General features: G+C 40.1%; 4 protein-coding genes and 1 long non-coding RNA gene across 10 annotated transcripts in view; 3 read left to right on the top strand and 2 right to left on the bottom strand.

Moving 5' to 3' along the window:
• plekhm3 (pleckstrin homology domain containing, family M, member 3) overlaps window positions 1–58,215 on the top strand; it is a 60,531-nt gene extending 2,316 nt beyond the window's left edge. For 2 of the 4 annotated variants that reach the window (XM_022199035.2, XM_051958797.1), the window contains exons 2-8: window positions 2,374–3,353; window positions 11,734–12,840; window positions 27,588–27,733; window positions 28,770–28,963; window positions 37,313–37,376; window positions 48,106–48,263; window positions 52,741–58,215. In XM_022199035.2, the coding sequence (XP_022054727.1) occupies window positions 2,831–3,353; window positions 11,734–12,840; window positions 27,588–27,733; window positions 28,770–28,963; window positions 37,313–37,376; window positions 48,106–48,263; window positions 52,741–52,903 (2,355 nt within the window). In that variant the 5' untranslated portion in view covers window positions 2,374–2,830 and the 3' untranslated portion in view covers window positions 52,904–58,215. Of the gene's footprint in view, window positions 1–1,170; window positions 1,326–1,995; window positions 2,147–2,373; window positions 3,354–11,733; window positions 12,841–27,587; window positions 27,734–28,769; window positions 28,964–37,312; window positions 37,377–48,105; window positions 48,264–52,740 lie in introns of those variants that run through there. The other 2 variants (XM_051958796.1, XM_051958798.1) reach the window with 2 other exon arrangements.
• A 30,532-nt stretch (window positions 58,216–88,747) lies between these two features.
• On the top strand, window positions 88,748–93,464 carry fzd5 (frizzled class receptor 5). The gene has a single exon (XM_022199036.2). The coding sequence runs from the start codon at window positions 89,348–89,350 to the stop codon at window positions 91,073–91,075; it is 1,728 nt and encodes a 575-aa protein (XP_022054728.1). The 5' UTR covers window positions 88,748–89,347; the 3' UTR covers window positions 91,076–93,464.
• Window positions 93,465–94,582: 1,118 nt separating this feature from the next.
• Window positions 94,583–111,905, bottom strand: ccnyl1 (cyclin Y-like 1). The gene is made up of 10 exons (XM_022199037.2): window positions 110,887–111,905; window positions 107,547–107,621; window positions 106,959–107,002; window positions 106,268–106,368; window positions 105,885–105,920; window positions 105,738–105,789; window positions 102,412–102,531; window positions 101,144–101,310; window positions 97,771–97,933; window positions 94,583–96,342 (listed from the first exon to the last, which is right to left on the bottom strand). The coding sequence occupies exons 1-10, from the start codon at window positions 111,047–111,049 to the stop codon at window positions 96,226–96,228; spliced, it is 1,038 nt and encodes a 345-aa protein (XP_022054729.1). The 5' UTR covers window positions 111,050–111,905; the 3' UTR covers window positions 94,583–96,225.
• A 1,416-nt stretch (window positions 111,906–113,321) lies between these two features.
• On the bottom strand, window positions 113,322–134,163 carry creb1b (cAMP responsive element binding protein 1b). Of its 3 annotated transcripts, XM_051958808.1 has the most exons (10): window positions 134,127–134,163; window positions 133,065–133,179; window positions 128,684–128,815; window positions 121,828–121,940; window positions 120,974–121,120; window positions 120,755–120,855; window positions 120,445–120,599; window positions 118,731–118,913; window positions 118,489–118,642; window positions 113,322–117,730 (listed from the first exon to the last, which is right to left on the bottom strand). In XM_051958808.1, exons 3-10 carry the CDS (start codon window positions 128,703–128,705, stop codon window positions 117,586–117,588), a joined length of 1,020 nt encoding a protein of 339 aa, XP_051814768.1. In that variant the 5' UTR covers window positions 128,706–128,815; window positions 133,065–133,179; window positions 134,127–134,163; the 3' UTR covers window positions 113,322–117,585. The 3 variants fall into 3 exon arrangements, with proteins under 3 accessions (XP_051814768.1, XP_022054732.1, XP_022054733.1); XM_022199040.2 differs by lacking the exon at window positions 134,127–134,163 and having other exon boundaries at window positions 133,065–133,198; XM_022199041.2 differs by lacking the exons at window positions 128,684–128,815; window positions 133,065–133,179; window positions 134,127–134,163 and adding an exon at window positions 124,458–124,629.
• On the top strand, window positions 120,761–123,762 carry LOC127537084 (uncharacterized). Its single transcript, XR_007946569.1, has 2 exons — window positions 120,761–120,884; window positions 120,961–123,762. It is a non-coding gene; the product is annotated as an uncharacterized LOC127537084 (long non-coding RNA).
• Window positions 134,164–144,179: the final 10,016 nt, after the last annotated feature.

Raw genomic sequence — 144,179 nt, 5'->3', positions numbered from 1 at the left:
TGCGGTACTCAGTCACCTAGAGGAGGGAGTGCAAGACGATGAAACATTTTGAACATCATACAGAACGTTGAGGAAAGTCTTTTTTTTTTTAATATTGCGGTGATGATGATCATCTGGCTTTCTATCTAGTGCTCTATGGAATTGTTTACAGCCTGATTGTAGACCTAACTGCCTATGTAAACATACAGTCATGGAAAAAATGATTAGACCACATTTGGTTTTTTTTCAGTTTCTTGTTTATTTCAATGCGCTAAAGGTATGGTACCTGAAGAACACAATGAACATGACAAAAAATGCAGCTGATTCCATAATACTTTGTGTCCTATTTGACATGCTTCAGCTTCATTGTATTCCCAGGGTATATAAGAGGACATTTCATGTCACCAGCAGCACTGCACATGCAAAGTTCTAGAGTGGTTTCTGCTGACATTCAAGCCGTAGCACAACTCACAAGTTGGCAGCTCTCACATAACGCCTAGAAGTAAAGAATTATCTTCTTCCATCAGCTGGACAACTCTTTCTGCCTCCAATGACTGGTTTTCCAACAAGACAATGCCCCTTACCACACGGCAGGGTCACTTAAAGCCTGGATGGGGAACCCGAACATTGGAACCATGCCTTGGCTGCTCAATCACCAGATCTAAATCCAACTGAAAACCTGTGGAAAATCATCAAACATTAAATGAAGAACCACAAGCCCAAAAACAAAGCAGACTAGTTAGAATTCGTGCAACAGGAATGGGCTGCTGTGATCAGAAGCTGGTGGAGAGCATGAAGAGACATCAGAAACACTGGTTATGAATCAGTACTAAGTCCTGTGTGGATCATGAGACTAAAACAGAAAAGAAAACAGGGAATGTTTGAAATCTGTTTTTGGCAGAACAATGCCATAGCTACTGATGGAAGAACTGAAGTGATTTTAGTTACTGTCAAGAAAACCGTGGAAAATGTCGAGATATCAGCTCTGAAATTAAACTCTTTTCAGCTATTTTTGTTGTTGTCATGATATTTGTCCAAACAAATGTGGCTTTAGTTGTACCAAGCATCAAAAATGAATAAGAAACTGAAGAAAACAAGGGTGGTCTAATCATTTTTTTCCTTGACTCTGTATGTATTTATTTACATACAAAAATCATCCTTCTATTGAGAATCACATTATGCTTTGTTCAGAAGAGCTCCAGTCTGCTTTCCTGCATGGTTTGGCTGTAAGGAGTGGACAGCATGCGTGAGTCAACAGGAGTTCAGTGGGAAGTTCGATGAGTAACTAACCGTCATGATGATGCACAGTCAGGTCAGAGCTGTATCTGCAGGCCGAGGACGTCATGGTAAACATGCTGGGATGCGATCATACCTGGTAGGACAAAAAAAGGATTAGAATCTGGTCAGTGCTGGTTAGAAGTACCGCAGTGGAACTTATGCTTTATAACCTGGCAAAAATGAAGCAGTATCGAACGGAATATGTAGAAAAATGTTTCAATATTGTACTTAAATTTATTAGAGACACTTTGAGTGACTTTTAAAACAAAGTTGATTCTTTGAAATTGTGAAAACACAGCTGAGGTCAGCAGTTTCTCTGTAATATTGATGCTGTTTATTAGCAGCATGAAATGCCTTGGTGCTTTGCAGGAGTAGGCTGTGTGGTTTTACTTGTTTACATAGCATAAATCTATGAAAATAAATCCCAGAATAGAAGCCCCTAAAGAAAAGAGTGAGGATAATATCTTAGTTTGTACCTCCAATAAATAATCCCCAAAAAATCGTAAATATTCAGCATATATCACTGCTACAAACTGATTCGCAATGTCGTAATGGTCGTTAAATAATTCATATGTAGAGGAAAGTAAAAGAGGCTCAGCTGTGGAGGGGAAGAAAATCAATGCAAGTGAGAGAGCACAATGAGAAACAAAGAAGTCTATGTACATATAAATATATATATGTATAGAGAGAGAGACAGAGGAGGGGAAAGCATCAGAAGAGACAGTCAGATGGATGGGAACCCCACCCAGGCTGGCTTCCTCTCTGTCCGCTCAGCTCAGTGATAAGCAGCCGACCAGGAAGTCAAGTATTATTTCATCAGGACATGTGAGGGAGGAGGATCAGGAGGAATCTGTGAAGCTCTGATTTCATTGGGATGAAGATGCTGGAGGTGGGTGGAAGTAGGATGCTTCAAGTTAAAGTAGAGGCCTAACTATCTAACTTTTGTCTTCATACAGGCTCTTCATTGAATTTTACCCAAACGTGTGGGACTAGAAGTGGATTTATATATAAACTGATCGTAGTGCTCTGTCTGCCAGCTGCGTTTCCATTCTTCGTGCTTATTTCACTTGCTTCCTCTTTACTATTTCCTCTTTTTTTTCTTCTCTTTTGTTACAGTAAAGCCACAAACAGCCATCCGGTGACCTTACAGCCAACTGATTGGATGAAATCGTAAAGCTGATGCCCCTGAGTGGAGGGGTTTTACTGTTTTTCCATTGCCCGTAGTGAGTGTATCTGGCTGCGTAACATCGTTTGCCACCCAAATTGGATTGTACTGGAGAGTCCCGGGCGGCTGCCAGTCCTGTTCAGCTCTGGCATGAAGCTGCAGTAGCTCCCAGAGGAAGACTCACAGACTGGATGAAGGCCCTGTCTCGAGGTGGAGAGCAGGACTCGGCTTCAGCAGCAGTTCGTGAAGTCTGGATGTTCTCTTCCTAGCGTACACAGAGGGCTTGCATTTGTCCAGCCGACTGCTAGTTTTGTTTGTTGGACATGTGCATGCCACTAGCGGGATTTTTGCTCCCATTTTGGAAAGTAATCTAGTTATAAGACTTCCAGCCCGACTCCTGGTCCATCCATGGAGGGTCTGGAGCAGCTTGACATGGTGGGCGACATCAGCCCGGCTCTGGAGGCCACGGAGGACTTCATCCACTGCATGGACAGGATGCAGGGCCAGGGTCCGAGCCAGGCTCAGACGGGGAACCTCCAGCCTCCCAGGCAGCCGAAGCAGCTGCAGGAGGTGTCCAGCGCCGCGCTGGGGAAGCTGAGCTCCAGCGGCGTCTGGAGCCTGCTGGCCGGAGAGCAGCCTGAGGTGGGGCCTCTGGGCCTGGCCTGGGCCGACAACTTCAGCGTGCTGGGGCTGGGGATGGGCCTGAGGCACGGCAAGAGAAGCCGAGCGCGATCCACCAACGACCTGGCGGCACATAGCAAAGAGTGCACCAACAACACAGCCAGCTCCTCGTCCAACTCGGCCTTCAAGAAGGGGCACAACCGGTCCAGATCGGATGTCAACTACCGTCCATCCGCGTACACAGACAATGGCCTGCCCACGGTGGACTGCAACACACTGAAGAACATGATCCTCAACCACCAGCAGGAGGGTGAGTTCACATCAGCAATGTCCCTCTGTGTGTAATCTCATGTAGATATTAGCTGGTGTGATTTTGTGACTCCAGATATTATAATGATAACTTATATAGCATCCTTAAAAACTGCGTTCAGAAAGTGGTTTGACGGTTAAAACATCAAACATGATATAGGAGACAAGTCAGAGCAGCCAGTTAAAATAAACAGTAAAAGTAACAGTGAATTAAATGAACAATTAGCCAGATTAGCAATCATAACAGACAAAGGAACTAGGCAGTTTTTAAAAATTAAAGAATGGGATTGAGAGTTAAAATTAAAAATCAAAAAGTCAAAGAATTAGAGAGACGACATCACCCCATGGAACCAGGCATCTACCAGGCAAATTAAACCAGAGAGAACATCTAAAATGAACAGGACATAATACAGAATAAAACACTAAAACTAAATAAAGCTAAAAGTAAACCTCACATAAAAACAAGTCTGTAAAAGTGGTTTTTAAGAAGTGATTTAAAAGAAGTTAATGACTCTGCAGGTCTCATCTAGTCTGGCAGGTCGTTCCAAAGTGGAGGTCCTGACGGAGAACGCTCAGTCACCGTTAGAGTTAAACCTCTTCTTTGGAACAACCAGAAGAATCCACCTGACAATCTGAGGTCTACTGATCACTAGATATACAGTAGGTGTTTGCTGTACACTGCTGCTCGTGCACATAAAATTTGTTGAGAAACTGATGAGCAGAACCGAAATGAAACTTTCTTAATGACTCTACTGGAGTCCAACTGGAGCTTTGAACTGGTTCTAAGTTGGAACTGGTTTGTGATGCCCAACCCAAATCATCTGCACGTTCTAGTTTAGTCAGATTCACTCAGCCTTTTTATCCCTGCATGCAACACTCTGACTACAAGAACTGTTCATTTACCGTCTAATATGTCCTCGACCTTGATGTGCGCCGTTGTGAGGAGGTAATCAGCGGTTCTCTCTTCATCTGTGAGCGATTGCGCTGTCGTGTGTATGTTTTCTAAATTGGGTGAACTGACCCTTTAATCGTGTTGGATTTGTCTAATTGGGCATTTGCAGCGTGGAGAGTTGCTCGCTGAAGACGATGTTGTGTCCCCTAGTGACCAACTCATTGAGTATTCTTTATTCCAGACAGGAAGTCTGGCCCTTACCTGCAGGAACACGCTCACCTCCTCCTCCTCCTTCGTTCCGATCGACCGTCCATTCACTGGAAAGCTTTCTCAGCCTTTGAGAGGCTTTCGGAGGACAGGAGTCTTGGACTATTTGTGCTGCGGATCGGGGCGTGTGCTGTACTTAGGCTGAAGCATCCTCAGAGAAAGCAATAATGATAGAAGATGATGATAACTTGAAATGACACAGCTGTGCTATGACAGTCTGCATTCAGGCAGACGCCCAACACACACACACACACACACACACACACACACACACACACACACACACACACACACACACACACACACACACACACCATTTGTTTGTGTGTTTTGCCTATCTGAAGGACTAAGGAGATCCTGAGGGATCCTGAGGGATAATAGCCTGTAATCCTGTCAGCAAATGGACTCAAATGAGGCGAGAGAAGAGGCAACACAATTACCCGGCCCCTGATACTGGCAGGATTATTTAGTATTAGCATATGTGTGAAAAGACATCAGGCTATTTAGTTTGGCTCGATGTGCGTTGAAAGGAGAGAAGTAGGAAAGGGACGGTAATAAGCAGAAGGCAGAGTGATTTAGCTCGGCCTCGCTATGTCTCTTCATTCACATTAAAAAAAACGTGGCCTGTTTGCCTTTCCATTAGTGACAGCTGGGGATGTTTAGACGGTGAATGGAAATGATGATGCATGCGTATATGAGACCGTAAGGGCTTTATGTGATGCCTTTATTCAAATTCTATTGTGTTTTATAACATTGCCAGCCGCATTCATCAGAAACATGTCACCCTGGTAATTGTGGCATTTTTCACTAAAAAGAAAACAATTAGCAAACTAATTTTAATGCGATCTGAATTGAAGTAAAATGAATTCATTATAAGCCGCAAATAATAAATTAGACATGAATAGACCGTTTTGTGGCTCTGGTTTCTTAGACTGCTCAGCTGCAGGTGTACTGTAGAATAAGTGATGGTTTATCAGGAATTAATTGAGAAAGCAACGGAGCAGAGATTAAAATCTAGTATTGTGTGAAGCCAATGACAGTAAGGCAGTGGCATAAATAAGTAAAGACCTTCCTGAGGATGCATTCAGTCACAGCAGACAGCAGATGTATAATATATAATTTATAAATCCCACAAATATCCTACTTACATCTTCCTAGACAGTATTGTGCACGCACATATAGTATAGTTTTCTCATATTAAACAGTCCCCCAAAACAGTTGAAATTGCTTCACTTATTTATTTATTTTTTACTTCTGCCTTCCTACCATAATGAAACTCATCAGAACTTCCTCTGATTTTGTAATTCGAAGACGAGCTGAATCACTCAAAGACCGCACAAATCACATCTCATTTCGCTGACAGTTTGAAAGGAGCATAAACCTTACAGCTGAGACAGAACGGTTGTTTTTGCAGCTTAGGTTGTCCACTAATCTAAGGGTTCGAGCCGTGGTGTCCAACATGCAGCCTGCGGGCCAAAACCGGCCCTCCAGAGGGTCCAGTCCGGCCCTCAAAGTGTAAAAATTCCATAGAAGACATTAACTGCAGATTGTAAATTAGTAAAACTAGAAATTTAAAATAATTTGTAGACCATGACATTGTTTTGATCAGAAAGTAAAATACTAGATTGTTCATTGTTCTTTTGTCATTTTCTGCCTCATTTTTGTAATATTTTGTCTTTTTTTGTTGTTTTTTGTCAGATTTTTGTCGTTTGTCCATTTTTTGGGGGGCTTTTTTCTCTTTGCTGTTTTGTGTCATTTGTCTCATTTTTGGTCGTTTTCTTTCTCGCCTTTGTCATTTTATGTCTCGTTGCATGTTGGCTAATAGTGCCTTATACATATTCTACTTTATATTAAAATTGTATATGAAGTGCATTAAAATTGGAAACCATGAAGAAAATAAACATTCACTTACAAAAAATGGACGTCACAACCCCTTGAGGCTTTTTTAATTAAACTAAGAACAAGCCATAATTACAGAGAACTGAAAATCGATTAAACGAGCTAAAGCTGTGGCTCAAGTTCTTGTACAACTTCAGACCAGCTCTATTTGGGACCTAATATTTACATAATTTTGGAGCTTTTAGCTTTAGATAATATCATGGTGACCTGTGGGAAACATTATTATAACATTTCAAGAGAGAAGTTAATGCGTTTTGAACGGAAATCTATCGAAGACAAGCCTAACAAACCTCAGTGGTGTTAACTCTAGAGCACTTCCACATTGGCTTTAATTTTGAGAAGTTGTTGCTTCTCATTTATGACGCACTACATTTGTACAGTAACTTTACTCGAAGGAAAGACTTTGGCTGTGTCTGTTTCTGTTTTACGCTCATCTGTGTCTTCCTGCTGACTTACATGCATTCATGCTTCTTCTGTATTTCACTTCCAGTGAAATTTTGAAACATTGTGACACATTGTTCACGTCACGTTTCTTTTTCTTCCTTCCAAATCCTGACTTTGCTCAACCTGGGAATTGGCCACAATGCTTCTGTAGATGCGGGTTTTAGATGCTCACATGAACATGTTTTCTTTGGTGTTTACCTTGTACTGTATGGAAAGGTTCAGCTGTGCCACTTCGACCCAAACAGGATAAGCTCTATAATTTAGAAAACAAATGAGAGTTGTGCCTGTGTGTGTCTGCAGGTTGTGTTTACTTTAGATCGTGAAACAGTTGTTATATTAGGCCAAAAGTTTGCACCTTAATTGACGTGACGGCAGCAGCACTCCAGAGTTATTTAGCAGCACTGGAAAGAATGGCGTTCTAATTGTGGTGGAAGGCTTGTGTGTTTTTATTAGACTACAACTGATGTCAGAACCCACCAGGTAGAGATGAAGGCTAATTGAACAGAGCAGTTTTCTCGCCACAATGCCTAATTCTCATCTCGACCCTCCCAAGCGTGAACGCCGCCAATCAGCCCGACTTGAGTTCTGCTCGGCTTATTTGCATATTCATTTGTTCCTTCAGCAGAACGTTGGTTAACATGCAAAGTCCGAGACCCCGGAGTGACACCGTGTCTGCTGCCGTTTCCATAAGATTGATGAGGCGCTGGACTCTCCACCGTTAAGTTAACAGGAGCTGCGAGGGATTTAGCTTTTTCCTTTTCCCTCCTTGACTGATGCAGCACGTTAAATGCAATTCCTGCCAATTAGACTGTTTTCGATGGGGGTTTGCAATTAAGTCAGTTTGTCGGGTTGGTTTAGGGGCTGAGCGTAAGTGATTGTTGTGATTTTTAAATAAACCTGTCTGCTCAGGATTTGCATGTCAGAAGGCAGCAAGATATTAAAGTTTAAACTGGCTTTTCATTGTTTTCCACAAAGCGCCCCCATCAAGGCGGAACACGACCGCTAGAAGCAGTTTGGACCACGACGGTCACAAATCAAAGGGTCAAGTGTCAATTTCTTTCAAAAGAAAATGTCACGAATCAAAAGCTATTTATTTATTGGAAGGCAACGTCTCTCTTTCTCTTACAGACACAACGTAAACCACAACAGCCTAAGCTTTGTTGCTGAGAACAACTCGGAGCTTGACCTAAAAATTACAAGTCAAATGTGCACAACACTCCGACTTTTACTGATGCAACAAAAATGTTTTGATAGATGTTACAAAACATTGAGCCTTAATCAATATACTCCAACTTTAGACTGTAAAACCTGCAACAAAATTGGCCAAATTGGTGTTTCAAGCCAAGAATTCATTGTACTTATTTGGAGATAATGGACCACAGGCAATGAGGTGGCCTTAGTGCTAGCTAGCTTTGAAAACTTATCATTTTTTCAAGTCACCAGCCTTTAAATGTCAGAGGAGGCTTGTGGTGTTGAAGTGTTTTGGGATTTTTATGGAACGCACCTTTACAAATCGCAAATTTATAATCTTTTTACGACACTTGGTAGAGCTACTGGACCTGTGAAACCGTTTTAGTTGCATGTAGAGAAATTGTCTTCAGAGTTTTGCGTCATTTAGTCGACTCTTATGATCAATCAGACCATTTAGAATGGATTCTGGTTGGTAATGATAGATGGCTGATGTAAAAGAACAGTTTCCATTAGGAAGACATTGCAAAAAAAACAACCTTAAAACCATATTTATCCCTGTTTTATTGTGATATATACGTGTCTTTTGACCTGTAAATCAAGAAATAAATGCAGCTTGTAAAACAGATCACTCTGTATCATTCCACTGGCTTTTCTGTTCCAACTAAAGTGCTAAAAATTCAAGTGTTTCTCACCAGGTTTGTACTGTATGTTGTACTTTTTGCTTCCTGCTCTTTGTAGCAGCTGGTTCTCTCTGTTCCTCTTTTTCAGTGACGATGCAGCGGGTTAAAGGCCTTAGCAATGATGAAATCTCTGGTTTGTTCTGTGAAAGTTCCCAAATGTTCATTCACAAGTCACTTACATGTGGTGAACTTTATTCTGATATTGGCCAAACTGAATCATTGCTACACTTCCAAGCTTCGCCGGCAAAAATCCATTCAAACTTCATTTGTTGGTACAGTTGCTTTAAAGTTTTAACATGAAGTCTCGATGCGGTCTTGTTTTGTGCTGATTGTGTATTGAAATGCTTTTACCTCTTGATTCTGTAAGGCTGTGTCAGTAACACGCCAGCTGAGGGCAATGGTGCACGAAACGCAATATACATTTTAAGAACTGTTATGGAAAGGTCAATAGAAGTACAACAAAATTTACGTGTTTCATTGAGTACACCAAAGGTTTCGACACAGTAAAAGATCAAGCAATAATCCAGACGCTAAAGGACATAAACACAGATGGAAAGGATTTACAAATGATAAAAATTCTCTATTGGAACCAAAGGGGAGCAGTGAGATTAACCTATGAAACTGGTGAAGAACAACCAATAAAATGAGGACTCAGACAGGTCTGTTCCACCTGACCTGTTCTCCTCTACTGTGAAAACATAATGAGGAAACTACAAGGCTTACTGGGAGTGTCCATCGGAGGTTATAACATGAATGTCGTACGTTGTGCAGATGACACTGTGCTGAGAGCGAACAGTGAAGAAAGCTTCCAAGCCATAATATCTGTAATTAATACAGAGAGCCAAAAACTTGGCCTGTCTTTACAGAAAAAGAAAACCGAAGTAATGGTAATTTCAAAGATAGAAAGCCCTGTTAGATGCTGTATTTTGCATTTGTTCTGTGGCATAAATTGTCACATAGTTGATCAATGTGTTTTTCGGCATTTTTCAAGCTGTGCAGTCACAATAAAGACTGACCCAGTTTTGTGTCCGTTGTCCACCTGAGTCTGAATCTACCTTAATTAGGGGGAAAACGCACTGTGATCACAAGTCGAGACACAAATGGTGGTAAAACAAACTTTCTAAGCAGCAGACGTAAAGGATCAGAGAGGACGGATTTGACTCCAACCTTTAGATTAGGAAAGTCAGACTGGCGTCTTTAACAAAAATGTTTCTTCCTGTTTCAGTGGCAAGAAACCTTCTCAGAGGAGAAGCCACGGATAGCTATCACTTAACAAAATACCACGAGCCTCTGATAAGCGACCTCATTTAGGAAACTGGACGTCTTAGATTGTGGTTCCTAAAAACGAATTTGCGGTGTGTGAAGAACTGAGACAAACGGGCAGGAAGAGCTGCACAAGCAAGTCAAGAAGGTGTGATTTGTTGCCATGGAATTAATCTGAATTTTTACAAATTTAACTCAAATGAGCTCAAGTGTGCTTTGGAAAAAAAGACGACACCACTGAGAACATTCTGAGTGTCGTCCACCACCTTTAATGTGAAAAGTTGCTTTGATGCTCTTTTGTTGAAGTGAATTAAAACACAGAAACAACTCAAGTTCCTCCTGCAGCATGGATCTATATGTTCCTAACAGATCTAGATAGACTGTTTGTGTGTCTTTGTGCCACCTTCTCATGTTTGAGGTAGGAAATGGGTCAATTTATAGATTGATTGATGATTTTAAAACATTTTTTAAATGAATAACAGAGCGATAAATAGATTTTGGTGATTTTGTACAGCTGTATATACTGGGCCACTATCAAAGTGTGAAGACTTGTGTCTCTTGAGCCATTAAATATAAGGTGAATGACTAGTTTATCTTGTACCATTTGTTAGTGGAAAAATAATTGTTGTAAGCATCAAATTGACATTTATTTTTTTATGGAAACAAACAGCACGACTATGACTGAAAGAAGAATTTTTTTCGTCCATTTTTTTATCGCTTTGTAACTTTTTTGTCTAGTTTTTTGTCTCTTTTTTTGTTTTATTTTCAGTCAATTGTCTCATATTTGTAACATTTTGTCTTTTTTGTTGTTTTTTTGTCTTTCTTTGTCCTACTTTTGTTGTTTGTCTGACATTTTTGTCATTTTGTTTCTCATTTTTTTCTCACTTGTGTTGTCTTATTTTTGTCATTTTGTCTTTCTTTTTGTCTTGCTTGTGTTTTTTTGTCCATTTTTTGTTTAATTTTTTGTTTTGTTTCATGTCGTTTGTCTCATTTTTGTAATAGTTTGTGTTGTTTTTGTTGTTGTTTTTTGTCTATTTTTGTCTGACTTTTATCAGTTTGATCATAAAGTAAAATACCTTATTGTCCAGTTCCAGATGACTAAATGTTGTGTTTCTGTCTAGACACTCTGTGATCTCGAAGTTGTAATGTGTAAATGATAAACTGAGGCTGAATGTTGCTGAAGTTGAATTTATTTTTCTTAGGACATTTCAGGTTGTTCATGATGTTTTGTAAAAAGATAATTCTTTAAATGTGAACATTTTTGCACTAAAACAAAAGAACCATTAGGAGTTGTGGTTATTTACACGTTATTATGCTGTGATTTTCCTGGTCTGGCTCACTTCAAATCAAACTGGGCTGAATGTAGAACCTAAACTAAATGAGTTTGACTCCCCTGCATATTGTTTACTAATTAAACTCACTTGGATTTAGTGACACGGTCGCACATTTGAGCCCAAAGATGATCAAATGACTGAAGGTCTGCGCCATGAGGCTCAGGCTTGAGGATCAATACACTGAGAGACAGAGACCATCCTCCGGGGTAGCCGCGAAAACGCCGAGACACTCCAGATAATAAGAAACACAGAGTTAGCTTTCATACCAGCGTCATAATATTTTCACACCAACCGTCCAGATTTCCGTGGTAGTAGCAAATATATTTAGCTAAAAGATGTTTATTCGGGATAAAGCTGCTTATATTAATCTCTTCTCTGTCCTTTCCCCTCGTCCTCTGTGTCCTTGTCCAGGTGATAAAAGCAGCAGCAGCAGCAGTGTGGTGAAGCAGGGTGAGATGGAGCAGCGTGAGGGGCCCCGGGGCCGCTGGACTCCCTGCCATGTCGAGCTGACGCCCTGCGAGCTGCGACTCTACACTCTGGACAGCAGCGCCAATCGCCAGCTGGGCACTGCCTACTCCCTTTCCCACTGCCAGAGCGTCATCTCACCAGCACCCTGCAGCCAGCCCGGCCAGGCCGCCCAGCCCGCCGACCAGCGCACGCTCCAGGCTTTGTTCTTCAACTGCACGCGCCTCCAGCTGAGGGCGTCCAGCCAGTGGGAGGCCGTGGAGTGGAGGCGGCTGATGTGGGAGAAGGTGCAGGCAGCCAGACCCACAAGGCAGGAGAACCGCCAGCACAAGACCGGGGTGGAGAACCAACAGGTCGCCAAGTTTCCCACGCCCATGTCACCCTCGTCGTCGCCCTCTCCGTCTGGCCTGGACACTCGGCCCGACGGCGACAGCGACACCCCCACCTCCGTGGAGGCGTCGCTCTCTCTTCAGCCCGTCGTCCTGAGCAGACCCACCACCCTGCCTCTGTTCACCCAGCGCTGCCAGGACGTCCTCAAGGCCGGCCTGCTGCACCAGCTCATGGATCAGAACAACTGGCGGGCCTTCACCTTCGTCCTGACCAGGTCTGCTCTCCAGGCTTTCCCTACCGAAGGCCGGGGGTCTGTTTCCCAGCCCGTCCATCAGTTCTCCCTGGCATCCTGTCTGTCTGTACAGCACGATCAGGAGCCGGAGAACGGAGAGCAGTGGACCGACAGAGGGGAAGCTTTCCAGGCCGTGTTCCCCAACGAGGTGCTCAGACTTCGGGCGGACGACCAGCTGAAGGCCCAGGAGTGGGTGGAGGCTCTGAGGGAAGCAGTCGGAGCGCAGAAACCTGCACAGGAAGAAGGGAGAGAGTCAGGAGAAGGACCCCCAGGCCTCCAAGGGGTGCTGCTGAGATCCAAGCCATCCCGGGATAGGAGGCAGAGGGAGGCCCAGAGAGCCAAGAGGCAGTCGGTCACCACCAGTTTCCTCAGTATCCTCACCTGCCTGGCTGTGGAGAAGGGGCTCACCGCTCAGAGCTTCAGGTGTGCAGGTGAGTGACAGAAGCATTCATGTACAGAATATTTACACACATTTACAGGATATGCACGCACACAAATACTGCAGAATAAGATGATTACATAACAGTCAGCAATTATTCGTTGTGTTTTTCTTTGTTTTCCTCTTTCTATGCCTAATTAATCATCACTTTTCCAACATTAATTTATTCACCGCAATTATAAAGTCCAGCATGGCCCCCACAATCACACATAGCCTCACCTAATTGACTCCCAAGGCGTTACTGTAGCTACACAGGAATATTTTTACACCAGGTTTGTTTATTCTGTCTGAAACCTTTAATTGTACCTTCACCCTCTCACCCCGCTGGTTCTGGTTTATTGTCTGCTTTTATTTCATCAGCAAAATGTCACTGCTGAGCACAATTATTAAGAAAATAGACTAGACACAGTTTTAATATATGTAGAAATGAACTGAGAGCAGCATGTAAGAGTCAGAATTGCTTATGATGAGCATCGTCAGAATATATGGTCACTGGAGAAGAAGGTGCTGCAGTACAATGATTTAAACTGCTCTGAGGATCACAAACAAATTTACACATTGGCTCCAGTGGAAATTAAGAAAAAGTTTTCCAGGGTTGGATCAGTAAACTATCTCCAGGACATTAATCTGTGAAGGGAACGGAGCAAGAACCTTGACTGAAAAACTTTTGGACTTTGGCTAATGACAAGTTTTAATGGGAATGGATTGTGAACAATCTTGAAATGTTTTCTGATGTTTGACTAACAGAGAACTGATTTGGTTTGCACAAAAGTTGTAGAACCAAATAGCGAATCTCCAGCGAATCTTGGCAATGGCACCAGTTGCACTCTTTAGTCCAATAAATTGTGTTTTTTTTTGCCAATTTTCCCACAAATTCTGAGAAGAACCTTCAATCTTCTGCTAAATTTCAGTGGATGCCACTTAAAGGTGAGTTTCTCAGGATATTTAGGCTAAATGTTTCTCCATTTTGCTTGTTTTGTAGCCATAAAGACACCCACAGAGGCATCAGAGGCCGATTCCAGGAAGTAAAAGTTTAGGTTTAGCGGTGCAACTTCAGCTTTAACTCTGGGACTTATTGGGTATGATGGCGGTTGGTTTATTCCAGGATTACATGATGATGTTAATTTAAGCTGCTTTATGCTCCTAAATGAGGAAGGCAGTAGTTTGTAGTGCCTCAAAGATGAGAGATATTTATTTATATTATCACCCTAAGTATAAGCTACATGGAAGCAACACATTAATTTGATATGACACACAATTGTAATTATAGTCTGACCTGTTTATACTCCGCCAATAAACCTGTCAACTTACACATTCATACAGTTTTTCTGCCAGCTTTCCTTCCTGCTTTGACTACAGCTGCTGCGTAGATGTTAGCCTGCATTATATTGTTGTATTCCTCTTATAGGTTTAGTGTCATACTTTGTTCCTCTTGTGTTGAATATGCAGCTCTAGAAATGTTTGCCTTTCTGGTGCTCTTTCTCTGTGAATGAGCTCATAGCCAGATTCAGAAACTGTGGGTTGACGTAATGAGTTGATAACCGGCTTTGTGCGACCGCTCAGCATGAACGCGGTTGTTCGGTTTACTGAAGCCAGACCACGAAGAGATATCCGGGGTATGTTTGACATGTTCTCTGGTTCTCAAAGGGAACCCGTAGTTTCGGTTCCAAAACAGCCTATTTTTAGTTGGAATATCTGGAGCTGCACTCGTCCTCAGTCAGTCAAAAAGCCCAATTAAAGGCCCAGATGTCGTCTCAAAACAGATGAAGAGCTCCTGTTCACGCTACGTTTATACATGTTAGAGTGGGGGTGTCAAACATGCGGCCCACGGGTCAAACCGGTCCTCCAGAGGGTCCAATCCGGCCTCTAAGTGTAAAAATTACAGAGAAGACATTAGTAAACTATGAATTTATAATAATTTCTAGACCATGACAAATTGTTTTGATCATAAAATAAAATACCAGATTGCTCATTGTTCTTTTGTCATTTTGTGTCTCATTTTTGTAATTTTTTGTTTTTGTCTTTTGTTTTTGTCTGAATTGTCCCTCATCTCATGTTTTTGTTGTTTTGTTTCTCTTGTATTTGCCATTTTGTGTTTCCTTTGTGTCTCGCTTGTGTTTTTTGTCATTTTTTATTTTGCTTTATTTATTGTTTTGTGTCGTTTTTGTCGTTTTGTTTCTCGCTTTCGTCATTTTTGTGTCGTTTTTGTCATTTGTCCATTTTTTATCTCTTTGTAACTTTTTTGTCGTTTTTTTTGCCTGTTTTTTGTTTTGTTTCATGTCGTTTCTGTCATTTTTTTGTCTTTTTGTTTCTCGTTTTTGTAATTTTGTTTCACACTTTTGTCATTTTTGTCTCATTTTTGTCATTTGTCCATTTTTTCTTTGTCACTTTTGGCCTCTCGTGAGGTGGAACATCTTCAAGAACCTGCAAGAGAAGTCCACAGAAGTCCACTGGGCAGAAATCTTGAACAAATCCATGGATCCAGACGATGAGGCGCATCACTGCCAAAATCTAATCACTTGTAATTCCTTGTGTCATTTCTGACCTTCCCTGAAAATTTCATCCAAATCCGTTTTTCCGTTTTTGAGTAATGTTGCAAACAGACGGACAGACAAAAAACAGGATTCCTACATAACTCCACCTCCTTGGCTGAATAATTGAAGAAGCTCTCTCTTGTACTTCCAGATACATATAATAATGCTATAATCATGACGTGCGACTGATTTTCCTTCATTGCGCCGAGCTTTACCTCACATCAACATCACCACTGAACACTGTCAGGAGTAAAGACATAAAAGATGCTCTCTCTCATGGTTCCACCTGTTTCTGTGATCTAGCGTTATTGGGTGTTTTTCAGTATTTAGTCGGAGCCCTTTTTCAAAGCCGGCACCATTCCAGCTTCTCTCTCCTCCATTATTATTCCTGTTAGGCTCCATAGCGGGCCCTTGGATGGCCCAATAAATGGCAGGCGGCGCTTTTACTCTCCCTGGGTGTGAAACGTTGGCTTCCTCTCCCTCTCTCTCTCTCTCTCTCTCTCTCTCTCTCTCTGTGAGGAGGGCTTTGAATAATCACCGCTCACCTCCCTTTTTATTTGTAACAACTGGCTTATTAATGCAGGGCTGTTTTGAAAGGCCAGCTGAAACGGGAACAAGGACGGAGGCCGTCTGGGGGCAACTGATGATAATTGGTCGGCTTAAAGCACCGGAGGAGAGGAAAAATGGATGAATGAATGAATGAATGAATGAGGGCGAATGAAAGCGGCCTGGGGATGCTACAGTGGTCAGCGGCGATCCGAGTTGTTTGTTTGAAGGGTTTCTGGGTAGAGCTGCATGGACGGGACAGCTGGATACGTTGGGTTTCTATACAGAGCACACCTTTGCTCGCTCGATCCGTTTATTTCCCTTCTTTTTTTTTCTGTCCTTTCACCATTTCATCCACACTCGTAGCCTTTTCCCCCTTTTCTCCTGCTGTCAACCCCTCATTTAGTGGACTGCATCCCTTCTTAGTCGCCTGCGGTGTTACTTAGCAGGCCCTGAAAGGTCTTTTTACATTCAAAGCCTTACAATTGTGCTTGGGAAAAAAAGAAATCTCATGTGTTCTCGTAGGTGTAGAGTTTTCATTTTTGTGTTGTTTTCTGTTGGCAAAATGACCTTAAAATTTCACTTTCACCAGCTTTAAAATGAGAATCTTAAATCCAGCAGTGCAGCCTTTTTTTCCTCTCACCTTTCCTCGGTAGCCTGCCAGCTCCTTTTCACTATGATACAGCCAATTTTGTCGTATTACACTTCAGTTATACAGCGCTACACAAAGACACATGGCCTATAGCACACTGCCAGAGGAGGAACTTGTTAAGAAGAGGGGAATGAAAGGACTAAGACAAGAATCAGACTGATATATGGGGTTGGTGATGCATTTTCAATGATATGTTGCACGTGCTGAAAGGAAACCTTAATTAAATGTTGACGTTTCACAAACAAGCATCTAACTCCTGCTGTTTCCAGCCTCTCAAATGGGAAGAATTGTGTTGTTTCCAGTTTGATGTCATTGTTGATATTCAGGTTTTAGGCTGTTGCTCAGATGCCAACTCCACCTTTAAGATTTTATGAGAGGCATTTTGATTGTTTTCTTATTTTATATGGAAATGAATGAAAATAGGGCTGATCATGATTCTGGTTTTTGACAAATAAACGGACAAGATTGACTGGTATATTGATGTTTAATATGGACAAAACTGACTGGTATATTGGCATTAAATGAACTGAAGAATCTGGAATTTAATTTCATACACACCAAGGCCCACAATTGAGTGCTTAAACTGTTAATCACTTGATGGAATTTGACAAAAATACGACCTTATTCTTTTTAAAATATTACTTGTTTTGGCACTTTTGCTGTTATTAGAAGACAGTTTAAAGGTAATGAGAGAAAAAAGGGAAAAGATGGTGGAAAGACAGGCACCATAGGACTTGAAACTCTGGTTGTTTTCGACTGTTTTCGATAAATATTTGCCGAAATGGATCTGTTTGGTGCGGGTTGAGGTACAAACAGAAGAGAGAAGAGCGACTGAGCTTTGAATTTCCCTCAGGATTAGTAAAGTATCCATCCATCCATCCATCCATCCATCCATCCATCCATCCATCCATCCATCCATCCATCCATCCATCCATCCATCCATCCATCCATCCATCCATCCATCCATCCATCCATCCATCCATCCTTCCTTCCTTCCTTCCTTCCTTCCTTCCTTCCTTCCTTCCTTCCTTCCTTCCTTCCTTCCTTCCTTCCTTCCTTCCTTCCTTCCTTCCTTCCTTCCTTCCTTCCTTCCTTCCTTCCTTCCTTCCTTCCTTCCTTCCTTCCTTCCTTCCTTCCTTCCTTCCTCCGGACCATCAAACCCCATGAGCCTAATTCTTCAAAACGTCGATGTTTTGTTAACCTGAAAGGAAATCTGATTATTCCTTTAGGAAGACATGAAGAAGACCTCTTGATGTTGTCTTTGCTTCTTTAGTTTCCACTCTTTCCTCTTTGAACCTGTTTCAAGTCTGTCTTTGCATATGCATGCCACTTCCATCCATACATATCCAGTGATTGGATATTTAACATCAAAATGTAAAACGTATTCAACTAATTGCTCATGGGGAATAGCTGCATTTTCGATTCCTTTTGAAGGAAACTGTGTTCGTTTGAAGACTGTGACTCTCCATCACCACGTCTCACACACACACACTGTGTTAGTGTGTGTCCTTAGGTTTGGTGACCCCCGTTGTTGCACCGGAGCACATTCTCAGGCCCCGGCAGACCATGTGAACCTGTTGGGTTGAAGTGGGAATCGGTAGATATGAGGGAATGGAGGAAGTAGGAGGTGGGTTCACATCAAAAGATAGACAGTTTCTCTCTCTGTAACTCACTCTGTCTTCCTCACAGGACTCTCCATTTGTCCACATCTTCATTTGAGTGTTTGGTCGGCGTGAATGAGACACATCAAAGCTTTTTTTTTTTTTTCAGTTTTAATTCGCACGTGTACATCTCACACACACACACACACACACACACACACACACACACACACACACACACACACACACACACACACACACACACACACACACACACACCAGTGTCCTGTCAGAGGTGTGGTGGTTTGAACCAGCGGCAGCCAGATGAAAGCGTGAACCCCCTTCTTTTCTATTATTCACCCTGATGTCATCTCTCTCTCTCCTCCTGGACCTCCATGTCTCTCTGCCTCGCTCTCTCGCTGCCAGCAGGTCAAAGTGACCCTCTCTCACTACAGAGAGCCGCAGTACAATCGGTGCACCTTTGAGCTATGTTTGAATTCCCATTCATCTTTCCCTCTGTCCCGCTTTCTCTTCATCCCCAGAAAGACATAAAAGATCAGAGGCGAGTAGAAAACGCAGTTGTTACTCTGTGCTGATGATAGAGGAGGTAGATCGCAGCTGAAACTATTAATAGTTGCTCTGAAAAGTAAGAAAGCAGCATTTGGGACAGTTTGAGCTGTTGTATTAAACTTAAAAAATGGACAAAATAGTGCTAATAATCCTAATAAATCTGCCAGGGTATTGTCCAGTCAGTAATTTCACGTCAGCTACCTCATCCAGCCAGCCATCGCGGCCTCTTGTTTGTAATATTTAACTGTATATTATTGTGGGAAGCAACTAAACTGATTATTTTCATTGGCAGTTTAATTTATCAAATGTCAGAAAAGTTTGGTTTCACAAGTGCCCAGAGCACTGAATGTTGTTTATTGTGTTTAACACCACTTACAAAGTCCAAAGGGACTCAGTTTATAATAACATAACATGAGTGGAAATTAAAGAGTTTTATTGACTAAATTAGTACTCTGATTTAGTCAATAAAATCATTCTCTGCACAAATATTTTTCCGTGGTACTTCAAATGCTTTCTTTAAAAAAAAAAATCCATCTTGGCACTGCTGCAAAATGGCATGAGCGAGAGACAGGTAGCCAAAAAACTGAAGATCTCCAACACCAAGAAACAACAAGCCCACCATGGTACATGGGACGTATCAAAGAGTAGATACTGAACAAGATAGTTATCTGTAGTTTACCTTGGTACCCGACACAGTGCAGGACTCTGCTGTGAAGGTGGAGACACGTGGCGGTGGTGTATTTGCGACAATAAAAAAAAAGAAATTTGAAAGAGCGTTGGCTTGGATTGAGGAATGGCGGCCTACCACTCCTAAATGAATGTAGAAGAAACACTGGTGGTCCAAGAATGTTTTCCATGACTGTATATTCTTTATAAATATACTTTGTATTTGTTATCTTTTATTATATGCTGCTTTAAGCTGTGTAAGGGAATAAAGTATTGTCTGCAGTGTTATTTATCTGCATTTATTTAGTTTTCATGATCATCTGCGATTACGTTCTGCATCTGTGAGAACTCCAGCTCTGTTTTGAGGTTCTTTTTTCTCCTTCTTGAGGTTTTGGTCAGGATCAGGTCAGATTTATATAATTGATGCTATTTTATCCTTTGTCGTCTTCCATAGTTCCCCGTACGTTTTCTTGCGTCGAGCGCGTTATGCCTCCCCTGTGGTGAAAGTATGCGTCTGTACGTGTGGGTGTGTCCTCTCCTTGCGCTATAGAATTTGAGGTTAAGGTTAAAGGTTGTTATTCAGTTTGCAAATGTTTTTCGGGCTATGCGTCTTTGTTCCTCTGGTCCCAACAGCAGCAAACCAAATTTGAGGCCACAGTTGGCCAGAAAGCCGGTCTGGTGGTCAGCTGTTTCCTCGAAGTGACACAGTGTTTCTCCGACTGGTGACCATCCCCTCAGCCTGCTGGCTCCAAACCAGTGGACTGCGGTTTCTTTCCAATGAGCATCCACCCCAACAACAGCATGAGCTCACTGCTGTAATTAGCCTACCTAGATCTGAGCTACACATATGCATTCGATCACGGCTCCCTCAGTAAGATAAGACTTTGGTGTGTTTTTTTTTTTTCGTAGCCACACGCTGTCGTTTCAGCCGAAGGAAAAACAAATATCCATTGTTTAAACTCTGGAAAGTGGTGAAAATGGATCCTGATAATTTATAGATTACGCTTTGGGTCACAGCTCTTATGTTGTTTTTTTAGGGATACAGTGGAAATGGCAGAAAAGCATCAGAGCAGCCGGATCACATCTGGAGGTGGTTTGACTCATTTTGTGTGATCAGATGTGTGACCGGTATAAATGCGGTTTGTGCATTTTGCCCACATTCTTAAGAAAACATTAGTTAAAGGGTAAAAGTTAAAAGGCCACCTCACTGAAGCTGCCTTTGAAAATTCACTTTAACTGACGATCCCCCCCCCCCCCCCCCCCCCCCCCCCCCAAAAAAGGATAAAATGGGATCTGTATGCCTAAATGTTCTCAAAGTATTGATACACACGTGGACAAAATTGTTGGTACCCCTCAGTTAAAGAAGGAAAAACCCACAATTCTCACTGAAATCACTTGAAACTCACAAAAGTAACAATAAATAAAAATTTATTGAAAATTAAATAATCAAAATCAGCCATCACTTTTGAATTGTTGATTAACATAATTATTTAAAAAAACAAACTAATGAAATAGGGCTGGACAAAAATGATGGTACCCATAACTTAATATTTTGTTGCACAACCTTTTGAGGCAATCACTGCAATTAAACGATTTCTGTATTTGTCAATGAGCGTTCTGCAGCTGTCAACAGGTATTTTGGCCCACTCCTCATGAGCAAACAGCTCCAGTTGTCTCAGGTTTGATGGGTGTCTTCTCCAAATGGCATGTTTCAGCTCCTTCCACATATGTTCAATGGGATTGAGATCTGGGCTCATAGAAGGCCACTTTAGAATAGTCCAACGCTTTTCTCTCAGCCATTCTTGGGCGTTTTTGGCTGTGTGTTTTGGATCGTTGTCCTGTTGGAAGACCCATGACCTGCGACTGAGACCAAGCTTTCTGACACTAGGCAGCACATTTCTCTCCAGAATGCCTTGATAGTCTTCAGATTTCATCGTACCTTGCACACTTTCAAGACACCTGTGCCAGATGCAGCAAAGCAGCCCCAAAACATTACTGAGCCTCCTCCATGTTTCACCGTAGGGACAGTGTTCTTTTCTTCGTATGCTTGGTTTTTGAGTCTACGAACATAGAGTTGATGTGCCTTACCAAAAAGCTCCAGTTTGGTCTCATCTGTCCAAAGGACATTCTCCCAGAAGCTTTGTGGCTTGTCAACATGCATTTTTGCAAATTCCAGTCTCGCTTTTTTATGAGTTTTTTTCAGCAGTGGTGTCCTCCTTGGTCGTCTCCCATGAAGTCCACTTTGGCTCAAACGACGACGAATGGTGCGATCTGACACTGATGTACCTTGGCCTTGGAGTTCACCTTTAATTTCTTTGGAGGTTGCTCTGGGCTCTTTGGATACAATTCCAACGATCCGTCTCTTCAATTTGTCATCAATTTTCCTCTTGCGGCCACGTCCAGGGAGGTTGGCTACTGTCCCGTGGGTCTTGAACTTCTGAATAATATGAGCCACTGTTGTCACAGGAACTTCAAGCTGTTTAGAGATGGTCTTATAGCCTTTACCTTTAAGATGTTTGTCTATAATTTTTTTTCGGATGTCCTGGGACAATTCTCTCCTTGGCTTTCTGTTGTCCATGTTCAGTGTGGTACACACCTTTTCACCAAACAGCAGGGTGACTACTTGTCTCCCTTTAAATAGGCAGACTGACTGATTATGAGTTTGGAAACACCTGTGATGTCAATTAAATGACACACCTGAGTTAATCATGTCACTCTGGTCAAATAGTTTTCAATCTTTTATAGAGGTACCATCATTTTTGTCCAGGCCTGTTTCATTAGTTTGTTTTTTTAAATAATTATGTTAATCAACAATTCAAAAGTAATGGCTGTTTTTGATTATTTAATTTTCAATAAATTTTTATTTATTGTTACTTTTGTGAGTTTCAAGTGATTTCAGTGAGAATTGTGGGTTTTTCCTTCTTTAACTGAGGGGTACCAACAATTTTGTCCACGTGTGTATGATATGCAACATAAGGGCCATGTACGTAGGAGGCTGCTGAATATATGTCAGCTTTATTAGAAAGACTACAAAATAGGGCTGGGCATTAAATCGAATTAATTCGATTAATTCACATTTTTAAAACCTGACGATTTGAAAATTTGCCAAATCGTAAAATCGAGGCGAGCTTAAATATATAACAATGCAGATTCTTCTTCTGCCTTTCACGACTTGTGCACTGGCGTTTGCTTCCGCCTCTCATCTCCTTCCGCCAAAACCCCGTCATGGCGGACAACAGCAGACGAAGAGTTGGTCACGAGAAAAGGGCCTCAGGGCCTCATGTTACATCGATTATATGGAAGTGGTTCGGCTTTGACAAGACTGACACAGAGCAAACTACAGTCAGGTGCAAGGTTTGCAAAAGTACTGTGAAAACAAAGAGTAGCAGCACAACTAACCTCTTTCAGCACCTCCGACAGAGGCATCCTAAAGAATGGGAAGAGTGCTCGCAGCTACGGGAGTGCGGCATGGCTAGCACTAGCCATAGCAAACAGACCGCAAAGAAACAACGAAAATCGATTAAAATCGTAATCGTCCAAGATGACTAAAAAAAAATCGAGATTTTATTTTTTGGCCATATTGCCCAGCCCTACTACAAAATAGAACCTGATTGATATATTTTGTCGACTGATATTAGCCTAACCCCCCGCGATCCTAGTGAGGATAAAGCGGTGTATAGAGAATGGATGGATGGATGGATATTAGCCTATCACAGATACATGAAGATCGGTGTATACAGCTGCATGCAAAATTATTCAAACCCCTCATGAGGCTGTATCTTCAGCTCCCTTTAGCTGCAATACCTGCTGTAGACGTCAGGTATCGTCTCTAACAAGCTTCTGGTGGCGCTCCTTGAGAGTTTTCGACCATTCCTCGTAGGCAGTGGTCTCCAGCTCAACAGTGTTCAGAGTTCACAGAGATTGGTTGAATTAGCGTTAATTGTTGTGATCAGAACATCGCGAATCCCTGGAGGGATTGTACATGTAGCAGAGTAAGAGTCACAGCTGAGCAGACAGTGGTGCGGAGTCAAGCGGTGTCTTCATGATAGGTTGAAAACTAGTTTGTGAAATATGTTGCTTGAAAGTTATTCAACAATGATCCACTCAATTTTTCCTTTTCATTATAACTTTAATCCCTATAAAAACAGTTTTGTCCGATGTATTGATGACACAGTTTAATATTCAGCGTTTTGTCTGGCTCTACTACCAACATCCTGCATGATCTGGGCTGTTTTCAGCGTTTTTATTGTTTCGACATCTCTCACCATCCACACCTTCAACATGCCTGAATCACAATGCAGGCAAAATCTGGATGTATACTTTTTTATGCCAACTGAAAATAGTCTGTGCCGACACAAGCCGGAAATTTTATAGTTGAAAATTATCCTTTCCACGTCTCTGCGGTGGATAAAGTATATAATGTGACACTGAAACGCGACACTGTTTTTACACGACCTCAGACGTATATTTGGCGTTTCTGTGCTCGGCTGATCAGGGAACTGAAGGCTAGAAGAAACAGAAAAGTCACTGTGGCTTCAGACTGATGCTTTTACGATTAAAAGAAGACATCAAGACATCATTCAGGAATTATCTACAGATAAATAAAAGGTTACCTGATTATTTAAATGAGTCTGAGTTCCAGTCCTGGTTCAGTCTGTGTGTCTCGTAGTGGAGGCTCAGTGTAAATATTTTTTTTTCCTTTTGGTCAGATAAAGAAGGAATCCACCTCTGAATGCTGATTGGACTATTGTCTGTCTCTTTTAGATGGCAGATTGTTGTTCTCTTTATTGTCTGCCTTCATCTGTTCCCGTTTGATCTCAGTCTTCTTGTCTTTCATGCACTTCTTATTTCCTCCCATCTCTCAATGGCCTTTTATTCATTCACTCATTTTTTTGTCCATTTCCTCTTTTTTTTTTTTCTAATCTGTTGTTTCTTTTGTGGAAGCGACAAACATGCTCAGACGTGCCCTCCTTCCACTGTCATTTCTATTATTTGGTAGCTGGTAGATAACAATCTGGAGTCTCTTTTCTTCTGAGATGTTGTGGATAAGGGACACCTGTTGCAGCGCTGCAGCTCCAGCTGTTTGGGTGTGTGTGATCACAGAGCAGGTCCGGGTGTTTGGGTGAAGGATGCACTTTAAAGAGGCTGGAAGACAAAGCAAAGTGAGGAAGCCATCGGGATGAATAGAGCAGAGGTCCTGTTGGTCTTTCAGGTCTACAAAACTCCTTCTTATTAAAGTCTGCTGTGTTGTGACTACAAGACTCTGTTATCTGAGGACTACTTCAAATGAATTAGGCAGGTAGAATTTGGCAGACTTGGGTAGAAAATGCAGTAAACTGTCAGTACAATATTACACACAGACGTGGACATAATCTTAGTGGTGGATGCAGATGTGGCTCCAGATGTTAAAAGGATGGAGTGAACAGAGTAAAATCAGATCAGTTAACAAAAGTTATTTCATTGCATATAACGTTTCCATTCTTATTTTGGTAGATAGACTCTTAAAGATGCACTGAAATTCAAAATACTTTGGTTTTATTTACAAGCTGTTTTTAGCAGCTAAAATTAGTGTCTAAAGTTAGCAGCTGCATTATACAGGAGGTACTCAACTTACACAGAAGTTGATTTTCGCCCTAAGTCAGAACTCCGAATGTAAACAAAGCCGTTCCGTTCATCACGATATCGATCAGTTCTTCATAAAAGTCCTGAATACCAACGCCTTTCATGCATGTATGAATCATTTTACAAGAAGATAACAGAATATTGTAACGGACTGATATTGTTGTTGATGCTCAGGTTTCAGTGTTTATTATTCAGATTTACCTAATGTCAGTAAACGTGCCATGTTTAGTTAGCTCACCTCTGATTGGCTGAGAGTCATCAGTAGAGAGAGCTGGGAACGACGGCTAATTCTGGAGCTAAGTTATGGGGTTTTTCTAGTTATTTTGGCGTTGGCTACGGCCCACAGTAGTCTGTGTGAAGGTTCAGTAAACCACCAGAGAACCAGATAAAGTCTCACACATTCATCACAGAGGGTCGCTACAACATGTTGACCTGCTTTTACACCTTGACTCATGTTGGTCGGTGTTTCTTCTGTTTCCAGCGTTTTATTCTAATTTCACTTCCATGGAGACGCCTTTCCTTTTCTTCAAAGCATCAGAAGAGTCTGACTTACGCTTGGGAGCCATAATGAAGGGCAAAAAGTTAGTGAATGTAGCACAATCCAAGGTGGAATACAACCAGGGAATGAAAACAAAGCCGTCTTATAGCGCCACGTGACGACGTATTCATCCGCTTCGGTCGTCAGCTAGTTCCACGTAACCAATTCAGACGTAACGATGAAACGTCGTAGGTCGATGACATTGTAAACCGAGGACCTCCTGCATTATATGGTGTACAGGAGTAATATTGCACATGAATTAGTTCACTGTTGCACCTGAGTGATCACAGAAAAAAAGCCAAGTTAAAGCTGATAGTATTTATTAATTTTGCTCGCAATAGGTCTTATTTTTAATGTTCAATATATGTGATGTTCAAATTCTGAAATCTTCAGAAACGAGGATTTTGAACGGTGTAGTCCTGATTAAAGACACTTGTAATAATCAGTGGAATGGATTCACTTTTTTTTTATTTTGGGTCATGATGGATTACTTTACTGCAGTGAGAGCATCTTTTCAACTATCTAGTTTATTATCTCCAGGTTTACTCGGCTGGATTAGTGCGGTATTTAGTGAGGGGCTGTAAACCGACACACATTAACACCAAGTTGTCCGCTCCACAACTTTTGTGTCATCCTGATCGGCGCTCTGCTTTGTCGGTAACACCAAGAGTGGACTTGTGCAACACTTTAGGGCTGATAAGCCGTTATGACGGACAGATGGAGCTGTGAATCTCCCAGCTGAAGAAGTCCTTTGATGGTCTGAGATAAAGCATAGTGACAACATTAAGATTAGGAAGATTAATGTGTTGCTTTGAATCGCACTTTTGACACTTTCCCATGATAAGAACAACATCCAGACACACTAGATCAGGGGTGTCCAACATGAGACCCACGGGCCAAAACCAGCCCTCAAAGTGTAAAAAGTCCAGAGAAGACATTAACTGCAGATTGTAAATTATTGAAACTATAAATTTAAAATAATTTCTAGACCGTGACAAATTATTTTGATCATGAAATAAAATACAAGATTGTTAATTGTTGTTTTGCGTGTAATTTTTGTAATATTTTGTCTTGTTTTTGTTGTTTTTTGTCTTTTTTGTCTGACTTATTGTTTGCCTCATTTTGTTTCTATTTTTTCAATATTTTGTCTTTTTTTTTTTTTTTGTCTTTTTGTTTGACTTTTGTCGTTCGTCTCATGTTTTTGTCCCTTTGTGTTGTTTTCTGTCACGTTTTGGTAAAAGTTTGTCTTGTTTTTTGTCTTTTCTTTGTAGTTTTGATCATAAATTATGATTATAAATGTTCTTTTGTCATTTTGAGTTTCATTTTTGTAATATTTTGTCTTATTTTTGGATTTTTTTTGTTGTTTGTCTCACGTTTTTGTCATTTTATTTCTGGCTTTTGTTTTATATTTTTTGTCTTGCTTGTGTCGTTACTGTACTTTTTTGTCATTTTGTATCTCACTTTCGTTATTTTTTGTTGCTGTGTAACTTTTTTGTAGCATTTTTTGCTTCTTTTTTGTTTCGTGTCGTTTGTCTCATTTTTTGGGTATTTTGTGTCTGATTTTTGTAATATTTTGTCTTGTTTTTGTTGAGTTATTTTTTTTTCCTGACTTTTGTCATTTTGATCATAAAGTAAAATCCTCTATGGTTCAGTTCCAAATGACTAAATGTTGTGTTTCTTTGTAGACACTCTGTGGTCTGGAAGTTGTAATGTGGAAATGATAAACTGAGGCTGAATGTTACTGAAATTGAAATTATTTTTCTTTAAAAAATTCAGGTTGTTCATGATGTCTTGTAAAAAGATAATTCCTTAAATTTGAACATGTTTGCTCTAAAACAAAGGAAGCATTAGGAGTTGCAGTTATTTATAGGTTATTACGGTGTGATTTCACTGGTCCGGTCCGCTGGAGATCAAACTGGACCTGCACTAGACTATCATATTGTAGCACGTATATGTTTATTAATAAGATGCTAGCACACACATATGCTAACTCAATGCCTGCCTCTTTAGGTTGTCAGCGTCCCGTCGGTCTCTCCAGAGGAAAGGCGAAGGTGTGTTACTACAGCGGCTGGTATTACTGCCAGAGCTGCCATCAGGACAACTCTTTCCTCATCCCAGCTCGCCTGCTGCACAACTGGGACACCAGCAAGCACAAGGTGGGGAAGCACCGGTACAGACAGCACTCTGAAAGTACGCAGTTCCTCTTTCTGAGAAGCATCATCAGACTTGTCGGGTCCGAAAGGCCTCGTAATGCTTTTAACTGTTACAGATGCATATAAACCTCATCAGGGCTCCATTACCAGCCCGCCGCATTCCAGGAAACTGCAAGTCTTCCTAGAAATTATCTGTCTGCTGAGAGAAGATCAATATCCTGTAAAAAAAAAAAATAAATAATGAATAAATTGAAAAAACTGTAAAAATCCGGCAGGAACAGTGCCAGGAAAAAATAGAGGAAAAGGTCTGTAAGAAATGAATATAAACAAACAAATATCTGTAAAATAATGATATTCTTAGCTGATTAAATCCAGAAAAAACTGTATGAATGTGTGTGAATTAGATTTTGACTGGATATTTCTGTAAAATCTGTAAAAGTAATTTTTCAGTCTTTAATATTTATAATTTTTCTTTTAAATAACAGAAAATACCTGTAACTTATGATTTTTTTTGCTGATTTAAATACAGTAAGGATTGTGTAATTTCATAGTCAAATGTAAAAATAATTATTCAATCATGAGTCAAATCGATGCTATCATTTAAAACTGGAAAATTTCTGCGGATGTTTTGATTTTTTTAGAATTCTGTCCCTATTTTACAGTTAACATTTGAATTATTGCTTTGGACAAAATCAGAAATTCTGTAAAATCACTCAAACCAATAGAAAAGGATGTGTTTTTTAGGTGTAACAATATACAGTTCTATGTATAAGTTAAGTGAAAGCTACAGCCCAGATGACACTATCTTAAATTTGCATAACGACTTTTTTGTTTACTGCAAAGAGGGAAGAACAGCTGACATGACAAGTCCTGGGATAGTTTTCACCTCTAGAGAACACAGTATTATATGTTGTTTGTTTAATCCGTACAAAAACTGTAGACTTTTGCAAGGATTTTTCGGCCTCCGTCATCCATTACAAGTGCATGAAGTGCAGCTTTTTGGGTTTTTTCTCCTCATGCGTCGACGTCTCTCCTCCAGGTGTCTAAACAGGCCAAGGAGTTCCTGGAGTTTGTGTATGAGGAGCCGCTGTTGGACATCCAGCAGCTCAACCCCTGTCTGTACGAACACTGTGAGGCTCTGAGCACCGTCCTGCGCCTCCGTCAGCAGCTCCAGTCTCTAAGGGCCTACCTGTTCAGCTGCCGGGCAACCATTGCTGAGGACCTCAGGCGAAGGTATGCCGGCTTCAAGGTTTCTGTGGCACTTAGAAGAAAGCTAGAGCGCTGTTCTCAACCTGTTTTGGCCTTAAAGTAAAGCATTATTTACGTGGTGAACGTCTAATCTGAGCAGGATCGGTGATCTTCAGTCCGCTTGTAGATTTACCGTGCAGCAAACAGAGTTACCTACAGTTCTACAGTTTCATTTGGCAGACGCTTTTATCTAAGACGCACATCTTAGAGTAGATACGAAACAAGCAAGGATCTAGACGGGAGAAAGCAACCTGGATGAGAGTTCAAGACCGTAATAGGGCTGTGGTGTCTACAGGCAGTGCAGATATAGTGGGATTTTTAAAAAAATGCTTAAAATAAAAAAATATTCATTGTTTATTTATTTTATCTTATTTATTTGTTTCATTTTTAACTTCAACAAACCGAGCTGATTCGAGGTCTACTGAAGTGTCTACAAGCAGTGCAGACGTAATAGAATTTTGTAATTTATTAATTTTTTGTTATTTTATTTTTAATCTAATAAATAATAATTACAAAATGTAATCTCTTTATTTACTTTTTTTTTTTTTTTACGGCTTTTGTTTAACTTTTTATTCAAATTTTTCCGAGGTCTACTGAAGTTATCGCAGAAAGCATCAGCTCAGAAAATATTATTTTCCTGCCCAGCGTGCTTCACAGGTCCTACCAAAGTTTCGTTATCACCTGATTCTCTCCTTCTGAAGTGAGCTGCTTCGCCACATTGTGTGTGTGATCATTTTCACAGTTTATTTTTTTGTGTTTACATTTAAACCTCATACTGCCTTTATTTTCCGTATATTCTATGATTTATATGTTGAGGGGAGACTTCACCAAACATCCTAATCTGAACATCCATTTCATGAGCCACAAGCTCCAACTGACCCTTATGGCCTTTTGCTATATCTATAAATATCATCAGTAATGTTAATTAATGTGGTTTTAACTCTCCTGAATAATTACCATTATTATATTTCAGCTTCTAAGGTTTATGTATTTCGGCATAAACATATGTAAACACAGTGAAAATGGCCTGCTTGGACGTACACTTGATTATAATTAGATTTTACTGGTAATTAACCAGATTTTGAAAGCATATTTGTGACGATACGGCTGGTTCTCTATGCAAACACATGGATAAGAATCTGCAGCATTAGTTCTAACCTCCAGAAGAATCACAAGGCTTTAGCTTTCTTAAAGATACCACATAGGTATGGCTGGACGAAGTCATTCAGTGGTTTTAGAAAACAATAAAATCATTGTAACCGCTGTAACCGTCCGATAGGTTTCTATATTACACTCACTAGACCAGGGGTCGGCAACCCGCGGCTCCGGAGCCGCATGCGGCTCTTTCAGCCCTCTGTTGCGGCTCCCTGTAACTTTGGAAAATAAACTGTTCTGCCTTTCAGGCGCGTTTCAATGCATTTTAATATAGAGAGTTTTATTATGAAATTACAGCTCTTATTTTGACGTGTCACTCCACCGGATGTGCTGCTGGGGTTTTTTTCCCCTGGGACATGAGAGCGCTAAGTTGATGCAGAGAAGATGGAGAAGCAACGCCTGTAGTTTCATATCGTTTTGTACTCAAGATAATAGATAAATAGATTTTACAAGTTAAATAGACATTCGCAAAATATTGAGTTCCAGCTAACGTTATGTAACATATGAGGTCCAGGAGCAAAAATGGCATTAAGATAAATATTAGTGGAAGGACACAATTTAAAAAATGAATCTATCTAATTAGAGGCTTTGTAATTAATTAGTCACGACTGATTAACAAAGGCATAGAGGTAAAAAAGCGATATATGCAGTGTTGTCTTCATCTTAAATGCCAAAAGGATTTTGCGGCTCCCGGTGTTTTCTTTTCTGTGGGAAACGGGTCGAAATGACTCTTTGAGTGTTAAAGGTTGCCGACCCCTGCACTAGACAGTAGAGCGTTACAAGAGTCCAGTCTGCTGGAGATAAAAGCATTTATGACTCTGGCAGGGAGAGAAACTCTGGCAATAATTCTCAGATGATAAAAGGATGATGACATGTAGTGTTTCGACATTTAGAGAAGAAGAAGAACATAAAGGAAACATCCATCTGAATGATCCCCAAGACTTCTGGGAGAATATTCTACGGACTGACGAGACAGAAGTAGATCTTTTTGGAAGGTGTGTGTCTTGTTACATCTGGAAAAAGACCATCATAGCAACAGTCCAACATGGTGGTAATAGTATGATGGTTTGAGGATCTGGACGACTTGCTGTGATTGATGGAACCATGAATTCTGCTCTCTACCGGAAGATCCTGAAGGAGAACATTCGGCCATCAGTTCCTGCCCTCAAGCTGAAGATCACTTGGGTTCTGCAGCAGGACAATGATCCAAAACACACCAGCAAGTCAACTTCTGAATAGCTTAAAAAAACTAAACGAAGGTTTTGGAGTGGCTTTGTCAAAGTCTGGACTTGAATCCGATTGAAATGCTGGCATGACCTCAAAAAGGCCATTCATGCTGGAAAACCCTCAAGTGTTGCTGAATTAAAACAATTCTGCAAAGAAGAGTGGACCAAAATATCTCCACAGAGATGTGAAAGACTCATTGGCAATTCTGGAAAACACCTGATTTCAGTTGCTGCTGCTGCTGAGGACAGTCCAACCAGTTACTAAGTTTAGGAGGCAATTATTTTTTCACACAGGGCCGAGGAGCTTTGAAGACTTTTTCATCATTTAAAAACTGCATTTTGTGTTTACTTGGGTTGTCTTTGTCTGATAATTATATTTGTGGGGAAAACAAACCAAAAAATAAGAATTTGACAGGGGCAAATACTTTTTCACTGCACTGTATAGTCATGCATCGTCTGCCTAATTACGAACATGAATGCTCTATTGCCAAAAGTAGCGCATACAGACATCAATCTAAACACGCATGTCAGGCATGTTTCGTCAAAGAGTGCTCATCCGTGGCCACAAAGCCGAACACTTTAGAGTTCTACCAGCAGTAAACAAGGAGATATCCAGCAGCAAATGCCCCCAGTTTGGTGTGAGAAAGTTCTTTGTCACGATTCGAGTGCAGCTGAATTTGTAGCGATATTAAAAAAAAAAACGCATTAATTTTCATGTTTAACGTTTAGCAGAGAGACTCACACAGACCGATGCACTTAAATATTTGTTATATTCCAGACTGTTCACATCTCTTCGTATGATCTGCGTGTTTACATGTGTGTGTCTGAGTTCATATGTATACGTTCCCATAACTTTTATCTACGTGCATTCCCATGTGTGTGTGTGTGTATATACATACTGCTTACACATAAAAGATGTGTGTGTGTGTGTGTGTTGATGTGTGTGTCGGTCAGAGGGGATGATTGTTTATCTGAGTGGGGTCCCACACTGAAAGCCTTGTCTGAGGGCTGATGGATGCTTTTTGCCCTGGTTCAGGTCACTAATACACTCTGATCCGACGGAGCATTTCCACAGGAGATTCAGACTTCAGTTTCATTCATTCTCTGTCTGTTATTAATGCATTACAAGTTAGATGCCAGAATCCAATAGTATTTCCTTTATTTCCTTCTTTTTATTGCATGTAAAGCTGCCATATTTATGTCATTAATCAATCAATTCATAGAGCGTAGATTCATGAATAACTATTTGGATCTTGATTACGGTAATTATTAGAGCAAAAATGCCAACAATTTCAGCTTCTTAGATGTGAGAATTTGCTCATTTTTGAGACTTTGTGACAGTAAATTGAATGCATTTGGTTTATGTATCATTAAGGAGAAATTGTCAACGAAAATTGTCTTAAAGCAGCAGAGTCAAACCCATTTAGTTCAGGTTCCACATTCAGCCCAATTTGATTGAGATCAATAATCCGGACCAGTAAAACTACAGCATAATAACCTGTAAATAACCACAACTCTACCTTTGTTTAATGCAGAAATGTAAGTTTTGAAAATTTTCACATCGACGGAATAATCTTTTTACAAGACATCATGAACAACCTGAAATTTCTAAAGAAAAATAAGTAAAATCTCAGCAACATTAGGCCTCAGTTTATCATTTTCACATTACAACTTCGAGATTGCATAGTTTCTACAAATGAACACAACATTTAGTCATCTGGAACTGAACGACATAGGGTTTTACTTTATGAACAAAACTACAAAAGTCAGACAAAAAAAGACAAAACCCAACAAAAACAGGACAATATTAGAAACGTGCGACACTAAATGATGAAAATGAAAGACAAAACATAAAAAAGAAACAAAAACTTTGACAAAAATTACAAAGCAGTTAAAAAATGCAAGACAAAAAAGGAACAAAATGAGCAAAAATAAAAAGGAAAAACAAGCGAGACAAAATATTAGACAACAAACAAGACAAAATATTACAAAAATGAGACACAAAATGACAGAACAGTGAAAAATCTAATATTTTACTTTATGTTCAAAACATCTTGTCATGCTCTAGAAATTATTTTAAATTTATAATTTTACTTATTTACAATCTGCGGTTAATATCTTCTCTGGAATTTTTACACTTTGAGGGCCGGATTGGACCCTCTGGAGGACCGGTTTTGGCCTGCGCGCCGCATGTTTGGCAACCCTGTCTTAGAGGTTTTAGACTGAGATGATTATTTCATTAATACTGCTGCTTGTATTAGATCATGAAGGGCTGAATTTACAGGATTTTTGTCTGAAAAAAACCATCATTATTCGATCTGTGAAGAGTTCCTCAACTTATTTTACAAAAAAATTGCCACATCACATCCATTTTTAAGACGATTGAGATTTATTTTTAATGTGGCATATTTAGTCACTGTCCTGAATGTGCGCTACATTTATGATAAAAATTCATTGTGAAGGTAACATTACTGCAACGTTCATGTAAGTCAGTAAAGTCACACGTCTTCTCTATAAGCTCCTGGTGTTTCTATCAGCCGTTAAAAAAAAAAACATCACGTTTGTCTGTTGCGAGGCAGAGCAGCATCTTGGCGCTCTGTGTTTACTTCTGTCCCATTAGCTAGTGCTGGCCGGTGCCCCGCCACTTCCAAACACTGCAGGATTGATGAAGGCCGTGGCGCTAAAACCTTCCCGTAGTCATCAGTCTCCTTCAGGGGGGGATCTGAGGAGACATGGCTGCTGTGGACGAAGTGCCATGAGCGCACAATCGCTGCCACACGAGGTGCTAAAACCTGGAAGTTAGAGGCGACTCTGTTTGTAATTTCTTAGACACTCTCAGAGGTTTGCTTCTAAGATGGCAACAGATTGTTTTAATCGCAGAATTCAGAGAAAGTGAGACTTGACCCTTGTGTCGTCCTGCGAGTCAAACTGTTTTAAAGTTGAAAAATGTGGGAAAAAAATCTATTTTCACAGTGAAGCTTCTGATGTCCACATTTTCAACATTTTTGGGAAATCTTTGAACATTTTTGTTGGAGAGAAAGAAATGTTAAAAATGTTAAGAACATTTACAAAAAATCAACCAGAATCCAGCGAACTTTTTTGTGAATGTTCTGAAAGAAAATATTAGAAGTTTTTCTGATATATATGTAATCATTTTAGATAAGAAGATAGAGATAAGACCAAAAACTCTAGTCAAACTATTGTTCTAGCAGGCCATGTAATGTCTGCACTGACATCCATAATAGAGACTTCAGATTGTAATATCTGAAACGAGTCCTTGATTTGAGACAGTAGTGTGTCATTTGTAAACACTCAGTTTCATCGGCTAAAATCAAACATTTTAGAAATTTCAAATTTCTAGCTCCACAGAAAAGTGCTGATCTTTACTCTCTGTTCACAACATCATAAGTTCCTTTCTGTTCCATGTGTTCGTACTGAACTGAGTAAAAAGGCTTTTGTTTACTGTGCACCTTTAGCATGGAATATGTTGCAGAAAGACTGGAAATGAGTTGATCTCATTGAGCGCCTTTAAATCCAAACTTCCACTACATGGACTTGCCTGTCATAACTTGCTTAGACATTTATTTATTTTTATTTGTTTGTTCTGTTCGTGTTTTAATTCTGTTTTAACTGTGTCATTTTCTAACTGTTTGTATTTGCTGCTGCCTATCTTGACCAGGACTCCCTTGCAGAAGGGGTAGTTCATCTCAATGGGATTTCTGCTGCTAAAAATAAAAAAAAATGCTTAAAATAAAATTACGTCTGTCTTATTGACAGGTGATTTCCATGTGGATGTTGGGCTGCAACGTGCAGGTTGCTTTTGCAGCGTGTTTGTTGTCGGTTGCTAAGGACTTATCAACGGTTGCCGAGGTGTTAGCGGGTTGTTGCTAGGTGATTACGAGTGTTTGCCAAGGTGTTACTAAATTTTAGGTGATCACCATAAGCTGCTAAGGTGTTTGTTAATGGCTTCTCAACACGTCAACATCCAGTTCTCGCGATAGAAAGTATTTCTTTTTATCTTCTTTACGGCGTTATTGTTGCTTTCTTTGTCTTATTTTCTTTTTACATAATGTTTTTTTTTTTTATGACATCGCCAGTAAATTACTTACTAGGTTGTTAGAATGGATGTGGGGGTGTTAAATGGGATGTATGGGTCGAGGTACATGTTCCTGGTGTGTCTGAGATGGTTGCTGGTGTTCATAAGGAGGTTGTGTAGTGGTTGTGAAGGAGTACTTATAGCTTCCAAAAAGTTGTATCAGCACTCCTCTAACACTCTGTCAACAAAAAATGACCGCTATAAGTGTGAGAAAGATAAGATTTACTCCTTTTTTTCTGGTTTGCATTAGATTGTAATGTGTTGGTTCGTCCACCTCCTACATACTTTTTCAGGACTTCCTACATCTCAGCTCCCCTCCCTCAGCACACAGTCGTAATCACCCGGCGATAACGGCGATTTAATGAAAGGAGTGGTGGAAATAGGGGAATAAAACATGGTATCAGGTCTTGTGTAAATGTTGTCCGTTGTTGGCTTGTGTGTACATTTGCATACGTGCATGAATCTGGTTCTGCTGTTTCTAATCTAATCCTGAAATGTTCTCAAGTGCTTTGGTCAAGATCAGCACACACTGTCAGGGTGTGTTCATCTGCGCACCGGCTACACAGAAAGGACAGTGTGTGTGTGAGTGTGTGTGTGTTGTCGTCTTATGAATGCAGATGTGGTAACCGTTGGTAACGTGCCAAACATAGTAGTTTGTAGTTTATCGCAGAGAGAGGCGTCTGGATCACACACAGAAACGCATCGTTGTGTTTTAGTGACACTTCATCACAGCTGTAGACGGGATTTAACACGGAGCCATCCATCTTAGTGGTCTGAGAGGAGGCCTCACCACACACACACACACACACACACACGCACACACACACGTATTTCCAACATTGTGACATGAGCTACTTACAGCCATGGCCATAAGTTTGGACACAAGTACCATAACGCTTGTGAATCTTAGAAAATACCACAAAATTGTCACTTACCAGTCATAGCCATCAACCAAAATGAAATACAAATATTTCCAGTGCATAAATTTGATGTTTGACAGCAAATATTGACATTGGAATATTAACTGCAAATTGTTGCACAAATTTTGTCATTGACTGACAAAAGTTTTTCATATACTATTTGCTGTCAAACATCAAATTTATGCACTGGAAATATCTGTATTTCATTTTGGTTGATGGCTATGACTTGTATTTATATTGTAAGTGACAATTTTGTGGTATTTTCTAAGATTCACAAGCGTCATGGTACTTGTGTCCAAACTTATGGCCATGACTGTACAAATAATAATGCCAATCAGACTAAAAAAAATGACAGTTTGTTTAAAAATGTTGTATTGAAATTAATATGGCATGATTTCAGAAAGCACTGATTTTGTGTCTGTATCTTCCAGTGGGCATATGTGACTTAAACTACAACCTACACTTGATGTTTTCTGCAGTTTAGGGGAAGAAAAATGTCAATTTATTTGTAAAATGAGCTGTAAAACAGCAGCATGTTGAATATTGACAAAAATTCAGTCGTATGCACTTCTAATCCGGTATTTATTTATTCTGTACTGAAAACAGTGCTCACCTTTACATGTGAAACTATACTTGACTGTCACGATCTGATAATATTACTGTCACTTTTCAGTGTCTTTTTATAGCTTTTCTTTTGTTATGGGTGAAGTTTATTCTTTATTATTCTCATCTGTGTATGTTATGGCTGTAAAATATCATAATTTATCATCTATAGTCTGAATATTTTATGCAGGAAGTGACAATAAAAGACCAGATGATGTCGTGTTGTGGCTTTAGAAAGTAGGCCGAATGCACTGATGTTGTCTGAAAAGGCGTCTCATCGCTGTTTGTCTGAACAATGCAGTAAACTTGTTGTGTTTCTTGTGTGTCTTTGCAGGATTTTCCCCAGGGAATACCTGCTACAGCACATCCACCTGTACTCCATGGCTGACCTGCAGCAGGTACACACTTTATGACTTACATGTGAACAGTAAAACCATTTCAGACGTTTGACTGAGCCGCTTCCCACCTCTTCAAATGATCTATTTTATTGTTAGGATTAGTTTAGGTGAAGATTTAAGGTCAGTGTATTCTGGGTGTAGCCTCATTTCAGATCTCTGATTAAGATAAGATAAGATAAGATAAGATAAGATAAGATAAGATAGACTTTATTGATCTCACAAAGGAGAAATTTACCGTTACAGGGCTCTTAGAAACAAAAAACAAAGGAGTGCAGAAGTCAAGAAAGTCAAGAAAGTGATTGATAATAAATATAAAATATCTGGTGTTGTGCTGCCATCTTTATTGTTGTTGTTCTTGGTGAACCATTTACTCACATAAATATGGAGATACTGTGCTTTCTTTGGCTTTTTTGGTTCAAAGGAAGTTCAGTTTTATCGGTTTCTCTCTATAAATATCATCAGGTCTTCTACCGATTTTATTTTCACATAGTTTTTTTTGTGCAGAGTTCATAGTCCAACCCAAAGGGAGTTATTCCCTAGTACAGAAAACAATGCTTCTCAGTGAAACACCTTGTTTTCTGTTACTTATCATCTTGTACTGCTTCTAGCTTGGCCCTCAAAGCATGAGCAGCTTCCTTCACATTATGTCCTCATTAGAGCAGACTGGGCTTTTTGGGAGGGGAGATTTAAAGTAGGAGCAGTAGGATCTGTAATAGATATGCCTTTTTTAATCCACTACTTCTTCTGGAAAGAACTGATTATATAGAACAATGGCTCAAGTCACAAATCGACACTTAAAATGGATCTGATTTCCACCTGAATCCCCAAATATTTTCACTTGTGGACAGTCCCAAAATATATAAGCGTGGTCTCCAATTTTTCCACAATTTCTCCAACATACATTGAAAAATAATCCCTAACAAATGCTATCTGAGCAACAAACAGGGCAAAGAAGACGACTACCACGCTGATAGTTGTGTTCTTTTCATGGGGTTTGTTGACGAACGGTGACCTATAGAATAATGCTGGCCTTATCTTTTGAGTAAACACAACCTCTCCTTTGTTTCTTTGGCAAGTGTCCGTGTCATAACAGTGATAAGCGAGCGTAATACCCTCTAACAGCCTCATTTCAAACCGGGTTTAGCACTTTCAAGTGTCCTGATCCAGGAAAACATTGAACTCAGTGGAAAGAATTCACATCTCGCGTTGTGAAAACTCTGCCTTGTGTGCTGTATTCCTGCATCAGTGTGTTGTTTAATCTGCAAATTTTATTATCAGATTAGTTGTATCTGTAAACGTGCGATTAAAACTCCACCCACCTCTGTTTTAATTAGTTTAAATGTCTTCAGCTCAGAAGTAGAGATATATTTTAAAGAAAAAGAAACACATCCCGGTCTTTCAGTGGCGGTTCGGTCGTCTCAGCGAGTTGGGGGTCACAGGAAAGCGACCACAAATGGCTGAAAAGTTCTTTTGTTTGTCATTATGTTCATTATGTCGTACTCTGGCCCGTTTTTTTCCCTCTTTCATCCCGCTCTGACTCAGACTCTCACGGTGAAAAGAGGCTGAACCTCCTCCTCCTCCTCCTCCTCCTCCACTCCCACACTGTGTCTCTCTGCTCCACTAATTGGTCACATTCAGAATCAACAGGCAGAAAAACAAAGCGTGACATCTCTCCATTCTTCCCGACATCCCCTCGGCCTCACACACGCTCTGCACACATGTGTGTCATGCGTGTGTGTGTGTGTGCGCGTTGTTCCCCGCCGAAACTGCACGGTTTACTCGCAAAACCTCCAAACTGGTGACTTCAACAATAGCAGTCTTTGGGTCGAGTCTGCCTCTCGTCCTCCCCCATCCCTCGGAGATTCTCAAGCACTCTGCCTCTTAATTGGTTTTCCATATTAACAAGCTTGTTTCTTTTGATTCACCTCCTGAATAAAATGACGCTCTTAATCAATGTGGCTTTTTTTGTTGCAGCTCAGAGGTCAGTGGAGGCTAAACTCCCCCGGCTAAAGCCCGGACCGCACTAGTCTTTTCACCTCCCGACAAATAGCCTCCACCCATATCCCCCATTAGTGCCCCGGCTGGTTTTGTAGGAGCCATATGTGTTTGTCTAAGGACGCTCTGCCCTTTTCCTCTCGCCAGACTTAAGGATGGTTTCTGGGGTTTTGTGTGAGCGCTAAAGGCTTCCCACACCGACACCCTGGCATTCCCTGTATGCCTGGCATGCCTCTCCACTCGCACTTGTCCAGACACATGGAGGCCTCTTAAGTCAATGTTAGATGTTCTCAGAAAGATCTGCAGTTTCTTCTCATGGCTCGGAGTGCAGCAGGAGCTTTAAATGCCTCACAGAGAACGGTAAATGATATGATAAGGGACAAACAGAATGTATAAAAACAAACCAAATAAGGATCAAAATTCATAGAGTCCACGGTTGTGGCTACCACTAATCTTTTGATTCCTTTTTTGGTCTGTAAAATGGTGAAAACTATCCATTAGTGTTTCCCCAAAGCCAAAGATGACGTCCTCACATGTCTTGTTTTTTCTCCAAGCCAAAGATATTGAGTTTAATCTCATGGAGAAGTAAAGAAACCAGAAAATATTGTATTTTCAGAAGCTGAAATCAGAGAATTTATGTAATTTTATGCTTCAAAAACACGTAAAGTTGTTACCCAGTTATAAAAAATAGCTGGCGATTCATTTCCTAGCCGACAACTAATTGATTAATCGCTGCAGCTCCAGTTCAGACATGCAAGGCCTTAAAAATAAAACTAAAGGCCTCTTTAGTAAATGTTAACCACTTAAACTTCAGTGTACCGCCGGCGGTACACCTACTAATTTGCATAGGAATTTCAAGAACGTCCGACGGCTGCAAACGCGATTATACAAACACTATACGCCGATGGAAAGCTTAGATTCTCATGAATCCGCCGGTATAAACCACTTTCAGATGTGATTACCACAGCGGGTGAGAAAAACACATTTGTCCGACAAAAACAAATATTCATCCATCCGTTCTCTATACACGGCTTCAACGCACACAGCGAGACTCACATTTCCGGGTTCATTATTACACACAGATGAAAATATTCCACAAAAAACGGCCATAATCCAACCTTTTACATCAGATGACACAAGCCAGTAAACTATTTTGTCCAAAACGTGTCCTGAAGTTGGTATAAAATCCACGAATAGGTCGTTTTCAAGGAAATGCACCTCGCGATGCGCGTCCAATATTCCCTGTATTTTTCGTCATTTTTTAAAATTTAAAAATAGAATATTAGCGATTTTTTTGTACTGAAAATGGCTGGAATTGACTGAAGCTTAAAGGGTTAAATGTTCTCAGAAAGATTTGCAGATTCTCCTCATGGCCTGGAGCACAGGAGGAGCTTTAATTGCATATAACTAAATTATATGATTAAAACAAATTAAATATATAATAATGGACTAAAAATGGATCAAATTTGAGCTGCGACAAAATTAGCCAAAAAGTCTGCCTTTCAATGACGATAGAAAGACAAACATTTTGGATTTGTAAAACAATTTGTACCAGATTTCTGGCCACCGTTGTCGCCATGTGTCCGTATTTAGTTTGGTTTGAGGGCTTATCCGACCACACCAGTTGTGTAATTAATCATCAGATGTACCTGTCTGCTGAAGAAGAAAAGAAAGATGGAAATCTTTTTAATAATCACCAACTAGGATGTACTTTGACTTTATTGTTTTAACCAAACAGTAAATATAGTCGTCCTCCAGCAGGGACAGCAGCGTATCATTACCACGCTTTTATTTTATCTCGCACGCGGTTTTGGCGTATTAAAAGGGATTTTATGGCTTTTGGTTTTGGAATTTCCAGAGCAGACAGTTTAATTAAATTCAGCTTCTTTTATCTCCTTTGTTGATGTACACCACGTCCACGTTTTGTCGTACTTTTCTGTTTGACTTCTGCATTCATCACTTGTCACGGACAAATGTTTTAAGGTTCGTCTGTTAATCTGAAAAGAAAAGAAAAGCGCTGCGTACGTCTGATCACCCGGTAGGTGAGGGAGAAACTCGGGGAACCCCCTGAGGAGACGAGGAAACGGCGACATCCAGCAGACATCAGGGTTTCAGAGGGAGAGAGAGAGACGGTGTTATCCAAACAGAACTCACCCTGGTCCTTCCAGCCATGTAATCCCAGCTGGCTTTCTGGTAGTCTGCATGTGTGTGTGTGTGTGTGTGTGTGTGTGTGTGTGTTTCTGTGTGCGAGTGTGTGTGTTAGAGAAAGGAGGGCAGGCGAGCGGCTGTTAAACAGCAGTTTTAGGGGATTAGGAGGTTTTGCAGCACAAAGACTCTGCGTGGAGCAGAGAGGGAGGCTGGATGGAGGAGGAGGAGTTCAGGAGGATGGACGGAGGGAAGTGTGGAAAGTGTGTTTTAGGAGGGTTTTTGGAGGGAAAGAGGGTCAAATAGGTGACTTCATCTGGAAGGTTGGACTGTAGGCTGACATGAATATTCCATATTTGCACGGTGTGAATTCTCCGGCCCTAAAATGCCTCAACTCACGGCAGCTTTTCTAAAAAATTGTGATGTTTTAAGTGTATTCGTTGCAGTAAAATTGCAGGAGACAGTGACATTTGCTAAAAAGTTACACTAGTTCCAACAGATCTGGATGCAACAGCTTCCATCACGGCGGTTTATCTGGTCTGTGGTCCGCTCCTTTCAGACGTTCTAGAGAAAAGTGTTTGTCAGTCGATGATTTTCGTTTGTATTTCACGGGTGTAAAACAGTTTACCTCTGCTTTGGTGAAGAACATCAGAGAATTGTTTTACACATCTTCAGCAGTAATTTTTGTTGGTAAATGAGAGACATTAGAATGGGACATATCTGCATCTTCAAACCATAAACAAGGAAGTGAATTCGGTGCATTACATTTGCGCTGGGGACTGCTATGATTGGTGGAACTCGCGTATGGGGGGGTAAAAGTTGCAGTGATTGGACAAAATTACAGGGTCGTACAGAATTCACGGCGATTGGTTGAATTTGTGTTTATTGTTACAATCGCAGCATCGCAAATTTGTCTTCACTCAATCATAACCTCCATTTTTCAACCTTGTGTTAAGGTGTCTAAAAGCAAATATCAGAAATGTGTATCTGATAAAGTTAGATGCTAGAACTGTCTTTTTTTTACTAACACAAGTGGACGTTCAATGAACTACAGTCATCATGCTGTGGCTCACATCTGGTGTCAGGTTCGTAAAATATATTTGACACTATAGACTATTCGATTCTCCAGCATTATTTGTGGAGGTCGCTCAATGTGAACCTATAGTTTTACTAACATTGTTTTTTTCCCCCTATTTGATTGCCCTACCAGTGATGACCCCAGGTTTTGTGGTCACATTCTTGTGTCTTGACATCAGAAGACTCTGTTTCTGCGCTAGCGTTAGCTTAGTTTTGCACAGTGTTGTTGCTGTTGAGGGATGGAAGAGCAGAATCGATGGAAGGTACTTGTGAGCGAAAATAACTATAAGATCATTTGGATTTTTACCAAAAACTTGACCTGATTTCTTGATATAGAAATCTGGTCAGAAGCTGTTAGTCAACTGAGAAAATCAGGAATGGTCTCATTTTTAAAATTACGTTAATATGTATAAAGTGCTTTAACCCTTTAATCTTCAGTCAATTCCAGCCGTTTTCAGTACAAAAAATCGCTAATATTCTATTTTTAAATAAAAAAAATGACGAAAAATACAGGGAATATTGGACAGGCATCGCGAGGTGCATTTCCTTGAAAACGACCGATTCGGGGATTTTATACCAACTTCAGGACATGTTTTGGACAAAATAGTTTACTGGCTTGTGTCATCTGGATGTAAAAGGTTGGATTATGGCCGTTTTTTGTGGAATCTTTTTTTTGTGTGTAATAATAAACCCGGAAATGTGAGTCGCGCTGTGTGCTTTGAAGCCGTGTATAGAGAACGGATGGATGAATATTCGTTTTTGTCGGACAAATGTGTTTTTCTCACCCGCTGTGGTAATCGCATCTGAAAGTGGTTTATACCGGCGGATTCATGAGAATCTAAGCTTTCCATCGGCGTATAGCGTTTGTATAATCGCGTTTGCAGCCGTCGGACATTCTTGAAATTCCTATGCAAATTAGTAGGTGTACCGCCGGCGGTACACTGAAGCTTAAGGGGTTAAGTTCTTGCATGTAGTACCTGTAAAATGAAGCTCTGGCCGGTTGTAGTTCCTCAATCACAGGTTGCCTTTGGTATTGAAAGCTGACCTGAATCAGACTTATTTTACTTTGTCTGGTTGTTGTATTTAAAGACGAGAGACTGTAGGTTCATAATCACTTGGATTATGTTTCCAATCATAATGCCTGGATGCTTTATGGACTGTTGACCCATACTAAGAATTTCCATTATTCATTAACTATTGTCCCTATAAAGAATGCCTGATTGGTATTTGCTTATTTTTGCTCTACTTACATTATCATAGATCCAGTGCAGAACTCAGTTTTCTTCTCATTCTGGAGACAGAAGTTATTCGGACCCAGAGATCTACTGCTTGGCCCAGACGCTCGGGACAACCATCAGTATTTGGCTTCATTGTTCAGGTTGGAAGCTGTCGTCTGAATTATCGTCCCAGCGTGACCCTGCCAGCCGGCGCTGCTAATAAAACGCTCACTGAATATTTATAGCAAGCGGCAGTAGCAGGAATGTGGGAATTTTAAGAAAATGGAGGGAATTTACAGAACTAAATGTGATAATATCAGCAGTTCTTCTGCGTAATTCAGTGTTTATAATAAAGATTTGCATCCAGAGTTTAGACACGTGTAGGAAGCTGATTTAATTGACTTTTCTTTATTTACTTCAGTCACTCTCCATCCATCCGTCTTGCCCCTTCGTTCCCATCGTCTCTCCAGAGAACCAGTCAGCCACCAGAGCTCACTGCCAGTCGTTTGATTCTGCCCAGTCCAATTATAGCGGGCCTTAATTACCGAGCCTGTCAGCCTCCATCAGCGGAGCCATTCGTCATGTGGACCGGGCTGGACCGGACTGAGCAGGCCTGCTTAGGGTTTGCTGTGGGCTGTAGCTGGATGGAGGGGGACTTGTAGATCTGTCTGTCTGTCTGGAGACGTTTATTATCTGTAACTGGACTCAGGTTGTTCATTCACAGAAGGACATTAAATTAGTGACACTTATGGCAGCACTGTGGAATTTTCACAGTTCAGCAGGAGCCTGTTTTCTAAAGCCTGCAACTTCAAACACACCGGAAGAGGTTTTTTTGAGTGTTTTAATTCACCACAAAGAAACACTATAACATCTAGCGAGCAATATAACCAATGTGTTAGCCTGATAATGTAGACTTCTTTCTGAAAATGCACCTGAAACAGCACTCCTTTCTTTGATTCCTTTCTAGTTTCTCTTCTTCTTTTCGCTTGTGACTAAACATTTATCAAGTGGACTCACAATATTAAAGGATAAATCTGACTTTTTTATTTAGTTTGCTCTGCTTTCAACATCTTTAGTTTAATCTAGAGCACTTTTTGTCAAATTAAATGAATATTTCCAGACATTATGCTGTTTTAGATTTGAAAGGATTTAGAGAAGAAGTTTTCTGATTATTCCTATCTGTGCTACTTGATAATACAGAGTTAAAGCTAGCTAAATATGCTGACTAACTAACTATCAGTTGCAGAGTCCACTTTGAACTCAAGTGGATTACTTTTTTAACTGACTTGGTGCTACCTAAGTTGAATCCTTCCATTGCCTTTATTACCTCTAAAGCTGCGTCTACACCAAAGGGTTATTGCTGTCATCTGTATTTTTGCGGCAACATGCACACTACTGGGTTTTCATTTTAAAACACATAACTCTTGCTACGTACACGCCTAATATCCACTCTACTAGTGAGTTGTAGACTCAAATGACTGACGGGGACCATGTTTTAGTTTGACAGCTCTGGTGTTTTGGACAGGTAGAAATGGTGACGTTAACTTTCTGACTGTGACTAAACAACCCATCTCCTGCTACATGTTTACGCCTGCACCCGACATGCCCAGTGAAAGGTCGCATAACATGCTGGTGATGTTGTGGACAGTCTTAACTGATCAGACAATAACTTAAGCCCGATCCTTTGTTTACATCTGCCGTCATGCGTGGGGTGCAGATTTTCGTAACCGACTTCTATCTGCAGCAGCTTCAACAAATAACTGATTCAGTCATGTGCTAGTATTACCGGTAATACTGCAAATACGAGTACTGCAAAAACAACTTCTTCGCTATTGGAAAGTAGAGCTGATGTCCTAGCTGATTCCAGTTTGATTCAAAAAGTGTACTCTGGTCATTAAGCGTCACAGAGGACTTTGTCATGGTGGGTATCTGCTCTGGGAACTACAGCATTAAACCGTAAGAAGCTTTCCCTGGTGGCGCAACCCCCACAGCAAAGTATTACAGCTGAACTACAATACCAAAGTGGAAAGTGGTACAGGGTAGCAGCAGATGCTAATAGACATACTACCATACCATATAATATGTCGGGATGAGATGCAGTGTGTCCTAAAAAACAGTGTGTAGAATGCAGTAAGTCAAACATAACAGGACGTCCTCCTGGCCGTCCAGACCCACAATCCTCTGTGCAGTTACTTCATGGTAACTCATGCAAGTACAAACATGCTTGCCGTGAGCACACAGACAGATTACAGCTCATTTCACAACACAGACGGTGTCAGTTAAAGCTTAAAGCGCTGAAATGCTCGTCTGGATGAAGAGGACAAAAAGCCAATGAGTCTATAGAACCTTATCAGACAGAAATCTGTGCATTTTCCAACAAAACTGTCTGTTGCACTTGAGTAAATGAAACCTCAATAAACCCCGAAATGCTATTTTGAGTGGGGGTAAAAGTCTGATATGGTGTAACATTTGCTACGTGTTTGGTTCTCCTTGAAAAAAAGCTCCTGGAGAGGTTCTTTGTTGTTGTTTCAACCACGTCCACTTGTTTTCCTCAGAGTGCACCTGAATAAATAAACACATATCGGCACCTGACGACGCTGACAGGAATAGATCCTGTTTTTAGAGAGTTGTTGCTCCATGTTGTGATCGTTTGGTGTCATATGGTGAACGTTGATAATCAACCCGTTCATGTCAGTGTGAAGTGCAGCAGTGTTTGGCTCTGCTGTATGATGACTGTAGACAGTATAGCTCAGTGTTTCCTCTGCGTGTGTGGCGTTTCTTCCCCTTCATCGTCTAACAAACAGCATGAAGGAGGTTATAATTGGGAGGTCCAGAGCTCTGCCAGGTGGAACCACTTGTATCTGAATACGACTCTCGCTCTCTCTCAAGATCTCTCTTGTTTATTGTACCTCTGCCACTCTTTCTCTTAATTCATACCGGCTTTTTCTCTTTTACTTTCTCCCTCTCCGTCTTATCGAGCTTCTAGTTCTGTCTGTTATTAACACGATGCTGCAAAGCCAGATTGACTTTTTTTTTTACTTCTGTACGATTCTGCACGGCTTTCCTGTGCAGTCATCCGCTGTCTGTTCATGACAGTAAGTTCCACCCCCCGCTGAAACCCCCAACCTACAGTCCTAAAGGAACTCTCCAAGCGTTGTCATTAGACGATGTCATTCCTTCCTTCCTGTTTCATCAAACCCACAGAGAACTCTAGTTTGTTTTCGTCGAACAAAGTTTCTTTTGATTTACTATCAAAAGTCTGACTGCTTGAATGTCAGATCTTTGTCTTTCCTTGCAGACAGCAGCGTTGGTTTGTTGGTCACAAGTTGTGACCATGCAGTAGATGCATGGATTCTTTATTGGTTAGCGATTAGCATTGTGATTTGGAAGCCTAGTGTGTCTTTTAGTGCAGTAGCTTCCTTGGTTGGAGCTGAAGGCAGCAGACATCCGTATCCAGGTTATAGAAAACCAGGTAATCCTAGTATTGACTTGTTACTGTTGTAAATCTAAATTTAATTGCTGTGGTCACAGAGCAACTGTTCCAATTTGATAATTACATTATTTGCATTGATTAAGTGGAGATAAGAGTGCTTTTTAAAAAGGTTTTGGCATATAATCAATTTTAGAATTCAAAATGTCCAATTCATTAATTAATTCTTAAATTTGTGTTCTTAATACCGACTTGTTCTTCTGTTTGTCTTATTTATCTTGTATATAAGGCTGTCAAAATGAACGCATTAATACAGATTAATCCATCATCGTGATTAATCTGATTAAACATTTTAACGCAGTTAACACATCTGCAGTGCAGAATGACTGAAAGTCCCTGAAATGTCTCTGGCAGCGCATTTCAGGCAGTTTGTCCAAGTAGGCTTGTCATTGCACATGGTGATCCGGTAGTGACAGAACCAAGCAACTCCACATGGAAGACGCTAAACAGCACGTATGTCAGTCGACCAAATATTAGCACATTAGCGACTGACTTTTGCTGCCTTTGCGTTTCTGTGTGTTTGTTTGATCAAATGGATGAGTATTATTTATTGTAAAAAAGATCAATGTTCCTTGAATTAATTGCCTCTAAATTAATCATACTTGGGTGCATAGCATCACTAAAACCAGGACTTTCTGATGTCACCGTGCTTCTCTGCTTTGAAGAGGAAAGCTTTGCTGCTCTTACAACTTTTACAAAAAAAATAAACTATTTACAAAGGTGGAACTCATGTTTTCAAGGAAAATGCCATCAGTTTGTGTTTGTGTATTAACCTTGTATTTTCCTTTTCTTCCTTGTCCTCCAGGTGATCGATGGAAAACTGGCTCCCTTCCTGTCCAAAGTGATCAAGTTCGCCAGCTCCCACGTTTTCAGCTGCAGTTTGTGTCGAGAAAAAGGCTTCATCTGTGAGCTCTGCCACAACGGACAGGTCATCTACCCCTTCCAGGAGAACGCCACCCGCAGGTACACAACATTCACTCTGCCACTCAATCAGAAGTGAGGCTCATTTAGATTTTAACTTGATCTGACCGGATTTGATTTGACATAAACTTATTTTAAGCTATATTTTACCAGGATTGTCAAGCTTAGGTGTCAGTTTTTTTCTCAAAGGTAGATTTTTGATTCCATGTAACCTCCTAATTAAAGCGGTGAATAGATGAATGGATGGATGATCAAATGAAAGGTCTGATGGCAACCAGTTACTCAGTGGAATCAGAAGTTATAGTTTCTCTTTTTATTGAAGCAAGTATTTTTAAAAATCAAATCATGAAATATTCCTTCTCCTAATGAGAAAAGTGGGAATCAGGAAATTCACAGTATAGCTCAGTAAATCTGAGGTTGATGTGATTTTTCTTCATCTTCTCCCACCATGTGCAGTTCTGGGTTTAGGTTTTGAGAAATCTGCCTCTACACAATTATTTTAATTACAAATATTTGTCAAATTATGCTGACGACACACAGCTTTTCCTCTCTTTTCCACCTGACGACACAACAGTTTCAGCTCGGATATCAGCATGTCTGGTTGGTATCTCCACATGGATGAAGGAACGGCACCTTCAGCTGAACCTGTCTAAGACTGAACTCATGGTCTTTCCAGCTTGTCCATCTGTTCAGCCTCAGATCAGTGTCCAACTTCACTCGAGCCTACTTATGCCCACAAACTCAGCCAGAAACCTGGGTGTCATGATTGATGACCAGCTGACCTTTAAGGTTCACGTGGCCTCAGTTTCTCGATCTTGTCGTTATTCCCTCTACAACATCAGGAAGATCAGACCCTTCCTGACCCAACAGGCCACACAACTTCTGGTTCAGGCTCTTGTGATGTCACGCATTGACTACTGCAACACTCTTCTGGCAGGTCTCCCTGCATGTACAGTCAAGCCTCTACAGATGATCCAGAATGCAGCAGCACGTCTGGTCTTCAACCAGCCCAAAAGAGCTCATGCCACTCCCCTGTTTATCTCCCTTCACTGGCTTCCAGTTGCAGCCATAATCAAATTCAAAACTCTCCTCCTGGCTTACAAAACATTTACAAGAACGGCCCCAGCCTACCTGGATTCCCTGATCCAGGTCTACTCCCCTTCACGCCCACTTCGCTCTGCATGTGAGAGACGCCTGGTGCTTCCAGCCCAGCACGGCTCCAAATCTCTAGCCAGACTCTTCTCCTCCGTTGTTCCCAAATGGTGGAACAATCTACCAAACTCTGTGCGTTCTGCTGAGTCCCTTTCTACTTTTAAGAGACAATTGAAGACTCAGTTGTTCAGAGAACACCTAGGTGCTTAATCTGACTCCACCTTAGGGGTAGAATAAGTCAGGTGCTCCAAAACCCAGCACTTATTTAGCGCTGACAAAGTTGAAAAAAACAAAAAAAAAAAAAGGGTGGGGGGGTGGCGGGTTGGCAATTCTTCTGCAACTTGATGGCAACACCTTTGACGAATCGCACTTGAAGCACTTTTGCACTTTTGCACTTACTACAGGTTTTTCCATATGTCTGAATTCTTGCTTGTGTTGTACGTCGCTTTGGACAAAAGCGTCTGCTAAATGAAATTGTAGAATTGTAGAAATTCTGATCAAAATTGTGAGTCTGGATGTAAAATGATGGAGGGAGTCTGTGGCTGTAGCGCCCAAAAAGTTAAACCCAGAACAAAGTAAACCGATTCTAAATGGATCATTAACAATTCTTCATTTCGATTCTGCGACAGATTGCAGTCGTGCTAGTTTACAAAAAGTACTGCAAACACCTGACAGATTTCTTTCAGGACCTGAAATGAATCATGATGCAGACATTTGAGAGGCTGATAGTCCAAAACCAGGACAAATTAGACCCAAACATGCTGAGTGGTAACAAGATAAACCAAGTCTTGCCAATCTGGAGGTGAGATATAAAACATGTACGTGACTCTTTGAGCAGTGAGTCTGCTGTTTGTTAGTAACACTGTTGGCTGAAGAGAGTCCAGAGCCTCGTCTTCATCCCCTCAGAGTGACGGACAGCAGAAGGATAAGAGTTGATTCCTAAAGACTCTGAGCTGTGGACAGACACACCCCGACTTGTTGAGGTGTGTTTTATGACTTGTGGAGGAAGTTTTAACTGATAACAGCTGTATCTGCTGTACTTACTGGAACTGAGCTGTAAAGATTCACTAGAACAGACGTAAACAGCCTGACACGTATATTTCGTTCAGTTGAGTCTGAATGCAGTAATCCAGTCAGTAACTAATAATAACAGTATACTCATGAGCTGATTTGTTGGAATTAAGGCAAAGACGGGCTGAAAACAAACTGTGACTTTATCCAAATGACTGACACGACTTAATTTGGAGCTCAAACTGAATGTAAACTTCTAAAATGTTGGTAATAGTCCTTCCTACAGGAGGCAGGATGTCAGTCTGTACTGTTTGGGTCGAGGTGATTGCGTCTCGTACAGTTGAGGACTGACGGCTATCCCATGATCCTGTTGGAACACTTCCACTACCCAAGTCCTCAGAGTGAACATACTGAGCTTTACATTCCTTCTGATCCATGTGAACAGCAGCTAGATTAGTTCTAACGCTCTGAAAGTTTAAGGACACCCTCTCCAGGTCATCCAGGAAGGAGACGTGGTGTTTTTATTGCTCGTTCTCCAACAGTATCCAGCTGCTGGTTGTGAGCACAGCTGCCGTGAAGCTGTAGGTGAATATATGGTTGTTGTTTGGACTTTGGTTGCTGCTGTGCGTATGTTGTTGGTCTTCTACGTGTTTGTTTAGAAGTTCAGGAACATGGCAGGTTCAATGCAGCACCCAGCCAGAAAAACTGTCACTGAACTCATCCTTCTGCTGCAACAGTTAGAGCAACTACAACTAAATGCGACAGAAAGATTCACTGAGTCTCTGAGCTGTATGGGGTTATAGTGTCATGTGGCCGAAAGAGAGCCGCTTTACCCTCAGCTGTGTCTGCCAGGATCAGGTCTGCACCATTTTATAAAGAAAGGAAACAAGAGGAGCAGATTTACCAGATCTCTTACTGCCCTCTTACCACAACAGAGTGCAGATATTGTTTTATTATCAGCCAAGGAACGCGGCAGAGTTATGTGACAGTCGACGTACGTCCATCTGTCGGTCCGATAAGGAGAGCTGGGAAATGCAAATTCCAGCAAAAATGGCTAGAAAACGTGGAATTCAGAGGAGGACTGCAGCCTGCGAGTGGTCAGGGGCGGTTTGTGGATTCTGAAATAGTGAAATGTAGGGACAGTTTTCATGGAAAAATCATTTTTTACAGAATACAAACCTGTGTAATTTGTTGAGTTCACGGTCTTGGCAATGAAATTTTTACAGTATAGCATTAAAAAACATTAAATCTGACTGATTTCTGCAGAAACCCTGAAGGCACATCTGTCCTAAAATCACTGCTTTCTCAAGGTGTAACAGCTGGACTTATCCATAGTACCGCAGACTGAACCCAGTTAACCAGCCTTCATCCCTCTGCATCCCAGTCAGACAGACAGAGCAGCAGCAGCTGGGCTCACAACCAGAAGCTGGAAACTGTCGGAAATTAGTCTCTGAGAATGAATAATGAGCAATAAATGCATCACAAATTCTCCCCCGTCTGAAGAGTGTTTCCTTAAACTGGTTAGAACTCAACTGGACCCACACATGGATCAGAAGGAATGTAGTAAAGTACACGAGTCTGCTCCGTAGTAGGGCTGCAGCTGTCTGTTATCGATTATTCTGGCGATTGATCGACTATTCGGATTCCATGCTTCACATGCGCGTTACAGCATCAGAAGAGGGAGTGAGCACGCTGTGCAACAGAAATAACCGTCCTGGTCCAACACAGGTGGACATCTGCGGTTTGTCGTACATATATAGTATAGTACAGGGGTGTTTAAATAAACCTAAGCCATGGGAACCTACATGAATTTATGTTTGGTCTGTTTAAACTGCTACTACTGCAGCTGATAGAACACAAATAGGAAAACTGATCAATTTATTAGTATCGATTACAGAGAAAATTCAGTCAGTAATTTTAGTAGTGTTTCCTTCATTATGAGACAGTCAGACCTACATGACCTTCAGGACAATGTCATGTTTAATATATGAATTGCACAGCTGTGTTCTCAATAATCAGCTGCACTGATCGGTAAAATTAACACATTAACACACGTTTGACAGTTTTCTACAAGCAGTTCTGTCTCACGTGATTTCCAGTTGCAGCTTTTTACCGTCACAAATGTTTATGTTCCTCATTGTTCTCCATTAAAACAACCTGTTACCACTCGTTTCATTTTGTGCAGTCAGATGATGGTTAAACCTTGAGTTTGAAGCAAAAGTCTGAGTTGAAGACCTCCTTCATAGCTGTTACCTCTGACAGAGGACCGCTCTATTCTGATTTATGGACTGGATTTGTTTGATCTGCTCCTCACTGATTTTACAGAAACCTGAACCTGTGTTTTTGCTCCTCTCAGGTGCGACGGTTGCGGCGCCGTTTTCCACGCCGAGTGTCGTCAGAAAGCTCAGCCGTGTCCTCGCTGCGTCCGCCGTGAACTCCACCACAAGAGGCCGTCGTCCTTCTGGTCTCCGGACGACGACAGTCCCGGCTGCTTCCACCTGCCCTACCAGGACACCTGAGACACAATCCCTGGAGGTTAGGGCACAGCCGGACAGAGCGTCTGCTGTGTCTGACCTGCGGAGTCTGCAGGACGGACCTCGTGACAGTTTGAACCGGACGATGAACGCACAACATCGGACTCGTCGTCAGGTTTGTGTTTTCGTGTGTGTGTTCCCGCCAACGCACACACACACCTGAGCTGAGCCCCCCTCTATCCGACAGGGAGAAAAAAACCAAGGACTGCTGCGTCAGGCTTGTGTTTTGTAGTCAAACGTCTTCACAAACTCGACCATCTTCATCCCTACAACACGGCACAAACCTTCACTTACCCCAGGAGTCACAGCTGTAAACTCACAGCTGGAGAACCGGAGAACATCTGCAGTTTATCTCCAAGCTTAAGCTCAGCAATGACGTTAGAAAATTAATGACCATTTACAGCAGCTGATTAATAATAATTAAAGAAGATTTGCTGCTTCTCTGTGTGGTTTTGGACGGTTGGAAGAAGCAAACAAACGTCTTTCTGGCCTCTGGGAACTTGCAATGGTTTGGTTGTCTTTGTTTACAAACTAAATTACACAAAAACTGAGGGAAAACTGGATTTATCTGTAATGGAAATAATCTATAGATAGGTTAGATTAACCCCAGACCATCTGAACATGAAGCTCTCACTCTAGAGCTGTGAAGTTTGGCTGGAAAAAGTTGGTTTTCTTCTTTATGGAAAGCAGCAGCTAATAGATTTACATGAAGTAGAGACAAATTTAACATTAGAGTTCACATCGTTTCTGTCTTAAAACATCAGTCTGTTGCTCCTTTGGATAATAAAACAGGATTTGCTTACTGTCGTATTTCTCCCGGTTCTTTCTGAGCATTAATTTCCGTTTTTCAGAATGAATTCAAACCAAAGTGACGCAGGACAGTCTCCACAGTCCTGGTTCTGTGTGAAACTAATCCAGAGTTGAACCATTTAACCATTTTCTGAACATTTAGAGACAAAGCAGCTCAACTATTTATTGAAGAAGACCTATTAATAAAAATAATCTGTTCGTAAAATCACATTAAATTATACATTTGTAGTAATTTTTCAACAACAAACTACAGAATCACACTGAAGTTATTTTTTGTTGCTGCTGCTGTTTGTGAAGAAGCAGAATCTAAACATTTACAGTTAAATTTAAGTCTTCAAGGAGAGCTGCTGGAAAATTTCCAGAAAATTGCCATAAAATTGCTATACAGTTCCTGGAAAATTCCCACAAAATTACTGGAAAATTCCCACAAACTTGCCATGAAATTCCTAAAAAAAATTCCAGTAAATTCCTGGGAAATGTCCGTTAAATTGCTATAAAGTTCTTGGAAAATTTCTACAAAATTCTTGGAAAATTCCCATAAAGTTGCCATAAATTTGCTTTAAATTCTTGGAAAATTTCCACAAAAATTCCTGAAAAATTCCCATAAATTTGCTATAGAATTGCTATAAATCTTCCACAAGATTCCCAGGAAATTGCCATGAAATTGTTATAAAATTCTAGGAATATTTCCACAAAATTCCTTGAAAGTTTGAATAAAGTTGCCTTTAATTTGCTTTAAATTCTTGGAAAATCCCCACTAAATTACCATGAAATTCCCATAAAGTTGCTATAAAATTGCCAGAAAGTTTTCACAAAATTCCTGGAAAATTCCTATAAATTTGCCATAGAATTGCTACAAAATTCCCTGAAAGTTTCCATAAAGTTGCCATAAATTTACTGTAAAGTTCTTGGAAAATTCCCATAAAGTTGCCATGAAATTACTATAGAATCCCTGGAGAATTTTCACAAATTTCCAGTAAAATTCCCACACATTTCCAGGAAGTTCTCTGAAGACTTAGAGAAAAAGCAGCTTACCTATTTATCAAAAAAGAACTGATATTGAAAATAATCCATTAGTAAAACCACATTAAACTATAAATTTAGTCATTTTTCAGAGTCACGCTGATGTTAATTTCTGTTGCTGCTGTTTGTGAAGAAGCAAAATCCAAACATTTAACAGTTAAATTCCCGTCTTCAAGGAGAGTGTCTGATTAGATTTTGGGTTCACCTGTAATTAGAATTATTAGATTTGGATCTTTTTACCCAAATATAATAATAATATTAATAACTAAAATATTAGCTGTGACTGAAGTATAGAATCCCTCCATCCTTTCTCACATTTTCCCTCCAGCTAAGTTATTAAATGTGTCGATGTGGAATGAAAGATGATTTTTAACTCATTTTATCAGTGTTCTGTACTGTAAATGTGAACAGCAAACAGACTTTAATTTGAAAGGGTCTCTGTCTGTCTGAGCACTTCCTCCTCCTCCATCAGTGTGACTGTAAAATGAAAAGGGGCAATAATCTACTGTAACTTATTCTCTCATTGCTGCCTTTCTCCTTCCTCTGTGCTTCTTCTTCTTGTGCTTTATTCATGCAGAACCTTTGGGACATGATAGCAGCTTTAGCTTTTAGTATCTCTATGCAACCTAGACGGCCTTTATCATCCACTGCTTTCACACGTAAAGGTCTGAAACACACTTTGTTTGTCTTCATGCTGCTGCAGCGGCTGCGTTTCCGTCCAGTCTGAAGGAGGATTTCATGGAAAATCTCATAAAATCTTGGAGAAATTATGCAGATTGTTTGATTGTAGCTGACGAAACAGCGACGCAAACTGAAAATATATTCAAGATTTAATACAATTATGCAAATATCTGTCTCAGAATCAGCTGTTTTTGGTTCAAAGTTTTTCATGTCAATTCAGAATTGTACACTTTTTTCTTTCCTACACGAAAAATAATGTTGCTTCAATCAGCAATGAAAGAAATAAAGTGAACTTAGTTGCACTGTTTGAAGAGTTTAAGTTTCTAACCAGCCTTCAGATTCATCAACTGCAGCTTTAACCTTTAAAATGTCAGAATTTAAAGCATTGATGGAAACCCAGCCGCTGTTTCTTCCTGCTACATGTTTTCTTTTTCCTAATAAACTGAAGTCTAAGTGCGGCCGGACGGCTTTTATTTGATTTCAGTTTTCACTTTTTTCCTCACCTGTCCAGCTCCATCGTCTTTTTCAGCTTGTTTGAGCCGTAAAACTGTTTCTGAAGCAGATTTGTGTTCCTGTAATGAAGCAGCAGCTCTGGTTTTATTCAGGAATGTGTGTTTTTGTGGAGATCAAACGAGGTTATTTGTGTTTACGAAGCGTGAAGGAAACTTGAATAGCTGAATATGTAGTTTACCAAATGGCAAGAAAAATGCACTGAAGTGAAATTTAGTTTTGAAGGTTAAACCTGAAGCCGGCTGAAATTAAAAATGTTTACGTTGTTGTTGGCGGACTGTGCCTGAAGGAAAAGGTTGTGATGGTTGGAATCAGGGCTCCAGACGAACTCGTCACTGGTAACTTTGGTGCTCCCAACGTTTTGGTCGCACCAGCCAATAATCTGGTCGCCTCACCTCCTTATTCTGGTTCAGCATGGCCCAGCTGAGTTAATGTCCACCATCATGCTGAAGAAGTGCTGTTTTAGCAGAGCCTAGTTCTCTGATAAAAGACTTCATGTTTGTAAAAGGTTTTAATCTGAAAATGCATTTTGTGATATCAGACATAAACTGGGCACAAACACTTATCAGTAAATGCTACATTCAGAAAACTCACAAAAAAATCCCAGAAAATTGCCATGAAATTCCCATAAATTTCCTAGAAAATTCCTGGAAAAATTCAACAAGATTCTATAAAATGAAATTGCCAGATAATTCCCATAAAGTTGCCATAAAATTTCCACAAAATGCTAGGAAAATTCCCATAAAATTTTCACAGAATTGCAGGAAAATTCTCAGAAAATTGCAATGAAATTCCTGGAAAATTTCCTCAAAATTTCCATGAAATCGCCAGACAATTGCTATAAAATTCCCAGAAAATGTCCACAAAAGACCTGGAAAATTTGCATAAAATGTTCATGAAATTCCTGGAAAATTTCCATTAAATTGCCGGACAATTGCCATGAAATTGCTAGAAATTTCCTATAAAAAAAGTCCCATAAAAAATTGTAGGAAAATTGTCAGAATATTAAATTTCCAGGAACATTACAATGAAATTTCAAGGAAAATCCCATAAAATGTCCATAGAATTCCTGGAAAATTCTGATAAAACTCCCAGAGCATTCCCATAAAATCCTATGGAAATTCTATAAAATAGTGGAAAGTCAAATGCGACCAGTTTAAATTTTCACTCTCAAAAACTTTTCTCTCAGTCTGGAGCCCTGGTTGGAAGCTTTTTATTTCTGAATGTAATTTGACTTCTTTTTTTTTTAACTTTTGAAATCCTGCTCTTACTTTGTGTACTGTGGAGCTCAGCATGTATCAGGAATTTTCTTTGAATAATGTTTTTTTAAATTCATCTTACAGATTCCCCACAGGCCTAAATCACACCTGAAGGTTTAGTTTTTCTGCTTAGAAAATGAGAAAAGCATAAACAAACCTCCAAGTACCTGATTCTCTTGTCACAGAATAGAATATGAACTCTATTAGCAGGTCTTTAAACTGTTAGCTGTGAAATTTGTGTTAAATGTTGTGTAACAAGTTTTTGTGAATCACTTTAACCTGAAAATGAAAAGTGATTTAGTTTATCTGGACAAACTTTATACACAATTAAAACTTAGTAATGTTGCCTTGATACGACTTGACATTTACACTTTATACTATAAATAAATAAACATAAATATCCATGTGGTGTGTATAAGATCATATGTAAGATCATAATTAGCCAATTCATCCACAATTATTATTTTTTTTTGGTATTTTGTAGAATATTAGGAATAAATAAATCACCTCCAGATGCCTGCTGGGCTCCATAAATAGTCTCTAAAAAAGCTGAATTTGAGGATTTGATCAGAGTTTTGTTGATGTCTTTACTTGTTTTCTGCCGTTTGTTCATTCATACATCATTTAAGTGCAGTTTTGTGTTTGATTTTTTACCGTTTTCTCTGTTTTATTTGAGTTGAACCTGCTCTGTGTGACGTTCCAGATGTTTTTCAGGTGACCGTAAACCTCGACACTGAGTTTAATGTTTGGAAATGAGTTCATGTTTTTATGTTCTGTGATCATGGCAGTCTGTTTTCAGTTTAGAACCTCTTGTACAGTATTTAAGCAGAGGAACTGGACTGAAACTCATCACTTTCGCACTTTTTAAGTTATTGTTTTTTTTGAAACATCGCAGCCGAGCCCTTATGCAGCACAGGGAGTTGATTTTCTGTATGATTTCCTTCCTCACTCCCGTCCGGTTTGTTCAGATTTGTCCGCTAGCCACTGATGCCAATAAAGACAAACTTCTTAATAGTCAAAGTGTTTGAATCTTGTGTGGAATTTTGCTTTTAACTTCCTTTACTTTTGCTTATCCTTTATTTCTGTTCATATTTCAGAGCAGGTATGAGTTAACGTACTGAACGTGACGTGAAAACTTCTTATTTTTTAGCTTTTAAAGACCAGATGAGTTGTTTCGGTGTAGAAGAACAACAAATACCCACTAATCCTCCTCCCTCCGTGTTCGCTGGTAGAACTCCAGATGTGTTGGATGCAAGTATTATTAAGTATTATTACCAGAATACATCAAAATGAGCAGGAATCCTGCAGGAGAACGTCCTTTGGGATCGGTAAGTTCATCTGTAAAGAAATAAAAATACATTTTTATTGGTAATGTAGTATTATTACTGTTAATGTAGTATTATTTCTGGCAATGTAGTATTTTTACTGATTGTGGAAATATTTTTACTATTAATGGAACATTATTACTGGTAATTAGTTAGGTGGAAAAGACCGAAATCTGGGGTCGATAGTTCACTTTTTCAGGAAAGCAACAAATTTGGTGCAGACATAGTATATGAACATACAATTCATTTAAGAGGAGTACCCCAAAAATCTAAGCCCCCTGGTGGCCGCCATCTTGAATTCAAATATGGCCGCCTTGCTAAACCTATTTATGTAATATCTCCCTGAATATGGCAGACACAAAATTACTTTAAAGATCTACCCCCATTGTTTAAGTGTCTGCGGATTCAATAAAGCCATTTATAACAGTGTTATAACAGCCACCAGGGGGCTTAGATTTTTGGGGTACTCCTTAAATCAATTGTATGGTCATATACTATGTCTGTACCAAATTTGGTGCTTCCTGAAAAAGTGAACTATCATTTGACTTATCCGCCTAACTAAATGTAGTATTTCTACTTGTAATATTTGTACTGGTAATAGAAGGATTTTTACTGGTAATATAGTATTTTTTGAACTTAATGCAGTATTGTTTCTGGTAAGGGAAGTATTTATACTGGTCATGTAGCTTTTTTTACAGGTGATGTAGGTTTTTTTTTTTTACTGGTCATGGAAGTATTTTTTATTGACTGTTATTGTAGTATTTTATGCTGGTGATGAAGTATTTTTACATTGTTGTGTTGATAGTTAAGTCTAATTTTGTATCATAATCGTCTTCAACAGACGAAGTTTCTCCAAACAGCAGAATTTTAAGGAAAACGCAGCGATTCTGTAACAACCATGTGATAGAATCTATAACTCGGTGGTCCATGAAACCAGGTTTTCATGCACCTTTATTCTCATGGAGAGCTGCAGCTCAGAGGCCGAATCGTTTGCCTGTGATGTACGTGGAGCAGCGGGCAAATTGAAGCTGAGTGTCGACCGCGCTTAATTGTCATCGCCAATTAGTGCATTGTGGGACGGCCACAATGGAGGAACTGTAGCGAGTAGAACGGAGTCCTTTGTGCTTCTCCAGTGGCCTGCGAGCCAGTCAAGACTCATTTAGAGCCGCAACAACGACGGAGCAGAAATGCCAACGAAAATGAAAACAAAGGACAGTTTAAGGAGGAAAAGAGAGGACGAGGAGGGGGGATGGGGAGGACCGGGCCCCTGAGAGGACCGGACCCCCACCTCCACATTTAGTGAGCTGCTACACAAAAGCTGGCAGGGCCCCAGAGCCCCAGAGTTCCCAGTGACCTGCTTCTTCAGAGTTTGGCCACATCCAAGCTTTCAGCAGTTTGTCTGCTTTAACCCGTGTTAAATGGTCCATACACTGTTTCTGCTCTTAAATCCTGATTAAAATGTGGTTTTCAGTCAGTTAAAATTAAGAAAAAAACTGCTTTCTCACTAAGGTTTAACAGAGAATCAGTTCAGGAAACATCCAACGAGCTGTCAACCAAACTCTTTCTAATTTTCTTCATGCACTGTCTATTAAACTGAACCTTCTTAAAAACTGCTGGAATGAAGACTTCTGTAACGGCGAGGCTTTAAAAACAAACACAATAAACAACAACAAAAATAGCCCCATTTTGCAGTGATGCAGTAGGAAACGCTTCTAATCAACTTAACTTCAACATCCAGCTGAAACAGACAGAAAACTAAACTGTTCCTGTGAAGTCAGAGATCCATTTTGGACGACATACTAAACTATGAAGTTTTTGGTCAGAGTTTGGACGACATACTAAACTATGACATTTTTTCCACTTTTTGAACGACTTTTGGGCTTGGGTCGTTGTTTTGTCTTCCAACATGACAACGACCCAAAACATACTTCCATACTGGTGAAAACCTACATCCAGAGGGCCAAAGTGAATGTCATGGACTGGACTGCCCAAAGCCCGGACTTGAATCCGATAGAAAATTTGTGGGATGAACTAAAGACGAGGGTCCATGCCAGAAGACCATCAAATCTGATGGAAAGAAAGATTTGCCAAAGAGGAATGGGCTAAAATTCCTCAGGAGGTGTGTCAGAAGCTTGTCCAGAACTACCACAAGCGACTACAGGCTGCTATCAACCAGAAAGGATACACAACTGACTACTACAATCGGGGGGGGTAATAATTTTGACCTCGATGAATTTTTAGTTTTGAAAAACAATTACATTTCTGTGTCTGAAATAAAACAATGTAAGCTTCCAAAATGAAGCCAGTATGTTTAAAATTATTGTGTTAAAATGTCTTTGTTCTATAACAATTGCTTGTAAAATAGTTGAAAAGGAATAGAATTTTCCTTGGGGGTGCTAATAATTTTGTCCTCAACTGTACTAAACTATGACGTTTTAGTTACATTTTGGACAACATACTAAACTATGATGTTTTTCTGACATTTTGGACGACATACTACACTATGTTGTTTTTGGTCACATTTATTTTCGGCCTTGTCTCAGCTTTATTTGACAGGAGAGATAGACATAGACAGGGAGAAGACATGCACAAAAGGGCCACGAGAGGGAATCAAAACCGGGCCGCTGCGTCAGAGTCCAGCCCCCATACATGGTTCACCTGCTTAACCCATTGAGCTATACAAGCACCCTTTATGGTCGAGTTCTGGACGACATACTAAGCTATCACGTTTTTTTCCACTTTTTGGACGACACACTAAACAATGACGTTTTTGGTCAGAGTTTGGAAGACACACTAAACTGTGACGTTTTTGGTCACATTTTGGACGACATACTAAACTATGACGTTTTTGGTCACATTTTGGACGACATACTAAACTATGACGTTTTTGGTCACATTTTGGACGACATGCAAAACTATGAGGTTTTTTTCACTTCTTGGACGACATACTAAACTATGACGTTTTTGGTCACATTTTGGACGACATACTAAACTATGACGTTTTTGGTCACATTTTGGACGACATACTAAACTATGACGTTTTTGGTCACATTTTGGATGACATACTAAACTATGACGTTTTTGGTCACATTTTGGACGACATATTAAACTATGACTTTTTTCCACTTTTTGGACGACATGCTAAACTATGACGTTTTTTCCACTTCTTGGACGACATACTAAACTATGACGTTTTTGGTCACATTTTGGACGACATACTGAACTATGACGTTTTTTCCACTTTTTGGACGACATGCTAAACTATGACGTTTTTTCCACTTTTGGACGACATACTAAACTAGGACATTTTTTCCACTTTTTGGACGACAAACTAAACTATGACGTTTTTGGTCACATTTTGGACGACATACTAAACTATGACGTTTTTGGTCAGATTTTGGACGACATATTAAACTATGACTTTTTTCCACTTTTTGGACGACATACTAAACTATGATGTTTTTGGTCACATTTTGGACGACATGCTAAACTATGACGTTTTTTCCACTTTTTGGACGACATACTAAACTATGACGTTTTTGGTCAGAGTTTGGACGACATACTAAACTATGACGTTTTTTCCACTTTTTGGACGACATACTAAACTATGACGTTTTTTCCACTTTTTGGATGACATACTAAACTATGACGTTTTTGGTCAGAGTTTGGACGACATGTTAAACTATGACGTTTTTTCCGCTTTTTAGACGACATACTGAACTATGACGTTTTTGGTCACATTTTGGACGACATGCAAAACTATGAGGTTTTTTTCACTTCTTGGACGACATACTAAACTATGACGTTTTTGGTCACATTTTGGACAACATACTAAACTATGACGTTTTTTCCACTTTTTGGACGACATACTAAACTATGACGTTTTTGGTCAGATTTTGGAAGACACACTAAACTATGACGTTTTTTTCACTTCTTGGACGACATACTAAACTATGACGTTTTTGGTCACATTATGGACGACATACTAAACTATGACGTTTTTTCCACTTTTTGGACGACACACTAAACTATGACGTTTTTTCCACTTTTTGGACGACATACTAAACTATGACGTTTTTGGTCACATTTTGGATGACATACTAAACTATGACGTTTTTTCCACTGTTTCGATAACATACTAAACTATGACGTTTTTGGTCACATTTTGGACGACATGTTAAACTATGATGTTTTCTCCGCTTTTTAGACGACATACTGAACTATGACGTTTTTGGTCACATTTTGGACGACATGCAAAACTATGAGGTTTTTTTCACTTCTTGGACGACATACTAAACTATGACGTTTTTGGTCACATTTTGGACAACATACTAAACTATGACGTTTTTGGTCAGATTTTGGAAGACACACTAAACTATGATGTTTTTTTCACTTCTTGGACGACAGACTAAACTATGACGTTTTTGGTCACATTATGGACGACATACTAAACTATGACGTTTTTTCCACTTTTTGGACGACACACTAAACTATGACGTTTTTTCCACTTTTTGGACGACTTACTTAACTATGACGTTTTTGGTCACATTTTGGATGACATACTAAACTATGACGTTTTTTCCACTGTTTCGATAACATACTAAACTATGACGTTTTTGGTCACATTTTGGACGACATGTTAAACTATGATGTTTTTTCCGTTTTTTAGACGACATACTAAACTATGACATTTTTGGTCACATTTTGGACGACATGCAAAACTATGAGGTTTTTTTCACTTCTTGGACGACATACTAAACTATGACGTTTTTGGTCACATTTTGGACGACATACTAAACTATGACGTTTTTGGTCACATTTTGGACGACATACTAAACTATGACGTTTTTTCCACTTTTTGGACGACATGCTAAACTATGACGTTTTTTCCACTTTTTGGACGACATACTAAACTATGACGTTTTTGGTCACATTTTGGACGACATACTGAACTATGACGTTTTTTCCACTTTATGGACGACATGCTAAACAATGACGTTTTTTCCACTTTTTGGACAACATACTAAACTAGGACATTTTTTCCACTTTTTGGACGACATACTAAACTATGACGTTTTTGGTCACATTTTGGACGACATACTAAACTATGACGTTTTTGGTCACATTTTGGACGACATACTGAACTATGACGTTTTTTCCACTTTTTGGACGACATGCTAAACTATGACGTTTTTTCCACTTTTTGGACGACATACTAAACTAGGACATTTTTTCCACTTTTTGGACGACATACTAAACTATGACGTTTTTGGTCAGATTTTGGACGACATATTAAACTATGACTTTTTTCCACTTTTTGGACGACATACGAAACTATGACGTTTTTTCCACTTTTTGGACGACGTACTAAACTATGACGTTTTTTCCACCATATACTAAACTATGATGTTTTTCCGCTTTTTGGAAGACACACTAAACTATGACGTTTTTTCCACTTTTTAGACGACATACTAAACTATGACGTTTTTTCCGCTTTTTGGACGACATACTAAACTATGACGTTTTTTCCACTTTTTGGATGACATACTAAACTATGACGTTTTTGGTCAGAGTTTGGACGACATACTAAACTATGACGTTTTTTCCACTTTTTGGACGACATACTCAACTATGACGTTTTTTCCACTTTTTGGATGACATACTAAACTATGACGTTTTTGGTCAGAGTTTGGACGACATACTAAACTATGATGTTTTTGGTCACATTTTGGACGACATGCTAAACTATGACGTTTTTTCCACTTTTTGGACGACATACTAAACTGTGACGTTTTTGGTCAGAGTTTGGACGACATACTAAACTATGACGTTTTTTCCACTTTTTGGACGACATACTAAACTATGACGTTTTTTCCACTTTTTGGATGACATACTAAACTATGACGTTTTTGGTCAGAGTTTGGACGACATGTTAAACTATGATGTTTTTTCCGCTTTTTAGACGACATACTAAACTGTGACGTTTTTGGTCACATTTTTGACGACATGCAAAACTATGAGGTTTTTTTCACTTCTTGGACGACATACTAAACTATGACGTTTTTTCCACTTTTTAGACAACATACTAAACTATGACGTTTTTGGTCATATTTTGGACGACATACTAAACTATGACGTTTTTTTCACTTCTTGGACGACATACTAAACTATGACGTTTTTGGTCACATTTTGGACGACATACTAAACTATGACGTTTTTTCCACTGTTTCGATAACATACTAAACTATGACGTTTTGGTCACATTTTGGACGACACACTAAACTATAACGTTTTTTTCCACTTTGTGGACGACATACTAAACTGTGACGTTTTTGGTCAGAGTTTGGACGACATACTAAACTATGACGTTTTTTCCACTTTTTGGACGACATACTAAACTATGACGTTTTTTCCACTTTTTGGATGACATACTAAACTATGACGTTTTTGGTCAGAGTTTGGACGACATACTAAACTATGACGTTTTTTCCGCTTTTTAGACGACATACTAAACTATGACGTTTTTGGTCACATTTTGGACGACATGCAAAACTATGAGGTTTTTTTCACTTCTTGGACGACATACTAAACTATGACGTTTTTGGTCACATTTTGGACAACATACTAAACTATGACGTTTTTTCCACTTTTTGGACGACATACTAAACTATGACGTTTTTGGTCAGATTTTGGAAGACACACTAAACTATGACGTTTTTTTCACTTCTTGGACGACATACTAAACTATGACGTTTTTGGTCACATTATGGACGACATACTAAACTATGACGTTTTTTCCACTTTTTGGACGACACACTAAACTATGACGTTTTTTCCACTTTTTGGACGACATACTAAACTATGACGTTTTTGGTCACATTTTGGATGACATACTAAACTATGACGTTTTTTCCACTGTTTCGATAACATACTAAACTATGACGTTTTTGGTCACATTTTGGACGACATGTTAAACTATGATGTTTTCTCCGCTTTTTAGACGACATACTGAACTATGACGTTTTTGGTCACATTTTGGACGACATGCAAAACTATGAGGTTTTTTTCACTTCTTGGACGACATACTAAACTATGACGTTTTTGGTCACATTTTGGACAACATACTAAACTATGACGTTTTTGGTCAGATTTTGGAAGACACACTAAACTATGATGTTTTTTTCACTTCTTGGACGACATACTAAACTATGACGTTTTTGGTCACATTATGGACGACATACTAAACTATGACGTTTTTTCCACTTTTTGGACGACACACTAAACTATGACGTTTTTTCCACTTTTTGGACGACTTACTTAACTATGACGTTTTTGGTCACATTTTGGATGACATACTAAACTATGACGTTTTTTCCACTGTTTCGATAACATACTAAACTATGACGTTTTTGGTCACATTTTGGACGACATGTTAAACTATGATGTTTTTTCCGTTTTTTAGACGACATACTAAACTATGACGTTTTTGGTCACATTTTGGACGACATGCAAAACTATGAGGTTTTTTTCACTTCTTGGACGACATACTAAACTATGACGTTTTTGGTCACATTTTGGACGACATACTAAACTATGACGTTTTTGGTCACATTTTGGACGACATACTAAACTATGACGTTTTTTCCACTTTTTGGACGACATGCTAAACTATGACGTTTTTTCCACTTTTTGGACGACATACTAAACTATGACGTTTTTGGTCACATTTTGGACGACATACTGAACTATGACGTTTTTTCCACTTTATGGACGACATGCTAAACAATGACGTTTTTTCCACTTTTTGGACAACATACTAAACTAGGACATTTTTTCCACTTTTTGGACGACATACTAAACTATGACGTTTTTGGTCACATTTTGGACGACATACTAAACTATGACGTTTTTGGTCACATTTTGGACGACATACTGAACTATGACGTTTTTTCCACTTTTTGGACGACATGCTAAACTATGACGTTTTTTCCACTTTTTGGACGACATTCTAAACTAGGACATTTTTTCCACTTTTTGGACGACATACTAAACTATGACGTTTTTGGTCAGATTTTGGACGACATATTAAACTATGACTTTTTTCCACTTTTTGGACGACATACGAAACTATGACGTTTTTTCCACTTTTTGGACGACGTACTAAACTATGACGTTTTTTCCACCATATACTAAACTATGATGTTTTTCCGCTTTTTGGAAGACACACTAAACTATGACGTTTTTTCCACTTTTTAGACGACATACTAAACTATGACGTTTTTTCCGCTTTTTGGACGACATACTAAACTATGACGTTTTTTCCACTTTTTGGATGACATACTAAACTATGACGTTTTTGGTCAGAGTTTGGACGACATACTAAACTATGACGTTTTTTCCACTTTTTGGACGACATACTCAACTATGACGTTTTTTCCACTTTTTGGATGACATACTAAACTATGACGTTTTTGGTCAGAGTTTGGACGACATACTAAACTATGATGTTTTTGGTCACATTTTGGACGACATGCTAAACTATGACGTTTTTTCCACTTTTTGGACGACATACTAAACTGTGACGTTTTTGGTCAGAGTTTGGACGACATACTAAACTATGACGTTTTTTCCACTTTTTGGATGACATACTAAACTATGACGTTTTTTCCACTTTTTGGATGACATACTAAACTATGACGTTTTTGGTCAGAGTTTGGACGACATGTTAAACTATGATGTTTTTTCCGCTTTTTAGACGACATACTAAACTGTGACGTTTTTGGTCACATTTTTGACGACATGCAAAACTATGAGGTTTTTTTCACTTCTTGGACGACATACTAAACTATGACGTTTTTTCCACTTTTTAGACAACATACTAAACTATGACGTTTTTGGTCATATTTTGGACGACATACTAAACTATGACGTTTTTTTCACTTCTTGGACGACATACTAAACTATGACGTTTTTGGTCACATTTTGGACGACATACTAAACTATGACGTTTTTTCCACTGTTTCGATAACATACTAAACTATGACGTTTTGGTCACATTTTGGACGACACACTAAACTATAACGTTTTTTTCACTTCTTGGACGACATACTAAACTATGACGTTTTTGGTCATATTTTGGACGACATACTAAACTATGACGTTTTTTTCACTTCTTGGACGACATACTAAACTATGACGTTTTTGGTCATATTTTGGTCGACATACTAAACTATGACGTTTTTTTCACTTCTTGGACGACATACTAAACTATAACGTTTGGTCACATTTTGGACGACACACTAAACTATAACGTTTTTTTCCACTTTGTGGACGACATACTAAACTGTGACGTTTTTGGTCAGAGTTTGGACGACATACTAAACTATGACGTTTTTTCCACTTTTTGGACGACATACTAAACTATGACGTTTTTTCCACTTTTTGGATGACATACTAAACTATGACGTTTTTGGTCAGAGTTTGGACGACATACTAAACTATGACGTTTTTTCCGCTTTTTAGACGACATACTAAACTATGACTTTTTGGTCACATTTTGGACGACATGCAAAACTATGAGGTTTTTTTCACTTCTTGGACGACATACTAAACTATGACGTTTTTGGTCACATTTTGGACAACATACTAAACTATGACGTTTTTTCCACTTTTTGGACGACATACTAAACTATGACGTTTTTGGTCAGATTTTGGAAGACACACTAAACTATGACGTTTTTTCCACTTTTTTGACGACATATTAAACTATGACGTTTTTGGTCACATTTTGGACGACATACTAAACTATGACGTTTTTTTCACTTCTTGGACGACACACTAAACTATGACGTTTTTTCCACTTTTTTGACGACATACTAAACTATGACGTTTTTGGTCACATTATGGACGACATACTAAACTATGACGTTTTTTCCACTTTTTGGACGACACACTAAACTATGACGTTTTTTCCACTTTTTGGACGACATACTAAACTATGACGTTTTTGGTCACATTTTGGATGACATACTGAACTATGACGTTTTTGGTCAGATTTTGGACGACATGCTAAACTATGACGTTTTGTCCACTTTTTGGACGACATACTAAACTATGACGTTTTTCTGACATTTTGGATGACATGCTAAACTGACGTTTTTTCCACTTTTTGGACGTCATACTAAACTATGACGTTTTTGGTCAAATTTTGGACGACATGTTAAACTATGATGATTTTTCCGCTTTTTAGACGACATACTAAACTATGACGTTTTTGGTCACATTTTGGACGACATGCAAAACTATGAGGTTTTTTTCACTTTTTGGACCACATACTAAACTATGACGTTTTTGGTCACATTTTGGACGACATACTGAACTATGACGTTTTTTCCACTTTTTGGACGACATGCTAAACTATGACGTTTTTTCCACTTTTTGGACGACATACTAAACTGTGACGTTTTTGGTCAGAGTTTGGACGACATGTTAAACTATGATGTTTTTTCCGCTTTTTAGACGACATACTAAACGATGACGTTTTTGGTCACATTTTGGACGACATGCAAAACTATGAGGTTTTTTCACTTCTTGGACGACATACTAAACTATGACGTTTTTTCCACTTTTTAGACAACATACTAAACTATGACGTTTTTGGTCATATTTTGGACGACATACTAAACTATGACGTTTTTTTCACTTCTTGGACGACATACTAAACTATGACGTTTTTGGTCACATTTTGGACGACATACTAAACTATGACGTTTTTTCCACTATTTCGATAACATACTAAACTATGACGTTTTGGTCACATTTTGGACGACACACTAAACTATAACGTTTTTTTCCACTTTGTGGACGACATACTAAACTGTGACGTTTTTGGTCAGAGTTTGGACGACATACTAAACGATGACGTTTTTTCCACTTTTTGGACGACATACTAAACTATGACGTTTTTTCCACTTTTTGGATGACATACTAAACTATGACGTTTTTGGTCAGAGTTTGGACGACATACTAAACTATGACGTTTTTTCCGCTTTTTAGACGACATACTAAACTATGACGTTTTTGGTCACATTTTGGACGACATGCAAAACTATGAGGTTTTTTTCACTTCTTGGACGACATACTAAACTATGACGTTTTTGGTCACATTTTGGACAACATACTAAACTATGACGTTTTTTCCACTTTTTGGACGACATACTAAACTATGACGTTTTTGGTCAGATTTTGGAAGACACACTAAACTATGACGTTTTTTCCACTTTTTAGACGACATACTAAACTATGACGTTTTTGGTCACATTTTGGACGACATACTAAACTATGACGTTTTTTTCACTTCTTGGACGACATACTAAACTATGACGTTTTTGGTCACATTATGGATGACATACTAAACTATGACGTTTTTCCCACTGTTTCGATAACATACTAAACTATGACGTTTTTGGTCACATTTTGGACGACATGTTAAACTATGATGTTTTTTCCGCTTTTTAGACGACATACTAAACTATGACGTTTTTGGTCACATTTTGGACGACATGCAAAACTATGAGGTTTTTTTCACTTTTGGACCACATACTAAACTATGACGTTTTTGGTCACATTTTGGACGACATACTGAACTATGACGTTTTTTCCACTTTTTGGACGACATGCTAAACTATGACGTTTTTTCCACTTTTTGGATGACATACTAAACTATGACGTTTTTGGTCAGAGTTTGGACGACATACTAAACTATGACGTTTTTTCCGCTTTTTAGACGACATACTAAACTATGACGTTTTTGGTCACATTTTGGACGACATGTTAAACTATGATGTTTTTTCCGCTTTTTAGACGACATACTAAAGTATGACGTTTTTGGTCACATTTTGGACGACATACTGAACTATGACGTTTTTTCCACTTTTTGGACGACATGCTAAACTATGACGTTTTTTCCACTTTTTGGATGACATACTAAACTATGACGTTTTTGGTCAGAGTTTGGACGACATACTAAACTATGACGTTTTTTCCGCTTTTTAGACGACATACTAAACTATGACGTTTTTGGTCACATTTTGGACGACATGTTAAACTATGACGTTTTTTCCGCTTTTTAGACGACATACTAAACTATGACGTTTTTGGTCACATTTTTGACGACATGCAAAACTATGAGGTTTTTTTCACTTCTTGGACGACATACTAAACTATGACGTTTTTGGTCAGAGTTTGGACGACATACTAAACTATGACGTTTTTGGTCAGATTTTGGAAGACACACTAAACTATGACGTTTTTTCCACTTTTTAGACAACATACTAAACTATGACGTTTTTGGTCATATTTTGGACGACATACTAAACTATGACGTTTTTTTCACTTCTTGGACGACATACTAAACTATGACGTTTTTGGTCACATTTTGGACGACATACTAAACTATGACGTTTTTTCCACTGTTTCGATAACATACTAAACTATGACGTTTTGGTCACATTTTGGACGACACACTAAACTATAATGTTTTATTCCACTTTGTGGACGACATACTAAACGATGACGTTTTAGTTACATTTTGGACGACATACTAAACTAGGACATTTTTTCCACTTTTTGGACGACACACTAAACTATGACGTTTTTTCCACTTTGTGGACGACATACTAAACTATGATGTTTTAGTTACATTTTGGATGACATACGAAACTATGACGTTTTTCCGCTTTTTGGAAGACATACTAAACTATGACGTTTTTGGTCAGATTTTGGAAGACATACTAAACTATGACGTTTTTTCCACTTTATGGACGAGTACTAAACTATGACGTTTTTGGTCACATTTTGGCCGACATACTAAACTATGACGTTTTTTCCACCATATACTAAACTACGACGTTTTTATTCAGATTTTGGACGACATACTAGACTATGACCTTTTTTCCACGACATGCTTAATTGTGACGTTTTGTCCTTTGTTTGGATAACATACTAAACTACGACATTTTTTCCACTTTGTGGATGACATATGACTGAAGAGATGGACAGGAAACAGTTGGGGGGAGGAATGCAGCAAAGTGCCTTGAGCTGGATTCGAACCTCGGCCACTGTGTCTGAGTCCAGCCCCCATACATGATTCGCCTGCTAAACCCACTGAGCTACACAGACAGCCTTTTTGGGTGAGTTCTGGATGACATACTAAACTATGACGTTTTTTTCCACTTTTTGGACGACATCCAAAACTATGACGTTTTTCTGACATTTTGGACGACATACTAAACTATGACGTTTTTGGTCACATTATGGACGACATGCTAAACAATGACGTTTTTTCCACTTTTTGGACGACATCCAAAACTATGACGTTTTTCTGACATTTTGGATGACATGCTAAACTATGACGTTTTTTCCACTTTTTGGACGTCATACTAAACTATGACGTTTTTCTGACATTTTGGACGACATACTAAACTATGACGTTTTTGGTCAGATTTTGGAAGACATACTAAACTATGACGTTTTTTCCACTTTATGGACGACGTACTAAACTATGACGTTTTTGGTCACATTTTGGCCGACATACTAAACTATGACGTTTTTTCCACCATATACTAAACTATGACGTTTTTATTCAGATTTTGGACGACATACTAGACTATGACCTTTTTTCCACTTTTTGGACGACATGCTTAATTGTGACGTTTTGTCCTTTGTTTGGATAACATACTAAACTACGACATTTTTTCCACTTTGTGGATGACATATGACTGAAGAGATGGACAGGAAACAGTTGGGGGGAGGAATGCAGCAAAGTGCCTTGAGCTGGATTCGAACCTCGGCCACTGTGTCTGAGTCCAGCCCCCATACATGATTCGCCTGCTAAACCCACTGAGCTACACAGACAGCCTTTTTGGGTGAGTTCTGGATGACATACTAAACTATGACGTTTTTTTCCACTTTTTGGACGACATCCAAAACTATGACGTTTTTCTGACATTTTGGACGACATGCTAAACTATGACGTTTTTGGTCAGATTTTGGACGACATACTAAACTATGACGTTTTTTCCACTTTTTGGACGACATACTAAACTATGACGTTTTTGGTCAAGTTTTGGACGACATGCTAAACTATGACGTTTTTTCCACTTTTTTGACGACATACTAAAGTATGACGTTCTTGGTCACATTTTGGATGACACACGATACTTTGACATTTTTTCTACTTTGTGGACGACATACTTAACAATGACGTTTTTTCCACTTTTTGGGCGAAATATGACTGAAGAGGTAGACCGTAAACAGTTGGGGGAAAGAACGTCGCAAAGGGACGCGAGCTGGGTTCGAACCCAGGCTGCTGCGTCAGAGTCCAGCCCCCATACACGGTTCTCCTGCTTAACCCACTGAGCTACACGTTTTGGTTGAGTTCTGGATGAAATACTAAACTATGACATTTTTTCCACTGTTTGGATAACATACGAAACTATGATGTTTTTGGTCACATTTTGGACAACATACTAAACTATGACGTTTTTGGTCAGATTTTGGACGACATGCTAAACAATGACGTTTTTTCCACTTTTTGGACGACATACTAAACTATGACGTTTTTCTGACATTTTGGACGACATACTAAACTATGACTTTTGGTCAGATTTTGGATGACATACTAAACTATGACGTTTTTTTTCCACTTTTTGGACGACATCCAAAACTATGACGTTTTTCTGACATTTTGGACGACATACTAAACTATGACTTTTTGGTCAGATTTTGGATGACATACTAAACTATGACGTTTTTTCCACTTTTTGGACGACATCCAAAACTATGACTTTTTGGTCAGATTTTGGACGACATGCTAAACAATGACGTTTTTTCCACTTTTTGGACGACATACTAAACTATGACGTTTTTCTGACATTTTGGATGACATGCTAAACTATGACGTTTTTTCCACTTTTTGGACGTCATACTAAACTATGACTTTTTGGTCAGATTTTGGACGACATGCTAAACAATGACGTTTTTTCCACTTTTTGGACGACATACTAAACTATGACGTTTTTCTGACATTTTGGATGACATGCTAAACTATGACGTTTTTTCCACTTTTTGGACGTCATACTAAACTATGACGTTTTTGGTCAGATTTTGGACGACATACTAAACTATGACGTTTTTTCCACTTTTTGGACGACATACTAAACTATGACGTTTTTGGTCAAATTTTGGACGACGTGCTAAACTACGACGTTTTTTCCACTTTTTTGACGACATACTAAAGTATGACGTTCTTGGTCACATTTTGGATGACACACGATACTTTGACATTTTTTCTACTTTGTGGACGACATACTTAACAATGACGTTTTTTCCACTTTTTGGGCGAAATATGACTGAAGAGGTCGACCGTAAATAGTTGGGGGAAAGAACGTAGCAAAGGGACGCGAGCTGGGTTCGAACCCAGGCCGCTGCGTCAGAGTCCAGCCCCCATACACGGTTCTCCTGCTTAACCCACTGAGCTACACGTTTTGGTTGAGTTCTGGATGAAATACTAAACTATGACATTTTTTCCACTGTTTGGATAACATACGAAACTATGATGTTTTTGGTCACATTTTGGACGACATGCTAAACAATGACGTTTTTTCCACTTTATGGACGACATACTAAACTATGACGTTTTTCTGACATTTTGGACGACATACTAAACTATGACTTTTTGGTCAGATTTTGGATGACATACTAAACTATGACGTTTTTTTCCACTTTTTGGACGACATCCAAAACTATGACGTTTTTCTGACATTTTGGACGACATACTAAACTATGACTTTTTGGTCAGATTTTGGACGACATGCTAAACAATGACGTTTTTTCCACTTTTTGGACGACATACTAAACTATGACGTTTTTCTGACATTTTGGATGACATGCTAAACTATGACGTTTTTTCCACTTTTTGGACGTCATACTAAACTATGACGTTTTTGGTCAGATTTTGGACGACATACTAAACTATGACGTTTTTTCCACTTTTTGGACGACATACTAAACTATGACGTTTTTGGTCAAATTTTGGACGACATGCTAAACTATGACGTTTTTTCCACTTTTTTGACGACATACTAAAGTATGACGTTCTTGGTCACATTTTGGATGACACACGATACTTTGACATTTTTTCTACTTTGTGGACGACATACTTAACAATGACGTTTTTTCCACTTTTTGGGCGAAATATGACTGAAGAGGTCGACCGTAAATAGTTGGGGGAAAGAACGTAGCAAAGGGACGCGAGCTGGGTTCGAACCCAGGCCGCTGCATCAGAGTCCAGCCCCCATACACGGTTCTCCTGCTTAACCCACTGAGCTACACGTTTTGGTTGAGTTCTGGATGAAATACTAAACTATGACATTTTTTCCACTGTTTGGATAACATACGAAACTATGATGTTTTTGGTCACATTTTGGACAACATACTAAACTATGATGTTTTTGGTCACATTTTGGACAACATACTAAACTATGACGTTTTTGGTCAGATTTTGGAAGACATACTAAACTATGACGTTTTTTCCACTTTTTGGACGACGTACTAAACTATGACGTTTTTGTTCACATTTTGGCCGACATACTAAACTATGACGTTTTTTCCACCATATACTAAACTATGATGTTTTTCCGCTTTTTGGAAGACATACTAAACTATGATGTTTTTGGTCACATTTTGGATGACACACTAAACTCGGATGTTTTTTCCACTTTTTAGATGACTTACTAAACTATGACGTTTTTATTCAGATTTTGGACGACATACTAAACTATGACCTTTTTTCCACGACGTGCTCAACTATGACGTTTTGTCCTTTGTTTGGATAACATACGAAACTTCAACATTTTTTCCACTTTGTGGATGATATTGGACTGAGGAGATGGACAGGAAACAGTTGGGGGGAGGAATGCAGCAAAGTCCCTTGAGCTGGATTCGAACCTGGGCCACTGTGTCAGAGTACAGCCCCCCTACATGGTTCGCCTGCTAAACCCACTTAGCTACACAGACAGCCTTTATGGGTGAGTTCTGGATGACATACTAAACTATGACGTTTTTTTCCACTTTTTGGACGACATCCAAAACGATGACGTTTTTCTGACATTTTGGACGACATACTAAACTGACGTTTTTTCCACTTTTTGGACGACGTACTGAACTATGACGTTTTTGGTCAGATTTTGGACGACATGCTAAACTATGACGTTTTTTCCACTTTTTGGACGACATACTAAACTATGACGTTTTTCTGACATTTTGGATGACATGCTAAACTGACGTTTTTTCCACTTTTGGACGTCATACTAAACTATGACGTTTTTGGTCACATTTTGGACGACATGCTAAACTATGACGTTTTTTCCACTTTTTGGACGACATACTGAACTATGATGTTTTTGGTCAGATTTTTGACGACATACTAAACTATGACGTTTTTTCCACTTTTTGGACGACATACTAAACTATGACGTTTTTGGTCAAATTTTGGATAACAGACTATACTAGGACATTTTTTCTACTTTTTGGACGGCACACGAAACTATGACGTTTTTTCCACTTTGTGGACGACATACTAAACTATGACGTTTTAGTTACATTTTGGACGACATACTAAACTATGACGTTTTTGGTCACATTTTGGATGACACACTAAACTCGGACATTTTTTCCACTTTTTGGACGACACACTAAACTATGACGTTTTTTCCACTTCGTGGACGACATCCTAAACTATGACGTTTTTATTCAGATTTTGGACGACATGCTAAACTATGACGTTTTTTCCACTTTTTGGATGACATACTAAAGTATGACGTTTTTGGTCACATTTTGGATAACAGACTATACTAGGACATTTTTTCTACTTTTTGGACGACACACGAAACTATGACGTTTTTTCCACTTTGTGGACGACATACTAAACTATGACGTTTTTTCCACTTCGTGGACGACATCCTAAACTATGACGTTTTTATTCAGATTTTGGACGACATGCTAAACTATGACGTTTTTTCCACTTTTTGGACGACATACTAAAGTATGACATTTTTTCCACTTTTTGGACGACACACTAAACTATGACGTTTTTTCCACTTCGTGGACGACATACTAAACTATGACGTTTTTGGTCAAATTTTGGATAACAGACTATACTAGGACATTTTTTCTACTTTTTGGACGACACACGAAACTATGACATTTTTTCCACTTTTTGGACGACACACTAAACTATGACGTTTTTTCCACTTCGTGGACGACATCCTAAACTATGACGTTTTTATTCAGATTTTGGACGACATGCTAAACTATGACGTTTTTTCCACTTTTTGGACGACATACTAAAGTATGACGTTTTTGGTCACATTTTGGATAACAGACTATACTAGGACATTTTTTCTACTTTTTGGACGACACACGAAACTATGACGTTTTTTCCACTTTGTGGACGACATACTAAACTATGACGTTTTAGTTACATTTTGGACGACATACTAAACTATGACGTTTTTGGTCACATTTTGGATGACACACAAAACTCGGACATTTTTTCCACGACACACTAAACTATGATGTTTTTTTCCACTTTTTAGATGACATACTAAACTGTGATGTTTTCGGTCACATTTTGGATCACACACTGAACGAGGACATTTTGTCCACTGTTAGGATAACATACTAAACTATGACATGTTTTCCGCTGTGTGGATGATGTATGACTGAGGAGACGCACAGGAAACAGTTGGGGGGAGGAATGCAGTAAAGTGCCTTGAGCTGGATTTGAACCTGGGCCACTGTGTCAGAGTCCAGCCCCCATACATGGTTCGCCTGCTAAACCCACTGAGCTACACAGGTACCCTTATTGGGTGAGTTCTGGATGACATACTAAACTATGACGTTTTTTCCACTTTTTGGACGACGTCCTGAACTATGACGTTTTTCTGACATTTTGGACGACATACTAAACTATGACTTTTTTGGTCAGATTTTGGACGACATGCTAAACAATGACGTTTTTTCCACTTTTTGGACGACATACTAAACTATGACGTTTTTCTGACATTTTGGACGACATACTAAACTATGACGTTTTTGGTCAGATTTTGGACGACATGCTAAACTATGACGTTTTTTCCACTTTTTGGGCAAAATATGGCTGAAGAGGTCGACAGGAAACAGTTGGGGGAGGGAATGCAGCAATGGGACGTGAGCTGGATTCGAACCTGGGCCGCTGCGTCAGAGTCCAGCCCCCATACATGGTTCACCTGCTTAACCCACTGAGCTACACAGGTACTCTTTTTGGTTGAGTTCTGGATGATATACTAAACTATGACATTTTTTCCACTGCTTGGATAACATACTAAACGATGACGTTTTTTCCACTTTTTGGACGACATCCTAAACTATGACGTTTTTGGTGACATTTTGGATGACATGATAAAGTATAACATTGTTCTGACATTTTGGACGACATACTAAACTAAGTTGTTTTTAGACACGTTTTTTTCATTTACTTTGGCCTTTTCTCGGCTTTATTTGACAGGAGAGATAGACAGGAAATAGAGAGAAGAGTTGGGGGAAAACATGCTGCGAAAGGCTGTGAGAGGGAATCGAACCCAGGCCGCTGCATCAGAGACCAACCCCCATACACGGTTCGCCTGCCTAATCCATTGAGCTATACAGGCACCCTTGTGGGTTACATTTGGGATGACATACTGAACTATGACGTTTTTTCCACTTTTTGGATGACATACTCAAACTATGATGGTTTTGGTCAGATTTTGAACGATATACTAAACTATGATGCTTTAGTGACATTTTGGTCAACATACTAAACTATGACGTTTTTGTCCATGTTCGGAAATAAAATTACATTTTTTGTGCATTTTCAGACGACATGCTAAACTATGACATTTTTGGTCACATTCTGGATGACAGACTAAACTATGATGTTTTTTTCCCATTTTCGGACGACATACTGTGACGTTTTTGTCCATTTTCAGACAAAAAATGACCTTTTTCCCATTTACTGATGACATTTTAGTGACAGTTTGGACAACATATTAAACTATGACGTTTTTGTCCATTTTTGGACGAAATCCTAAACTATTACATTTTTGGTCACATTTTGGACGACATACTAAACTATGACGTTTTTTCACACGTTGAACGACATACTAAACTCAGTGGCAATCCCGTCAAAAAACAAAACAGAAAAAAAATCGCGATTATAAATCAACACGTAATCAAACCTCTCTGTGTATAACGCCATAGCATATGATGTTGTTCAGAAAATGTCAAAGTATAGTATACTTTTCAGAATAACATAGTGTGGCCTGTAGTTCATAGTATAGCATGTCAGCGAAACAAACCCTCTCGATTATCTGGTTCAAAAAGCGCAAAATGATAGGATGTTGCCTAAAATTGTCATGTTTGACATGTGGTTCAAAAATGTCATACTTCAGTATATTGTCAAAATAGTATGTCACTCAAGAAAACAGAGTTTAATCTGTGGTCTAAAAAATGCCATAGAATAATAGTTCATTGCACAAATAAAAGTATCGTAATTTTTAAAACTGTTCAAATTCTTATGTTTTGCTAAAAAGAACAAAAAAACTAAAACAAAAAATAACGTCATGGTAATATGTCAAATAAAAAAAGCCTACACTATAGCATGTCACCCAACAGCCGTCATAGTAATATGTCAATTAAAAAGCCTATAGTATAGCATGTCACTCTAAAAACATCAGCGTATAGCCTTTGGTCCATAAAGCTTTTTTCTGTGCCAGCTGTCTGAAGTAGGTGAGGAGCAACACAAAAACGGTCCAAATGCTGGTTTCCAGAGGTTTAGACGAGTATTTATTTGAAAGAGTGAGTTTACAACACCACAACATGTGATGGGGCTAAAAGCAAATGGGTGTTTGTAAAATAAAAGTTAATCAACAGATTTAATAGTGAACTTCACGTTGACATTGATGGGCATTCTAACCAAGAACAAAGTAAAAGACTATATGAAAATAAACTCTTCCTTTTCACCTCTTGAAACCCAAAAACACACCACAGTAGCACCCTAAACTAAAATGACCAATGGGTTTCCTGTTTTCCTTTCTGAACAGTTCAAAGATCCCTCTCTATCGCCCCACACATCCACCAACCACTGGAACACATCTACAAAGTTCTGCTGAAGCTCAGCTTCCCCTCAGAAGAGGTGCCACCAGATGAAGGAGCCTTTTGAGAGGCAGCTGGCATCGTGATTGGATGGTACTTTGATCTGATCCAATCCAGCTTCAGCTCCAGAGACGGCAGGTGGGACGAGTCAACGGAGGCCGGGTGGACGAAGGCATGAAGCTGAGAACAATCCAGAAAACAAGAGAGGAGGAGTGAGGTAATAAATAAATTTAAAAATGGCACTACTTTGGCTCTGAACCTTTATCTAGCTGTGGTTGCTCTGTCTTCTGGAGTGATTTAATTGGTTATACGTCATGAATAAAACTCCTTTAACTTAACATCTGTAAACAAAACAAAAAACATACCAACAAAGTTTTCTGTTCAAGTTTGTGTTCTAAGTTTAACTCCAAGATTTTAAATACTTTCATTTATTGCAAATGAATATCTCCTCCAAATGTCTCACTAATGATCATCACCCCTCTATACTGGACCACACGAAGCACAGTCCGGTTCCCCCTTCTATAAATCTGCTTGGAATCTTCCACTTCCTGTTTGTCAAAGTGGCCTTCTACCTGGACAGGTTTTGTTGGAGCTCATCAACAAACATTTTGGGTAACTGCACTTTAATTTGGATGGATGACACCGAATTAGAGTCTGTTTTAATGAGACTGAGTTCAGATGTGTTGCTCTGTCATTAAATAGGAAATTATTTCTCAGAATTCACAGAGAAAAGTCTGAAATGTTTGCTGGGTTAGCGTCCCACATGTTCTTTGGCTCAGCTAAAGCTAACTCTCTCCAACTTCTGGATCTCTGGAGTTGCTTGTTGTTCAAATATCTTTCTAGAGGTGCTGAAGCTCAGAAAGTCTGAGATGTTTGTTCAAAATTAGCTCATTCTCAAGTCTGATCTGAACTGTCCTCTTTTGTTTGAACTTTCCCAAAACTTAGGAGTTAATGACAGAGCAGCACATCCAGATTCTGTCTCATTTATGTAGAGATTAAACTTCAGTGTCATTCATTGATCTTAAAGTGCAGTTTTTCAGATGTTTGTTGCTCATGCTCCTGACCAAACCAGTCCAGGTGGAAGACGATGTGAAGAGAAGCTCCAGAGGATGAATATCACACATTTACATTTCCTTTTATTAGACATTGTCATGAAAAAGTTGGATTTCCCTTTAATGATGTTCAAATCTTTGAGTGTTTTGTTGATGTTGGTTTCTAAATGTTTTCTGACACTCGGCCCAAAGATTAAAACCTTTTACGGCTCACAAGCTGCAACAGTTCACACATTATCAACTATCTTTCTGACTAAACTAAGATAAAAAGTGAAAAACTGCCTGATTCCTGCATCATGAATGGAAATCTTTTTGGTTTTTATGACAGTAAATTGAATTTATTTAGGTTTGACATTTTATAAACCAAAACAAGAAATGCTTTCTTATATGTGAGCTTCTCATCTACAGAAACCAGGTTAGTGAAGGAGATGTTTGTAGATTTGAGCTCGAAGGTCTTCTCTTTGGGGTCCACGACTGAATGTTCCTGGACGTATGTGCACGTTCTCGTTACCCCAATGATAGACTTGGCCATGGCAGGAAGCCCCCACTCTGTGCTCACCAGTCTAGTGCTGTGTAACCGTCCCTCTGTGTCCACGCTTCTGTCCAGGACGTCCACACCAAACACGCTGGGGTTCATGGGGTTGGGGTCCTTCTGCATCGCCGCCAAACAGCGGAGGTCTTCCGCATCTTGTCTTGTGTTTATGCAACGAAGTGAAGCGTCACGTCAGAGTCGGCAGCAACCCGGCCATTCGGGTGGTGGTAACAAACATGAATGGATGAGCCGAGATGAGCCGAACACGACGGGATGAGCCGAAGTGGGCTGAAGGTGAAGGGAAGAGACGAGCTCCGAATATTTTCGTCTGGGGGAAGGAAGGGGTGATCACATATAGTTACGACGAGATGAGCCGATGTGGGCCGAAGGTGGAGGGAAGACAGTAACGCCGCATATTCTTTACGCCCGGTAACGTCCGAGGGGGCTACTTGTAGTAGCCGTTTGGTTTCCATTGTTTCCATTATCACCCTAAAATCAGCTTTTAGAGGATCACTGGAGCCAGACATACATTCATGAAAAAATAAGTCAACTCTCTGTCAGAAACCGATAGCAGCAGCAGACTGGATTTAGTTCTAGTTTACTCTCTGACAGATCGCCTCCAACAAGCTCCAAGTCTCTGCATGTTGGTTTCTGTTCAGCGCCGACATGAAAGTGGAAAAACACAATCTTCAGTAAACTCTGGAGTTCTGTTCTGTAGTAAAACTGACATCATCTGGAAGTAAACAGAGTAAAGGTGTGTTCAGAGCAAAGATGTGTGATTGCATAAAGTCAACAGAAAGTCAGATGTGGAAACTAACAGACACAGATTTATCTCTAATATTTCCACTCTGTCGCTGCTGTCAGATAAAGACCTCTGGCAGAACACAGGTCAGGTACTATTTCTGAGGTATTTGTACTCGACTTGAACATTAATATTACTGTATACTGGTCAAAGGGCAGTTCTGTCCTCGTTTTACTTGACAACTGGACTCATGAGTTTTTGTCGTTTTTGGTTTAGTTTTTGTCATTTTGTGTCTCATTTTTTGCTGCTTTGTGTTTTGTTTGTGTCTCATTTTGTCATTTTTGTCTTGTTTTTTTTCATTTTTTGTCTTGTTTTTTTTCATTTTTTTGTCTTGTTTTTTCATTTTTTTGTCTCGTTTTTTTCATTTTTTTGTCTCGTTTTTTTTCATTTTTTTGTCTCGTTTTTTTTCATTTTTTTGTCTCGTCTTTGTCATTTTGCGTCTCGTCTGTCATTTTGCGTCTCGTCTGTCATTTTGCGTCTCGTCTTTGTCATTTTGCGTCTCGTCTTTGTCATTTTGCGTCTCGTCTTTGTCTTAGTGTTTCGGCTTTTGTGCTTTCTGTCTTGTTTTTGTCATTTTTTTTGTCTTGTTTTTGTCATTTTGTCTCGATTGTCATTTTTGATCTTGTTTTTGTCATTTTGTGTTTTGTTTTTGTCATTTTCAGTCTCGTTTTTGTCATTTTGTGTCACGTTTTTGTCATTTTGTGTCACGTTTTTGTCATTTTGTGTCACGTTTTTGTCATTTTGTGTCACGTTTTTGTCATTTTTGGTCCCGTTTTTGTCATTTTTGGTCCCGTTTTTGTCATTTTGTGTCACGTTTTTGTCATTTTTGGTCCCGTTTTTGTCATTTTGTGTCTTGTTTTTGCCTTTAGTGTTTTCTGTCTTGTTTTTGTTGTTTTCTGTCTCATTTTTGTCTTTTGTGTTGTGTTTTTGTCGTTTTCTGTCTCCTTTTTGTCATTTTCAGTCTTGTTTTTGTCATTTTGTGTCTAGTTTTTGCTGCTTTCTGTTTTGTTTGTGTCGTTTTCTGTCTTGTTTTTGTCGTTTCCATCATCCAACATTTTTCCTAAAGAATGAGTAGAGCAAAGCTATGTCTTCTCTTCTATTTTCCATATTTTCATCCCATTGTCAGCCTTGATTGAACGTCTCCCTCTACCTCATATCATCAGGATCAGACTCATTCTTTGGACTGTTTTCCATCAGTCAGTTTGTCCTCTTGGTCAGCAGTAACAGCTAGCTAAATATCTAGCTTCTACTGCAGAGAAAAAGATCACATTAGCATGGATTAGCAACCCTGTTACTGTGATTAGAGTAGGGTTAGCAAGCAACAAATAAAACATGGAATAAAAATGCTACCATTGATGTGTAAGCTGAGCCAATCAACACCTATTATTTATCAATATGGAGCAGAAAACTGGAAAGGAGAGGGTTGATTATTCAAATACTTTGAAGCCCAAATGTCCTCCAGTTCTGGAATGATCCTTAGTCCTAAGATGTTCTACTAAACCAGTTAGATTTGGCAGTTTGCAACCCAGCGTCGTATTTCTGGTCCATTCTGACCCACAATGCTTTGCACAAACACATCAAATACGTCACAAGTTTTGCACGAGTAAAAACAAGTTTAACCAGCTGAGAAAAGACAAACAAATAACAGCTCATTTTTACGCTACAGTGACGGTCAAAGCTTAAGACGCATTACTTTGACAAAGTAGTTTAATAGCGTGCATACTTCAAGAAACATGCAGTAAGCATTTAAAGTATGCAATGTGGTATTTAGTCTTGGTTTTCACAAACAATCATTTTTATTGGGAAATATGACATGTGGAAATACGGGTTAAGCTAATACAAAGTGGGTTAATGTATTTTTGCGGACTTTTGTATCATGGTTGACATTTTTGCTGTTTTCAGGCCTAAAATCAACTTATAACCAAACACCACATGGCATTTTTACAGAAAGACTCTTCTAAATATTGTATATAACTGAGTAAAACTGGAATTGAAAGTTATTCCTAAAGATATTGTAGTAAACCAGATTCAATTCAGACGGTCCAGTCATTTTCTATAAATAAGTGATTGTTTCCATAATAAATAATTATAGAATTTGGAAAGACATGATCATAATAAACATAAACAACATTAGTTTTTTTTTACCTTTGATGAAAATGTTCACAAGATATATCCTATGGACTTCAAAAGTCCCTCAATTATAGATTGACAGGGACAATATCAGAGTCATTTTGGCAAATTTTCTCGTCATTTTCAACAAGTTTTATGTCAGCTTGGATCTTTCCTCAGCCTTTTGGATCACTTTTAGGATTATTTTCAAGTCACTTAGAACAAACTTCATGTCATTCAGGACTAATTTTATGTAATTCTGGATCATTTTCAAGTCATTCTGGACAGGTCGATATATAATTGTGCGACTTTTTGTGACACAGTTGACATTGGAGTGATGTCCAGTCTTTGTTTTATTAATAAAGGATTGTTTCCATAGTAAATAATTCTGGAATTTGTAAAGACATGATCATAATGAACATAAAAAAACATTTATATATATATTATTTTCTTTTAAAAAATAATGTATGCAGGATACATCCCATGGACTTCAAAAGTCCCTCAATTATAGATCGACCCAGGAAATTTTCAAGTCATTTTGTACAAGTTTCGTGTGATTTTGGACAATGTTTAAGTCATTTTCAACATGTTTTATGTCAGCTTGGATCTTTTCTCGTCATTTTGGACAAATTTTGAGTCATTTGGTCAAATTTTGAGTCATTCTGGATGGCTCTATTTATAATCGCAGGACTTTTTGTAACATAGTTGACATTTTAGTGATATCCAGTCATTTTTTATTAATTCGTGATTGTTTTTATAATGAATAATTATGGAATTTCTAAAGACATGAACATAAAAACGTTATTTTTTTTAAATAAAAATGTTCACATGGACTTTAATCACACACTGACTCAGGTGATGTGTTTTGCCACTGAGGGTCCTCGCAGGTGTGGTAAGCAGGAGTGTGTGTTTCCGTGGTTACCTGACTGATGCAGGTCACGTCTGCTTGTGCTCTTCGTCAAACAGCGCTGGCACCCGGGAGAATCAGCACATGTATGTTGATTGATGCCCTGCAGGCTCCACACGTGAACTCGTCTGTTTGCTTTCATCTATCAGCAGAGCGAAGGCAGATCAGACCCAGAGAGAGAGAGAGAGAGAGAGAGACTTGTCTTGGCCGATACACTGAGCACACACACCCTTCACCACTAAACACACCTTGTGAGACCTTTGTTCCCGAGACACCCTGTGACCTTTGTCCGACGATAGAGAGGAGGTAGAACGCCAGGTAGCGAGCACCACAGATTGTTTTTTATTAGTTTGATTTAATTATCAACTATTATATGGCAGTCGAAACTCCCTCACACACACTCACACACACTGGAAAACATGAAACTTTGTACCGTTTTGGTGAGAAATGGAGTCTATCTGTAGCTTCAGGTATCAAACCTCTCAATGTTTACATCAAACTGTGGCTCAGATTCATCATCTTGTTCTGGATTTAAACCAAAATCTGACAATTTGAGCTCATATTTCATTTTGTCACTTCTTGTGAATGTGATTAGATAAAACATTTAAACGTGACTAAATACTAAATGTATGAAACTTTCTCTCTTCAGGGGGAAACTTTAATGAAGTCACATCACAGTAAAAGTGCCTTCACTTTAAAATATTTTTCATACAGATTTGACAGCCAGTGAAGGATGACAAACAGAAACACAACAGCTGCAGAAACAGCGACAACAATCAGAGCAAATATGGTTGCAGGTTTTCTGTTATTAAATGGCAGCAGCTTCACTAAAAGTGGCTTAACTTTAAAAAAAACAACAAAACATCGACTGCAGCCACAGAGAGTTTAGAAGATGATTTTACTTTCCTTTAACCCTCCTGTTGTCCTCATTTATAGGCACCAAAAAATATTGTTTCCTTGTCTGAAAAAAATCCAAAAATTCAGCAAAAAAATTCCCCAAATTTCTGAAAATTTGCAAAACTTTCAGGAAGAAAATTCCAATACTGCCTTAAAAGTTTCTCTGATAAAGAACAAGATTCCCTTCACTTTTATAGTCGTCATTAAACCCTTTAAAGACATTATTCTACATAAATCAAGCGTAGGTGTGAATATACAGTGAACACAAGGAGAAAGTAAAACACCAAAAATGTGATTTTGCGAATCACAAACAAAGCAGACACAGTTTATAAAGTGTGGAAAAATCCACCTCTAGTCTTCAAGAGTGAAGTTTTACATCATCTGCTGATATATTTCAAAAATTATACTTCAGAAAACTAAAACTGGAACTTGAAAATGTCTGAAATAAGCACTAGAGATGGAGTTCGACGGTCGGAGACGACTTTATCTCAGCAACAAAACTAGAGTTTGAAAATACATAAAGGAGGAAATAAATAAGTGGCTAATCATTAAATGATAAGTTCTGTGTCAGCAAAGGAAACAGAAAAGTGAATGTGTGTGACCAAAGTACACGTTAATATTTTATTAATACACCTGAGCAATGAGCAGATTAAAGATTGTTTCTTATGGCTTTGAGATAAGAGTGAATTCTAAGTGAGTAATTAATGGTCACAAAAATAAAAAACAAGCCTGCAACTATGAATCCTGTAGTTCCAGCGATACTGTCAGTGATTTAAAATAAGTATTTCAAATGAAAACCAAACACTCCTCTCTGTTTTGTGTGTGTGTGGTCGTCTGCTGGAGGTGTGAGTGGGTGGAGAGAAGTTATCCATCATGTGATTGCTTCAGTCTCTCTGCTAAAATCCTACCTCCTAATGCAGGAAGTCATAAATACACTCAGCGGTGCGTTCAGGGGCGGCTGGGTTATCGGAGACGCAGCAGCTTCATGCTTTCCGTCGTCAGGCTTCAGTGAGCTGCAGAAAAACGAGGAAACAGAAACGCTGAGCGAGTTCACGTTTTAAAGAATCCAACCTGCACAAAGTTCGTTCATTAACAAACGCCAAATCCAGATTAGTAGCCAGAGCTTTTAGGATTAACTGCAGACCTAAAGTTGATCAGAGTTCACGAAGCAGAAAAAAAAACACCACATCATGATGTTATTGAACAGCAAAAATAATAATAATTAAACAACCACACAAGCATTATGCATCAGAGCTGCGTTCAGGGCGACACTTTTAAACAAAACTGACTTCAAACCTGGTCAGAGCGACTCATAACGGCCCAAAAAATTACTCCAAATTTATCCAAAATGACTCAAAAAATACTCAAAATTTGTCCAAAAATGAATGACAACAACCAACAATTATTAGTCCTTGAAAATGGGGGGGGGGGGGGGGGGGGGGAGAAGACCCAGACGTTTAATCCAGGCTGGTTCAGTGTCTCCATAAAGTTCCTGTAAGTGTCTATGCATGGATGGATCCATATTTCTACTAAAATACAGTCTTTGGTCGACATTTCACCAACTTTTGAAGCTCTATCATCAGTAGAATCTGATATGTTAAAGTTGGACCAAACAAGGTTCCAGTTTTTCGATGTTTTCACTCGAAAGTTTTTCCAAAATCTTGAAAAATGTCCAGAATGATTAAAGAAAATTGTCCCAAATGATTAAGTAGTTAGTGATTTGCAGAAAATTCAAAATGAAGGCTTTCATGTTTTTTTTGTTTAGGTCAAGTGCCAAGGACAACTGTCAGTGTCGGTACTACGGCTGGAAATAACTACATTTTACCCCATTGGTTGATCAGTCGGTTATGTGGTCGATAACATGTCCGAAAGTGGTCAAATATGTCCATTAGTTAATCTTCTCAAAGCCCAAGATCACATCCTCAAATGTCTCGTTTTGTCCTCAACCAAGAGATGATCTGTTTACTGTCACAGAGGAGGAAAGAAAGCAGAAAATATTCAAATTTAAGAAGCTGAAATCAGAGAATATAGACCTTTTTCTTAAAAAAAAAAACTCAAACAATCAGAAAAATAGTTGATTAAGTTAATAGTTGGCAAATAATTAATCATCTTGTCAAACCAGTAAATAACACAGAAAAAACATGAAATATAAATACTTAAAACATTAAAAATATTTTGTCCCAAGACATTAGCAGGGGTAGAATAAATGAAAAATAAATACATATTTTACAAATTACAACAGAGAAGCATTTAGGATGTGATGCTTTCTATTTGTTGCACTAATTAAATATATTTGTATATACATTTAATTTAGTCAATCCTTTCAAATTTCCCTCATTTTAGCTTAATTTTCTCTTTATTGCAGCTTTATTGGTCACTGACGTAAACTGAATTACTTGTAAACTTGATTTAACTTGCTCAAATGATGGTGAAACTAATTTTTCATCTCAGAGTTCTGGGTTTGTTTCAGCTTGGAGTGAGTTCAGTTTTTAAAATCAAAGTTTGCTCAAATTGTGGTTCACAGATGTGACAGAGTTCTGGTTTTCTCCGGAGGCTTCGGTTTAATCATTAAGAGGCTGAAAGGTTTGCCTCTGGTTGAAGTGTGACATTTCCTACAGCCCTGAACGCAGCAGCCCTCGGTGTGGTGAGGAGGTGCTGCAGCTCCAGTCGGACTTTATTCCGTCCTCAGTGCGCGTCGGTGCCGCACCGCCGCAGGCTACCTGGCCACCCGGGACGGAGTTTCCACCCTGAAGGATTCTTATTACTCTGTTTCATCTCGTTTTCCTGCAGAAGCAACAGAGAGGCAACTTGTGAAACTTTGAAAACCATGTTTCCAAGTTGCTGATGGAATAAACCGACTCGTGGAGACAAGTGGATTTTACGCACCGAGCTCCGAGCGCACAGAGCCGACTTTCCCTCTTTTTTTTTGGACATTTTGTTCACATTTAAAGGTGATTTCTTTGCTTTTTCCTCGCGTTTTCATGGACAACTTGGACTCTTTTTCTTCCACCGACTTTTTCCCCAATGTGACTCTCATGATGCCACTTTTTCTGGAGAGCAGTCGGGAAGAGACTAGGCTGTTAAAAATGTTCCAGGGTCGTTAAATTTTTTGGAACGTGACCGCCGGAGATGGACTTTCTCCGTAATGATTGTGGGAGTTCAGGTTGTTTTATTCATTAGCAGGCTGGAAGGTGCAGAATGAAAGTTTTCAGACATGGACTCTAAAAGCTAGAAACTCTATTTATTGTTTTTGAGTCACTAAAGTTTGTTTTTTTTATATTTATTTCACGCATGGCATCTACAGTGAGACACATGTGGCTCCTCATGCTGCTGCTGCTGGTCCTCCAGGGTCCTGGTCTCACATCAGGAGCCTCCAAAGACCTGGTTTGTGAGCCCATCACCGTGCCCATGTGCAGGGGCATCGGCTACAACTTGACCTACATGCCCAACCAGTTCAACCACGACACCCAGGAGGAGGTGGGGCTGGAGGTGCACCAGTTCTGGCCCCTGGTCCGGATCCGCTGCTCCCCGGACCTGCTCTTCTTCCTCTGCAGCATGTACACCCCCATCTGCCTGCCGGACTACAGGAAGCCGTTGCCCCCCTGCCGCTCTGTGTGTGAACGGGCCAAACGTGGCTGCTCCCCCCTCATGAGTCAGTACGGCTTTGAGTGGCCCGAGAGGATGAGCTGCGAGGAGCTTCCCCAGCTGGGAGACGAGACCCTGTGCATGGACCAGAACAGCAGCGAGACCACCACAATGGCGCCCCCGTTCCCTAAACCCACCCCTAAAGGCAGGACCAGACCGCCCGCCCCTCCTCCGTGCGACAGGGAGTGCCGCTGCAGAGATCCCCTGGTTCCCATCAAGAGGGAGTCCCACCCTCTGTACGGCCGGGTCCAGACCGGCCCCCTGCCCAACTGCGCCCAGCCCTGCCACCAGCCCTACTTCTCGCCCGACGAACGCGCCTTCACCAGCTTCTGGGTGGGGCTGTGGTCGGTGCTGTGCTTCATCTCCACCCTGACCACCGTGGCCACCTTCCTCATCGACATGGAGCGCTTCAAGTACCCAGAGAGGCCCATCATCTTCCTGGCCGCCTGCTACCTCTTCGTCTCGTTGGGGTACATCATCCGCCTGGTGGCCGGTCATGAGCGGGTGGCTTGTGGTTCCAGCAGCATTGGAGGCGACCAGCTGCACATCCTCTACGACACCACCGGCCCGGCTCTCTGCACCCTCGTCTTCTTACTGGTGTACTTCTTCGGCATGGCCAGCTCCATCTGGTGGGTGGTTCTGTCCTTCACGTGGTTCCTGGCTGCAGGGATGAAGTGGGGCAGCGAGGCCATCGCCGGATACTCGCAGTATTTCCACCTGGCCGCCTGGCTCATCCCAAGTGTCAAGTCCATCGTGGTTCTAGCCCTCAGCTCTGTGGACGGGGACCCTGTGGCTGGGATCTGCTATGTGGGGAACCAGAGTTTGGAGAACTTGAGGGGATTCGTACTCGCACCTCTCGTGGTTTACCTCTTCACCGGCTCGCTTTTCTTACTCGCCGGCTTCGTTTCTCTGTTCCGCATCAGGAGCATCATCAAGCAAGGCGGTACCAAGACGGACAAACTGGAGCGGCTGATGATCCGCATCGGGCTCTTCACTGTGCTGTACACTGTCCCCGCCACCATCATGGTCGCCTGCCTCGTCTACGAGCAGCACTACCGGCCCGGCTGGGAGCGAGACTTGGCTTGTTCCTGCCCATCCGAGCGCCAGCGGTCGGGCCTGGGTCCAGACTACGCCGTGTTCATGCTCAAATACTTCATGTGCTTAGTGGTGGGCATCACCTCTGGAGTCTGGATTTGGTCCGGAAAGACCCTGGAGTCCTGGAGGAGGTTTGTGGCTCGATGCTGCCCCTGCTGGCCGCAGAAAGCCACAGCTCCACCCTCCATGTACAGCGAGGCCAGCTCAGCTTTAACTGGACACACAGGAACCGGGCTCACGTCAGGGATCTACCACAAAGCTGCTCCCTCTCATATATGAAGCAACGTTTTACGACATTCACACGGTCTCTCTCAACTTTCCAAACACGAAGACTTTGTGCATCATTGTACTCTGAATATCACAAACACAACGGACCAAAACATTCAGAGCATAAAAAGGGAAAAATTAAACAAACTGCGTAATTTGAATGTAAACTAAAGCAAAATCCAATATGGACTCTTGTGGAAACTGCTTTTCTTCACAGTAACCGTTGACCAAATCAGATGTTCACTGAATTTTTCCAGAGCTTTCCAGTCCAACATGCTTCTTTCTGTCCGTTTATCCTGAGCACCGAGAGAGAAAAAAACATATTTATTTATGTATATACTGTACATAATTGCTGTAAAAAGAAAAGAAAATGTGTGATATGTTTAGTTTATAACCAGCCAACGCCACAAGCTCAGTGTAAGACACCAGAGAGACAAATCTGATTTGAACTGTATAAAGTTGTGCATAAATGTGCTGCTGTGTGTTTGAGTTGTGTGTTTTGTATGATTGCAAACTGAGGAATTATCTTTGTGTTTGGTTTCTGCAGACTAAATGAATTTATTCAGTGTTTTTATTGGGTTCTTAGATGAACTCTCAGCTCGATTGAGTCACTAAAGGAAAGTTTTGTGTTGTAAACTAACAGACGGCTGCAGGATGGAACTGACTGGTCTTTAGCCCCCTCTGCTGGTCAACAGTGGAGCTGCTCACTGGATCTTCTCAAACCTGGACCTCTACCACATCAACGTCAGACCACAGACCCCCTGATTTGTACCAGAATTGCCCTAAAAATATTGCTAGTGACAGAGAAAATCAATTTTGTGCATTTAAAAAACATATTTCTGATTTTATAGTTCTGTTGATTTTATTTCCAAGACCTCTAAGAGGTCCCTGAACCTCACTTTGAGACATCTTTTTCTATTAACTTCATGCCAGAACAGACAAAAATGTTCAGGTCACAGATTTGGTGAACAATTATTCATTTCTGAAATGACAAAACAACTGCCAACAGTTTTTATAGCAGAATTGTTGGACAAAAGGTTAAGTACAGCTTTTAGCTTCTCTAAGGAAACAATTTGTGGTGTTTTTGTTCTTTTTTAATACTGTAAAATAAATATTTTTGCAGTTTTAGATTGAAAACAGACTGGAAGACATCACCTTGAGCTCTGCAATAATCTAATTTGGATTTCCACCATTTTCTGACATTTTAGACCAAACAAATCCTTCCGATGCGTTGATTTGAAGCCTGAATGTAATGTTGAATATTACAGTTGAGGACATTTGTAGAGCTGCAACAAGTAATTTCCTATTATTGGTTAATCTTTTGATTAGTTTTATTGATTACTGGATCACTCGTTTGGTCTTTAAATATCAAAAAAATGGTGCAAAATGTCTGAATATAACATTCTAAGAAGTCCACAGCCCAAACATATTCAATTTGCTGTCAGAGGAGTAAAGAAACAAGAACATTTTTAATTTTAAGAGGCTGAAATCTTTTTCCCCCCCCATTCAAAACGCCTCAAAATAGTCAATCCACTATTGAAACGGTTGCAGATTAACATATTTGACAACTAGTTGACCAATCGTTGCATCTATGGAAATTTGTAGATAAACAATGAAACCATTTAAGATTTAACAGGAAGAAAATTGAATACTTCCTGGTACTAGCCTCTCAAATATGACAATTTCATGTTTTGTCTGCTTTTTAATTCAAAATGTTTGGACTGAATAAGCATTTTGAAATGTCTACATTGAAGACTGTCGTGGTTTTTTTGTTTTATGTCAATTACGCCATTGGATGAACTTTTGAGAGAGTATGCTTTCATTACAATCGACTGTATTCACACTATTTAAAAATCCAACATTTAGATATGTAAAAACAAATCTCTTCTTAGGGGTTGAATGTGGATCTTCTGTTTTTAGGGGCCTCACAACTAAAACTCATAAACCTCCTCCTCCTTTCAGAGGTCAGTGTTTCTGTTGGGAGTTCAAGTGTATGAATCAATCTGATATAGAAAAAGAAACAAAAGCAGGGTCAGTTCAAACAGACAGGACTGGTGCATTAAATGAATGAGGTAAAGTGAAGCTCATTGAAGCCTTTTGTTTTCTGCTTTCTGCCTTCCTCCTGTGATGTTTGCTGAGATGTTCCTTCAGTGTTGTTGGCCCGTTGTGCCGTTTAGACTACTGTGCTTCCACACGCTAGACCAGATTTCTAATTTATTAGTCTGATGTGAGAGTGAACGCGGCCGTGTGAGTGGTGAATTCCAGCAAGTGTTGGTGAAAACTGACATTTAGGTTCATTTGTGTACGTCTGCTTTCATGTTGATAGGCTTCCTCAGAGGATATTAAACAATATTGTAGATTTTGATTCATATTGTGAAATTAAAACTGAATGGTTCTTTGAGTTTGGTTTATTTTTTTGTACATTTGTGTCGATATTTTACTGAGGTTTCTGGACTTTAGAGGACAAAGTTTTAGTTTTGCTTTTTTTTAATCAGTCTGTCAGTCTTCAAATTTGGTACAAATGTTCCCGTACCGACGATAAACTGACCAGACTTTGGTGGTCAAAGACAACTAATTTCTTAACACGTCATTTTGGCTCAATACAAAAATGATAAAACTTTACACAAACAAACTGGTAGTATTTTAAACCTAAAATGTTAAAGGGGAACTTCGGTTTTTTTTCAAACTGGGGTCTGTTCCCATATGTAATTTCATACGTGAGTGATGGAGAAATTAATTTTCGACTTTGCCACTGTAATGCTCTGCAAAAACACATTTCTGACCATTATCCCACACTGTGACGAAGGTAGAAGTGGAGATTGTGACCCTAATTTTGGGCTCCCACCTACATTTCAACGTCTTGACGATGCAAAATACGTGTTTTTTAAATTGTTTCAAACATGATTTCAATCATAATTTGTCTTCATCTAATCAGGGTAAAAACCAAAACACTGCTAAATATGTGCCCGATTGCCATGTAAAGGAACAACAGTGAGAGGGTATGCTGTTCCTTCAACATTAGCGACTAGTTTCAATCAAAAGTATAATTTACCTTAATACAAGACGTCAATAAGTCTGATACTTACGACGTGGGAATTCTCTCTGGAAAACCACCTTCAGTTCCAACTCGTGTATATGATGGTGTTTCCAATTCCCACACCAATGCCCATGTCGTCCTGCAGGTCAAAACGCTTACTGATGTACAGGTCACCAGGTTTGTAGATTTAACGCGTTTCCTCAACGTAGAATCTGCATCGCTCGGAGAACGTGGTCAGATGATGAAAGGACAGCGCTTCTTTCTGCCGATTAAAATCCAAAGCTCTGAACATACCTTCCTCTGGAGCAGGCGAAAGGAAAGCCACCTTCATCACACTGACTTCATTCCCAACATACTTTGCTAGTCTTTCTTCCTTCGTAGTCGGATCAGCTGAATATCCACAACAACCCACATGTTCTCGACTAGATTTGATCAGTTGAAGTCACACCAGCAGACAGAACAACATGAACAGTCACAGCATGTCTTTGTTACATGATTAGTGTTTATTTAAAATACTCCATCTGCAAATGTTTTCTTTTTTTCTCAATTAAAAACAAGACAAATTTCACAGCTAGTAGCCTACATAGTAAGCAAAAAGGAGGGGAGTGCCCATCAGTCTTTATTCGCTCCCCCCTCAGGATCTATGTAGTGTCTGGAGACTCGGGGACAAACACGAGATCGGTCATCTGTTGGCGGGTTTCGTCGAGGCGAGGTCAGGTTCGAGGGGCACAATACTGAGGCTGGACCCCAAATTAACCGTTCTGTCAAACCCTTCAGCAGCAGGACTGATCCAGAAACAGTAAATCCATCGTCAGTGGATTACACAGCATGACACCAGTTGGCACTCCTGATTTCTTGACGGCTAACTGAAGGTTTTTTCTGACTTCCTGCTGATTAATAACAGTTCAATAACGTGTTATGTGCTGAATGATCGTCCACGTGGGTAGAAAATTTACTCAGACATAAAGAAACATCGACAGCAAACAGGTCTGAGTCATACTTCCCAATGCTTTTGGTATTAACTCAAAATTACAAAAAAGGTATTTTATGTTTGTTGAGCTTCTTAACCCTCCTGTTGTCCTGCAGGTCAAAATCGACCGGTTTCGAAGTTTGAAAATGTGGGGGGAAAAAAAGTTTTCACAGTAATACTTCCGATGTCCACATTTTCAACATTTTTGGGAAATCTTAGAACATCGATGGAAAAAAACTAATGTTATGAATGTTTCTGAAGAACATTCACAAATTTAAAAAAATAAATAAAAATAAAAATCAACCAAAATCCAGCCCAATTTGCTGGATTTTGGTTGATTTTTAAGTGAATGTTCTTAAATAAAATACCAGAAGTGTTACTGGTATATATGTAATCACTTAAGATATTTTTAGGAATTTTTTTTTAAGATTTGTACTCATTTTTTGAAAAATATTTACAAGAATTTTCTTGACAAATTTGGGGGCTTTTCTAAAATAAACCGTTTAAGGGAAACTTAAAGAATTATTGGAATTTTCTTTCTGAAGGTTTTGCAAATTTTCAGAAATTTGGGGAATTTTTTTTGCTGAATTCTTGTATTTTTTCAGACATGTAAACAATATTTTCTGGTGCCTGTAAATGAGGACAACAGGAGGGTTAAAAAGACGACGTCTGGTGATATTTTTGATTTCTTGTCATTCATGAATCCCAGGAAAAGATCAAACGGAGACTGATCTCTCTCATTTCAGGTCTCCATTGTTGCTTCATTCTGAGCAGGAACATCCACAGACATGTTTGGTCTTTTTATGGGATTTATAACCAAAACAACAGCAGCTTGTCCTTTAACACTGCAAGGACTAATTCAACCGTTTTAATAAGCGAGTCTGCTCCACATGGATCACCTCCATCGTTCCCATTTAACACTTTTTCTTCAAAATACGGGACGAGTAAGAAATAAATATGGGATTTGTAAAAACAACAGCTGTATGGGAACGTTTCTTCATTTAGGTAAACACCTGGATTTCAGGTGTAGCGCACCTCTGTAGGGTTAAATTACCGTGTGGGCAGATCACCGAGTGGCGTTTAAAGCCAGAAGCCTTCCTGGTGCTGCTGTCCGGGGCTGGCTGGGCTTTGGGGAGCTGAGGGCAGCAGTCTGGTCTATGACAGCACAGCGTTGGAGCGTCGTATACCGATCAGGTTGTCTGCGCTGAAGGACCGCCTCATCGCAGCACGACTCAGGTCCTTGTACTTGTCTTCACATAGTCTTGAGATGGCCTGAAGGAACAGCCACACAAACACAGTAACTAACCAGTCAGAGCATGAGAACTATTAGGCAGCTGCATGGATAAAAAGGTGAAGCATCAGTTCCTGCTGCACTTTATTGTCGAGGTCCTGAGCAGAAAAAGACACACAGTAAACTCCTGGGTGTTTACTTAAGAACAGTTAGTAACTTACTGTCCTGTTACTGTATAAACGGTAATAGGACAGTCCCTCCTGATGATGAATATGAAAACAACAAGCACACAGATACAAAAAGAGAAGAAAGATTTATTGACCTTTACAAGCCAGCATCCTGAACCGAGGACACTGGTTCGGACACGAAGACGTTCTGATGATATTTTTAAATGTCTTACATTTAAGACAATCATTTACTAGACAGGACTCAGTCTTGTTCTTTGGGTGGATTCCATCTTGTTCTTTGCATGGGGAGGTTGTATGTGTGGTCTCAGCTTTGGGAGCCTCTCTGGAACTCCAGCTGACATTTATTTTAGCTGATGAGTCTGGAGTAAAAGACCTGCACTCCAGTCCTTGACCTCCTCGCCTCCTGACACATCGGATTGGTCCACCACCACCACTCTTTCTCCCACAATCACCACACATGAGGATAAATCTCAACCCAGCTCTCAGTCTGAGCGGCTGGTTTGGTGGAACCAGTTCGCCGTGGTGCCTCTTTGTGTTTTGTTTGTGGTCTGTTGGTTCTGTAGTCACTGAGGGGTGACTACAGACATTTAGGGTTTCTGTTGGTGCCTGTTAATTTCGTGTGCAGCTTCCAGACTCAGTGGAAACTGGAGGCTACTGTTAGTCTACCACCTTTGGGAAGAAGCTACTTTGAAGGTTGAATCTTCATGTCCTGTGCGTTAAACGTCTGTGTTTAGAGGCACCAGGTTGTTTAGTTAGTTCTGAGCACTGCTTGTATTAGTTTGTGTTGCTTTTGTGTTTTGGTTCTGGATGAGGAGTTTAGTGGTTTTGTTTGTGTTTAGGTAGTTTGTAAATTCTGTTAGCCTTTGTAAAGTTCTGTTTGGTTCTTTGATTTGGCAACACACACAGGTCTTGTTTTCTTTGAGCAATAAATTGATTTACCTGAACCAATAACATCTGGTTAATTTGTTACTTCCAGCTGACCCTAGAAGATGGATCGTACCAATCCTGTTATTTGAGAAAACATGTTGTGAAAAGGTCGTACTTTAACCTAAACTATAGTATTTCCCTAAACCTAACCATGGAGGTTTGGCGTAAAAAATAAAACTTAAGTCTGTGAAAAATGGCGCCACATAGAACACAAACCACAGTCTTCCTCCTTTCCTACATTCTCACGTGGACTTCCAAACTGGAAGCATTTTCTACTACATCAGTTTTACTTTTCAGTGACAAGATCTGCTCGTTTCCGGTTTTGTTGTACAGAAACGTGATTTTGCGACTCACCTCTAGTTTCTGAGCTCGCTGGTTGTTGAGGGGCTCCAGAGGGAAGCTCAGGTTGTTGTCGTCGGCCAGCTGCCGCAGGTCGAAGTAGTACTTGGCATAGACGCTGGCGGGCACGTTGATGTTAAACTGCAGAAGTTCCAGGAAGTGGCGCTCCATCTCGTTCCTGGAGTTTAGGGAGACACTCGGGTTAATCTGGAGAGCGAACACGTCTAAACCGAGGCTCAACTCAACATCTAAACTGTACCGACAGCAGCAGAGGATGAAAATCAGAGACACCTGAGAAAGCAACAAAACAGACCCATGAATGAGTTCAAAAGCTGTATAAAGGCTTCCAGAGCAAACCATTTCTAATCTTTCAGCTTAACTTCTGACAACTAGCTGAGTATAGCTACGAAAACGCATGCTAGTCAGGAGGATTATCAACCGGCACAAACCAAAAGACCTACAACCAACCAAAGCACTGAAACACGTACAAAAGCACCGAGATTGTATTCTTCCTTACAGTCAGCACAACACAGATGAATTTAGCCAGAGAAAACGAAACAAACCAGCTGAAGACTTCTAAATTTATTCTTCCAGAAAATCCAAACCCAAATTAGTGATTTAAACAACTTTCCTGCAGAAATTTGAAGAAAACAAACAAAAATAAAATCATGTACCCCCCTATATTTTCTTTAGAAGCCACTGTAAATAAACAACGATGACCAAAAACTGCAAAAGTAATCTTGACAGGATCTAATTCAATCAAAACCGCACCATGCTGGAGGACAACAACGCCGACTGGATTACTGTCCACACCTCACAACTCTGATGAAAGGACATGAAGGCCTGGGTATGAATTTTGATCAGGGACACTGAGAGGAAATGCCTCCTCAACAGGAGAGGTTTGTTCTTCAAAGGCAAAAAACAAACAAACAACATCCATGCCGTGTTTGTCTGCACAGCTGAGTTATTTGATCAGCAGCTGGAACAGAACATAAATCCAACTGCAAACTTGTACGTAGGTTATCTGCGTATTGACTTGGAAGTGTGTGTGGAGACGGAAACTAATCTCCTCCACAGAAATCACCCACACACACTTGCGGGTAATCAGCCGTGTATTTTCAAGCACTTATTTGGAGTATCACGGCTCATCTTTCTCCAGACTACAACCTCCATCATCATCACAGTCACGAGAAAATCTAAAGGGAGGTGGTCGCCACGGAGACCGCATCCAGGATGCTTTGTTGGTCAGCAGAGGTGGTGAGAGCGAGCGTGTGTGATGTCTGGTCTCCCGGGGCAACTAATGGAGCGGGCGAGAGCCGGGGCCATTATGTAGAAGCAGTGAGAGCACTTGAGACCCTCCCCTCCATCTCTCTGTTTCCCTCTCTCTGCTCCTCTTCCCCATCCCTCCATCCGGACCCGACCGGCTTCACAAAGACACTTCAGCGGCAGCAATGAAAACAGAGCAGGGAGAGTGGAGGTCAGACGTATACGAGAGGGAACACATGCAGGCACATCTTTCCAAATCATAAAAAAACAAGAAGCCACTTTCAACCTCTTTTACACATGAGGAAAGCAATTGCAGGAAATAAAGCCAGCGTCCTCCAACTGCAGCCCCTGGCCTCTTCACTGGCTTCTAGCCCGAGAGGCAGCGGCTTCCATCCATCGCAGCACTTCCTCCGTCTGCTTTAAGTGCATCTTTGTTGTGATATTCCTTTTATTATGAGGGTGAAGCCAGCAGAGCCACAACCCTGCTGCGTTTGTTAGGAACCTTCATTTATTTTCTGCATCCAAACTACAAATACAAACAGTACCACTGAATTTAGAAACAAGTTTAACCCTCCTGTTGTCTTTATTTACGGGCACCAAAAAATACTGTTTCCTTGTCTGAAAAAAAATACAAAAATTCAGGAAGAAAAAATAAATAAATCACCAAATCTCTGAAAATTTGCAAAACCTTCATGAAGAAAATTCCAGTAATTCCTTAAAAGTTTCCCTTAGAAGGTTTTATTTTTAAAAAATCTCCCAAATTTGGCAAGAAAATTCTTGTAAATGTTTTCAAAAAATGAGTAATAGTTTTTTTAAAAAATCCTAAAAATCCCTAAAGTGATTACATATATAGCAGTAAAACGTCTAATATTTTTTTTAAGATCATTCACATAAAAATGAACCAAAATCCAGCAAATTTCGCTTCAACCAAAAAATGTTCAAAGCTTTCTCAAAAATGCTGAAAATGTGGACATCAGAAGTTTCACTGTGAAAATATATTATTTTTTTCCACATTTTCAGTTTTGACCCACAGGACGACACGAGGGTTAATTAATGTGGGAACTGGAAATACCATCATCTACAGGAGTTGGATCTGAAGGTCTTCTGATCCCGACTAAATGGTTTTCCAGTGAGAAATCCCGAGTCGTAAGTATCAGACTTATTGACGTCTTGTATTAAGTTAACATTATACTTTTATGATTCAAACTAGTCGTTATTGTTGAAGGAACAACATACCCTCTCACTGTTGTTCCTTTACACAGCAATCAATCACATATTTAGCAGCATTTTGGTCTTTATACTTAGAATATTTACGGCTATAAACACATCATATAAACAGTATGGTGTTGGTGCAGACAAATAGTCTTGAGTTTCTTATCAGTTAAATTGATTTGAGTCTATCATTAAAAACCTCGAATGTCCTAACAGAATCTATGTTGAGTTTTAAAATTGGTCATTAAAGTTGTGACGTCGGAGCAACACTTTCTGAGGTTAATATGTTTCCCTGATAAGATGAAGCCAAATTACGATTGAAATCATGTTTAAAACTATCAAAAAACACTTTTATTTTGCACATTGCCTGTGTGTAACTACTACTGTGCTACTATTGCAGAAAGATAAGTGAGAAAAAAGCTCTTGAATCGATCCATTCCCTCCTCTTTGTGTGACATTTGGATTTTCACCTCAGCTTCAAGTGTGGATTCGTACAAACTAGCACCGACTGAGTGTCCTCTGGCCTGAGCCATCATCTCAACTGCTTCACACAGAGCTGCAAAACACCAACAACACTGCACAATCAGAGGACGATTATTGGTGCTAGAGTCACCAGCGAGCCAACTTTTATCTAGTCAGCACCACTTTTCCTCCAGCTGGGAGAAGAAACAGTTTCCATGATACAAGTGTAGATTCTTCTGACGCCTCTCTAAAGATTTGGCTCTGTGTATATGTCCCATTAAACACGTTAATCTCCTTGGTATTTTCACAGACCTACAAACTTTAAATAGTAATTCAAAAACATGGCATTTAAAGTGATGCGATTCTTTAACCGACGAAGCTTCTCCACAGAAAATTATTGGGATTCAGGGATTGAAAACACTGATTTCACCATCAGTGTCCCACTCACATGTCCTCCACAGTGATGTCTTTGAGGATCTGGCAGTAGTCGACGTTCCACACCGCCTGGTCGTCCCACACTTTGGAGGCCAACAGGATGGCTCCCAGGACGATGCGCTTCCAGTTGGCGGGACAGATATCCAGCTCAGCGTAGGTCAGCAGGCGCTCCAAGTAAACCTGGAGGGAGAACGAAGAAAGACCACGTTTTAGCTGGGAGATGACAAGGATTTGGTAGTGTGGTTCTGTGTACAAGTATGTAACGAGCAGGCACACTAATTTGTGTGTTTTTACACTGATGACATATTTGTATTTTTCCCCTTTTTGTTTTTGTTACTCCTTAGAAACAGAAACCCAACGACCAAGTAGGTAAAACAGCCCAAACACTATGAACTGCAATCATCTGGTGACTTAACTGCCATTTGGAGCCACAACATTAGCTTTGAAATGGCAATTTACACCTACAATAAACCCGGTGAGCACAAAAACACAACAGAAGCCATGAGAGCAAACACAGTTCTGAAGCAAACATGATTTCAAAAGTTCCTCAAGTAAGTAAGTAAGCAAGCAGTAATGCAATCGAGACACTGTGAATATTTAACCAAGGTATGTTCAAAATAAACCACTGACACACTAGAAAATGTCTTCCTTCGTTTGGGAAAAATTGCAGCTTAAATAAACGCAATACATTAAAAACTGTGCAAACGATATTGTCATTAGCTGGAAAAGAGTGGAATTCTCATTTTGAATCAGTTCTGTCCAAATGAACATATTTGCTTTGCCTACATTCTCAGCTAGAAATTCCTCTAGGGAAAAAGAAAAGCGTCCAGTATGATGTGTGTTCGAGTCTCTGTAAAATAAAACTATATTAAGGGAGATTTTATCCTGTAAAAATGCCAGTTTTTACTATAACAGAGAATCTATCCATTCTTAGCCTTCTCTGACTTTTGTAAACCAAGTTAATGTAGAGTTTGTGTTGCATGTTCATCACACAGACACTCTATATAGTCAATTTGCAAGAGCTTACTGCCCTCTGGTGGCCACTTAAAGAACAAATGATTCGTGTTCAACACCACTGTGGACTTTGATTTCAGTAGTGATTGATGAGATTCAGGACAATTCAGTTAATATTGAAGACATGTAGTCTTACAAGTGCAGTCAGGTGGGAATTCTTAATAAAACTGGACTCATTCTACACCACAACTTGAGAGCTATTAAATATTCTGACACCTAAACTGTACAAATACATTGCAGTACCGGTACTACGTGCTTATCGCTTACAAGTGTGACGATGGCACATTCTGCTGTGAGCTGCGCAGCACTGAAGAGCGTTCTGACGAAGCGGTAGATCAGTTTGTGTTCCGGGTCTGCATGGGAGTAGTCGTCTGGCACTGGCTCTCTCTGTGTGGGATAAACAGAAACGTCTGAGGGAGGCGAGGGAGAGGCAGCGATAACATCCGAAAACCTCAGTTTATACAGAGATGCATCGATGCTAATGCTGCGATTGAAACCATTAAAACTTTGGAGGGAATGAACCACAAAGAACAAGATGCTGTCGGTCAGAGTTCCAGTAATAACGCAGCCATTTCCCACTAATCTTATAGCAAGGTCCAACACAAGTGATAGCAGCAGTAAGAAAACACTGCATGATTAATAAACTGGACCACAGCTACAGCTGTTGAAAGCAGGTATTTAATAACGTCGTCTTTAAAAAGCCCTGCTGATGTGGCAGAATCTGGCTCTGTCCCAAATTTTCATGTCATTTCCAGTTTGTAATGCCACTTAGAGCTAAGAGAGTTGGCAATAAACTGGAATGAGACAGCCCTTATGTCTACAGCTGAATGGAATCCATTAATACAGACCACAGATTTGTTCCTCCTCCTCGTGTTTTATTTTAAACTGGTGAATCACACCACTATTATTGACTACAGGAGGAAGAAGAGGAGGCTCGATTGTTACAACACAGGCCGCAGTGTTTTTCCACGGACATCGCAATGGATAGCATGGACGTGCAATCAGACGGCAAAGAACTGGCAGAAAATAACAATAGTAAGGAAGACATTTGTCCAGATCCCATGTGTAATCTTGAAGGTTTAACAATGGTAGTGTCTACAGATACGGACCCGTATCCGTAGCCCACAGGCTACGAGTACGGCACTTTCCATTTGCCAGACAGAGTCCAGACCCGTACGCAAGTCTCGCGAGTCAAGAAGCTGCTAACCACTGCAAACTGTTGAAAGGTAAGCAAAGGTTAAGGTTAGGGTTAGTGTTAGGGTCAGGTTTAGGGTCCGTACCGCTAGCGTCTACCAGGAGTCACGTGACCAGATCTTGCGTATCTGATTGGCAAATGGAAAGTGCCGTATCCGTAGTCCACAGGCTACGGGTCCGTACCTCTAGCAACAACCTTTAACAATACTATATTGCCAAAAGTATTCACTCACCTGCCTTAACTCACACATGAACATCCATGTCACGACTGGATTTGTTGCACAGGTGGCATCCTATCACAGTTCCACGCTAGCTTGGAAAATCCAAACTGAATCTCCATGTAATCTCCTATCTCCATGTTAAGAGATACAGGAGAGTCAGTTTGGCATTGGGCGAATTGAATTGCGTTTCCCTTCCGGTACAGTTTGGTACGACCAATCATAGCACGGGAGGCGGGAGTTAATGCTGCGTCATCTTCAGCGCCTGGATTACCCATAAAGATGATGCCGGAGGAGGAGGAGGGGGCCAAAGCGAATCTTTTTGTGGTCTCTTGGCGTTTTGGATGGCGTTAGTCGTTCCCTCTTTTCACTTGACGTTTCCGACGATGAGGAGGCAGTGGATGGCTCGTTACTTTCGGCTTCTTGCCATTGTTTGTACAGAGGAAAATCCCGTTCCAAACGTGTGAGTAAATTTAAGCAACTTTTACACATACGCACCGACTTGGTTTGGCTCCGATTTAAAGTTATTCCTAACACCGCTAATCGTTCGGAAGGAGTCTTTTGTTGCGTAGCCTTTTCAAAAGTAAGTGTTGTACTTGAGAGTACCCCATGTATTCGCAGATTTTTGTGACAAAAACGGCAGTAATCATTCACCGCGACGCTTTCTCGGCTGCGTGCCATTGTTGTTTGGACTACACGGACTTCAAGGTCGATTTGTTTGTGCGTCACATCCGTGTTACGCTGATTGGTTCTTTCTCGTTCAAGCTGCATTCGTTAGCCCCTCCTTTTTGAAATCGTCTCGTATCGTCACAATGCCAGACTGCCTTTATTTGTATTTATATTAATACATAAATAAAGTCAGTCTGGATTTTCCAGGCAAGTTCCACGCTGGAATTCACTGAGCTCCTGAGAGCGACCCATTCTTTCACAAATGTTTGTAAAAGCAGTCTGCATGCCTAGGTGCTTGATTTTATACACCTGATTCTGATTATCTGGATGGGTGAGCGAATACTTTTGGCAATATAGTGTATTTGTTATTTGGCAATATATCAAATTTCAGATGGAAAATAAATTAAATCACTTCCAACTAAGTTACCCATAACAAAAACACCTCTCAAGAAAATGTGTTAATTCCAGATCACATGACCTGCTCCACATGATGTCATTTCCTCCTGAAGAAAAGACTGGCCAGACTCCAAGACTGAGTTATTTAATATGAAGTAGTGCAAGTCCAGTGTCAACAGGTTTACTACAATATCTTCATAAATAACTTTCAATTTCTATTTTACTCAATTGTATAAATAATATTTATAGGCGGTCATGTTGATTTTAGGTCAAAAATGTCAACCATGATAAAAAAGTCCCACAATTATACATGGCCCTAGTGCTGCTCCTGGGCAACAGAGTGAAACCTTCTAGATTTGAACTCCTGAACATCAGACCGGTTTGATAATTAAGTTGAAGGCAACCATGAGTCTCCAAGCAGTTTGGAAAGCTAAAGCCTGTATCTACAAACCGCTCAGATTATCAAATATTCTGGCCAACACATCAGTTCAGACCAGACTTCTCCTCCAATAACTCCTGTAGTGTCTGAGCCTGGCATTATCCAGCAAAAACTGCTCAGACTGTGTAGATTTTTTACAGCTGCACAGGGAGAAAATCCAAACAAACAGCAATGGAAATCAACTGGCTCGCTGTCATGAAGAGAGTTTAACTGGAAAAATCTGCTCAGAGTCTCTGAACAGCAGCAGAAGAACAGTCCAGGGAGGGCAGGCAGCGTGGAGGAAGGTCGTGGGACTGAGAGCTAACGTTAATCTGGGAATTCTCTGGGATTTCCAAATACTTAACTGGAAAACATTTTTAAAATTAAGATTGACATTTGTTTTTAAGTCTTGCAGTTGGATGAGATAAAACCTCAGATCCTTGGCTTGTTTGCAGCACATGTTTGAAATAATGCTGATCAACAGTGAAAAACATGGATTATGTCGAGCTCAGCTTTATGCTAATGTGAAGTGTGATATTTCTGTAACGGGAAAAATAGTCTCAGAGCAGATGTATCTAAACTATATAAATAGATTTCAGGTAGAAAAAGAGTTATTCTCACAACCCTAGAGCTCTGCTACATACAGATCATTGGGTTTTGTCTTTTTTGACATTTTTAAAAATCAAAACCACACTCACTGATAAAGGGTGCAACTTCTCATCAAAGATATCCAGCGACCGATCGGAGTCCCTAAAGACAACAACACATCTGTCAACATACATCACATGTTTTACAAGGACAATGGACCAGAAGCGACATGACAACCACATTTAAAAACCACCTACCTGTTTTTGATGTGGTAGAATATTGCTAAAGTGACACTGGAGAAAGGGATGAAAAATGGTGCCCGATTAGTGTTTCACACAGCAAAAACAATCTGAATGGGAGACTAGTACGAAGCGTGTGTTTCAGATAAAACATTTAACACATTCAGGAAGAAGACTCCGAGGTAATCCTGATGAAAAGTGATTATACAGATTCACCAAAATAATATCAGCGATTACAGGCCCAGATGAGGTGTAAGAACAGCTGTTTCAGTCACGCATCCTTTGAGTATTACTTTAGGATTACCGCGCTGTGATGTAACAGGATTTCCTCACTGAAACCAGTGACTTTCGGACTTTTGCCGTGTGTTTGCGTTTCTGTGTGTGCGAGATAAAATTCTCACCATTTGATTGTGCTTTTGAGGTTTGGCTGGCTGACGGTGCTGTCGTCTATGAAGATGGTGGAACAGGAGCTGTATTTCTTAGACAGCGGACCAGGAGATACCTGGAGATGGTGACAGTTAACAGGATGGACTGATGAAGGGGAAAAGGATCGAATGCATGTCATAAAAATAGCTGCTCATGTTTCTAATTTTTAGAAAATGTGAGCAGGTCTGGCTCTATGATTAAAAGCTACAATCTGTGTTTTAACTGAGTCAGTTCAATTTCATATTTGTCCAAAACAAGAAAACACATTCTGTTATCGTTTACCCTCGGTTTTATTTGAGCCAGATGTGTTAACATTGATGGATTCTGGGACTTTATGAGCAGCTACTGTCTGTGAAACAATCATTCTCCACTTTTAATGCAGTGCCTTAATGCTTTCAGGCTCTAATATTCATCAGCTGACGATTTGTGTCAAATTCTGTATCATTTGGTACAACAACAGATACACAAAAGGATCATAAATACAAACAAGAACTATCTACAACCAGAAATGTCTGTTAAAACATCTCCTTCGGTGACCCAGTTCTGCTCAAATTTGAATCTGAACTCACCCGCAACTCATTAAAAACAAAATACATCAGGACATTTTTTTTTTTTTTACATTTTTGCTCAAAGACTTAAAATCAGCATTTAGATTTGGACACTTACATGACTGATATGGTTTATGTGGTTGCTTTTCCTCTTGTCTCGCACTGCAAAAGAAGAACTCTTCAGTAAAGGCAGCAGCAATCACGACGTTTCTGCAGTGTTCACCGAATTAAACGTAAGACTTGTTACAGCTTTTCAATACCACATGAAACACAACATAACACCTTTAACACAGGAGTCACAGAAACATGTCTTCAGTTCCCCATTAGCTGAATTAATATATTCAGCTTTACATGACATTTTTGTTTGTACAAACCCCTATAAATGACAATAATCCCTAAAACAGCCAACAAGTTGAAACGTGGACCATAAAAACAGCAACAACGCAATAATACATGACTTGATTGTTAGGGACACTTGTGGCTTCACGGGTGCATGATGAACTCCAAACTTAAATAAGCTCTACAGCAAAGCAGGTGACGGACATTTTAACAAAGCATGAAAATGACCCACTAAACAACGGATTGAAAAAGGAGTACAGAATTAACATCACACCCAGTCATAATGTTTAACCGTGCGTTTCCAGTTCCCAGAGTCTTAACGAACATGAATCACTGTTGTGTGATGCGTCACGCTACGATTGCTCACCGTCTGTCTGGGACTTGCTGAGGAAGATGGTACTTGCTCGGGCATGGTCCGACGGGTTCGATTCCAAGGCCAGCTCTGAGGAAACAAAAGAAGTGTGTAAATGAACCTTGACAGCTGCTTGACTCTCACTTCTGGGCAGAGATAAATCAAAAGGAGCCGACAAACACTGAAAAGCACAAAGGAAAACTGTGCAAGTCGTCACTATCCATCATTAAGAAATAATGCATCATGAGATTGATTAGATGCACAAATCTGTTTCACAAACGAAGCCCCAGAGAAACAGGAAGTGAGGACACTACAGATCAGGCAGAGGATCATCAGCGAACCTGACGACATCAGAAATGTGACAAACATGACTTAAAAATAAATAAATGCCAACGTGTGGACACTATTCACTTTTCTGCTGCAAGTCTTTACCCTTTTAATGGTCATTTCAGTACCAGCAAATGGAACTGTGTCAACGTTACATTACAGAACATTTAAACAATTACTCAGCATTAACAATGAGAAGCAGATGTGATTTTCCCATCAATGTTCCCATCATCGAGCGGGAAACTGCCCTCAAACCAAGAACAAAATGAACGGTTTAATGTCCAAAATATAAATTTAAGTAGTCACACATTGCATTAAGACTTTCGACTGCCAGAAAGTGCATTTAAAACTCAACAAAAACTTCTGATGTTACATAGTAGATAGCTACTGGAGCAGGATAACTGTTTGTAGTCATTATAGAGAGAAATCTAAAAGAAAGCCCCGGTTTATGCAGAGGCATTACTTGGAAACTAGTGTTCTTCCTCCAAATCCGAGCAGACAGCGCATTACATAAAAGACAGGGGATTAGGTGATGGAAGCATTTGTGAAGCGACGACAGCGAGGAATGCAAGAAGGACCGATTTCAACCCTCACCCGCTCAACAGCTGGCCTCGCCTCACTGCGCTCACACACGCTGTCCACAACAACACGAGTGGAATGAAGAGCGTGCACGTCTGGGAGTCAGTGAAGAGTGGCGACACAAGGACTGACTGTGCAAAACCGAGCTTCAGTCTACATCACAGAGAAATATCTGAGATGCTTTCCTGATCCGGGGCCTGTATCACAGCGTGAGATCACAGCATGAGCACAAAAAATAGAAAAAAAACATAACAAAACTGAGGGGTGTTGGGGCCCACTGGCCAAATTCAATTTGCACTTTTAACTGCTGGCCCAGAGTTAAGAACAGTATGTCACGGGGTGGAAGCAGGGTTACGGTGACCAACGATCAACAGCGGAAACACAGGACCACCATTTTTAAACAACCAAGCAAGTAGTACTGGTGGTGGTAGTACGTAGTAGTAGTGTTTAGTGTTAGCGTTTTGAAAAACAGTAAATATGGATGCCAAGTCCAAGCAACAGTGGTCTGAGGAGGATATGAAAGGATCAAAATTCAAAGTTAGAGGGAGCCTCTCTGACCAAGCCGGTGTTTGAACAGATCCAGCAGGAGATTATTGAGATCAACTAACTCCTCATTAAACTTAAAAAGCTCAAAATGACTCATATTAGTTCTGGTTAAAGCACAACTTCTGTTTCACCAGCAGGCCTTGGGAATAAACAATGCCGATCACATTGAAGGGCTTTATTTATCGCTGATTTCCGGGTGGTTAATGTGGCACCAAGAAAATGAGTGGGTTGTTTTCATTGTTAATGGCCAACTTGGTAATGTGATGCCAGTGTGATCAATATGATGCAGTGGGTTGACCGAACAGTGCCAAGAACGGATTCATCTTCAGCGCAGCGCTGGCAGCAGGACGGCAATAAACACGTCTGGCAGCAGCCAGAGAGGGTGTCTGTTTGCGTACTTTCCATGCAGTTGTGAAAGACTATATTATCAAGTTGTTGAGTGTCGCTATGCCAAAGATCCAGCCTGTTTGCGAGTCCTTATTAGCAAACGTGTCCCTTGTCGTTTGTGTACACAGAGTTACTGCTTCTCTTTCACTTTTGATATCCTGTTGTCTTCACTTGTGCTCATACTCAAGTTTATAGTCCAGTGATTGTTGTCACTTTGGGCACCCAGGTTACTCATGTGGCTGAGCAGGTGACCCATGAACAGGGGCTCTAGTCCCCAATGCTGCGGCCTGGGTTTGATTCCCGATCACAGCGCTTTACTGCCAGTCTTGCCCCCATCCTTCTCCCCAAGAACCTGTCTAATTAAGCCAACAAAAACATCAAAATAAATATGCACAATCTCATGTAATTAACTTTGTGTCTCCTATCCTCAGCTTGTGCTTTGCCCTGTACAACCCTGCAGGGTATTTCTGTCTCTGCAGTTGCATTTTCCTAGCAACTTGTCCAGGATTTACATTCACCTATAGGTCATCTGTTTCTTTAACCTCAACCTAGCTGGTCGAGGCAGATGGCTGTCCTCCCCCAACCCACTCTGCCAGAGGATACTTCACAAAACTGCATAGAGAAACATAATACAATGTAAATCATTTGTTTTGAATAGGTTCTTTTGTGACATTGGGAAGGCAAAAAATTCACTTCTACTTTTTACTTTAGGAAGAAAGTTCTGGCAGAACCAGACTCAGGGAGGGCAGCCATCTTCCTCAACCAGGTAGAGTGAGGGTAAAGGAGAGAGAGAACAGGGAAGCAGACACTTCCTTCAACTACACACGGATGTATGTTGTGAAACAAGTGTTTCGTATCAAATAAACAGAAATGCACGAGGTCAACATATGTTGTAGAGTTTATGTACGGTGATCCAGTTTCTCTGCTAGGAAGCACTCTGGCACAATGTCTGCTGTTAAAACATGGTATATAAATAATAGTAACTTGACTTTGTGCATCATCCAGATCAGTTTGTGTGTTTGGAAATCCCATACAGATCATCCTGCACCATGTCTGGATTAAGATGAACTCCCTGTAAACAAACATGGCTGTCGAAATCGAAGCGTAAGCCCAGGACTTCTCCGTCTGGACCCCTCGGCTTTGGAACAACCTGCCTGATTAGATAAGGCTCACCGAATCAATAACTATTTCTAAATCACTTTTTAAAACCCACTTTTACAGACTCGCCTTCAAGTAAAGTTATCTTGTATGAATCTCTGCCCTTTTTTTTTATCCCTTTTATAAGGGACTACTTGTAGTTCCTCTTTCTAACCTCCTGATCTTAATCTATTTCACTTCAGCTTCTCTCTAAACCCTCGTGTGATGTCGTCCTTCTAATCAGCTTTTAATCAGCTATCCATTCTGTCTTCTGAATGTCTATCTGAAGGGTGCTATACAAAAAATTTACGATCATTAATGTTGAATAGCTCAAACACTAGAGAGGAGCATGAGGTGTGCTATGCAGGTAAACACCTACCATCAGGGACCTCTCTGTCGCTGATGTGCTGCAGGTAGGGCACCGTGTTGTCATCGCTCACTTCGGTGCTGGTCTGGAACTCCTCCAGCCGCTCCGCCGGTTGTCTCGACGGTAGCTTGGGGCTCGACTCGGGTGAGACGCAGCATGACACCGTATTCCCCATTCCAGGCCGGGTGTAAGCTTCACACTATTGCAGCCAAGTCCGAGTAGTGCAAATATCAGTAGCTAGCTAAAGTTAGCGTCCAGCAGCAGCAGCCTCTTGAACATTACCAGTCAGTGAAAGCACAACACTATCTCTGCGTGCTAATTCGTAGCTGTCCGCCAACTCCCAGGAACTGCATTCCTGTCCATTTGTGGGTAAGTAGTTTAACAGTTACCCAGGAAAGCGCAGCTTGTTGTAGAAAATCGGCGTCGCCTTATGCTATACTCGAGGGGTCTTTCGATAACAAAAATCAGTTGTTAATTAAATGCAGTCGGTCTCTCTCCAGTCCATCCATTCATTCATTCAACATGCTAGAGTTCAGCTGCTAGGTGGCTAACTAGCATCTTAGCAGGCTAGCTAACTAGTTAGCTTGCGTCCTCAACTTTTCTCTACTCCACATTAATTAGACCTTTTTGCGATCATGTAAACACAGCAGACTCTACAAAACAAGTGCGTTACAGCATTAAAATGTCAAATTCAGGTAAATACATTTTACGGCACTTTCCAAACAATCCCAAGGATGTCTTCCTGCACTCGGCTCGGCGTGTCGCCAAATCTAGCCCGAGGCTTCTGTGGCCTCCAGCAGGAAACAAAGGTAAAAAGAGATAAATCCCAGATCGCAGGCAGAAAATTATCAATGAAGCCACACAGACCACCCCTTCTCCTGGTTACTTGTGAGAGAACAAATTCTGGAAACTGGTTCCCCGTCAGAGCCTCCACCCTATCAGGTCTGCACTGGATGTAGCCGCCGCCATCTGTTGCCGGAGCTCACAAGCGGCACTACTTGGCAAGGAGGGGACGTTGTAGGCCCGCCCACTTCGGAATTCCATTCACTCCCATTGGCTGATAAATCAAAATAAGCGTCGGAGGAAAATGCTGATTGGTTGAGAGAACTGCCTGTTAAAGAAGATTTAAACCGATGAAATGTTACAACACTACTATTTTTGTATCGTCACCGATCCACACCCTTTTTTGACAGTGGAAACTGAAGCCGGCCCGCTATTGGACGAGCCACCTGTCAGTCAAAGAAGCCCTCATTCAAGCAGTGCAAGGGAGTAGCAACGGTTTTACATTTCATATTTTTCCTTTTTATTATTCAGGTTTATTGGTCTGCTGCACATATTTTTAAATCAGAAATGAAGTTACTTTGTGCCACTGACTGAAAAATTTTCGACAGCTAAAATGCAGCCAATTGAAAGTGGTGCAAAACAACTTAAATTCGACTCAAGTTCAAACTTTTTTTTTCGACTTAAAGGATGCAATAGTACATTTTTGGCAAAAATAGTTACAGGTTTCTTTCCAAATTTAATTTCAATTAATTAACGGAATTCTTAAATTTTAGATTTAAGAATGTAAATATTTAAATAATTTAAATCTGGACCCACAACAGTATTAAAATGCACACACAAAAACACAAAAACATCCTTACATGATAAAATTAACATGATTGAAAGGTCTTATGATTTTTTTAAAACTGTTTGTGATGTTTGTTCTATTTCCACTATATTTTACTGTTAATGCATACATCAGATTTATAAAATGTACATGATCTGTCACATTTAATCTAAGTTTCTATTTATTAATATGAATAATGATTAAGAGTACTTCAAAAGTCTAATTAAAAATTATTGAAAAGATTTAAATAAATGGACACAAGTCTTAGTGGCACAATAAAACCCTGTGCTAGCCATATTTATTTGAAAAAAATCAATTATGTTCGTTCAAATGGGATGCTAAAATCATACGAACACATTTAATAGCAAATTCCATCCAATTAACCATAATAAAATGTTTTTAAAGTCCTACATGTATTAATTAAAACAAGAGCAATCCAAGATTTCTGACCTCCGCCAAGGGAAGATGTGGATGGTAAAGCAAGATCTTTTTTTGCAACAAGGAAAGTTAATTCTGTCATGATGATTGTCACTAAATTCAATGACATAATAAATTACATTCCCATCGATTCATTAGTTTTGGAGAAATGATACGAAGTTGGAAAATCTAAATCCGGATCCAGAATCCAGATCCTTAAACGGATCAACACAAAATTTAAATGGAGTCTTCCCTGGGCCAAGATCCACTTCTGGTGAAAATTTCATGAAGATCCGACACGCACACAGACAGACAAATAAATAAACGGACCCGATCGCATGACCTCCTTGGCAGAGGTAATAAAAAAGACTTCTTTATAATTCATTAGCGTTCATATATGAATGATTACTCAACAAGAAAATCCATAACAATCTTCAAGAGCAGTTTATTGTGACATAGCAAGTGTTTACAAAAGAGTGATGTAACATCAGAGTAACAGCACTTTGAAATTATGGGCTGGTACACTTTTATCATGTGAACAACAGAATATACCGCCTCATCTGGTGACCTCGTCTCTAAAGACTCTATACAATACATGGCATTTAAAATTGATTACTTGTAAAAGTGGCAATATACAAACTGATCACAGTAAAAGTTAGAAAACATGTCATATTATTACTGTTCTAGGAATCATATGTTTATATATACTTTTACACAGAAGGATATCGATCTGTTGCATGCACAAATGAGGCCCACGGTTTACAAACTAATCTGGCACAGAAATCAAAAAACACCGTTTGCGATTGTTGGAAAGATGTCGTGGAATCACATCACAAAGTTGAGTTCACCATCAAATTAAACAGAGAAAAAGATTATTACTAGATTTACTTTTTTTCAGCACCAGCACTGGATGTGTGAATTACAAGGGGCAGAAATGACTTTTATTCAGAATACACTTCATCTTAGATATCTTAATGGCACCGGTATCTAAAACTTTTACCAAGCCCTGGCACTGACCACACAGGTATTACTAAATACTGACCATCAAATGTACCCTTTTCTCTCTAGTTTGTCTCCTGAAATGCAACACAAAAATGAACATACATCTTTCAACCCCTCTGTGATAAAACAAGCCCAGAACAGGGTGGACATGTGCATCTAGTCTGACTGTTGGGAGCAAAAAACTGCCTCCAAATTTCTCCTCAGCTTCAAAACCTAAGAGAAATGAGAAACAGTCAGAATAATGCTTACTCAGAGTCCATCTAATAGCTTCTGGGGTGTTTTAACAAACAAACCAAAGAGAGATGAGAGGTGCAATTTCACGTCTTCCACCTGCGAGTTAATTCCATCTGCTAATGAAGACTGAGATGCATTTAAAGCTCTGGAAAAGCTCCCAAGTGGACCAAACTACCAACAGCAGCTGATTAAAATCCAATCTTGAGTCGTCCAGCATAAACAGGGAAATGTAGGGATTTTAGGCTTCCATTTAAAAAAAAAAAAAAATCACAAACAGTATATTTTACCCCCTAAATGGCACAATTAAGTTGAAAATGATTGATTTACTGACATGTCAACAGCAAATAAAAAAATCTAAAGTAGCTTTGTAGTAAAATAAATGCAGTTAAAGAAGAATAAAAAGGGGCTCCGGTGGAAACACAAATTGTGCTTTCATTTGATGACATATAAAAAACAGTAACTACTGGAGCCAATAGATAAAAGATAAAAGTACATTTACAAGTCAGAACATAAACTATGATGTTTTCCTGTGAAACTGACAGATGTAGTGAACCCCAACAGACTCCTCCTTCTTCTTCTTCTCTACAAACAAACACCACCGATCCTAAACAGAACGTCTCCAACGAAGGCCTTTTCTCAAACACTAGCTGCCATTACAATGGTAGGCCAACATGAACACACACACACACCTCCAATTACACACGCATGTATGGTACAAATATGCAAACTCGGTTTTTATACAAGCCATAGGAACATTTTTCATATCAAATAAACAGAAATACATGAGGTCTACACATGCTGTAGAGTCTATGTACAGAAATATAAAAAAATAAACCCACAAATACATACACGTATCTCCTCAAAAACCACACACAGTCCCACAAAAAGCGACCTCTTCTTAACACAACGCATGTCTTTATGGATTATTACTGGTAAATTCACCGTAGCAAATATCTTTAGTAGATTTGAAAGAATCCAATTTGCTACATAATAAAAAATCCTCTGTCGTCACAAACCACCATTTAATAGACACAAATAACGCTTGGAAGCACAGAAAAATTTAACGTCGTGGATAAAAAACACTTTTTTCATGGCACACTAATGAGAAGATGTAAAAAACACCTACGTCTGGAGTTAAAATGTCTCAATGAACATGGATTTTTTTCTGCAACCCGGATCTTGCTTTTAAAACTTTAGACGCCATTTTCTGTTCCAGGGCTGTGTCTTAGTCACCCAGTTAAATGTGGTGCAATTATATAAACCTTAAATGGAATTTTTGAGCAGCTTTGCCAAGCTTTGTTTAATCTGGGTGTAATTCTTTAACATTTACTTTTGCTTCCAAATAAACTTATATGCAGCAACAAAAAATGTCATCTTTGGAATAAACGCGTCTTTAACTACCAGGAATGTTGGCCAGAACTGTAAAAATGAGACTCCAGGTTGTGAAAAATGAGAAAAACATGAACGAACAGAAAAGTGTGACGTCGCAGAATGTGGAAATCCATCGTCTGCTGACACACAAACACATCTCCACGTCCGTCACGGTCGGCAGTTGGCAGCATCTTAAGAAACACTTAGAAAAGAAACGACTTGTTTGAGCCCAATTAGCTGTCGAGTTCCATGTACAAGGTAGTCGGCATTGGGAAGTGGAGCAAGCAGAGATTCATTCAGAGCCTTTGACTGCACCCGACTGAGCTCGTCTGACTCAGAGACGGAGCGATTTCTGGATAAAGTATTTTCAGTAAAACGTACCACGGAGCGTACCAGGCAAGTTTATCAAACAGAATCACAAGTTTAGTGTATTAAACTGTATTCATAATAAAAGAAAATCAAGTTTTTATACAATCTGGGTCTTTTTGTCTAAGTCTTGGCCAGTAAACGGCTCAACATTGAACTCATCTCCATAAATGACAACAAACCGAGTCTAGAATCCCACATTAGGACATTTAGGACAAAACAGCTGTTGGCCTGAATTTTAACCCTCTGAAGCCCAAAACCCCAAAACAGTCCTTTATTTTACGTATGAGTTTTGATTTTGGTGGGAAAATTAACCAAATCTAAGCTTAAAATTATGATATTTCATCAAAGCACATCGAATTAAAAAAACTACCAAAAATACACGGATTCAGCACTAAACGGATTCGATAAAACTCTAAAAATTCTGGTCTCCTTCATTAAACTGTGAAGCAATCAGCGGTCAACGGTCACGTGACTAAAATTCAGGGACTTCTCGTCTGAACTGCAGGATGTGTTTCCACAGAGCAGGCAAGTATGTAAATAAAGTAAACATGTTTAGCATGTAGCGCCATTCTTGTTTTCAGTTTCGGTAATATGTGGGCACTTCAAATAAACGCTGTACATGCTGAATACTTCTGTGATTTTCTTTTTAACTGTGCCTATTTTTAAGTTCTCCCTCCTTCTAGCCATGGTTGTTCTGTTTCCATAGAGGTGCAGGACTTTAAACTGTGTTGTGAAGCATGGAGATATGAGATCCCAGAATCAGCCACAAAGGGGAGACTCTGACAGAACAACAGCTAAATAAGGGAACACTGTGATATAAATGGCTGGTTTTGGGATCCCATACCTCCATGCTTCACAACAACTGCAGTGAAAAATGAGTCCACAGTGAGTAGAAATGTGACAGGAGCACATAGTTCAGAGGGTTAAACAGCTTTCCGCAAATGATAATGCAACCAAAAACACTTGGTTCTGAGCAGAGGTGACAAAAGTTTGTTCCTATGAACCAACCCAATGTGCGGGTGGGTCTGGAAATTCAACAAAAACTGGTTTGACTCGACTACGACAACAAAAAGAATCCATCTAGGGGTTCCTTCTGATGTCCGAAGCACAAATAAGGATATTATTTCCTGGAATATCTCAACCTCGATGAGAACAATGAGCTGCAAACCGATACAGGCCAGAACTATGACAATAAGAAGCAGAGAGAAGCGTGTGAAGCAACAGCAGCCGACTGAATCCTTCTAATGTGTACTGAAGCGGTTTTAGAATAGAAAGTTTCAGTTTCCATGTTTATCAACAGTCCTGCATGACAGAACACAACTCTGCCAGGGTTTCCACCAGCGTTCCACTGGACCTCAGCGTTGTGAAAGATGTTTTTAGTGACAGTGAGGCGGCTCGGTTGGCGGCTCACCGTATAACAGTCTGTTGAACACGCTAACTTCCAACTAGCATAAGCTCACGCAGCCTTAGCTAGCTAGGCACACAGCCGGAAACCCTGTCTGAGTAATCTAAGTATATTTTACTGATCACTTACTGCAGAGAAGGTTTGGTAAGCACAACGGGATTGGGTTAATTCGTACCCCCAAAAATAAACAAGAAAATACCATCGCTAGCCGCGAGCAGACAAGGACGTCAGGCAGGAAAAACCAAAGGTATGCTGAAAGGAACTGAAATGCTACTTGGCCCAGTTTTAGTGTTCAGGTGTGGAATTACTCTGATTTATGGCAGTAAAGGTCTTTAAGGGCTTTGAGTTCTTCAATTAGCGTCTTGTTTTGGTTCTCCAGTACGGCCACTCGGTTCTCCAAACATTTAACGTACTCCTTCTTCTTCCTGCGACATTCACGGGCCGCCTCTCTGTAGGAAGGACGAGACGTTATTTGGGTTTTTGTTTCCCGCTAATGGTTGATATGGAGGAGATGTGGGAGTCAAGAGTAACAAAATACATTAAAATATAAAAAAACTACAGGGGGTCCTCGTCTTACGTCGTAGTAACTAAGTCGATGTTCGCTGTGAGTCGGAACGCCGGTGAAAATGTAAACGATATTGATCAGGTCTTCATAAAAGTCATGAATACCAACGACTTTCATGCATGTTTGAATCATTTTATTAGAAGATAACAGAATATTATAATAGGCTGATTTTGTTGTTGATGTTGAGGTTTCAATTTTTATTGTTCACTTCCAGATTTACCTAATGTCAGTGAACTAGGGCTGGACCCGAATATCCGGTCTGACTTACACTTGGAGCCATAATGAATGGCAAAAAGTTAGTGAATGTAGCAAAATCCAAGCTGGCGTACAACCAGAGAATAGAAACAAAGCCGTCTTATAGCGCCGCGTGACGACGTATTCATCCACTCCGCTCGTCCACTAGTCCCGCGTAACCAGTTCAGACGTAGCAACGAAACACTGTAGGTCGATGACATTGTAACCCGAGGACCCCGTACTTGAAAATGAAGTTATTGTTTCTAGTCGTATATGAAGCTTCCTCAGTCTTTAAGGCTCCTTTGATAAACAGTAAAATAATATTTCTCCTGATGCTTGGTACTATTTGCTGCTGATTTAAAGACGTTTTTAAACACACAGAGACTCACATTCCTCCTCTGCTCGTACCTGTTTTTCATGAGGCGGACCTCCCGTTTTCTGGTGACCTCCTCCGTGGCGCCCTGCGTTGGGAGGGCGGGTGAAGAGGCCATGACTACCCCGGGGGCGATGGTGCTAGCAGGGGCTGCTCGGATCTGATAGGCTTGGACATCACCGGAGGTGGCTGAAAGTAAAAGTGGACAGCAATTGGATAACTTTAATATTTTGGTCTGATTTTTTTCTGACAAGAATGGTTATATCTAAAGACTTACCCTGGACCACCACCTGGTTGCTGGGAACCAGTATCTGCTGGCCGTCGCTGGTCTGTGCGTACTGCAGGATGGTGGCTCCAGGCTGGGCTGCTGCTGCGTTGGTCATCGTCAGAGTCTGGAGGCCCTGGACTCCATCGGTACCGTTATTAGCCAGCTGGATGGCTCCTCCTTGGGTGATCGCAACTGGTGAGAAGAGAAAGAGAAGAAATTAGACAAGAAAAGAACATCTGGCTGAGAGAAGAATCAACATCTGACCCTCTGACACAGTGGAGTCTAGAACCAGCACGCAACCAGTCTAAAACCAAATCAAACCAGTCTAGAACCAGAACAAACCAGTCTAGAACCAGAACACAACCAGTCTAGAACCAGAACACAACCAGTCTAGAACCAGAACAAACCAGTCTAGAACCAGAACACAACCAGTCTAGAACCAGAACACAACCAGTCTAGAACCAAAACACAACCAGTCTAGAACCAAAACACAACCAGTCTAGAACCAGCACACAACCAGTCTAAAACCAAATCAAACCAGTCTAGAACCAGGACACAACCGGTCTAGAACCAAAACACAACCAGTCTAGAACCAGAACACAACCAGTCTAGAACCAGAACACAACCAGTCTAAAACCAAATCAAACCAGTCTAAAACCAAATCAAACCAGTCTAGAACCAGGACACAACCAGTCTAGAACCAGGACACAACCAGTCTAGAACCAGAACACAACCAGTCTAGAACCAGGACATGCGGGTCATTATTAGGACAGGGGGAGTAGGCATGGGCCGGTTACCGGTTTTAAGATATACCACGGTATGAAAAAGTCACGGTTTCAAAACCACTAAAATTTTCCGTCATACCGTTCCTGCGGTATGAGCGTTTTTTTTTTATGTAACGTCTCATCAGGGAGAAAGTAGAGGTCCCTCACGCTGTGTGAAGCTGCAGCCTAAAGCGCCCCTCCCCCTGCTCACCTGCGTTTGTTGTGAGTGACAAGCAGGCAGCTCTGCAGGCTGTGTGATGGCTGACGGAGGCGAGCCCCCTGAACCTTTTCCGCCGTCCAAGCGGACTAAGTCGGCTGTTTGGGAATACTTCGGCTACCGTAAAAAGCCAGACGGCCACGGCTTGGAGCAAGAAGGTCGCCCGACGTGCAAAACGTGCTTGAGGACAGTGGCAGCCCGAGGAGGCAATACATCGAATATGATAGCGCATCTACGGGAGCACCACCCATCGCTGTATGCTAAATTAAAGGTGCTGTCTTGAAATGAACGAGCGTATTAGCGTCTGACATTAGTGAAATGAGCTTGTTACCGAGGCAGATATGGTAACTACCATATCTTATCTTTTCTTCATCTCTATCTTTTAGTAACTTTTTTATATTTTAACTGAGGCAGATATGCTAACTAGCTTGCTAAGGATTTATCTTAGCATGCTAGTTACCATATCTGCCTTAGTTAAAAAAAAAAAAGTTATCCACAACTTTTTTCTTTCATCAATCTTTATTGCTAAGATGGATAACAACAGCTAGTTTAATCTCTAACATGTTAGAGTTGCAATCATAATACCGTGAAACCGTGATATTTTTGCCTAAGGTTATCGTACCGTCAGAATCTCATACCGGCCCATGCCTAAGGGGGAGTATACAGGATGTGGAGACCACAGGAGTGTTAACAACCTGAACCCTTGAATTAAACCTTCAGATTCAGATGGAGCTCCACCTACTGTACTGGCCGCTGCTGGTCTGGTAGATGGGCGTGGGGACGGTAACCGTGGTGATGGCCGGTGTGGCAGCAGCAGCCGATGAGTCCTCCTCGGCCTTTTCCTCCTCGATACGAGGGACGGCCGGAGCGTCAGATGAGAGGTCGTTGAGGATTTTCCTGTTGGGAAAAGAAAACCGTGATTCCATGAGATGAAGGTGTCAATGCAGAGACAGTTCACATGAACTCATGGGCAACAGAACATCTACAAAATCTGAGATTCCTTGAGAAGTTTTTGATTTAACTGTGGAATGACGTGGCCGTCTAAAAACTACCTGTAAGAGGGGCGTCGTGATAGAATCTCTCTGCGCTTCTGAGAGTCTGTCACACTATCCACCGACTCCTGTGAATCTTCGCTTTCTGCTATGGTGGAAATCTGGAGCAAACACACACATAAACAACACGGTAATAACATTAAGCAAACGTTCTGCCTTGATGTTGTATCTGAATATAAAACACCAAATGAACTGTCTTTGCTCAGGTGTGTGTCTGACCTGTACAGCCTGGACCTGTGGGGACTGGATGACAGACGGCTGAGCGGCCTGGATGACGCCGTGGACCTGAACCGTCTGCCCGTTGGGAAGCTGTACCAGCGTTACCGTGGGACCCGTTGCTGAGGCGTGTCCTGTTGCCATGGATACCTAAAAATCAAAAGTGATGTCACCGTGCCGTCTGTCCTGTGCAGCAGTTTTACATTTGTCACGTAAAAAATGAACAACAATGCACACATTTTGTCTTGTTTTTTTGTCTGGCTTTTTTGTGTTTACGTTTTGTCTCGCTTGTGTTTTTGTCTTATTTTTGTCATTTTGTGTTTTGCTTTATTCGTTGTTTTGAGCATCGTTTTTCCAGTTTTGTTTGTCTGTCTCGCTGTGCTCGCTTGTCTTGTTTCTCACTTTTGTCATTCATGTAATTTTTTGTCTCATTTTGTCCTTTGATTTTTTTTGTCGCTTTGTAGCTTTCTTGGCTAATTTTTTGTCTCTTTTTTGTTTTGTTTTGTGTCGTTTGTCCTATGCTTTGGTCGTTTTGTCTCCCGCTTTTGCCATATTTTGTCTTATTTTTGGTGTTTTTTCATCTGACTTTTGTCAGTTTGATTCAGCTCCAGATACCTGTCATTCATTTATTTTTCTCGAGAAATTTCAGGTTGTTCATAGTGTTTTGCAAAAAGAGAATTCCTTAAATATGAACATTTTTGTGCTAAAAGAATGGAAAAATTTGGAGTTGTGGTTACCTCTAGGTTATTATTCCAAATTCATTTCTTATTAAGGATCAATAAAGTGTTTTGTTTTTACATAACCTGGGCAAAAGTTGTGCTAGAAGCAGTGCTAATAGTGTTAGCATCGTGTGTTACCTGTGCTAAGGTAGCGATCTGTGCCGGAGTGATCTGCTGGCTCTCCGTCTCCGTCACAGCAGTCTCCGCCCCCTGCTGAACCTCGGCTGCTGACTCCATCTTCATTTGCTGAGCTGAGGATGAGAAATTTATGAAGTTTAGTTTCAAATGTGCACAAAAACCTACCAAGATTCTAAACAGGTTGCTAGGACGCCGCTACCAACAAAATCAAAAGTCACCGATCCCTAAAAATCCTAATTTTCGTATTTTTTTCCCAAGAAATGCTTCTGAAGGGTTCTAAAAGTTCCTCAAAAATGGTTCTTCAGAAGTCAAATACATATGATGATCCTCTTCTACAAGTCCCGGTAGTTAAATACACCGGAACCAGCAGTAGTAATGTTTTGTGAACTGCAACTTTAATTAGAGATCCTCAAAAATATTCGAAATATTATCAAAATCACAATATGGACAAGTGCAATGTGCAAATTGTAGCACCTGCTCTTTTTTTTATATAAAACATGCCACAACAAACAGTTTTAAATGGGGCATTGTGGTGCTACAGAGATTCATATTCTGTCAGGGAACATGCTTGTTTGATAGAGACCATAGCAAATTCTTTTTATTATAATATTATTTTATTATAATAAAGCAGGGGTGTCCAACATGCGGCCTGCGGGCCAAAACCGGCCCAACAGAGGGTCCAATCCGGCCCTCAAAGTGTAAAAATTCCAGAGAAGACATAAACCGCAGATTGTAAATTAGTAAAACTATAAATTTAAAATAATTTCTAATCCACGATAAGCTGTTCTGATCAGAAAGTAAAATACTAGATTGTTCATTGTTATTTTAAGTCTCATTTTAGTAATATTTTGCCTTGTTTTGTTTCTTTGTCATTTGTCTCATGTTTTTGTTTCTCATTTTGTCATTTTGTGTTTTTTTGTCACTTTGCTTCTCACTTGTGTCATTTTTTTGTCTTGTCTGTCATTTGTGTAATTTGTCTCGGTTTTGTCGTTCCATCGTGCCCATTAATCATCGCTTTGTAACTTTTTGTCTCATTTTTTTATTTTGTTTTGTGTCATTTGTCTCATTTTTTGTGTTTTTGTGTCTGCTTTTTGTCTCGCTAGTGCTTTTTGTCTCATTTTTGAAATATTTAGTCTCAGTTTTTTGTCTGACTTTGTCATCTGTCTCATGTTTTTAATGTTTTGTGTTTCCTTTTCCTCTCACTTGAATTGTCTTATTTTTGTCATATCGTGTTTTGCTTTATTCATTGTTTTGTGTCGTTTTGTCTTTCTTTGTCTCACTTGTGTTGTTTGTCCATTTCTTTTGTCGTTTTGTAACTTTTTAATCAAATTTTTATACGTCTCTTTTGTTTGATTCATGTTGTTTGTCACATTTTTGTAATTTTGTTTCTCATTCTGGTAATATTTTGTGTTTTGTCTTTTTTTGTTGTTCTCCTCTGTTGGTCAGTTCCAGATGACTAAATGCTGTGTTCATTTTTAGACACTCTGTGATCTGGAAGTTAAAATGTGGAAATGATAAACTGAGGCTGAATGTTGTTGAAACTGAATTTGTTTATTTATCTTAAGAAATTTCAGGTTGCTCATGATGTTTTGTAAAAAGATCATTCTTCAAATGTGAACATTTTCTGAAGGTACTTTTATGCACTAAAACAAATGAAACATTAGGAGTTGTGGTTATTTATTTACAGGTTGTTATGCTGTGATTTTACTGATCCAGTCCACTGGAGATCAAACTGGTCTGAATGTGGAACTAGAACGAGTTGGACTCCCCTGACATAAAGAGTTAGTGGATTATTATTCATGTTATCATAATGAGTCAGGGGGTTATTATTGTTTTAAAAAGGAGTGGATGGATTATTATTATTATTATTATTATAAGGAGGTGTTGGATTATTTTTTATTCTAATAAATGAGCTCCGTGTGTGGCTCTGCTGTTCTCGTGATCTCACTCTGTGCGTAGCGTCTCTCCGCTGCATGATTGGCTTCACACATTTCTCCCTCTGCTTTTCAAAAATCACTCGGATGCCTTGCGTGTGACAGCGGAGCCACATGGCTGGGAAACGCCCCCTCACCGGTCACATCCCGGGAGATAAAAACAAAAAACCCTCATCCCACCGCAAAATACACCGCAAATGCTGTTAAAATGCGCAGGCCCGACCGAACCCCGGCGGCCCGCTCCGTCTCATTTCTACCAATTGATTCAAAAATTAGGAGCTAAACTACCACGAAACAACCAGCGATGTGAGCTGGCAAGATTTATTCAGAGTAGAAATATTAACATTAATAAATACAGCCGCTGATGTTCCCTGTGCGACTTTAAGGAGAAAACGGCGCAATTTTTAGCGCATCAAAGCTCCATCAGCAGCAGCATCCTGTGTTATTATCGTCGCTAAGGTCCTGTCTGACTTTATGGTGTGTTAACGTGCTAACTGCCCCTCCCGGTTCTCCATGTAAGCCGCACTTTTTGCCCCGTTTATCCCAAACAGCCGCAGCCTCCCCTCCCTCCATCCTGCTACAAACACACCGCGGCGCCATGATCTCTTTGTTTCCTTCGGGCCGAACCCGACCAGACCGACACTTTCCGAGGCCGGGTCTCGTCTCCCTGAGCCCCGGACACCGCTTCGTCCTTACCGATACAGACTCCCTTCGTCACTCCCGGGCCTCCGGAGCTCCACTTTTATTCTGGCCGACACGTAAGAGCCCGCGTCAGGCTACACCTCCGCCGCGTCACCGGGAACAACAACACGGAGATTGGAGAAGGACGAGAAAGCAGATGGCGACACTCACCGGAAATGGACGAAGGCAGGCCGGAGAAGACCGGAAAATGCCGAAGAGGAGCGGAAAGCAACGACTCCCTACTGCCCCGAAGAGCGATTTGGCAAAATCACGATATTCTTGTAAAACCCAAGCATAGAAGAAAATAAGCACACACACGTAAATGGAGTGCAAATGTTTTCAGGGCTGCCAACTTGTGGCCAGACCTTAGACCAGGGGTGTCAAACTCATTTTGGTCCAGGGGCCGCATACGGCCTAATTTGAACTCAAAGGGGCCGGACCAGTAAACTTATAGCATAATTACCGAGAAGTAACAATAAGTTTAAGTTTTTCCGACGTTTTAGTGCAAAGGAGAAGAAGTATATTAGAAAAATCTTTATATGTAATGAACTGTCCTCTTAAAAAAAAATATTAGAAACAACCAGAGATTAAAGTAAGTGCAATTTCAACAACACTATGACTCGGTTTAACATTTTTTTGTGTGCATTGTGCATTACAACTGATCACAGTGATTGTACAATGGCACAACATATTTAGTCACAGGTATGTGTAACTTAAAAACTTACAAACTTTAAAAAAAAAATCAAACTTATCAAGATATAGAATTTTTTTTTTGAAGTCCATTTTCCACATCTGGAAAGTAATTGTGAACACCTAAATTAACTCTGCACACCTTTAAATCTTAAATAGCAGCAATATTATACAGACAGTTAAGAAATTAAAGTTGTCACCTGCCTTGTTTATGTATAAAATGTATATGTAAAATATACATTTAAAAAAAACTACATACATAACGTGGATGCATCCATGAGAAATAATGTTCCACTCAACCAAACACTTTTGCAGTGAATCTGATGACCAACACTGAATTTCACAGTATTTACTACAGCAAGTTTTCATTTAGCAACTTTTTTTTCCTAGGGCAACAATGTTTAAAGCAGCATTTTACAGGATTTATTCTTGCTTCATATTTGCTCCTGAAACTCGACATCTTTTAGCCTGCACAAGTGCATCAGTATCAGGCATCATGTCCTGAGCAGCAGGCAACTTCAGCATGTCAGTTAAGTGCTTATGTGTGAGCTTTGTGCGCAGTTTTGTTTTATTAATGTTCATTACTGAGAAAACTTGCTCACAAAGATAGGTCGGCCCAAACGTGCACAACATTTTTGCATCCAGTGCTGTTAATTTAGGGTAGCCTCGAAGGAGATGCTGATCAAATTGCTCCTGTTTATAAGTTGTCTATTTAACCTGCTGAGCTTCAGGGGATGGTAACTGTTGATGGTAACTAGGTCAAGGGAAAGTAAGCATGAGGACTTGCCGCTGCTGTGTATTCTGGGAAACCTTGTGGTTTTTTCCAACTTTGTTGTACCAACAACAAATTACATTTTCAGCTTATTCACAATTACAAATGTAGACATATTGTGTCCGTCATGTCAGTACTTTCATCAACAGCAAGAGAGCATGCAATAACTTCTTTGCTTCTTTCAGTCAACCGTGTTCTTAAATCAGTGGCCATCTGACAAACCCGATCAGCAGCTGTATTTCTACTCAGGCTTACATTTGCCAACATCTGCTTTTAGTGTGGACACCTTCAGCATACAGTTCTTCAGAAACTCTCCCTCGGTAAATGGCCTGGTTTGGCTCTTTGGATCTCTTCTGCCACAATAAAGCTTGCTTTCACAGCAGCTTCACTTTGTGTTTTCGCTCTGGTGAAAAACGTCTGCTGAGATGTCAGATTCTTCCTTTACTCTTCTACTTTCTGTAGCTTCTGGTCGACATGCAGGTTTTTCAGCTTGTCCTGATGTTTTGTCTCAAAGTGCCATCTTAGATTAAATTCCTTAATTACAGCCACATTAGCTCCACGAATAAGACACACGCCTTTATCGGCAATGTCTACATACATAAACTCAGCCTCCCATCGCTTTGAAAGGCTCTGTTTTCAGAATCAACTTTTCTTTTCGGCATTGTTAAGGGCTAGCGTTGACGTTACAATAGGGTTGCAGACAATAACAGACGCTTGACTTAAATGACGTGGAAATGTTCCCAGCTAACCTATCACTAGGCACGGCAGCTGTTGCGCTGCATTATGGGATCTGTAGTTTGTGTGTTATCAGCGCTTCATATCATCGGGCCATTAACAACAATAATAATAAATAAATGTAAAATGATCTCGCGGGCCGGATGTAATTGTATTACAGACCGGATTTGGCCCGCGGGCCTTGAATTTGACATATGTGCCTTAGAGTGAGATTTGGTTTGTGTGGGATGCTGACGGGGGCTCTGGGGGACCTCCCCCAGAAAATTTACAAAATTATTGATCCTATTTCCTGCACTGGTGCATTCTGGTGTAATTTAAGAGCATTTTGCCTGTTAAAATCTTATTATAGAGATGACATTAAGGATAATTTTTTTAAATAAAGCACTGACCTTAAAAAAAATCAGAAATAAAAAAAAACAGAGCAAGGGCAGGCAGTATTGAAAATGGTTCTTCATGTAAAATATGGATGAAAGTTCTGTGGCTGGATGAGCACAACACATTTCAGTGTCTGCCCTAAATATATGCATAATTGAAATAACTGCAGCAACCACTTTGTAACATTTGTCTTGGAGGTTTTTAATGCACACACTTAACAGCTTCAAGTTCACCACATCAGCCAACTAAACAATAAAAAGTATTGAAGCAAAAACAAAACATGTCTTCAGAACTTAAATGATCCATTCACTGAACAGAATTACAATCAGACACGAAACTCTCTATTAAATGTCAAAACAATCCATGTGACTCTAAAAACTCAACAGCTTTACAAACTCTAAGATTAAACTCTCCACAAGGATCCAAGATAAGTTTGACTTCTACATGAGAGCTTTAATTATTCCTCATCTACTTCCTGAAAAGTTTGGTCAATAAAAAAGACAAAAACTAATATTTTCAGCTGAACTAAAGACAGACTGTGATTTTTCTGCTCACATGTTGTGTTTTTGTAAACTTACTCTTTCAAATAAATACCTTCCTAACCCCCTGGAAACCAGTGTTTGTCCTGTTGTAATGTTTTTTGAGCAACACACCATACTATGACGTTTTACAGTGAAGGTTCTACTATGGAACCAGTCTGACATGTTCAGGCGTTCTTTGCGTGAAAACTCAGAGATTTCAGGTATCAGAAGGTGATTTTTCCACTTTCTTTGTTAACTTTCTGCTTCAACTTTAAACTAAATTTCCTTCACTAAGCCAGCCCTCTGGACTTCAGTAAGCTGTGTTCCTATTGGCTGTCCAGGTGGCTGCTTGGTGTTATCAGGAACACCTGAGCAGCTCAGTGTCTTCCTGCTTTATGTTTGCAGACAAACATTTCCTCTGCTTCTCTTCACCACCGAAACGGGTTTGGTTCCGTTGCTTTAGTTTGTTCTGTAGGCGTTGGCTTGCAGCTTCCAGCAGTAAAATCCTCTTTAATGTGTTTCTTGGTGAGTTTTAGGGCTTTGTACTGTATAGTTGCCTTGATAAATGTGGTTCTTTAGCAAAACGATACAGACAAAACAATAAAATGATGTTTGTAAATTCTTTTACATGTTGAAAATTAAACAAATTATAATAAACATCTAGTTTACAATTATTTAAAGTGTGTAACCCTGTATATATTTATATAGCTTTGTTTTGTTTTATTCTATTTTTTATTTTTGCAGTCTTGCAGGATGAAGGATGGTGATTATGATTCAGTGGAAAGAACAAATTTTTATACTCAGACGTATCTCTTTGTAACGTTTGTCGAATCTTTACTTTTGTTGTCAAATATTAATTTGACCTCTTCTAAAGTTTAAATACGAAATCTCATACCAATACATCCAAAACATGATGTGGAATTCCCAAAACACACTTGTTGGTTTGAACAGGCCACCTATAATGCTGATAATATGTTATAAACCAAAAAGACTTGAAACCACTGTTTTCATAACATCATTTTCCTGTTCATATGACCAATGAATCTGAAAAGAAACTCTCTAAAATAAATTTAGCACAGCAAGAAGTACATTTCTCTCAGATGTGCGGGGTAGAAGTCCCTGAAAGTTTCACTCAGTACAGTACTTACCTGAGTTTATCCTTGCTGACATTGCTGAGCTTCCTTGACAGGCTGTCAGTCCATCACAGGACACGCTGAAGAAGCTGGACAGGCTGTAACCTTGGACTGTCTTTAGGTGTTGTAATGTGATGTGACATGGACCTGACATAAAGAAACCGTCATGGATTAGGCTGCTGGAATGAAACAAAGACGATGTTAATGTTATTCGTAACACGTGTGCTTTCATCGGAAGAACAACTCAAAGTTCTCGCTCTGAAAAACCCCATATTGGAGCAGAAATTCTCCCTGTAACCACAAGAGGGAAGCATGAGACCAGATGAGTGAGGACAGCAGAGAAATCTGCAGGGATTTACGGAAAAAACAAGCTGTCTAAAGTCAGAAGCTAAATATTCGTAAAAGTTTAAAGAAGACCCGGCCCATTCATTTATGTCCTCTGTACTGGAAATTTGTTTTTGATCTATATCTTTTAACTCATTTGAGCTACCATACTAAATCCATCCATCCTCTGTACACCGCTTTATCCTCACTAGGGTCATGGGGGGTGCTGGAGTCTATCCCAGCTGACTCGGGTGAAGGCAGGGGACACCCTGGACAGGTCACCAGTCTGTCACAGGGCTACATATACAGACACACAATCACACTCACATTCACACCTACAGACAATAACCAATTAACCTCAGCATATTTTTGGACTGTGGGAGGAAGCCGGAGTACCTGGAGAAAACCCACGCATGCACAGAGAGAACATGCAAACTCCATGCAGAAAGATCCCAGGCCCAGGCCGGGATTTGAACCGGGGATCTTCTTGCTGCAAGGCGAAAGTGCTAACCACTACGTCACTGTGCAGCCCCATACTAAATCCTGATGTGCTTAATAGAGGACATCCTGGACTTTCCAATGATATCTCCAGTGATTGGATGGGATGAGGAGAACTTTGTTTTCATGCTGAGACAAAATGGAGACAGCAGCAAAATGCCAGAAAGAGAAATGTTAAGTCAAAACCTTTTCAGATGTCATTGTTTTACTGATGGTCGTCATATATTTTCTTGTTTATGAACATGTCAGGAATTATAAATTGGGGTCAGAGTCCATTTAAAAGTTCTGTCAGGAAAAATAATCTCCTCTTTATGAATGTGTGTGTGTATATACACACACTATTGTTATTTAATTCAGTTTCTTAGTTTCATTAGAAAATGAATTGACATCCTTGTTTTCTTGTTTTGATTTCAAAGTGTAGCTGTTTTGTTTTTTATGATAAAATTGTTCTGTTGTTTCTAAAATAAAATACTAGTATAAAATTCAAAATTGTGTGTCATTGCTTTAGCGACAAAAAGGCAGGAAATCACAAAAAAAAGTTGCATTGAAAGACACTTTTCCCCTTTGGTTCTCAGGAGGCATATATAAATATATTTACAGCAGTGATGTCAGCGTTACGTCTTAAAAAAGAGATGCGGAAATACACCAAATCCATCAAACAGTTTGTTTTCTATTAAACCAAGCGAGCAAAAATTGACGACAGAAGAAAACATGATATCTTTTACATTTAAGAAGCAAAAAGCAAATATTTTTCTGGCATCTGAGTGGAAAACATCCCATATAATCTGACAGGTAAGTCTTCTTTCCGCTTTACCAGAGCTTATTATGAAACGCCCTGGTCTAGACCTGACCACATGGTGGCGCTGTAGAGCTGCGTAAACCCTCCGACCATGTGCTCCTCCAGCCTCCCCTCCTCCTCCTCCTGCCCGTGTGTCATCACACAGATATGTGGAGTTTATCAAGGCAATTCCTTTTATAATCCTCCTGATGCTCGTTGCCGGTGTTTTATCTGTTTAATAGCATTTTACTGCTACACGCCGTAAAAAACACCCTTTTTATTGTGGCACCAAACACATTGTTTGGGGAATTGACCCTGCCTGGGTAATGAACAGCACTGAATTTGCAGCCAGTTATAAAAAAAAAAAAGGAGGGGGCAGAAGGGGAGGAGAGTGGAGGAGGTGAGGAGGGGGAGACAATTTAAACCCAAAGAGGAGAGGAGGAATATTTTACAGGAGGGGGGGAGGACGGCTGCTCTCCACGTCCCATTAGGGGTTTCAACACTGCTGGTTTTTAGTTGTGTTGCGTCTTTTCACTCGTCCAGTTCAGCATTTTACCCTGTCTTTAAATGCCATTTTGGTGACTTGATATTTATGCATGTTTCTGAAATAAAGAAATAAATCTGCTGTAGTTTAAAGATAAAAAGACAAGAAATATATTCAAGAAAATCTAAATAAATGAGAGGTGGAATATAATGAGCATGCTCCCCTATGCAAGGGCTCATTAAATAGTCACCTATGGGAGACGTTTTCCACCACCATCATGACAAATAGAGAAATATCTTGTGGAAGGTGCAGCACAGTATCACAAAGGTGGAGCATCTATCCTAAAAAGGACTAAACCTGCTGTTTGTGTTGAAATTTATTCACAATCTAAGCACTGAAGCAGCTCAGTAAAACGAAAAAAAAAAACGGCCTCATTTACTGCTACTCTTCAACTGGATGGTTTTCTAAGACCAAATTTATGGACAGTGTTCAGAAGGTGATAGTAAATGTAGAGTAATTTCAGGGACAACCATACCTAAAATGAGATCAATGAAGCAATAAGGCAACTAGCTCTCCAACGACAAGGCAAATATAAACCAGACATGAAAGCGTTTTGCTATTCTGATGCCCCTGCTACAAAAATCCAACAGTTTTCTGCTGTGGTTTAAGTTTGATGAGGATTATGAGATTGGTTACCAATGCTGACCGTTGAGAAGCATGAAGAAAGGAACAACGGTCTCTGAAAGGCTGACTGACACATCCAACCACCTTCCCTCCATATGCACTCAGGCATGCATGTAATCGCTGGTTCATGGGCTCCTATTGTCTGAAATATGGAAATATGCCATTTGACCAGTCATCCGGTGCCGTTAAAGAGTAAAAAATGTGCCAACTATTCACCCTTACAGGTAAAACACCGTCTATTTCAACTACAGCATCACTGTAGACTTGAAGACTTACTCTGGTGAAAATCATGGGGTTTTTTTTGTTGTTTTTTTTTACCAAAGTATAATCCAAAGTATGGTGTTTCTTAACATGCGAGAGAACACAGGACACACCATGACTGAGTGTTTCCACCTTAAAACTGTATATTAACCAATGATCAGGTCAAAAACATGGATTTTGAACCAATCCTGTCTGTTCTCATGGTGTGGGTTTCTGTGTCAGAATCAGTTTCCAGTTTTAAAAGGTAAGTTTAAAAGGATCCAATACAAGTAAGTACCATCTTTCACCACTGGTAAAACTGGTTGGAACTGGCTGTCGCAAAAACCAAACACTTTTCTGCTGTGGTTCAGGTTTGGTGAGGATTATGAGATTGGCTACCAACGCTGATTGTTGGGAAGCATGAAGAAAGGAAAACCCAAAGTCTGACTGACACATCCAACCACCTTCCCTCCATATGCACTCAGGCATGCGTGTAATCGCCGGTCCATGGGCTCCTATTATATGAAATATGGAAATGTGCCATTTGACCAGTCATCCAGTGCCTTTAAAGACTAAAAGAAAGCTGATTTGCTCCCTTCAACACCAGTTAAACTGACATCCAAACATGCTATATATGCTTCATTCTGGTGAACACCTAAACCTATAACAGTGAACGGAACTGTGAACCGTTTGCAAGCACAAGCTGTAGTTTCTGATCTTTCTGTATCTTTTTGATTGATCACTCTTACAGGTTAAACACCGTCTATTTCAACTACAGCATCACTGAGACACACATTGTGTTTTCTTTTATTTTACCAAAGTATAATCTCTATATGGTGTCTTTGAATTTGCTAGAGAACACAGTCCACACCATGACTGAGCATTAAAACTGCATGTTTACCAGTGAACAGGTCAAAACATGGATACTGAATAGGGTGGTCCGACACTGGCCTTTTTTTGCCAATAACCAGTATGCCGATATTGTCTCAATTTCTGATTCTGATATCAACCGATACCAATATATGTGGGCTATTTAACTAATTTTAGGTAACATCACATGTCTCCTGTCATGGAATTAACACATCATGCCTGATTTTATTGTGATGTCCCATTGGATGCATTCGCAAATACAACAAGGCTTTCAAATGTAAACATTATCTGTGCAAAATAAGAGAACTCCTTCAACTTAAGTTATGGAAAAAAATGACATATTTATGCAATTATTATGCACCAGTAAAGGTATTTAGGGCATTGTTTTCCCTGAAATTGCTCTGGAGCAAATCCCCAGATTTGGTCCAGTTCTAAATATAGATACACATGGATTGGTTTAATCAAAAACCAGAGAGGGACTTAAAATAGAAACCCGTCATTTAAAGATTTCACTTTACCTCCTCCTTGGCACTAAAAGGTCAAGAGTCGTGAGTCCTGCAGCCACCAGGAGGTTAAACATGTCGCTTCGGGACTGAAACAGCTGATGTTTTCTTCTTTCTTGGGAGGACAGTCCTATAAATAAAATGCCATTATTATAATTTGAGGAGAGGAAGAAGATAGGGGGAATACAACGCAGAGACAAACAGAACTGGAAAGTATTTAGAAGCTGAAACAAGATCATATTAAAATAAAGAGAGCAGATTTTACATTTCTATAGCTGCTGCTGCAAAAGTACAGTTATATGAGTGTATCAGTGCCACGATAAAACTCAACGTGTCCGTGTTTGACATCTTCTACGAGACGTGGATGTGTGTGTTTGTGCTCTCTTTAAAGCAGCCACAGTTTTTCAATTTTGATCAAACTCAATCCCCTGCTGCTCAGTTTCACAAACACTCGAGGTGTTTCTGACACTTTCACCAGAAACTGTCTGAGGTTACCTTTCAGGCACGAGCCCCCGTCAGAAGTTAGACACGTTTTATTTCTGGTCGTGACATATTGATATTAAATTAAACAAGGGGTGGATTGTGAAATGGCAGGATGGGTGACGTGTTAAAGCAAGAGGAGAGCGGGGGAATATAGAAATAAAACTGATTCTACATGCACACACAGACGCAGACAGAAAGAGGAAGAATCAATAGAGGCATTTGGTCTATTATCATAAACACACAGTGTGTGTGTGTGTGTGTGTGTGTGTGTGTGTGTGTGTGTGTGTGTGTGTGTGCGTATGTGTGTGTGTGTGTGTGTGTGTGTGTGTGTGTGTGTGTGTGTGTGTGTGTGTGTGTGTGTGTGCGCTTGTGTACGGGAGGAATGTTTTCATCTCCAGATGGTTGACTGAGACTTGGCTGGTCGGTACACAGAGTCGCAGAAAAAAGCCGGCAGAAGGCGTCTTTTCTACTTGAGCTCGGCAAAATGCGAGTGTGTGTGTCGGTGTGTAGTGAGTCTGCCAACCTGCCTGTGTGTGTGTGTGTGTGTGTGTGTGTGTGTGTGTGTGTGTGTGTGTGTGTGTGTGTGTGGCTGACCTTGAAGAAGGAGGCTCAGTTGGAGGAGAAGGATGAGGAGCCCACCTCCCCCTTTCACCCCCTCCATCCCCCGCTGCGCCTCCCCCCTGGGTAAAGAACGACCGGCTTCTCATCCTCCTCCTGTCTTCCCTTCTCTTCCTCTCTCTCCACCCGTCCATTTCTTTCCACTCTTTCATCTCCTCTCTTTTCATCTGCTTGTTTCATCTTTTTTCCTCACCTCCTCTCGTCTCCTCTGTCCTCCCCTTTCATTTCTATTTTCCTTTCATGTCCTTGTTTCCTTCTCTCCCATCCCTGTCTCCTCTTTTTTCTCCTTGTCTCCTTTCATCCCCTCTACTCTCCTAATATCCCAGTTCTCCTTTCCTGTCCTCCTTTTTCCATTGCTTCCTCCACACTGTCTCCTCTTTTACATATTCTCCTTTTGCCGATTTCTCCTTTTCCCTTCTCTTTTCGTTTCTTCGCCTCCTCTTCTTTGCTTTTGTCCCCTTTCGTCTCCTCTTTCATTTTCATTTTCCTTTCCTGTTCTCCTTCCTCTCTTCTTCATCCTTGCTTTTCTTTTCTCCATTTCTTCCTCTTCTTGCTGATGCTCACCTCCTTTTCTTCCCTTTAATCTCTTCAACTTGTCTCCTTTTCCCTCCTCTTTACATTTCCTCGTTTCCTTCTTTCCCCTCCTTGTCTCCTCATTTCCTCTAGTCTCTTCTCCTTTCCTCATCTCTAGAATTTCCTTTTCTTTCCTCCTTCCTATCCCAATGTGTCCTTGTTTCTCTCTCTCCTCCCTTCCTTTCTACATTAGTCTACTTTCCTGTTTCCTTTAATCTCCTCTGCTTGCTTCCTTTTCTCTCCTTCTTATCTCCTCAACTCCTCTCTGATCATGATGCCTTGCCTCTTGTCCTCACCTCATTTCCCGTCTCTTCTTCCTCTAGTCTCTTCTTCTTTCCTCTCCTCTCAGTTTTCCTTTCCTTTCCTCCTTCCTCACTGTTGTCTCCTTGTCTCATCTCCTCCTTTCCTCATTTTGTTGTCTTTCCTTTCCTCTTCTCTCCTTGTCTCCTCTATCCTTCCCTGTCATTTCTTTACTCTTTCTTTTCCTCCTCTCCTTTCCAACTCTCTCCTTCCCTGCCCTCTCACTTTTCTATCCTCTTCTTTCCTGCTTCCTTCTCTCACATTCTTGTGTCCTCCTCATTCCTTTTCATCTCTTATTCCTTCCTTTCTCATCCTGTAGTCGTCTATTCTTCCTCTGTTCTATCGTTCTCTCATTTTGTCTTCTCAGCTCTCCTAATCTTCACTTGTTTCCTTCTCCTCGTTTCAACTCCTTCCCATTCCCTCGTCTCGTCTCCTTTCCTTTGTCATCTTGTTGTCCTTTTCCTTTTCTGCTCTCCTTTCGCCTTCCTTCACGCCCCCGTTAATCTCCTCTCCTTCCTTTCCTCATTTCTCCTCGTCTCCTCTTGTTTCTTTTCCTTTTATCATCTCCTCTCCGTGCACATCACAAGCCTTCACATTGAATAACTGCAGACTCCTCCAGCACTCCTTTTCAGCAGCCAAGGTGCTCCGCATGAAAGAGAAAAAAGAAGAAGAAGAAGCAGAAAAAAAACATCTAAAGTAAAAGAGAGCAGGGAATCAAATGCCAAACTAAAGGCTCTTTCAAAAGCATTGGAGACAGCAGGAAGCCCAGGGGGTAATTTAAAAAACCTGCCACAAGAAGCGGTCAAAGAGGAGGCGTGACGGTGCGTCTGCGATATACACTTCATATTCACAGAGTCACAAAGCAGCACTTTGATTCCTGAACAACACTCGTATCGGCACGTTTCAGTCTATTTTCTCTCCATCGCCCTCTCAGATAACGCCACATGTCAATCCCTCTCAGCGTCACATTTATCGGTTTGTTCACCAGGGGAAGTCAACTTCACTTCATTTCTGTCCGTCTTTCTTTTCCACAGTTCAAAGCACGAGAGGATCCGAGCTAATATTTGGATATTTTACTGATCAAAGGAGGAACGGCTTTAAAACAACACAATCCTTTCCATTCAGAACTGGAACCATTCAGTCAGTGGTGACCCTTAAAAACACTGAGAGGTGTTGGATTTAAAACCAAGTTAGGAAAAACATGATCTTCATGATCACATCTGAATCCAAAATACATTAAAAAAAAACATGAAAACGGATTGTGATGGACCATATAGTATTAATCCAAAATTTAATGTAAAAAGCTGAGAGTAAAGAACATAGAAAGAAGACATGGAAAAGCTTTTAACTGTCCCCTCACATGAACAAGGAGCCGTTCTGTGACATGTACACCTATGGAAGGAAAATTACTGACAGCAGACTGCATGCAGAAACTCAAAAAGATGACAGGAAGTCAAATTGGACAAACCATTAAAGATTCCTTTAAATTCTCTTGCTTGATGCTTGGAAGACAGACGTAGAATTTGCAAGCAGTCTGACAGGTGACGTAAGGAAGCCTTCATCTATACCTTCAGGGCTTTGGAGCGTTCATATAGACAGCATAGAGACCGAAAACAGACACAAACAGCAGCACAGAGGGTGGACATATAGCACATGCTCAGTGTTAGGGCACATAATTTGAATTTCGAATTGTTTGAGTGTGGAAAACAAGTAAATCAATCCACTATTCCCTTGGTAATAACTAGGGCTGGACAATTTATCGATTTCAAATTAAAATTGAAACAATGCAGCTACAAACTACACAAGCTGTAGTTCAGGTTATACAAAATGCAGCAAATAACTGTCAGAATACCAAGCAACATAGAGAGAGATGGACGGACTGACGGACGGATAATGTAAGGAATGCTGAGTCCATCTTTCCAAAGACAAAAACTTTTTATTGTGAACATATCTTCTCTGATTGGCCTCAAACCTGTTGAACCCTGAGGTAACTCTTCCATAATTAAGCTTAGCTACAAAGATACAAGTAAATAAAATGAAGAAATTTTTGCATTTCTGGAAATTTAAGGATCACAGAGGGCTAACGAGTAGAGAACTTTATTGTCCTCTGCTGGTTAACACATCCAATGACTCTACTTTTAACATGAAGAAACACCTTGAGGTACGTTTTGTTTTTGTGTGGCTAAAGTAAAATGCTTGCAGGTCTAGTAGCAAGCTACTAGCTAAACCAAACTGCCAGCTGACTGCAGATCAGCCTGTTAGCCTTAGCGGCATTGTAACTTGCTTGCAAAGGAGGGCTAACCAACAAACCAGTGGAAAGTTTCGAACATAACTTTAACTGCTGTGGAAATTGAAGGGAAAAAACTGGTGTTTACTGTTGTTGCCAGACAAACTATCACTTTGCTTTTGTCTTTAAACAGAATTACAGCTTGCATCTCTTTTGCAGTTGTTAATATGTTTAGAGTGAGTTCACTGTACCTTTAGTAGAAGTACTGTGTGAATGCCAAATCCATTCACTCTGCATGCATTTATAATGTAATCCAAAATGTTCAAAATACGTGGCATGCTTTGATTGTTTTAATGAATTACTGATGCTGGACGTCCGTATCTGTGAATATCTTTCCAACTTTAAATCCTGTTGAACTAAATACAGTCTGTTGCTTTACTTTTGACCTTTCTACACCGACGTTCTGCTTCTCCTGCCATTATGTTGTGATTTTAGGTGAACATACACTGACAATAATGGTAGTTATATTTATAGGTATTTCTATTGCTGAAAACATATCTGGGGGATATTTGGTAACTTATGGGTCACCTAATCGCCTTGTTTTACAGATAAATAAAAAAGCAACTAGTAGGAAGCTCTGCTCTGACATTCAGCCATGTCATCTGCTTTGAACAAGAAAAACAAACATAAAGAAGCTAACTGAACTCACTGATGATTAGAAAGCCCTTGTGCAGTTATGTTAGCACATGGATAAAAGTGCGAGTTTTCATGGATGTCTGGGTGACCCCAGACTTTTCAGCAGTAGTGTAGGTCAACTTTAAAGGCATTAGAGGAGATTTAATTTCCTACGACTTTGAACGTAGCATGCGCACATACAACCTCTCCCTCACCCCCCTCGAACCTCCCCCCTCTTAACATTTACGAAGAAACGCCCCCCTCCAGAAACTTGCGTAGGACTCGTGAAGTTGTCTTTTACGGCTGGGTCCCCCTGGATCTTTATCTGCCATTATGTAAAAAAAGATGAGCAAAACAAGTCGCCAGCTAACTACGAAGCTATACCAAAGCAACACATACAGAAAACACGTAAGTCCAAGGCGTACGTAATCTACGTAACTAGGCCTGAGCCGGAAGATTTTTGATTGACAGGAAAGGGAGCAAACCAAACGCCTCGGTCCGAGCACATTGATTGGCTGATGTTTTTCAGGTCCTGCCATGTCCACAGTTATTTATTTTTTTTATTCTTTTAGAGACCATACATACAAGTCCACTAAAGGTCAGTATATTCATTTTATGTGAATCAGACAAATTAAACAAAAAAAAAACATCCTCCATAATGCCTTTAACTCATATTAGAGCATCTTTAACTAATGTAGATCAACTTTAATTTACATGTTGTACATTTTAAACTGTTGGCTTTACAAAATCAGGCCATCTTATTTGCGTAAATGTCACACATTTGATAGGATCTCATGGAAATGCTTCATCGGGTTCATTGAATATTAAACAGACAGCCTCACTTTAAAAAACTAAACTGGAAAACAAATTGCAAAATCTAATAGAAAAATCACAGTGCAGTAAAAACACAAAAAGCACTTTCTTATGCTCCGGTGTGAGTTGTTTCTAACATGCAGTCACTGATGCGTTACGGTCCTCGCTGCCCTCTCCAGAACCCAGGCTGGTGTCGTTCTCTTAATTGACGGATAATGGAGTAAACTAGCGACAACGACGAGACAGATAATTATGGTCTGAGGAGGAACGTGTGGAGGATATTTTGCATTCAGCACCATGATTAGGGTGGTTAATCTGTTTGCAGCCTCTTTAAAATGCATCTGTCTGTCAATATTTTTAGGATGGGAAATTTAAAATCACCTGTTGTGTTGTCAAACACAGAACTATGGAGGAATTTAGGGTAAGATTACATGGGATGCATTCAAATTGCAATAAAATTAACTCATTTGTAAATTTATGTCACGTTAAGGTATACAGCGATATGAAAAATGTATAATTTGACCTTATAGTGCTGCGTCTGTGACATTCCTAGCTGCTGTTATGTTAACTTAAACACTATTAAACGCATACAGTCACCTTTGTTTCCTTCAATTTCTTGTTCATTCATCAATACCTGGTTCCACGAAAGAATACAATGAATGCGACAAAAAAATTCAGCTGATTCCATAATACTTTATGTCCTACTTGACATGCTTCAGCTTCATTGTATTTCAGGGTATATAAGAGTCACCAGCAGCACATGTAAAGGTCTAGAGTGGTTTCCTGCTGACATTCAAGCCGTAGCACAACTTAGAAGTCGTCAGCTCTCACATAACGCCTAAAACTAAAAAATTATGTGAAGCCACATAATTGCCATCTTGGCATGGCTGGAAATTTGGCATGAGTGAGAGACAGGCAGCGAAAAAACTAAAGATCTCCAAGACAGCTGTTTATTACACCGAGAAAAAACAAGGCCAACATGGTTCTAGCAAACTGCTAGCTGGTCGCCGCAGGAAACGTCTTTCTACCCACCAGATGACCGTCACTCATCTGTTCCTGTGTCAGGAATCGTGGTCAGACCTCCAGGGACCTTAAAAATTGGTGAACACTGTGGAGAAATGTGACTTGTTGGGCAAGGACATTTTGAAATCAACTTGAAGCTGGTCTGAAGCCACACAGGGCAGGAAGAAGCCCTTCATCAACGAAAGGCAGAGGAAAGCCGGTTACTCTTTGCTGGGGATCGCAAGGATTGGACTGTTGATGATTGGGCTACGGTTCTCTTCAGTGATCAATCCAATTTTCAGTTGATGTCCACTCCAGCCAGCTTACTGGTTAGGAGGAAGCCTGGAGAAGCTACAAACTGTCTGCCCCTACAGTAAAACACAGGGGTGGATCAGTGACCATCTGGGGTAGTTTCAGTTTGGGTGGAACAGGGCAAATGAACCAGGTCATGTTTGGGCCTACTCTTGAAAATAGTCTTCTTCCATCAGCTGGAAAACTCTTTCCTGCTTCCAATGACTGCATGTTCCAATAAGACAAGGTCAGCTAAAACCTGGATGGAGAACCAGAACACTGGAACCATGTATTGGCTGCTCAATCACCAGATCTAAATCCAAATGAAAACCTGTAGAAAAATCATCAGACACTAAATGAAAAATCACAAGCCTAAAAACAAAGCAGATTAGTTAGAATTCATGCAACAGGAATGGGCTGCTGTGACAGCAGAACAATGTCAGAAGCTGGTGGAGAGCATGCCAAGACGCATGGCTGCAGTCATCAGAAACAATGGTTATGAATCTCTAACTCCTGTGTGGATCATGAGACTAAAACAGAAAAGAAAACATGGAATCCTAGAAGTTGTTTTTGGCAGAACAATGCCATAGCTGCTGATGGAAGACCTGAAGTGATTTTGATTATTTACAAGAAAACCATGGAAAATGTCTGATATCAGCTCTGAAATTAAACTCTTATCAACTATTATTGCTATTAGGATTATATTTGTCCAAACAAATGCAGCTTTCGTTGTACCAGGCATTAAAATCAACAAGAAACTGAAGAAAACAAGGGTGGTCTAATCATTTATTTCACGACTGTAGATAAATGCATATTCTGGAATATATAAAAAAAAAACAAGTTGTTTTGCTGGAAAACTCATTTTAAAAACAATACAAACCATAATAAATATCATAAAAGTGGGTTAGGAAACGAGATGCAGCACTTTATGAGCTGTGACAGGACGACTACACACCACATATAATCCTAGTTTGACATACAGCTCTTCAGCATGCTGTCACCTTGAAAGCTACCAAACCATGAAATTTGGGCTCTCTAACACTCTCCCTCTCTCTCTCTCTCTCTTTCCCATGTCTGTCAAACCTCCCTCTGCTTTTTGAACCGACTCCCCGGTTCAAACGGTGGCAGACCGACAGAGGTTTTACTGTTTACACTCCTCTATCTGTTACGCACACAAACAACTAGACTCCAAATCAAAGTCTGACATTCACTCTGTGGAAACGGCGGTGAAACGAATGCCTCCGTTCCCCATGAAGCATGTAGGACGAGGTTTAAAATGTCCGGATACCCTCGTTTTGTCAGCTCCATCCATTTCCTCCTAGTTTCCACCGTGACCTTTACAGAGTAGAACACGTGAGGAGGCATTTATCACTGGAGTGTATCCGTATATTCATTTTCCACTTTGCCTGCCTTCCTTACATTTTGCTGTTAGCGTTCACTAACTAGACTGATGCTCCCCGCTGTGCGAAAGCTGTTCTATTCTTCCTCACTGTAAATATCTCATCTTTTATTATATCAAATCTAGCGGTGAGTGATTAATAACTCACGTAAAATATGGAGAAGAAAGGTAGAAGCATCACATATATATTCAGTTGTTTCTATGCAGTTTATAGTAACAACATTCAACTTTCATGATTAAAGCTGCGACCTCAGAGGCAGCGGCCATCAAATCCACTGAAACAACAGCTATTCAGAGTTCATTATCTGCAGCTTTCTATCTATTTAATGAGCTTCCATCTCCAGATGCTTCTTCTGTAATCATGTGAGAAAGCAATAATGCAGCACTGATGATCCGCGCAGAAGAAATGGAAAAGAAAAAAGCTTTGTTTTTATATTGCAAGGCAGCTAGTTATTACTGGGATAAATAGGTGGTGCAGTGGTACAAAAAAGAAAAAAAAATTAGTCTTTGATTATTTCTTTCACATAAAAATAACAGGTGTTTACTATTAATGCTGCATTTTTACGAAATTCGCTGGATTTTGGTTGTTTTTTGTGAATATTCTTAAAGAAAATAGAAGTTTTACTGACATATATGTAATCACTTTAGATATTTTTACCCATTTTTTGGAAGATTTTTACTCATTTTTTGAAAATATTTACAAGGATTTTCTTGCCAGATTTGGGGGATTCTTTAAAAATAAAACTTTTAAGGGAAACTTAAAAGGAATTATTGAAATTTTCCTCCTGAAGGTTTTGGGTAAATGTTTTTGCTAAATTTTTGGATTTTTGTCTGACAAGGAAACAGTATTTTTTAGTGCTCGTAAATGAGGACGGCAGGAAGGTTAAAAAAAACAAACAAAAAACATGAACACTCCTGCATCTACAGCTAATTTAGAGGTCTGGAAGCATCCGGAGAAAACACACGCAGAACCTTATTGTTGTGAGGCCACAGGGTTAACCACCGCACCACCGTGACACCCCGTAACCCGTCACCCCACATGCTAATGCAGCTAGCTAATGATCCAGCAAATGATCTGTAAAAGCATGCTGTTGTTAAAGGCGTATGTTTGTCCAGAACAGAATGTAGATTAATCCACGCCTTACTTGCTGCTGCAATTTTGGTTTTAAAAAATGAAAAGAAAAACACAAACCCTCTTTGTACACAGACCGTTTCTCTTCGTAAAGCTTCATGTTTGCTGCTTTAAGATACGAAGAAGCTTCACAACCTGCTGTGCCGAGTCACAGCTGCTAAACTAGAATTGTAATGCCTATTTATTTATCCATCAGGGACTGTGCACAGTGTGTCTTTGCCATTATCATGCTGCACATGTGGCACATTTTTCTGTTCATTTCCATTAAAGCACTTGTTGATCTAGCTGCTTATTGTAGAAAAAAAGGCTGGTTTCTGCTCAAAAACTTTACAAACTGTAAAAATAGAGAAAAATGTCATTATCAGCTGAAGTATGATATAAATTAATGTACCTAAAAAGGCGGCCACACTCCATTTACCAAACAAAAAGCAGATAAAATGAGCTTTACAAGGTTTTTTTTTGCACATCTTACATCCCCCACGGCTCTATTCCTGCACTGACAAAAAATGTTATTACTGCTTTGCATCCACAGAGAAGAAGAAGGCATCTCATTTTTCTGTCTGCGCATTCTAGTTTGTGCATTTAATGTCTGGCAGAGGAGCTCCTCATTTCCCCCGAGCTGAGACCGAGTGCATGCAGAGGAGGAGTGGGAGGCGAGAGGAGGCGAGTGGAGAGGCCTTAGCGGGGCTATTTTTACGAGACACATAATAAAGATATGGAGATGAGGCATCTATATGCTACCTGAGGACCTTCTCTCTGGCCTACAACCTCTCCTCTTGTTCCTGCTCTGTGGCTCCCGTGGAGGATGGAGGGAACGAGATGAATGAGAGTATTAGCCCTGCTGTCAGGAGAGGGGGGGGCGGTGGGGACGGTCATGATGGTGTAAACACGAGAACGAAAGCTCGCAGGTCCACGCTTCTATTTTTACTGCGCTGCAAAGGGAGGAGGAGGAGGAGGAGGGATGCGAGAAGGGAAGAGGAAGTGGTATGAAAATGTGAGCTCTGCATTATTCATGGAGCCGGTGGAGGAGTGTGGACGGCGGCTGGGACACCTGTCACTGCCTGCAAACCATGTTTCTACTTCTATAGCTACTTATGGGGCGTAATAATAATAATGAAACCCCTCGCCAGCGACCAGAAGGAACCACCGGTGTTATACATTAAAGATCCACTAATCATACATTAATAATGATCCAGTGGGGAACTAGTAAGGTTTTTTTCCACCGTGATAAACTCACAGAAAGGACTGAACTTGAGCAGTTGGAAGTTTTCTGCTGTAGGAACTCGGTTCAGAAGGGAGGTGGCGCTAACATTTACAAAAACAGATTCCATTTAGTGTCTGATTTCGCAGCTTTAATGGCAAAGGTAACCATAAGAGCACCGAAACAGAGTAGCTGCTGGATGTAAACTCATGTTCAAACAGAAGAGTGGAGGGATTCTTCGGTTCATCTGTACCAGAGGTGTCAAACTCATTCTAGTTCTGATTCCACATTTAGCCCAATTTGACCTCAAGTGGGCCGGACCAGTAAAATCAGAGCTTAATAGTCTATGAATAACCACAATTGCATTTATTTCCTTTGTTTCAGTGGCAAAAAGCTCATTTTGAAAATGTTCACAT

The sequence above is a fragment of the Acanthochromis polyacanthus genome, chromosome 14, assembly GCF_021347895.1.
Source record: "Acanthochromis polyacanthus isolate Apoly-LR-REF ecotype Palm Island chromosome 14, KAUST_Apoly_ChrSc, whole genome shotgun sequence".
NCBI classification, from domain to species: Eukaryota; Metazoa; Chordata; class Actinopteri; family Pomacentridae; genus Acanthochromis; species Acanthochromis polyacanthus.
This window is presented reverse-complemented; position numbering and strand designations above follow the sequence as displayed.

Bases quoted from the DNA above. Each gene is read 5' to 3' on its own strand.
- fzd5 (XM_022199036.2), top strand. From the start codon at position 89,348: ATGGCATCTACAGTGAGACACATGTGGCTCCTCATGCTGCTGCTGCTG.
- creb1b (XM_051958808.1), bottom strand. From the start codon at position 128,705: ATGTCAGCAAGGATAAACTCAG. The intron at 121,121-121,827 runs GTAACACACGAT...TTTGATTTTTAG, and splicing joins AGATCGCTACCTTAGCACAG to GTATCCATGGCAACAGGACA. The intron at 118,914-120,444 runs GTAGGTGGAGCT...TCTTCTCACCAG, and splicing joins GACCAGCAGCGGCCAGTACA to TTGCGATCACCCAAGGAGGA.
- ccnyl1 (XM_022199037.2), bottom strand. From the start codon at position 111,049: ATGGGGAATACGGTGTCATGCTGCGTCTCACCCGAGTCGAGCCCCAAG. The intron at 102,532-105,737 runs GTGAGTGTGGTT...TATCCCACACAG, and splicing joins AGAAGTTGCACCCTTTATCA to AGAGAGCCAGTGCCAGACGA. The intron at 96,343-97,770 runs GTGAGTCGCAAA...CTGTTCCTTCAG, and splicing joins AGCGAGCTCAGAAACTAGAG to GCCATCTCAAGACTATGTGA.